General features: G+C 33.4%; 1 protein-coding gene and 1 long non-coding RNA gene across 2 annotated transcripts; one reads left to right on the forward strand and one right to left on the reverse strand.

Moving 5' to 3' along the window:
- Window positions 1-5748: 5748 nt before the first annotated feature.
- Window positions 5749-103882, reverse strand: Ns2 (nucleostemin 2). Its single transcript, XM_085806556.1, has 16 exons — window positions 103701-103882; window positions 78582-78669; window positions 70119-70213; window positions 62464-62597; window positions 59439-59537; window positions 57574-57720; window positions 57271-57429; window positions 53640-53753; window positions 53377-53505; window positions 50269-50373; window positions 36855-37013; window positions 35468-35563; window positions 33362-33463; window positions 27496-27984; window positions 20024-20131; window positions 5749-6188 (listed from the first exon to the last, which is right to left on the reverse strand). Exons 1-16 carry the CDS (start codon window positions 103774-103776, stop codon window positions 6087-6089), a joined length of 2202 nt encoding a protein of 733 aa, XP_085662682.1. The 5' UTR covers window positions 103777-103882; the 3' UTR covers window positions 5749-6086.
- An 85-nt stretch (window positions 103883-103967) lies between these two features.
- LOC146993691 (uncharacterized) lies at window positions 103968-111785 on the forward strand. The gene is made up of 2 exons (XR_015038232.1): window positions 103968-104192; window positions 110874-111785. It is a non-coding gene; the product is annotated as an uncharacterized LOC146993691 (long non-coding RNA).
- The last annotated feature ends 4483 nt before the right edge of the window (window positions 111786-116268 follow it).

Here is a 116268-nt window from a genome sequence, read left to right on the forward strand (position 1 = left end):
ATTTAAAATTTCAGCTGTAAACTAGATACAGAGTCATGTTTACACAATGAAGAGACAAAAATACTGGTGCACCTGCCTACTAGCGTGCACGGCTACCGCAAACACGCAGAAGTGCCGGAACACGACGTGGCATGGACTTCACTAATGTCTGAGGTTGTGTTGGAGGCAATTCACACCCTCAATTCCACAGGGCAATCCACAAATCCATAGTAGTGCGAGGTGGTGGTGATCTTTTCTTAACAGCACGTTGAAGGCATTCTAGATATGCTAAATAATGTTCATGTCTGAGAATCTAGGTGGCCAATAGACATGTTTAAAGTCAGAAGAGTGTTCCTGGAGCCACTCGGTAGCAACTCTCGATGTGTGGACTGTCGCACTGTCCTGCTGGAAATGTTAAGTCCATCAGAATGCACGATGGACATGATTAGGTGCAGGTGATTGGACAGGATGCTTATGTATCTGTCATCTGACAGAGTCGTATCTAGACGTATCAGAGATCCCATACCACACCAACTGAACTGTACATGCCCCCATACCATGACAAAGCCTTTACCAGCTACAACTATTTCCTGTTCACATGTAGGATCTATGGATTCATGAGGTTGTCTCCATATCCACACACCCGATGCATTTGGAAACGAGACTCGTCAGACCAGGCAACATGTTTCCAGACATCAGCAGACCAATGGGGAGGGGTACCTAGCTAAGGCCAACTAGATATCTAGTTGGTTTTGGCCTTGGCTTTGTGTAGTGAGATTAACAACGGTACACGAGTGGGACTTCGGCTTTGAAAGCCCATATCAATGATGTCGAACAGTTCACAAGTTGGTATTTGTTTATGCCCAGCATTGAAATCTGCAATAATTTCAGGAAGGGTTGCGCATCCTGTTTAATGATTCTCATCAGTCGTCATTGGACCCATTCTTTCACGAGCTTTTTCCAGCAGCAGCGATGCTGGAGACTTGATGTTTTATCAGATGCCCGATATTTACGGTGCACTCGTGAAATGGTCCTACGCAAAAATCCCAAATTTTATTGCTCGCTTGGAGATGCTATGTCTCAACTCTTGTGCGCCGAATATAACAGCGCCTTCAAATTCACTTAAACCTTGATAACCAGCCATTGTAGCAGCTAACCGATCTAACCACTTTGCCAAACGCTTGTTGTCTTATATAGGCGTTACCGACCACAGCGCTTTACTGCACTTGGTTCTATACCTGTCATTTGCACACGTACGCCTATACCAAGTTTTTGCCCCTTCAGCGTATGTAGTTTTCACACTACATGAATCTTTTCCAAGACAATTACCCACAGTTCCAAATGGTTACATGAGATTAATGTGGTCCTCTTAGAGAGGTGATATTCAATAAAATATAATTTAATTTTTTCAGAAATATGATCATTTTGAGAAGTAGTCAACTGAGAAAGTGATCATGAAGACAGGGTTCATTCATAATTGTTTATTTAATTACTGACAGATTAATTTTAGTGGTTTCTTGCTGGAAAACAAAGTTAATATTCTTTGATGCATTAAAAAATTTATCAAGAGTTTTTTCATCTCTTACATGGATAATGCAATGAATATGAAGACCACTGTCAGTCCAGATTCAATGTTGTATTTCTTGATACAAATAAAAACATTTTTCTGCAGTGATCAAGGCATTTATAGAACAGATAAAAATTTCCCATTCCTGTTAAAAAGCATTTTATAGGATTTTGTCATATGCTAGAAAATATTTATAGCAGTTTGGGAGATTTCCTTAATGCAATCATAAAACTCTAATAATAACAAAGCCCCGTGGACAATGCTTTAGTTATAATAAAACCGGTTAGCTCTAATAATAACAAAACCACATGGACAATGCTATTTCACACTGGGGGGGGGGACCTATGAAACAAATATGAAATGTAATAAATGAGGTTTTTTTCCAGGCCTAATTTATAGCCTCTCGATTCTACTGATTTTTTTTTTTTTTTTTTTTTGCATTGTGCACGAATTTGACTTGAGGCATCTTTAAACTTAAATGACATCAGAATTAAGGCGTCTTAACAACTGCAATCTGCTATAATAGCTTCTTTGTATTTAATTTTTGTTTTAAAACACTTTCCGATACATGCTTTCCATGCATGATGCCAGACCAGTGTTGTCCTCGATTTTCTTTTTTTTAGTTTGCAAATTCAAGTCAAGTATGATTTGCATGTACAAGTTCCTCCAATTCAAGTGATTTCAGGGCACATTTTCATTTTTTTGGAGTGGGGGAGGACGGACAAAAGAGGAATATATTTATACAATGATAAATTATGGGCAGAAACTGGAAACAGATTAAAATTGGGATCCATCGTTTTTCCAAAATGCAACTGCACGTTCTTTTCTGAAGATTTCTTTCTGATTGTTTTGTCCTCAGCAGTGTCCTAGTATTCACTAAGCGTTCTACACAACCATCTCCATTTTCCCATAATCAGAAGATCCTTATCTGTTAAGCCTCATCATGCAATCCAAGCAATTATGCACTGACATCAAACTGGATTTCTAGTCTTCTCCTCTTCATACCAATACTATACAAAATCTTTTTCTGCATTGAACTTTGAAACTTACAAAATTATCCATGAGAGTGGGAATGAGGTTTTCCAAGATACCAATCCAAATTTCTCTCTCAGACTTTTCTTCATCATTTCAATTCGATTTTACATCCCATTGAAATATTTCTGGAAAATTTTCAACTTATTTTGCTTTAAACATGGCAAAGCTGATTAAGGCAGACACACTTTCCCAAAGATTAATTAATCATAGTAAAATTTGAAACTGAAGTCATACCATGGACCCCCTTGGAATATTATCAATAAGCAGAAAATGGAATTTTAAAATAAGTCTTAGACCCGAAATGAATTGGCAACCATAAGAAGTTAATATTCAACCAGACATTCACAGACCTTTTTTTACTGCTTGGAATTAAGATTGAGTAACATAATAATGCCGCCTATCTCTACCCATATCCAGGACTGGAAGATAGGTGACGTAAGACTCTCCAAATGATGACATACTTTGATCACCTCAGTATCTTCAGGTGATCAAAGTAGATGTGGTAGTATCAAAGTAGACTTTAGAATTAGCAGAAGGAAAATAATATTTGCCTTCTGCCAATGACTACAAACAGATAAATATTCACTCATGCTTTGGCCCTGCTGTAGTTATACACTAGAAAGCTAGTCTTAAAATATTTTAAGGATCCTATGGTTTTTTGGTTTTAAAGTATTTTTGAAAAGGTAGCTACAGGCTTTACTTCCTTACATAGCAAACCTAGATATATATACTTTACAAACACAAAGTTGTACTTAAAAATGAAGTAAAAATTTTAATGTTAAAAGTATCAACTCTGTGAATAAGGGGATTCCGTAATGAAAAAATTAATCTTCCAATTAGAAAACTGCTCATTATCTTTTAATACAAAATATTTTACTTTTTGTGCAAAATTTATGAAAATATACCAATTTGAATAATTTTCCAGCTTCTATTCCTGATTAAAATTGAGATTTTTCAACATAATTTTGGGAGTATTTATTAAAAAATCAGCTCATTTTGGTGATTAATGGTTTCATATTGCACAAAATAATACTTACTATTAAATGTTTGCAATTGGTTCCATAATTAGTTGAGCAAATATTTAGAAATTTGCATAGTAATATATGAAACTTGCTATATGTGCTTATTATAGTATAATACATGTTCAACTTACTCAAATTATTCTACTATATTTGCAGACTGTCTCTTCAACCTACAGCATCTAAACATAGCTCACAAAATACACTTTGAAAATTTTTGAAAGTGGAAGTGTCAGTATTTAATAATATGTAATTAAAAAACTAAAACCGGTTATAACTTTTTAAAGCTTCCGCGTGAGCACTGTCTTTAGTTAACCTTTTTAATAACAGAATAGTTGAAATTTGTGCATCAATTTAAAGCTCAAATACTCACTTAAAATTGAAGTACAAATTTCCCCTCTTTGAAATAAAAGTTCTAGCTTATATTTAAAACATTCCATTATAACATATACAATCTAGTTACTATTATCTGATATAATAATTATCATCTACAATTTATTTTTCAACCTCTTAAAACACATTCTAGTTCTTCAGTGCCGTTTTATTTTATGCAAACTGAATATTGCTTCAAATTAATCAAAATCATCCTTTGTTAATCTCAATGCCTTAATGTCCTATCTTTATATAAACCTCTTTGCCCCATGCCTATCATATATGACATGGCTCAGTTTTGCTCTGTGAGCCCACCGTATCAAATGGAGCAAAGTGTCACTGATGGCCCATCATACCATATTTGATATTGTTACGAATTTGGTATTTAAAAAGCTAATGTTAGTTCAATTATAATTTAAATGGTTTTATTTCTCGCGCAGTGCAGCGCGTGACGAATATTAAAAGAAAGCTAAGCCGGAAAATTGAAAATACAAGAGCGCGTGCATTAAATAAATAAATATCTCTTTTTGATTTCGAGAAAGTACTGGAAAATTCTAGCGCGTGATTTTAAAATCTTATAAAAGGAGGAAAACATCTCAGTTTGTAGTAGTTGCTTAGTTTGTTGTTGTTTAGAAAACTGCTCTTGTTGATTGTAGCGAATTCGCGGATTAGCGTTCTTTAGCTGTTTTGAATTACGTTCTATTGGACATTTGAGTAGTTAAAAGATAACTACTGTGAGATATTGTAATACTGCATGATAAATTGAGAAAATTTAAGCATTTTTGTTGTGATAATAATAAATTTTTGTTCATTTTTCATCGGACTTGTGCATTCATTTCATAACGAACCCGTACGCACGCAACAATATGTTAAAGGGAATGTACAATATCAAATTTTAAATACACATAAATTATCCCAGAATACTGTGAAAACTTACTGAATAGAATTTCTAGAGTGTTAGAACTGATGTGATGAATATTATTTACTATTTTATTCTATGCAAGTAAAACACATGATGCCAACAATGTACGTTAAAAATAAAAACCTTCACGTAGTACAAGCAATTTAAAATTTGCATATGTAAATAAGGCAATAAGATACAATAACTACTGATATTTAAATTCTTAAGTTTTTTACATCATTACTATTAATATTTACTTACTTTGAATTTTTATTTTATGTATTAAGATTTTCTGCTCATATTACAAGAAATAATATTTAAATAACAAATGCAAGTGTCCAAATGTTAAGATAAAAAGTAGGTTTTATTTTTGTATGCTAAGATTAATTGCAAAATTTGCTCGGGCACACAGTGATATTCAGCAGTTTAAGGCACAGGCAGATGGAAGGACTTCATTCACTCGAGGCTGGGAGCGAATAGGTTAAAATAATTAACATCAATCTATGTAAAAATACGGCCAATGGCACTTTTATTTAATATTAATACCAATTTAGCCACCTCTAAGGCCATTCATTCATTTCTCACAAACATCAAGAGATACAAAATGCTTTCCACAAGTTTCACAAAGACCCATTTTGCCTCTGCAGCAGGTAATATTTTTTTAAAAGCATACAGTGAATTGCATGAATCTTATTGAGTTTCATTTTTATCAATAATAAAAATTAGGTTATTTTGTTACTCATGACAATACAATAGATAAATATCACCTTGTCAATAAATATTTAAATTTTAAACAGTTTCGTAAAATAACAAAACTCTCATTTTGCAGTAATTTCTACTCATCTATAATTCAATGAATAGACACAAACACCTGATACAAATATACAGTGATTTATCATGACTTTAATATATACATATCCACTCCATATGTTCATAAGACAGGACAAAAGCAGTTATAATAAAAAATTCAGTTTCAGATAATCAGTTACCTGTCAGTTAATCAGTTAGTAACAATGCTTTAAATCTATTTAGGATATTGGTGGGGAAATGTTACTAATGATTTTATCGTTCTTTAAATGTGTCATTTGTATATAATAATATTATAAAGGGGGGAAAGTGCATTCTGGGAAATTAAATAATGGCACAACAGAAAGTTTGTTAAAAATTGAGATATTTACATAATTTTATTTATATGTAAAAATATATTTTCTTTTCAACTTTGCCTTTTCCTTCTGTTACGGTTTTTGACATTGGCTGTGTCATAAAAATGCACTCCTATTTTCTTTATTTTTTCTGCTCTCATTAGTCTTCTCCTCTGAAATAAGAAATTTTTGAATCATTAGTTTCAGTACTACTCGTATTTAACAGAAATATAAAATAAAAAAAGTTGGGGGAAAATATTTTCTTTTTTTCTCTTACACAAATGAAGCATTAGACAACACTAATAAAATCATTCTTCATACATTTAACAATATACATACAGTCAAAAGTCGTTAATTCGGGCACTCATAATCCGGACCTCAAAGCTAAAAACTTTCTGCGCATGCGCTGCGTTGGCACATGCGCACAGGCGTTTTACGCGTGCGCGTAAGACCTTGACTACTGCGCATATGCGTGTGCGCAAGTGCAGAATACGTTTTCGCCTGCGCGTTTAATGTATAACGGACGGTGTAAGCTAAAATTATCTAATTATCTATTTCAGTTAATGTTAATGATTGTGTTGTTCCTTAATCTTGGAATTGGATCCCGCTTATTATTTTTTACAGACTGTAAGAGCAATTTTATAAAAGTAAACTTGAACTTTCGATTATGTCAAATAGAATTTCCGATGCTGGAACTTCCAAAGGATCTACAAAACGAAAGTATGTTTCGATGTCCAACAAACAAAAAGTGGAATTGCTGCAAAAAATGGATAAAGACATGAAGAATGTGACAGAGAGGTTAGTGAAGACGAAAAAATTTCGATTGACAAGTTAGTCGGTATTCTCGGCACAGCAATTAACGGGACTTGAACAGCGGAACTTTGTAACTGAACAAGAAATGATGTCTGTTTATAGAATTAAAGAGAAAGTATTATCACATAAAACGAAGCAACTTAAACAACTTATATTGAAAGAAATGTTTAATAAAGTAAACAAACAAATATTAAGCTTTTTTTTTGTAAATTTTGATACCCTTTAGATAGTAATTGTTCTTTATTTCATAAATTACGGTTTCATATTTTTAATTTTAGAATTTCTGCATGCCATCTTACGAGATTTAAACTGATGATCTATAATCCGGAATCGCTGAAGTCCCGACGAGTCCGGATTAACGACTTTTGACTGTATAAACAACATATTTGTAGTCAACTTGTCAAATTTATTAAATGGTTTATTGAGACCTTTCTTTAATGTGTGTGGGCAACACGCAAGCACCATGATGTTCTCCAAGATTGTCAGATAAGAAAAGTTGCTTCAGAAATCTGGTCGACAGCTTTTCTATAATTTTTATTAACAGCCTGTAGCACATTTTCAAGACTTTTGCTCATCAGTGGATGTCTAAGTCATAACAGTCTCCATCTAACATGTAACCTTTCTTTCTTTTCTTCTTTTTTTTTTGGTTAAATTTGGAAAACTACAATTGTTTTTTTATTTAGTTAAAACACCCTATTAAATTAAAATATTGCAGGTAAGACCATCCTTATACCCTTTTCCTAAATTTCATGCACATTACCTGTTTTTTACGCCTGCATATACCAAAAATTTCAGGAAGGTCTTCAACAGGAATGTGCACAAACTAGAATTAACTCTTTCGCATCGAGAGAGGGCAAAATCTCAATTCCTATAACATCAAAACACCTGTATCTCAGAATTTCTCCTGGAATGCTTTTCCTTCCCCCATTACAAGTTGAATACTACAGCGCTAACAATAGCCTTACTTAAGTAAAGCTAGAACTTCTTTCTTCGACGCTTTGACACTCTGTGAAGTTCCTCCTTGGGATGGGATTGCAACTTCGGGCATCAAAAGCTAAACACTGACAGTAAACAAAGGAAACAAGGAAGCTTCTTTTAGTAGCTTCAAAAGAATGATTGACATGTGATTTAACAACACCTGAAAGCAATGAGTAATGCAGTAACGTGATGGGGGGAAAAGCACTGGGTAGGAAATTATTCAGCCGTTTCGGGCATCCAGCTGATGTCTGAATGCTCGGGCATTTGGGGCGACTTCGATGCAAAAGAGTTAAAGACAAACTGCTTTACTTAGACTAATGCCATTTGGCAAACAAGGGAGGAATTTATGGATGAATAGTAAATTTCTTGGTGGAATAACACCTGGGAAAGGGTTTCTTGGTGGAAGTTCAGCCGAAACATTACGATGTGTGAAACAAATGATTAAACTGTATCACCTTGTTTAATAATACAGTAAAATTACCTTACCTGTTTATTGAAAAATAAACAGGTAATTTTACTGTATTATTAAAATAAACAGGTTGGGGAAATCCTAAGATGAAAATACCTAACAGCCCAATCTATTATTACAAAATGCTTGCATGTAGGTCTTTGCACTTCTTTTACAGCACCCCTATGTACTTACTTATTTTCCTTCCATGTTTTTTTTCTTCTTTTCCCCCCAAAAAAACTTTGTACATGTGTAAATAGTTTTAGTGAAATTGTAGTATTTTTTGGTATAATGTAACATGAAAATCTAAAGAAGAGATGCTTTCTTTGTCAGATGAGTAAATGGCTATTTCACGAGCACCAGTTTTGGTGACTAATTTGGCGAGAAAACGGTGAAAGTCGCAAAATGTGGCAACTATTTGATGCCATTTTGTCCGGTCCATGTATAACTGTAATGGTTATGGCAACTGAATAACTGTATTTGATGCTATATATGCATCCAACCCTCATATGCCTTCCAATAAGAAGTTGACAGTACTACAGAGTTCTCTATGGCTGGTTGAAAACTATATATGAGAGAGAACATCTGCTCTCAGTAGTTAGTTCAGAGCTGAACTCAGAATACAGAGATACCTATGAGAACTTCAAAATATTAAAAAAAGCTTTGCAGCTTAAAATGTTAATTGCTTAAAAATATTCGTAATCACAGTCGAGTTGATATTTACAAATTTTTACAATAAGATTTCTTTAAAAAGAATTATAATTGTATTGAATGAAGAAAAAGTGAATGGATTTGGAATCTGTGCAACAGAACAGAAGCTATCATGGAGTATTTTTTACAATTCCATTCACACTGAACATAGAAAAAGGCCAAGAAAACTTTCATGGAACAAGCATGTTCGCCAAGATTTGAACCCTGTCAAATTACCAGTGCTCAGCGATTTCATCGCGTGGTCACTGGGAGACCCACACACAGATTTAAAATCCTGTTTAGAAATCTTTCATATTGATTTAGTGCGATAGGTGCCATTGTTTGAGGGTTAGTATTATTTGAATATAGCAAAACAAATAAGGACTATCTGCCCAAGGAGAGAGATGCTTTCATGCAGGACTTTCTTACGTAAAAATGGCTCATGTTCATGTTACACATGGAGAAAAGAATGGAGAAATGCACACAGCCATCCCATTCATTCATCTGGGTTTGAATCTAACCAGTATTCAGTGGTTTTTATCAGCCACTGATGAGGCTGTAGTATACATATATAAATATTACCAGACACTATGACATCTAAATTAAGAAATAATAATAATTAAAAAAAGTTCACTTTTGAAATAATCTTGAACCCAAATTAAGTTTTTTTAAATGCTAATGATTAATAAAATTATGAAATAATTCATGCCCTTTGTGTCATTTTCAGATTAATAAAATAAATATGGTTTTAATGAATGAATATGTAAACCTGCTATAGGTAAAAAAACACATTGAAATTTTCTTTTAAAATATCAGGGATTACTGAAAAAACTTGTGTAATTTATAAATGAGAAAATGAAGTATTTAGCCCGATTTTACATGTGTGAAAAAAAATAATGAATATTGATCTCCTATTTCTAGTTCCTCTTGTGTGATACTTGAATGGTTTTATATGTTTGGATTGATCCTTCCAATAAAGCCTACATAACAACATGTTTTTAGTTTGAAAATCAAAGTGGGAAAACTAGTTTCTGAAACTAGAGAAATTTCTTGTAGGCTTCTATTTTCAGTGAAAGAATAGATTAGCTGCAAGCAATTTTTTATGATTTTTCTCTATATGTATATTAAATGTGAGCAAATCTTTCTTAGAAAGTTTGCAAGAAGTAGAATATATTGGAAGATAGATATCGCATGCTTTAGTAAAATTAGTAGATCTAAATCCAAAAGGCCGACAGTAATATGTTCGGAGCCCTATACTAAAAATCAAAAGTAGCAAAATGAAGAAGGAACATTTTGCAAAAAATTTTAAACTTCACTAAATTAATTTTATTTGGATTTGAAAATTATATTATGGTAAAATAAATATTCCTAGATGGTTGTCTTTTACTCAGCAAGACTCACTGCTTCTTGGAAACTGCCAATTCATTAATGAAAAGTTTCTTTTTTTTGTCTAAGAAACTAATCGTTCATAGAAAGGTCAAAACTTTGTGTGAGAAAGCTCTCCTATGGTGTTAATTTCTCAGTAAAGAGAGACAGCATTGAATGGGGAATAATAGTTTGTTTGTTTTATGACATCTTGACTTTCCTTTTCCTCAAAATTCAAGCATTACGAAAATCTTCTATAAAATGCTAAGGTAATAATTTTGTGTAATGAAGGAAATAAATTCTGGTAATAGAAAAAAGATGAAGGAATTCAAAGCATGATGAAAGTGTTTCATTTATCTTGAAATCAAACAACTTTTTTAATCACTTTAGTATGTATTTATTTATTTGTTACATTTTAATCTAATAGCTGAAAGTCTATTAGATTAAAATGTAATTAATAAATAAATAAATAGAAGAAAAACAAACCTTTTTTATTGCTTTAGCATTTGAAAGACTATCAGATTAAAATGTAATAAATAAATGGAAGAAAAATAAAACTTTTAAAGAAGAAAGAGAAAAAATAGAATAAAACATATATATGATATATATATACAGGGGTTGGACAAAAATATGGAAACACCTTTAAAAAAACATGTTTCTTTGCTTAATATGGTGTAGAAAACCCGTTGGCATCCAAAACAGCTTGCAGTCTTCTCGGAATGGATAAATACAGTTCCTGTATGTTTGCCAATGGAATATTATACCATTCTTCCTGCAAAACGGTGGCAAGTTCAGATAACGATGTTGGCGGTGGATAACGAGAACGCACTTTCCGTTCCAATGTAGACCACAAAGGTTAGATAATATTCAGGCCTGGTGACTGTGGTGGCCAGGGGAGATGGGACAACTCATCCTCGTGCTCAGAAAACCAGTCCTGGACAATGTGAGCTGTGTGAACAGGGGCTTTGTCGTCTTGGAAGACACCATCACCATCGGGGAACAAAGTTTGTACCATGGGATGAACTTGATTAGCCAAAATGTTCACATAAGTCTTGGCAGTCATGTGCCCTGACACAGTTATCATGGGACTAGCAGAGAACCACGATATGGCTGCCCAAACCATAACAGAACCCCCGCCATGTTTCATTCTTGGCAACAAGCAGTCTGTATTATAGGCTTGAGATGGCGTTCTCCAGACGTAAACTCGGCCAGAAGTGGGAAACAATGTGAAAGAAGACTCGTCAGACCATATTACTCGCTTCCACTGCTCTATAGTCCAGGCTTTATGACTTAAACACCACCTTTTCCTGTTACGGGCATTAGCATCACTGATGAGTGGCTCCTCAATTGCAGCACGGCCAGCAATTCCCTGTTTATGAAGCTCCCTTCTAATTGTTTTGGGACTCACAGGGTTCGGTAACACAACATTCATTTCAGCAGTAAATTTTGCAGCTGTGGTCTTCTTATATTTCGTCACAATTGCCCTTAATGATCATCTGTCACGATCACTCAGGACACACTTTCGTCCGCGCTGTGATTTAGCAGATGAAGTTTTTCCGCTTTTCAAATATGCGGAATAAATCTTCGATACAGTACCTCTTGAAACACTAAACACTTCGGCTACCTTGCTTACGGAAGCACCTACCATACGTGCTCCAACAATTTGCCTACGTTCAAAGTCTGTTAACTCTGACATAATGCAGTGACAACCTCGCATAACAGTACTCCGACAACAACTGAACTGTTTAGCACATTTACGAATTTGTATAGGTGGCGTCAGTAGTCAAAAACGCCAGCGCCACCTACATATTTCATTAAAATCAATCTTTCTTTTCAAACATGCATTTCACAAGGTGTTTCCATATTTTTGTCCATCCACTGTATATATATATATGAATGATCAGCATACATATGATACATATATATGATCACCAAATACGTATATGATCAGCATGAAAACCAATTTTAAATAAGACAATGCTTTTTCTGTTGGTAATTAAGCTTAAGAAAGCAGACAGAAATTTTCTTTGTTTTATTCCTCAACATGCAATAATGGAAAAGCAATACCAGAAAAAGTAAATTTAAAAAATTTGCAAAAAATAGAATAATATTGAAAGTTGCACAAACAAGAAGATAACATGGGAAGACATTAGCTTTTTTTTTTTTTTTAAAAAAAAGATGACATAATTCATTTTTATTTTCTTTCACTTAAAGGGGGTTAGTGAGAAGTATGAGACCCTACTGGCTTAATTCATGAGCTGACGAATTATCGTCAATCACGATTTCAGCAGGCCTTCTGATTGCTACTCTCATCTACTATCACTTACACCACGAGAGCCCTCAAAGAATGATGAGATAATTTCTTATAACCAACACGGATACACAACGAATGATTCTAAATTTTTATTATAAGAAAAGGACTGGAAAAAATTCTGGATTTTATTTAATTTTCTTATATTTTAAAAGGAATTGAGTTTTTCAGAGAGTTATGATAAAATATTTATTAGACTGCCAAATTCAAGAATTTCAATTATTTATATATGAAGTCAAAAATCTTTAATCCGGACTCGTCGGGATTTCGGTGATTCCAGATTATCGGTTCTTCCGGATTATAGATCATCAATTTAAATCTGGTAAGATGGCATGCAGAAATTATAAAATTAAAAATATGAAACCATAATTTATGAAATAAAGAGCAATTATGATCTAAAGGGAATAAAAAAAAAGGGAGCTTAATATTTATTTGTTTACTTTATTAAACATTTCTTTCAACGCGCGCATACATAAAGACATACATTACGCATAGTCGATATTAGAAAATTGCAACCAGAAAACTATTTGATGTGTATTTGTGATATTTATAATGACGAGTAATTTGATTTAAATCATATCAAAGACGGAGTACATCGAGATGAAATACTACATTTAGTAAGGAATTATAAGCCAAATAAAATAAAAACATCTGCCCTGAAGATAAGGATAGTGCTGACAGATGAACTTCCAGTTCATTCCGCGCCCTCCCCCCCCCCACCGCAGAACAGCGTGAAATTGATAAACAGATTTCAGAATGGTTAGAGAAACAAAGAATATATGTTTTAGCCACTTTTTGTTTGATGGACATTGAAACATGCTTTCGCTATGTAGATCCTGTGGCAGTTTCAGAATCGGAAATTCTTTTTGACATGCTCGTTCAAGTTCAAGTTTACTTTTATAAAATTGCTCTAACAGTCTGCAAAAAATAATAAGCCGGATCCAATTCAAAGATTAAGGAACAATGCAATCTGCAACATTAACCGAAATAGGTAAATTTAGCTTAGCTTATACCGTCCGTTATACATTAAACGCGCATGCGAAACGTGTTATGCGCATGCGTAAAGGTATTATGTGCATGCATAAACGCATTGTGCGTTTACGCATATGCAGAAAGTTTGTAACTTTGAGGTCCAGATTATATATCATTCTGGATTAAAGACTTTTGACTGTATAAATACAAAAATTCTATATTAATATAGTCTATTTCATATTTCTCTGAGAGCATTTTTTGTTGAAAACTTTAAATGTCGGTTCACTTTTCAAACTGTTGCCATCAGATATTAGAGCCCTACATTATATTTAAAGAAATTAAATAAGAAAGAATTTGTATGAATATATGTATGTTTCTCGCTCTGCGAGAAACATACATATATTCATACAAATACGCTCTGCGAAAAAACAATGGTACCTAGAAAGCTCTGCGAAAAAACAATGGTACCTAGAGACATCAAATTTTCAATAAGTTGTCGTCCACTAGAATATGGGCATCTGGAAGCCCAAACTTGGAATTTGTTTTATTATCTATTTCATATTTTGTAAAACAATAAACTTTTGATTAAGAAACTCAACGATTTCAAAGCAAGCAATAGCAACACTGTAGGGGGGGATTTTATCTAGCACAAGACTGTGTATCAGAAATTGTAAAGATATGTTCATTTTGAAATTATTTTGCAATATTGCTGTTGAATTGAATTTTATGGTTCAAGTGTGAAGAACATGACATAGTTACCTCAAGTCATATGTTTAGCTTAAAAGTAGAGAGAGAAAAACTTTGCTGAAACAAAAACCTCTGTACTGCTGACAAATTGTTATGTGAGATACATTCTACAAAATTCATGAATAGTTGATGGTTACTAGATTAAAACAGGCATAGCATACTTCTGTGGGATGATTTGTTATAATTCCTAACTTAAGTTTCACATACACATTTAGGGCATTAATTACATCATTTTGAAAAGCGCTTGGTATATCACAAAAGTTATTTTACATCATTTATATTTAAAATGACTAAATTTACCTGTTATATGCTCACATGTACATTTACGCCAATATGTAGGTATGAGGGTATCTATGGGCATTCAAGCATTCAATTTAATAGCATCTAACATTGGGGAGCATGGCATAATAAACAGTTCTTATCATATCTGTGGGAAGAGGCTTTTTCTAAGGGTTAGTACAATCTTTTTTTTTTGTATCAATTCTGTCAAAAATTGCAGAATTTGCTTTGCTCTTTGTAGATGTATCTTGATCAGTCAGTGTTGAAATTGATAGAATGTAACATAAAATCTACATGAATCTAAGTTTTATTTTTTTGTCCCTTTACGTTTTAGAGAGATTTTACTGCATAGGGAGAAATCCCAGTACGATTAAAAAACATCTTACATGCATGAAAAGCTGGACTCTATGTATAGAATATTTTCTTATTCACTTGCTATGAAATACATAAATTTAAAAAAAAAAGTTAGTGTTTTATGAATAAAATGGGAAAAATTTTGCAGCGTTCCACTTAGTATTGTAAAAACTCAGATACAACTGTCATAAGTTTTTAAGTTGATTTTCAAATCTTATTATAATTTAACTACAGGTAATCTTATACTAATTTCACTGTATGGCAAGAAATTAAAAATTCTTGAGCCATTTTGTTTTGTCAGCATCATTGCAAATATATTTAAGCATAATATTTTCATATCTTTAACACATTTGTACACACATGTAAGAATAGAAAATGGCAGAACCCAAATGCATGAAAAACATTTTAATTATTTCATTCAACATTGTAATACTGAAATATTTATAGAATGTCACTAAAATTGCTTATTTAATTATGAGTTGTTAATAATATCACATTTTATTGTGCAACAAAAATGACTGCTTTCAACAGAATAACTGTAAGTTTACAGAAAAATATTAAATTTTTAATTAAAATTAAAATTTTATGGATTAAAAATGAGAAAATTATCATAATATTCATAAATAAACACAACAGTAATTCTTCTGAAAGTTGAAATATTATGGTTATATAGAATTTAGAAACTGAAATGAAATATTAATAAATTTGATATTTGTGAAATTTGTACTGATTATTTGACTTAAATGACAACCTTTAACATTTCATTTAAAGCAATTAGACATGAATAAGTAATCAACGATTTTAAGATGGATGAAACACTGTTATTCATAACCAATAAATGAAACAAAAAATATTCAGAATTGGACACAACTCATTTCAAACATCATTATTAACATTTTATTTATGTCTACTGAGGGTGTAAGTCTACAATATCACTATTAGATGCCACTGATCTTGCCAGAAATGAAGTATTTTCTTATTACTTGATAAATTAAATAGGTATATAAAAGCAACAAATACAGAATTTTTAACCACAACAGAAATGAATGTCTTTTATGTTTATATCTCACCCAGCTTAATAACATTTACATTTCAGTTTATGGGAAACCTTAGTCAAATATATTTCTTTTGTTAAATATCAGTGAAGAAATCAATTTTTAAATGTAACAGACATTTTTGTTCAACTACTAATGTACAAAACAGCATTCTGTATTTATAAATGGAATCATAAAAATCATAAAACAAAAATTGAAAATATAATATAGGAATGAATGAAATAACACATGTAAAGTTTTTTAGGAAATGCCATTCATCATATTACAGACGAGAAGAAAACAATATTTTAGTAGGCATGGAAATTGTATTCAGTAATTTGTGGTTTTTAGTATACATCAATCCAGCTGACCACGAAAAAACTCAGTCACCAGAAAGATTTCTACACAACAAAACATAAAGGAACCTAAATAACATAAATAAGAGGGGAAAATGAGGGTTAGCTCTTTACAGGTGTGCAAAGAATGTGCATTAGTGCAGGAAGAGTGAGCAGACACTGTGTGAAAGGATCACCTGAAGATACTTTTTATCTTTAGTTTTGAAGAATGAAAGGGCAAATATCTATTTAGTATCCTATTTAAACTGCAGCCTCTTTTTGCAAAACGGTCCACTTTCTTATTTCTCTCAACATCACAGTAGAAGGGTACCCACTGGAAAGATACTTTACATTGAATTCTATTATGTAGAGATATACACTGCTGGACAGGAGAGCTTTTATTATCCTGATTAGATAATACATCCTGTCAAGCGGATGTTGAATTGGAGAGTAGCATAGCCCTCTCAATGGAAGTCAGGTGAAAGCAAAGTTGCTGAATAGTTACATAAATTTATTCCACCTCACCATTGCAATGGTTTGATGAATTTCCAACTGGTAGATAAAAACAAAAAAGTTCACAAGAAATATCAGCTCCAGCTTCTTCAGTAAAGTCCAGAAGGATACCATCTGTATACTAGATGTGAAATCATTTAAAAGTAGGATAGCAATCATGCTGTTTCCAAAGCAATTGCATGGAGCACTTCAGGATAGCAGTCTGACATTATTTTCTGATTTAGGTTCAGTCTTATATCAATGTCCAATTGGTTAAACTTAACAAGGAAGTGCAAGACCAGCTCACATTTTGGAGTCCATACAGCAGAATTCATGATGATGAATCAACTGGCTTTGAAGATAAATTTCAGTATCTGACCCAATGTATGACAGTTGGAAACAGAGGCCAAGAAGTAACTGTTTGTTGGAAACTGCTATTATAGAACATGATAGTAGAAAATGCTATTAATGTGAAAGTGAAGATGAACATCATGCAGCTGTAAGATAGGTTACAGTCACCTTTGAGGTCTTTAAAGTTAATTGGCTTAACTACTGCCGTCATGTTATTTGTTGGTGAAATCATGCACTCCCAAAATTTTTTTAAGGGTTTCATTATGCAATCTAGTGATCAATGAAGAAGAAAAAACTCTTATGGTGATTAACTATCCCAGTTATTGTTGTTTCTTTAGGTGGATGTTGAAGGCAGAGATTAAATGTTGTGTTTGGTGGCATTAGCTCTAGAAAACTACATAAATGCTACAAGGTATTAGTGAGTAATTAGGGGAAAAAATTACTCTTGTGAAATCTAAGTTCTGGACCGACAAGTTATTTGTGAGGTACACTGTTCAAGAAGAAGAACTTTTATCTTGGCAACTGTGGATGGTTGAATTACTGGATAAAGGTATCTGTTTTACTGATGCGAAGAAAGACTCACTTATCTATAGAATTTTTTATTGAAGCTTACTATGCTGGAAGTCTTTACACTGGGAACATTTTCCACATGTTATCTGGTCTTATTATGGTACAGACACTACTTGGCTGGATTGTTATGGGTAAGATTAACAACTACATTTTATCTTTGGTAACCAATATGCTAATCCACAGCAATAATTTAGAGAATTTGTGGAAATTAGATGCTTTAGGCATAACTTAACTCAGTGAAGGCAAGTCTAGTTTAGAATTGGAAATGGCTGTATCAGATCACTTTCATAGAACCTTAAGAAAAATAATGATGGCAGATTTGAAGTGAGTTTGCCCTGGGTTGATGATCAAGCCAATTTACCAGTCAATAGAGACACTGATACAAAGAGATAGCTCTCAACCACAAAGAAACTTAGATTAAGAAAGATTTGAAGACTAAAATGCTGTAATTCAAGACAGATTGCAATCGAAAGTTGTCACTACTTCCCACATCAACCAGTTTTCAAAGAAAATTCCTCAACATTAGTTAGATCAGCATTTAATGCATGAAGTAAAAAGAAAACATTTTCTTTCCTAATGACTGTTTAGCAAATGGCCAAATCTTCTAGAACTGCTTCCAACAATATAGCTCATATTTAGAGAGAAGAGGATTACTTCAGATATCAACAAAGTATTCCAGAAAATTCTGTGAAGGAAGATCACAGAGATTTGTTAAGGTTTCTCTGATGGAAGGATACAGAGATAAAAGAATTTTGCTATTGCTGTGTGGTAGTAGGATTAAACTGCAGTCTTTTTCTTTTGAAGGCCGTGATTCATTCACATTTGAAGAAGTACCAGCCACCTCTCAACTGTATTACTCAGAAGCATTAAACTTCCTTTTATCTTGGCAACTGTGTGACCTTCTGAAAAAGATGCAAATTTTTTCATTCAACAGGCAACTGAAATCATGGCAAATGTGCATTTCGGTTACAGAGGATGCCAGAAAACAGAAACAAAAGGGATTGATAATTAACTTTTTTCAAAAAAGTAATAGGATGATTGTAGGATAAACAACAAGATGTGGTGACGTTCAAAATATAGGATTAGGAGAGCTCCCAAAGACCAAATGGAGTTTGCTATCTGTTGCACATAAAGTGTTCGATCCAACAGAAATTGACTGATCTTGAAAAGTTATACTTACAAAAGGCCTGGGAAGAAAAACTTAGTTGGGATGTTGAACTCCCAGATGATATTAAAGAGAAAGTTTTAAAATGGTTGAATAATGTATCTTTATTGCCTTTGATAAAGCTTCCTAGGCAGGTAACATTAGATGATGCTCGTACAACTTAGATATTTGCCCTGATGCCTTGACAAATTTATATTCATTCACCTGTAGTTTACCTGAAAAGTGAAAATGAGAAGGAGAAAAAAGCAAAAAGTGCATCTTCTTCAAGCCAAATCTAGAGCAGCTCTGTTGAAAAAATGTACAGACCCTAGACTTAGGTTACTATCCAGTTTCATTGGGGTTAATTAGCTTCATCTGTGAAAAAAAAAAAAAAAAAAATCTTGGGAATTCTTGAATTTTGAAAGAATACTGCTGGACTGATTCTACAACAGCTCTCTGTTGGATTAAGAATAAGGAGAATTGGGGAACATTCCAAACCAATAGAAAGATAATAGAATCCAAATGGTTGAAGGGCCCACACTGATTGGCACTGGCTGAAGATAAGTGGCCTATCTGAAATCCAGTTGAAAATGAAAAAGGAAATAACAGTTGAAAAGAAAAGGGTCATAACTTTAAGGGATTATAGAAAAGGGTTTATATTAAATCATGATAAGAATCATTAGTTTGAACTGACAACTTTATTGCATATTTTGATTACTGATTGTATATTATTAAACAAAAGGTGGGAGGTCTGGGACCTTAATTGTAACTGCAATTGCATTGCAAATGTACCTGTATCCAGGCAACTATTCTAAAGATTTCCACATCCCCTTGTAGACTTTATGTGTTAAGACTTCCAATTATTAATTGTTTAACTAGATAAAAATTATTTTTAAGTGAAAACAAGCACTTATAAGGAGAAAGTAGATTAGCAATCTATCTATTCTCAACACATGCTTGAGATACATTTTTTACATTTATAGACTAAGAATTTTATATCATAGCAAGAATTTCCGCATAACTGGCTAAAAAATATCTGGATGCCAAATTTTAACTTTAATGGGAATTTTTTAACACAGAGAATATATCAGTTTTTGTATAATATATTGAAAGTACACATCTAACCTGTTTGGCAGTTAATTTCTTTTTTCCTGGTGGATCAACTTCATCAGATTCTATAATTTTCCTCTTCTTAGTTGGTTTACGACCTACACATTTTTCCATGGCAATATTCTGTAAGAGAAAAAAAAAATCTTGTAACAAACAATTAGTATCATTTAAAAAACTTTAACAAGAAAAACAGTTAAAAAAGGAATACATTTTGATTACACATTTATTGAAAGGTTAGAAAAGTTAAATACAATAATGGGTTAAAAATACATGTACACTGTGCAAAAAAAAAGGGGCGGGCAGTTCTGTATCCTCCATTCTACTGGGCCAATTGATAAAATTCAAATTGTGTTAGTCATGTCTCAAAAGAGCGACTTAGGATATATATTAGATTTATATAGAGCATTCTTCTAAGTATTTGGACACAAAATTGGACTTTTTCCGAAATAATATATAATTTTTTTCCATATTTCGATTCTATGACTCAAATTATGCCTAGATATTAAATTTTGTAATTTTTGGTGAGAAATTTCTGTAGAAATTAAAAAAATTTATCTTGGCGAATTATTTTCAGTTTGCACCACGAATAATTCACTTGGCAAACTTATTAATTCATAGCAACCTATTTTCCTTTGCCTTTTTTCTTTGTACATGAGCGGGTAAAAAAGTCACCGTTCATACTTTCAAATAATTTGACCAAAGTGCATATACCACATTTTCGTTATTATCGCTTATAATAAATATGTCAAATTTCAAAATGCGCCAAAATGTAAATTCATGTACATCTTAGAAAATTTTAAATAAAAGAATCTCATTTTTTACAGGTATGCTCAGAAATACATCTACTTTAAGATGACTGCAAAAATTTTATAGGTAACTCAAATTTTTTTTTTGAAAAATTTATAAAAGTTATTTTAAAATACAAATTTAAAAAATAAATCATAAAAAATTGGCAAATTTTATTTGGAATGAACCTACATTTTGAAATATGAAAGGTAGAATCAAGGAACTTTAATAAAAAAGGATAAATATATATCAAATTCAATTAACATTGAGGTGCTACAATTTTGAGAGCTATTTTTTTAAAAACTACTCATGCAATTTTACAAAACTTGGCAGTTAGGCATAATTTGAGTCGTAGAATCGAAATATGGGAAAAAATTGGCATGTCATTTTAGAAAAAATCTGAGTTTGTGTCAAATTACCTATATTAGAAAAATGCCATATATAAATCTAATATATATCCATGTGGTATATATAAAATGTGTAGGTCGTAAACCAACTAAGAGGAGGAAAATTATAGAATCCGATGAAGTCGCGCTTTCGAGACATGAAAAACACAGTTTTAATTTTGTCAATCAGCCCAGCAGAACGGGAGATACAGAACTGTCCGATTTTTTTCGCAGTGTTCAAGAAAGGGACAGAGAAAGGACAACAATACAAAGGTTATTTGGGAAGTCAGTAAAAAACAAAATGCAATTCAACTGGTTTTGTTATACCGTTCTGTACACATTATATGGACCCACGCCCCCCCTACACACATTTAAAGGAATCTGGAGTAACTGTTCTACAGAAGTACCCTATATACCAAGTACTCTGGAGCTACACTTTATGTATCGAGTATTTAAAAATTAAAGTTACAATCCTGACCAAGAAGCACTAGACAAAAATATTTTGAGTCTAAAAAATGTGATGCCGATTGTTTTAGAAGAAATGCTCAAATGCATTTGTTAAAAACATCTTTTAGATTTACAGTAATTTTGTATTAGCTGCAATAGATGAACAACTGTCTGCAAGAAATTATTCCATGAATCTACTTATCTGTTCCTAATTTTGAAATATGAAAAGCTGTTTAACCCCTTAACTGGTTTGCTCATACAGTGTACAGGCTAATGATCATTGGGCGCATCTAGTTTGCTCGTATGGTGTATGTGCATCGCTATTTCTCCCTGTCTATTTTGATTTGCCGGTATTTTTAATATATTGAAAGAGAGACTTTAGTATTAGAAGATTTCAATAGATGGCGTAGCTTGTCCATGCCATTTAAAAGCATTCTAACCAGTTTTTTCTTTTGTTACCGGAAGTCGAAAATATTTTTCATTCTTGGTTCTTGAAAGTTTTGCTACACAGTTTTTTGGTTGTGAATTCAAAGCTCTTTAAGTCATGGATGATACTATAGATGATACTTTATTGTTAGATGCTTCTGATGATTCGGATACAAATTCAGAACTGTCTTGTAATGTTCTGGATAATTCTTCAGATGACACGTGTAGTGAGCTCAGCTCCGATGAAGACTTGATTTCTGCTAGAAATGTTATTGAAATTGATGTGGAAAACCTGCCTCTTCCATGTCCCAGGTTTAATTTTACTGGTGTTCCAGCAGTAAATATACAAATTGATGATACTTCTGATGAACTACAATTTTATGAAGCATTTATTGATTCTTCTTTGATGAATAAAATTGTAGAAGAAACACACAGATATGTGACGCAGTGCATCCGTCAAGCACTGCAAAAAAAATTCTCAAGAAGTAAATTTTGGGAATCAGTACTGGCGTAAGAGACATTCCACGTACACGCCTTTTTTCCCCCAAATAATAACTCATTGTCGATTTCATCTTTTGCAACGGTACTTACATTTTTTGGATAATTAAGCATTTGATGCACAAAGTCACGAATGCCCAAAATTAGTCAAATTATGGCCAGTTTTTATACATCTGAATGAGAAGTTTCGTGCGGCGGTGACACCACAACGTTATGTAACTATAGATGAAAGCCTTATGCTTTTCAAAGGAAGATTAGGATGGAAGCAGTATATTCTCCTAAAAAGAGCAAGATTTGGAATAAAATGCTTCATGCTGTGCAAATCAATTTCTGGTTATGTGTGCTCTATAATAATATATACAGGCAAAAAACGATTCTGAAACTAGAGTTTTCAAATCTATGTATTTCGTCACAAGTTGTTATGACAATGATGCATCAGTTACTGCATAAAGGATATTGTCTTACGACGGATAATTATTATTCGTAACCAGAATTAGCTGATAAATTAATTTTGTGTTGAACGGATACATATGGCACCCTGAATCTAAAGAGAAAAGAAGTCCCAAAGGAAATGCAAAAGAAAAAACTAAAAAAAGGAGATATCATTGTATTTCAGAGAGGAAAAGTTACTGTTATGAAGTGGATGGACAAAAAAAAATTTTCATTACTGTCTACTATTCATAATACTGAAAAGGTAGAAATACAGGCCCGCTCTGAAACGAAACAGAAACCAAAAATTGTTATGGATTACAATAACACGATGGGAAGAGTAGACTGCATGGACCTACCCTTCTGGGATGACTTTTAAATATGGACGACCTGGTTTTGAGCCTAATCCTTTGAGACTGACCGAGAGACACTTCATAGAAATTATTGCTCCAACAGAGAAGAAACTGAGACCTGTCAGACAATGCGTTGTATGCTGTTCCAGAAGGAATGAAAGTGGAAAGAGAATCCAAACGGAAACACGGGATTTCTGTCTTGATTGTGATGTAGGACTTTTTCTAACACCGTGTTTCAAATTGTACCACTCAAAAAAGGACTACTCAACAATAGTATTGAAAGTATGAATTTTTAACATATGCAAGTTTATTTTTTTAGATTCGCAGTTCGTGAGATCTGTATAACAGTCTTCACTGAATAAACTCTATGATTACAAAAAGCCAACATGTAGGGGCAATTGTGTTACAAAGTTATAAAATAAAAAAAATGCTTAAATTCATTATTTATCAAATTTTTTTAAAAATTCTTTCATTTTCCTTTTATACTAAATTAGGACTTTAATTATATGCAATAAAAAATATGCTTTTTCTTTGGAATATTTCTGGGAAAAAATTGATCAGTTAAGGGGTTAATAATGTGGCGAGAATAATGCGGAAATTTATGTCTTTATAAAAAGAATTTTTTAATTGATTTCGTATTTTTTTTATTTAATTAAAATGCACTGCACTTATTTTCTAAACAACAATTCCTGTTCCCTTTTATTTTAGCATCTAAATTTAAAAGCTTTAATAAAATGTTTAAAACTATTAGTCATTTTTAAATACATATTAATGCTTCAATTTAAAATTTTCTTTACATTATTGGAGGTGTTAAGGCAACAAGAATCAGTAATATTCGGAAATTAAATTCTCTCCATAGATTAGCTAAAAATTGCAAATATTTTATGTAAATTCAATTAATAAATCATTTTCTCTCCTATCAATAAAATTCGCAGTTCAAGACTTAAAGACCCTATCCCACATATGAACTCCTGAGGTATATACAAAATTCCAAAAATGCCAAGTTGGTTTAATTTATACTGGTCAAACTAAGACAGCCTTAAAATATTGTGCTAAGGAACAAGAGGCATATACTAAGAAAAAAGAAACCACTTTTCTATTTTCAGCAGCTAAAATCATCCCCCCCCCAAAAAAAAACTCTTCCACTGGAGAAATAGATTTTCTAAAGGCGTTTCACATTCATAAAAAATCTTTCAGTTATAGTTAAGGATCACAATTTCAATCCATCTTTTACCCTTGGCTTTTAAGGAAATTATTTCATGGCTGCTTTCACTTTTCATTAATAGATGGTGCCAGTAGCTTGATTTCCTTCTTCTTACTGTTACTGCCTAAGCACGAGCTTCTTTTTCACAACTTGCACTTAAACTAGAAACTTCTTCAGCTGCAGGAGCTGAAGAAGGTGGTTCTACATTAAACATTTGAAACTAGTTTTGCAAATTTACGAATATTGATTCTTGTATGATGGCTATCACAACCATCTCATGGTAGCAGTTTTAAAGTGCTCAAATGTGGTGCAAAATTTTCAAATTATCCATTCACAAAAAATAATTTCTATCTAATTTACCATGTGAAACCAGCATTTATGTCTAATAAGGACATGGATACTTGCTCTCCTGATACTATACAGCCAAATTTGCAAATAATGGCAAACCAAATACTCATCAAACTTGTTCTGTGCATTTCCTTTATTTTTACATTATCATCAGGAAGATACTGTAGGGAAGTATGTGGTAAACCGTACAAAGATAAGAAATTCACGTGTGCAGTGGCCAACAGGTCATAGTGTTCAAGCTGTTATGATGTGTGAGACAACAAGCTCTGACCCTGCAGAACCATAATTTGTTCAGTTATGGCTCCACTTGACATTTCAAGAATCATAACTTTATGGCTAGTGTCAAGGGATTTTAATGATCAGTTTTATATCTGTAAAATAATTTTAAAAAACACTTATTTAGGCTTATTTAGGTTTATTTAGGCTTAAATAGAAGTTGGCATCTGGTAATTCTGTTTACACGTGAGCTTTCCTTTTCAATGCTGAACAGCGTGACGCTGCTTGGGGGTAAGGTGAAAAAGTGGGAAAGAATGTAAAAAAAAAAAAAAAAAAAAGCTTTGGTACCTCTCGCCCCCTTTGTCTTCCATGCATTTTGTTTTTAAGTCATTCCCCCCACCCCAGTTCTATGGCGATAACAAATCGAACAAAAGAACTTGCAGCTTGCATGTCATATATTGGGTACCCAAAGAGAGAAAGAAATGAAATTCATTCTCCTGTCATATTGCTAAGAACTAAGCAATGGAAATGACTTGAAAATCAAAGCAACAGAATTTTTCTAAATAACAACTCAAACAAATTTAACAGTGAAAGAACAAAGCTTTCTTAACTTAAGAAATCAGATAAGACCACTACACAGAATGGAAAACTCACTGAAAAACATTCCTTGATTAAAATGTTTACAATCAAGGAAAAAAAAAAAAATAAAAAAAAAAAAAAAATAAAACTGCCAATTAAAAAAAATTTAGTACAAAAGCACTAACGATCTAAACGTGAGGAATCTCTTAAGATGCACAAACTAATTTAAAAATGGAAACCTAAATTAAACAAGAATTAATTAAATTTAATTAAAAGTCAACACAAATTTGTGATTATGTCATCAGTCATCTCTAACTTCATTTGCAACTTTTTGCGACATTTTAGTTTTCCTTTGCTACTTTAGTTGAAAAATCTCTGACATCACTACCAAAACCTCTTGATTTCAGGGAGAGTGATGACGAACTCATGAATCCTGTTTCTCCTCTGATATTGTTTCAACTATAATGAATCAGAGGACGTAAAATTTTGCTTAAAAATTTAAGAGAGCATGAACAATTCAGTCTGCAAACTTTTTATACAAGATAAGAACTCAGAATGCTCTTAAACTCTTGAATAGAGAGACTCTTGCTGCTTGCAAGATCCTCACATAATGATGACAATAACTTAAAATTCTTATTTTACCTAAGTATTTAATATTAATAGTTAATATTAAATAATTTTTGTATTAATAATACAGCTGTATTTTTAATTCTATATATACTGAATAACATGCAATCTAAACAAATCACAATTCAGTTACCAATCCTTACATGGAATCACCATATCAGTGCAGCTTCCCATCATCACCCCACATATATATGACAATATTAATATGAATTTTAATGACGGGAAATACTCAACTTTTAATTTCTAATTATTTTAATCAATAATCTCGGTGCATTCTGAACACAATTCTTTTCCCTTTCACTGTAGCAAATTAAGTCTTATAATGAACCACCTCAAAATGCACTATGCTTAAAAAATAAAAATAAAATTTTTTTCTTAAATTCTAGGCTGAATTTTGACTTTACAGCTATTAATTAATCTCTGTTTGGCAGCTCACTAAAAACAAGAAAAGCACGCATCAATTATTTCAGCCTGGCCACAACGATGAGTTTGCTAGGTTTGGTTTATTTGATTATGGCAAAGCATGCTAGGTCTATCGGAAGGGATACCTTCGTGGAGGATTTTCTAAGGGAAACTGGCTCATACCCCCAATACACATATGGAAAACTATGAAAACATTCATGTAGCCAGCCTGCTCATCTAAAATCAAACTCAGATTAAACTCAAGTCTTTCCAGACTCATGTATGATGTAGATATTTTTGCAGTAATATTGATTGCAGCAATTTAATTTTAGAAGTAACCTGAAAGATTTCTGCTACAAATCAGTTTATTCACATTAAAAAAAAAAGTTTTTCTTAATGTGAAACTCCTAATATTTTTATTTAAATCAAGTACTCTGAAGACCCACTTCATAGGTTATGCTATCCTTCTCAGAAACGGTAGATTTTCCTCTGTCTTGGAGAACAGCTTCAGAGTTTCACACATAAGAATACCTCAAAATGTTATCATATCTAGTATCACAAAATTTAAAATGTTATCACATTTAGTATCACAAAATTTTTCAATCATAAAAACTTAAGCTCAAAACAAACTAAAATTAAACTAACAGGCAAAAATCAAAGTTATATTTTTACATTCAACATCATTCCCCAAGATGGGGAAAACTATCTTAGTTCTACATATGAAATACATACATAAGGAATATTTAAAACTTATTGATTAAAATAGTATTAAATTTTATCATAAACCTGATTTGAAATTTCTTCACTGTCATTGACTTCATCATCAAGATTAAAATGCACTTTCTTCACAGCTATATCTTCTTTGACATCTTTATCTGTTGTTTTGTCTATATCTTCGTGACTCGAGACTTCAGCATTTTCACAAACATCATCATCAAAATCAAAATGTATTTTCTGTACTACACCTTCTTTAGTAGCTTTATCTGCAGCATTTTCTACATCTTTGTGACATAAAATTTCTTTACTATTTTCATCAACTCCTTCGTCAAAATTAAAATGCACTTTCTTAACAACTGTATCTTTTTCCACTTCCTTTTCTACAATCTGTTCAACCTCTTTGCTATTCTCTACATCTTTTGGTTTAGCAAAAGGCTGAACATCATCTTCAGTAAAATCAAATTTTACTTTTAGGTCACTAAAATCCTGTTCTGAGACATCCAGGTTTAGCTTTATAGAGTTACCACCTTTACTAGCATCCACTTCAGTAGTTCCTTTCTGCAATATAACCACCCAATGTTAATTCATATGTTTGATAAAATAGACTATATACAACAAAAAATAAATGAAACATATTTTCATTAAAATAAGTAAAACACATGAAGATACTTTCGAATAAACAAACAGATAACTATCACCAGATCAAAAATAAGCAAAAGAGCTGCCATATTTCTTATAAAAAGAAAACTACTTTTAGTACTTTTGTCTACACTGGTAATTTTGTAAAAATTCCTCATCAATATTTTACATATAGTTGCTTTCAGAAAAGAAGATGAATAATCCACCACATGCATAGAAAAAAGCAGTTTTAAAAGATCACACACATCATAATTTCAAAGGCCTAAGGAGGTCACCAGCTAAGTATCCCCAGGGGCACCCAATAAATGAGTTACTTTTTAGAAAAGTATAACACAAATTTTGAGATTCAAAATTGACAGGACTCTGATGATTTCAAAAATTCTCAGATTTTAGCTCATCAATTTATTTTAGAAAGACAGCATGTACAATTGGGAAAACTGGGGCTTCCTTATTTTAGGAAAATACCAGGCAGCAGAATTTAGGTGTCGCTGATATCGCACCGAGTGGCAAAATGGATAATAAGAGGTCCTGGCACCCCATATCTACTCAAGGATTGAAAGTATAATCCTGGTCATAATGCGACTCCCTAGCCAGCAGGTTTTTGAAACTGACACGCAGAAATCTCAGCTAATACAGAGAAAATTTACATTTATAGCATAGCTGCTTCCTTTCGTTATTATATTCTCTCTCTCTTTTTTCCTGCTGGTCTAGATGTTGGATACCTGTATCTGAGACTTAGTAAAAAGAAAATCTGAGCTTTAAGATGAGGGATGTCTAAAAGTTCACTGGAGATGAACACCCATTTCATAAATCTGCCAGAGGGAATAAATCTATAAACTCATTACACTAATCATGATTTATAGCTTTACTTATCTTAAACTTTTCATTAACCAAACTGCAGGTTATCTTAAGCAAATATCAAATACTATTACATTTCGTTTTCAAACTTTAATGATACAAAAATAATTTCAAAGTTTAATAATGATTTAAAATTTTCAGTATTTTTAATATAATTTGAAACATAATATATTTGTCAGATGATGTAATTTAAAGTATTAAAAGAAAAAGATTTCAAATAAAAATATTAGGTGTCAGTTAGGCATTTATAAGTTATTTAATTAAATGCACAGGACAAGCAGTTTCAGTATATATAGAAATAAGGAAAAACTGATTGTGTTTATTGGACATGATTAACTGTCTGTTTTATTCACAAGCAGATGTTCAACCCTCAAGCATGAATGAGTGCAACAATGGATTTCCCCAGTGCTAAACTCACTTACACTTAAGGTTTTTTGTTGACACTTTCCTCTAATTGTCATAAATTGATCCTCACTAAATGATGCTCACTACTGCAAAAAACTAGAATGCTTGAAAAAGATGACAGGATAATCAATGCAGAATGTTGCTCGAGACATTATTTTTACTTCTTTGTACGAAGTAAAAAGGAAGTATTGTAATCGCGAAAAGTTTCAGGCAGTATATTTCAATGAAAATATCCCATTTTGACTGCTATTGAATGCAATTTAACAATGTTTTTGCATGATATCTGTACCTAAGCACAGAATAAAAGACACATTTCCTCCAAAAAAATTATAAAACTGCTTTAAAATGAATTCTGAAGAGAATATTTCATGACGTCTGTACGAACGTATGTACGTACGTATCTCGCATAACTCAAAAACGAGTAGCCTCAGAACGTTGAAATTTTGTATATAGGACTGCTATAACATGTAGATGTGCACCTCACATTTTGGTTGCAATCGGCCGCACCAAACGTATATAAATATATCCACTCTGTTACCCGGCTCAGTGATCTCAGTTTCTTTACTCTTATATGTTTGTAAATTGTACATTTTTTGCTTTAAAAATGATTGAATTATGTTGTTCTTATCTTCCGGTTACGGTTTTTACGCCTTTAGTAAATCTGTATGCAATATTTTTAGAATTATCAACAATTTCAAAATTGTTTAAGTGCCGCTAAGCCTAATAATGTTTTTGATGGTGGCCATTGCTCTTGTTTACATTTGAAACAGCAGGATAGCGGATTTGATGCCAATCGAGAGACACTTAGCTTCGCAACAACAAAGATAATGCCTTCATTTATTATTGCCAATTAAATCATGCTTAATCCTTTTTGGAATTTTTTCGAGGAAATAAATGTTTAAGATTTATTTCGTAATTTTTAATTAAGATTATTTGAGGTTTTATGTATTTTTACCTTGTCGTGAAGTGAAAACTGAATTAATTGAATGAGAAATACTCAATTGTCTGTGAAAAACTGTTTCTTTTTTGTTTTGTTTGCTTAATTTCTTTTATACATCATTCTAGCTTTATTATAGTATTTGAATAGAACATGTGGCAACGATTAGATAATTCTTTAAATAATATAAATTTTGTGCATTCTGAGTTATAATATGAACGAAATACAGTCAAAAGTCGTTAATCCAGACTCGATGGGACTTTGGCGATTCCGGATTATTGATTTTTCCGGATTATAGATCATCAGTTTAAATCTGGTAAGATGGCATGCAGAAATTATAAAATTAAAAATATGAAACCGCAATTTATGAAATAAAGAGCAATTATGATCTAAAGGGTATCAAAATTTACAAAAAAAAAAGCTTAATATTTATTTGTTTATTTTATTAAACATTTCTTTCAATGTAAGTTGTGTATGTTGCTTCATTTTTTGTTCTAATACTTTCTCTTGAATTCTATAAACAGACATAATTTCTTCTTCACTTACAAAGTTCCGCTGTTCAAGTCCTATAATTACTGTGTCGAGGATACCGACTAACTTGTCAATCGAAATTTTTTTGTTTTCAATAACCTCTGTGTCACTTTCTTCACTATCGGAAGCGAGTTATAATGACGAAGAATTTGATTTAAATCATAACAAAGGCGGAGTACATCGAGATGAAATACTACATTTAGTAAGGAATTATAAGCCAAATAAAATAAAAACATCTGCCCTGAAGATAAGGATAGTGCCGACAAATCAACTTCCAATTCATTGTGCGCCCCCGTGGTGTTTCCCCCCTCCACAGCCGCAGAGCAGCGTGAAATTGATAAACAGATTTCGGAATGTTTAGAAAAACAAAGGATATGCCTTTATCCATTTTTTCCATCAATTCCACTTTTTGTTTAATGGACTTCGAAACATACTTCCGCTTTGTAGATCCATATTAGTAAATATATATCGGAAATTCTATTTGATATAATCGAAAGTTCAAGCTTACTTTTATAAAATTGCTCTAACAGTCTGCAAAAAATAGTACGCCGGATTGAAGATTAAGGAACGCAATCTGCAACATTAACTGAATTAGATAATTTTAGCTTAGCTTATACCGTACGTTATACATTAAACGCGAATGCATAAACGTATTATGCGCATGCGCACAAGCATATTCGCAGACGTAAAGGTCTTACGCGCATGCGTCAACGCGACGCAAGCACAGAAAGTTTGTAGCTTTGAGGTCCGGATTATGGGTGTCCGAATTAATGACTTTTGACTGTATAATAACCTAGCGCCAGAGTGTCGCTATGGTAAACAAAGTGAATTTTAAAGAATGCATTTATTCTATTGTGGTTTATGCGCTGTCAGCGAAGTAGGTTTAATTCAATAAGTTTAAATGAAATGCAAGAAAAAATGAGTATAATTTAATATTCCGCACAAGAAGTCATGTGGTGTACACATCAGATTTTTTTTAAGTTAATGCAAAGCAACTGTCACCTCCATAAATATACAACAGTTCAAATGAGATGTTCAAATGAGATGTATTCTTTTTGTTTGGGGATTTTCATGCCTTTGACACAACATGAATGCTCAGCAAAAAATGCACTTTCTTCATAGCTCTACAACCAGTTTAAATTACTGAAGCAGAAGAGAAGTAGGCATGCTAATACAACTATGGAATTGTCTCAACAATTACAGTGAATAAAATTCTATTTATTTATCAAACAATCCATCTATTTACTTCGATGACACCATTAACATCACTAACTCCAACTTTTCCTGAATAAGGGTCAGTAATGCTTATCTATACTATACATGTAAATATGTTAATCTAGGTAGATTACTCTCAGTTGAGCTGGTGAAAGAAAATAAAAATTACAGGCCAAGCTAGCTGAGATAAATTTTCTTTCAAATCTAGTGCCTTACTTTAATGTTGCACTCTACATCATTATTCTTCAAATCCAAGTATATGCACTAACTTTAATTTTTAAAATAATGTATAAGAAAACATAGAAAACAGAAACAATGAACAAATACTATTTTTTCTAATCTTTTCACGATATATATAAGGTGATTCCCTAATGTGTGCATAAACTTTGGGAGGGGTAGGTTAGTCAAAAGATGAATTGAGATCAGATAGTGATGCATGGTCAATCCTAACACAGTACAGTTAGTTGTTAGAGAACCAGTAAAATATCTGCAGAGGAAATCCATCATTAAAAAATTGTTCGCATAGGTAGTAGTGCACCTGTGCTGGGAGCACTACATGATGAGGCCACTAGCTGTCTGCATGACTGTATCAAAGATTATGTGACACAGGTTCCTTTGAAATGTGCTAGGAATCAGGGACAAATGGCAAGGACCCCTGAAATCAAAGATGATGCTTTATCAAGAAGAAGCTATTATGTACTATATATGAGCAATCACTGCCTTCCCCGGATCACGATCTAGACGATACTGAAATCAAAGCAACTGCACCCATACCACAGCAGTGCAAACAGCTATTCTAGCCTTATGATCACTCACAGAGGATCATATTGCTCAATGGTATCTGCAGCACAGTGTGGCAACCCTTTTTTTAGGTTTCTCTTCACAAAGGAGACATACTTAATTTGGGAAAGTTCTACAATACACTTTTACTTGCATGCATGGGAAGTGAAGAATCTGCATGCTACACTAACACAATGCTGATTTGCACTAGAAAATTCCATGAATTATTTACAAGTCTATTTGGTTATGTACAATAATTGTATATTTTTGCTCAAACATAAAGGGGTTCACCAAGTTTGATACAGTTAAGCCAGTCTGAGTTATCTTAAGATAAATGCAACTGCATATATCAGGTATAATGAATTAACTCAGGTTACGTCCTTAAGTGGTTAATGATCAGACCTTTCTTTTAAACTGGAAGTAGTTTTCTTTCAAATTAATCTGAGTAATAAACTGGTTAAGCTATAATTATTTACGTTGTAAGTTAAACATTTTGACTGGTCATTCAAAATAGACAATTCAATTCATTTAATACAAATATTAAGATTATAAATTTGGGGATAGTGAGACCTCAATTTCTGTTCCTTCTTTGTTATTTTCAGATGAATTACTTTCACATGATGTATTTGATTCAGCCTGAGTCATTTCCTGTTGATTAGATTCCTTCTTATTCTAAAAACGGAAGAATGAAAAATTTATTAAATAAATGTTTCATTGAAATAAAGATTCTTATTTCAGAAGATGAATAAATAAAAGAATATACACACACAAATATATATATCAGAAATATACATCATACCAGAAACCTGATAAAATATGTCTCCTGCATGATCATGGGTAATATTATTAAATATAATGTAATTATGCTTTACTTTAACATGACAGTAATACAGAAATAATAATACTAATGGATGAATAGTAATAACAGATTTAATTTTTTTTCAAAGAATGAAAAAAAAAAAAAAAAAAGGTAAACTTTTTAATCATGATACATATCCAATAAGATAAGATCATATCAAAGAGTGATAAGAAAATATTAAGGGCATGTATGTCACCAGATTTTATAATGTAGCATTGAATACACCTCTATATTGCTTCATCAGGTTAATGCTACATTATATAACAAGATAAAACAGACAAATCATATGAAGTTATGCTGTTAGTAATAAGAGTTTTCTTAAGGAATTGAATTACTGAAGCACAAAGATAACTGCATTAAACATGGACTGGAGAATAGACTGTTTTAAAAAAATAAGTTTCTATCCATATTTCCCCATACACCATTTAAAAAAACTATTACTTTTAAATTTTTCTTCATATTTTTCCATACAGTCACATTACACTGCTTTTTATATTTTATTTCAAATTAATGTTAATCTGCTTTAATAATAATATACACAATAAAAAACTTTTGGAATTAAACTGAGATTTTACAGCTTTTTTAAAAGCAATAGAATACAAACTTTCTCCTTTTCTATTTTGATTCATTGCAAGAGAAATCAGTAATATATACTTATAGTAGTTATGAAAAGAGAAAATTAGAATATTTCTTCTAGTAAAGATATTCTAACTTCAAAATAATTACTTCTTCAAGATAATCTTATTTTGTATATAGTGCAATCTCTGTAACAACTGTGACACAATTTAGAGACATCATGTATGACATGAGATGCTTTCCAAATTATTTGCAAGTAATTTTATGTTTATTCTCAAAGTTGAATAATACATCAGAATTTAATAAAGAAAGGAATATGAAAAAAAAATCTGTTGTTTATATAAACAAATCAAGTTAATTGCATTTTTATAATTTAAGGATCTGGTTAGATTTTAAGCAAAATACCTCGAATTAAATCTGAACATTTTCAATATTTCTTAATTCACATCCATCCATACATGTGTATGTATAATATGCATACCCAAACTTCTGAGATTTTGATGATTGATGAATTTTGATTCTTCCCTTCAATCTACTGTAAGAACACTAATTAAAAACAGACTGCTTTCAAAATAGTTAACTATTAAAAGTTACTTAAATATAAGTTTAATTCACTAATATGTTTCCAAGTATTTAGAGAGAATTTTTTAATTTTCTTTCAGTGCTTTTGTACTTATTCAGAAATCCTAATTGTAATGAACACATCTCTCTCTTTTTTCTTTTTAAAGTTAGATTTATCCTCTTTCCCACCCCAATAATTTTCTACTAATTAAGAATATTTTTACTTGCTTTCCATTAGATTATATTATTTGGTTTTTGCAAATTTAAGGAAAATAAATAAATACATACGTATCACTACTTTCAAATTCTGACTAAATTTCATTTTTCTTCCATTTTAACTAAAATTTTGTTACAAATGTTCAAAACAGTCTAATTTCATTCCCAGTTAAAAAAACAAATGTTTACTGATTTGAATACAATTCAATTTACTATCTTCTTTTGTAACATTTCTTTCCAGTATCTTTTGCCAATACATCAAAATCTCTCTCATGTCTGAAAATATAAACAAAATGTTTCTTCTGACTAAGAAAAAGAATATAAAAATTCAGAAATTACTAGAAAAAGAGAGGCATAATTTTCACCAGAAAATCTTTGCTATAGTGAAATTATACAAGAATAATGCATATTTTATAATTTAACTAGAGTAAAAAAAATCATAATCTGTAAATAAAGTAACATACCTCATCTACTGGTGGTTTTACAAAATATGGTAGTTTCCCTCTTTGAAAATCATTCAAAATCATTTTAGCAACAGTTGAAATATCTGGTTCACCACCCTGAAAACAGAGGGGGGGGGAAGTCACATTATTATAAATGCATATACAGAGGTTTATTATGAAACTTCAGATATTATTACTTGGAAAATTAGTTACTAAACTAGCCAGCAAAATTACGTTTAACATAAATATGCTCCACTATTAATTGCACAAGATGGCTCTTGTATTACTAAACCAAACTAATAGCTCAGTATTAAGTTTAAAAGCATGAAACCTACTCAGAAGAATTCTACAGATGTTTCAAAACTGAAAATAACACTTATTAATATACTTAATAATTGTGATCATTGCTAAGATATCAGAAAAATCAGTACTTTGGGATTACCCCGTCGACCATTTTTGATGAACCCGATATTATTGCCAGAAGGTAGCTTCTGAGCCAGTAACCACAAATAACTGTGTAATCCTTGACTACATGAGTTAGTTTTCTTTAGCATGTTGAAATATACTGCTTTTTTTTTTTTTTAGTCCAATGCAAAATGATTCAAATTTGGGATTTGCCTAGCACTGAAGAGAGTGCAGTGGCATATTTTCAAGAGTATGGAATCATTTCTAGGAAAATGTGTGTTAAGTGGCGTATTTTCAAGAATCATTTCTTCTATGAAAATGTGTGTTAATGGCCACAATATAGCATTGTATATGAAAACTAATAAGCAGTGGCGATGCAATGTAAAGGGGTGTGATAAAAGAGTAGCTATTTAAAAAGGTACGTGGTTGGAGGGCTCAAAACTTCCGTTTCTGACTGCCCTCCTGTTTATTTACTACTAGTTGCAACAATTAACATCAACTGAATGGGAAGAAAAACAGGTGGATTTAACAGGAAAGGCAATTGTTAATTGAAACAATTGTATGAGGGAAGTGTGCACTCATAACCATAACGTGATGCGAAACAAATAGGAGGTCCGAACAAAATTGTAGATATAGATGAGAGCCTTTTTACAAAGCGCAAAAACCAAGTCGGTCGTACCCTTCCAGAACAATGGATATTTGGGGGATTCTGCAGAGAGACCAACAACTGTTTCATCGCAAAGGTTCCCAATCGAAATGCAGTAACTCTAAAGAAAAGAGAAAGTAACTCTAAAAAAGAAAAAATCTAAAGTTAAGCTCTCTCACTAAAAATTCAAGTCACGTGAAAAACAATTCTTAATTTTAGATCAGCATTAAATTTGTTTATGATGTCAATTAATTACAATAACCAGCATAATATATAACACAGAATATTATTTGTTACGTAAAAAGCATCCTGAATCATTTTTTTTTCCTTCTTTTAAAGTATTATACTGAAAAGAACCTTTAGAAGTTTTCCACTGCGCCTGGCATATTGTTCAAGAAAGTCCACAGGATCAGTCCAAGATTCAACTTTATATGTCTTCTGGAGATACTCTTTTTTCACTCTTTCAAGAACTTCTGGAATATGGTCTTCTGGTGTCTGAATGTTTTCAACTCTTACCTAAGTAACAAATGGATAAAAAAATATCAAAATCAGTAAAAGTAGCATCAGGAATATTTGAGAAAAAAATATGAAATTTTTCAACATATTAATATCAAGGAGGGAAGCTGTCTCATAGGCTGAATTCAGCCCAATTTCTTAATTTGGCCTGTTATGAAACAAGACAAACACTTGCTAACTGTTGAGCTTTGCCCCAATTCTGCTGAAGAACATCCCAGCGAACAGCCCCAAAGTCTCCAACCCCTTTTCTCTACTAGAATGAACTTTCAGCTTGTTGTATATATTTAATGCTCCCTTGCTGCATAAACACTATACAGTTACAAACATCCATGCTTCAGGCCATTGGTACAGCAGCCAATGTTCTGACTTGGTGGTCATCCTGCAAACAATAGGTGCCACTATTGGCAACAACTATTCAACAACCACTATTCTGACTTGGTGGTCATCGTGCAAACAATAGGGGTGCCACAAATGATCACCACGGGCCTGTGCAACATGATGCTCTAAAAAGAATCTTTTGGGACTGCCTTAAAAAGTTCTTTTCAAACTTAAAAGTATTTGCCCACTCCTGCATTAAATGTTGCATTTGACACTAGACACTGACCTGAGGACTGATGCAATTAAATAAAATAGGCTTTTAATTTTTAGGTCATTTAGACCATTTAAAATAGGTCGGGCATTTATCACGTTAAACTTAGTAAAATTATAACATTTAATAGAAAAAGAAACTATATTCTAATTTTTCCCCCTACTACAAAGCATATAAATGCTAAATAAGAAAAAGTTCTTGTTCCAATTCCTTTTTTCATTTGATTATTTCCATTAAACTTATTGAATGTAAAAAAAAAAAAAAAAAAAAAAAAAAAAAAAAAAAATTATATGAAAAAAGATACACACATAATTCATTTTGAATTATGACTGCTATACATGAATGCTATACAGCTATATTTGATTTCTGGGTTCATTTTATAACAGGTTTGCAATTTTAGACAAAAAAGACTGTACACAATCTACAAGACATAACTTAAAATCTATTCTTTGCCATTATAGCATTTGAAAATATATATGAATATATTGATTTTTTTTTTTTTTCAGTTTATATGTGTGTGCATGCATATATATCTCATTTTATCATTTTAGTGCTTCATTTTATTACATTTGCAGATGTTGCACTTTTCTTAAACAAAGTAAGGGTGCATGGCAAACCTGCATTCAGCCTTCGTGTCACTTTGCTTGTCTGTTTCTGCATCACTTCCATATAATTCTCAAATTTTAAAGTTTATTATTATTATTATCTCACATGTCAGATCAAATAATAATTTTAATTTAGTTATCACTTGCTGGATGATTAAGGTATTTTTTCTACAAAATTTTTAAGCTTAAAATGAAAATGGCAATGGAACTGGAAGATACGACTGGATTCACTGGTGAAGACACAACATACTATGTTTAAGTTAAAAGATACTTTTATGGAGGACTTTTAGGAGGCAAACTGATTCATAGTCAATTTGCACATGAGAAAAATCATGAAAACCCAACTCATTATATCACTGGGACTAGAACTTGGAACAAAATGCCCATACTTCACAGATTTAAACAGGAAGAAGAAGGAAAGAATTCAAACACAATACCTAGCCATTTCAGCATTACAATGTACTTTGATACCATCTTCACTAAAAAATTGGAGGTAGAATTCTTAATTGTTACAGTTCGCAACAGTATTAAAAATTAAGTCTTCACATTTCTGATTAAATTAAATTGTTTCGTGGATTTCATTTTGGCAATAAATTTAGTCACTACATTTACCGAAGTGGTTCATTAAGTACCTTTCTCTGCATTAAATTAACAATGAACACTGCAAAAGCTATTTAAATTATTATTATAAAACAAATATTTGCAAGAGTAATTCCACAGCCATAACAACTGAGTTTGGATTTATTACACAATTTTAACTATCAGATATATTCAGCACATCAAAATTACTAAGAGATGATTATTTTTATGTTGGATACCATGCGGATGGTGCACAGTGTACTGCATTAAATTATTATTCATGGCCTCTAATCTTCAAAAACTAATTTCAGCTACTTCTAATCACATTATATTTTAATTTTTATTAAAAACTATACAATTACCTCAAACTAGTACCAGTACATAGAATCTCATTCATTACCTTTTAAATAAAAAAACTAGAAATTATTATTATTAGCTGGAAAGACATACTGAATACTGTGCTGAGACATGTCCAAAACTGTGTCTTTGAGCAAAGAGTTAGCCTAACAATGAATGTAATGTGACTGGTTCTCATACAATTACACAGTAGGTTTACGGTAATAATTTACAACACATAATATTGCTGTAATTATATGTATTTAAACTCATAAGTAATTCTGCCATTTACAGCATTGTAGAAATTGTTAAATTTTTAGAATGCACTAAATTTTAACAACCATGTACAATTCTTCAGTTTTAATAAGCAATGCCACAATACCAATTCAAAAAAATAAGTTTAAAGGAAATATAGCAAAAAATGTATATAATTTTAATATTCCTTCAAGAAAGTCATGTGGCATACACAACACATCAGATGTTTACTTCCTTGTACGAAGTAAAAAGGAAGTATTGTAATCGCGAAAAGTTCCAGGCAGCATATTTCAACGAAAATATCCATTTTGACCGCTATCGAATACAATTTAACAATGTTTTTGCATGATATCTGTACCTAAGCACAGAATAAAAGACTCGCTTCCTCCAAAAAAATTTTTAAACTGCTTTAAAATTAATTCTGAAGAGAATTTTCCGTGGCGTCTGTACGAACGTATGTACGTACGTATCTTGCATAACTCAAAAACAAATAGCCTCAGAATGTTGACATTTTGTATATAGGACTGCTATAACATGTAGCTGTGCACCTCGTATTTTGGTTGCAATCGGCCGCACCAAACGTATATAAATATATTTATATATATATACACTCTGTTACCCTCCTCAGTGATCTCAGTTTCTTTACTCTCATATGTTTGTAAATTGTACATTTTTTGCTTTAAAAATGATTGAATTATGTTGTTTTTATCTTCCGGTTAAGGTTTTTATGCCTTTAGTAAATCTGTATGCAATATTTTTAGAATTATCAACAATTTTAAAGTTGTTTAAGTGCCGCTAAGCCTTTTTTTGTGGCAGACATTGATTGTTTACATTTGAAACAGCAGACTAGTGGATTTGTTGCCAATCTAGAAAAACTTAGCTTCGCAATAACAAAGATAACGTCTTCATTTATTATTGCCAATTAAATCATGCTTAATTCTTTTTGGAATTTTTTCGAGGAAATGTTTAAGATTTACTTCATAATTTTTTATATAGATATTTTGAGTTTTTATGTATTTTTGCCTTCTTGAGAAGTGAGAACTGAATTAATTGAATGAGAAATGCTCAATCGTCTGTGAAAAACTGTTTCTTTTTTGTTTTATTTGCTTAATTTCTTTTATACATCATTCTAGCTTTATTATTTATTATAGTATTTGAATAGAACATGTGGCAACGATTAGATAATTCTATTCTTTAAATGATATAAATTTTATGCATTATGAGTTATAATATGAACGAAATATAATACTATTAAGTGAATCTAGCACCAGTGTCGCTATGGTAAACAAATACTAGAGTGAATTTTTAAGAACGCATTTATTCTATTGTGGTTTATGCGCTGTCGGCGAAGTAGATTTAATTCAATCCAATAAGTTTAAATGAAATGCAAGAAAAATGCATATAATTTAATATTTCGTACAAGGAAGTCATGTGGTGTACACATCAGATTCTTTCTTAAAGCAAATGTCATGAAATTTCTATCAGAACATAGGGAAAAAAAAAAAAAAAAAAAAAACCCTCATTTAAGTAGGTTTATTGATTGATTTTTAGGACAAACACCTAATTTAAATATAAAACATGATAAGTATATATGCAATATTTTTTTGCAACTATTAATCATCAATTTCAACTCTGTAAAAATCAGCAAACTGCCTCAAGGTGATTGCACTAAAATACAAAGTCTGAGATTTGGAATCATGAGGGTAGGGTGTCAGAAATTTCAGATTTCAGAAAGTCTAGAATTTTGGATCATCATTTTAAATCTAGTAAGATCACATGGCCACATGGAGCCATTCTTTGTTGTTTTGGTCAGATAGAAGATTGATAATTTTTTTAACAGGAGGCAGTGCAGCTGCAGCAGACAGGGGGAAATAAAAAATCCAATGCCCCTTATAGGCCTACTAGGCGTTATAGGCATTGGCCTACTAAGGTCGAAAGTATTTTTATTATGGAGGCACTTAACTCATGGACCACAACTGCCTCTTGTGAAAGGACAGATATTTTGCATCCATTTCTTTTCCAAGATTCAAACCCGAGCCCTTTGGTATGGCAGTCAGAATCACTACCCAATTTCTCATCTGTGTGATGACAATAAATTTAGAGGTGGCAAAAATTAGAGATGACAAAATTTTTAGAATTTAAAAAAGGTACAGGGTAGCAGAATTTTTAGAATTTAGAGTGGCATGAGACAGCAGAACTTAGGACCAATACACATTGTAAAAATTGACAATATGTGTAGTGCCCATCCTACCCCCCCCCAACACCAGATGTATGATCTTGGCCAACACCAATACAATGTCAATAAAGATATTGTCACTAGCTATGGCCAGAGTATTATCACCAAATATAGCCAGCAACTGTTGGAAAGTGACATGCAGAAATCTTAATTAGTTAGGAGGAAAATTGTATTTAAGGCACGCTTGCTTCCTTTTGTTGAGTATTACAATCTCCATTTCTAGGTTTTGTAAGGAGAGGATTTTTTTATTGTTTTATTTTATTATATTTACTCATTTTCTAGCTGGTGGTCTGGATATTATATCATTCTGGATACTGAATATCCGAATTTTGGACTTTGTATTATGCACAAAAAACAAAACTCCTAAAAATAATGAATTTAAGCACTTTTTGACGATTAAATTAGATTTATATTTTGCACCAAAGGATTTTTAAAAATCAAAGAGAGTTCAATGATGCGACTGTTACTTTAACTGTATATTCTGGCATTATAACGTGCTTTTTTAATATAAAGAATAAGATCAAAATTTATGGGTGTGCATCATAATATGCTGGATATAAAAATGACAGATTAAAAGATGAGCATACAAAAACTGTGATTTCTACATGTACCTAAATGCTGTCCTGCTTAGTGGAAAATGTAATGATACCTTAAATGGATTTAAAAGAAATGAGATACCTTATGAACTTAAAAAGTTTCATTATTGGATAACATAAAAAGTTCATCACATTCGTCTTCCTTTATAGCTTCAGGCACATCTCAAATTTTGTTTCCTCTTCACCATTACTGTTGCTCTGATCCATAAATAAATAATCATCTTCCATTCCTTTTATATTATTTTACATACTACATTTTTTTAAATGACTTTTGAATTATGTCCGGTTTAATTTCATTCCATGCTTTTACTATCCACTCACAAACTAATTTTAGACTGGCATACTGACTTATTTGCCTTCTTGTACAAAAGTTTTACTTCTAACATCCATGTATTTCACTGTGATTTAACATTTTCTTTGAATGCTTTATTGATACATATATCTAAAGAGTGAACTAATGACATTAATCCACCTGGAATAACAGCCATATCTGTATTACGCTCTTTCACCAATTTCTTTCTGTTATCTGCTAGATGGGATCTAACAATGTCCCAAACTAAAAGACTCTCTGAATTCTTAAAGACCAGTATGCTCTTGCCAAACAGTGCTTATTTACAATTTCACACCATTTCCATGCCCATCTTTTCTCATGAACAAGAATTAAAAAAAAAAAAAAAAAAAAAAAAAAAAAAAATGCCATTTAGGAAATTACACTTTGGCACTATCTTTCATTTAAGAATAACTATAGGTTTTAATTTCATACCATCCACTAAAAAGGAAAGCACTAGCGATAGCTTTCGAAATTTGTTGTTTTATTTGAACAATTTTTGTTCCTTTTACCTGAATTGTTTTATTTCTTATAATATCAAATATTACTGGAGTTTCATCCATACTTCTAATATGTAACACAATTTTTTTTTTTTTTTCATTTGCAGGTCAATAACATACCTGTGAAAACTTATCAATATGTTGTCCAAATCTTTTTAAACTTTTGCAAAACTCTTTTTCCCCCTCCCCTTGTAGAACTAAATTATTCCATGCCATAAATGAACTGCAAACTCAAAGTTGCTTTAAAGTTTTCTCTTTCATTTGCCCATTTTAAGACATATAAATGAACACTGCTTCTTGTTACAATTAATCCATTCTGACGATTTTCTAGGGCCCAGTTTGCAACACTTTCTTCTAGAACAGCCTATTTGATTACTCCTTTATGAAAAGCATATTTACTCTAGTTATATTAATTATTGTGATATCATTTTTCTTCCACTCAAGTATACAGCTTTCACCAACACCAAACATACCTGTGGCAGCATGATTTTCATTTACTTTCACAAAATGAATGACTTTGCATTTGAAACCAGCATTGCATCTGTTTCGTGTGGCAGGAGCTATATTTACTACTAAAAGAGCCACGTATACTATTTCTCAAAACCCTAGAATAACATTCTTGTGCACATCTGTGATGAATACAACCCACCCTCTTTGCAGAATTATTTACTGCATGAAACACTTCCCCCACATACATACTGTTCCATACATTTGCCAGTTGTTGAAATTATAAATGGTTATTATATGCTGGAACCTAAGGTACATTAAATTATTTAGCACTGAAATTATTTAAAGTGCAGAACTTTTTTTCCACTATTATATTGTTGAGTGCGTACGGGTTCAATACGAAATGAATGCACAAGTTCGATGAAAAATGAAAAAAATTAATTATTATCACAACAAATATGCTTAAATTTCCTAAAATATTCATGCAGTATTACAATATCTCACAGTAGTTATCTTTTAACTACTCAAACGTTCAAGAGAACTTAACTCAAAACAGCTAGAGAAAGCTAATCTGCGAATTCGCTACAACAGCAGTTTTCTAAACAAACTCTGAAAACAACAACAAACTAAGTAACTACAACGAACTGAGAGGTTTTCTTCCTTTTATAAGATTTTAAAATCACACGTGAGAATTTTCTAGTACTTTCTCGAAATCAAAAAAGAGATATTTATTAAATGTTACATGCACGCGCTCTTGTATTTTCAATTTTACGGCTTAGCTTTCTTTTAATATTCGTCACGCGCTGCACTGCGCGGGAAACAAAACTATTTAATTTACCATTCAACTAACATAAGCTATTTAAATACCAAATCCATAACACTGCCCCCTTCCCAAGGACTGCACATCCCGGGCAATACCATCTCTGGACAGGAAGCCAAACTTACAACTGTGGCATAAATGCAATAATAAGCATTACATTACAATAATAAACAACATGAACAATAAATGCAATAAATAAAACAAATCAAATGCTATCAAATACAAATCAAATACTAAATACACATTTAGAAACAAAAAGGACCATGGTCTTACACTATTTACAATTATTTACATTACGTACTATGGCCATAGTAATGAGCTAAACTGTCGTAATGAATGACTTTAGGCTTAGAGTTCGAAGACTTACGAATCCGAACCACGATGTCATTCAGTCTGTTTAGGACCGTGTACGGACCATCCCAAGGTGACTGTAATTTCGGACAAAGTCCTTTCCGTTGAGTCGGATTTCACAACCATACCTTGTCTCCTTCGTGGAATTGATATTCAATAGCTCTTGTGTCGTAGCGGGTCTTCATCTTCTCCGTCGCCAAGTTGACTCGCTCTCATGCAAAGTTGTGCATCACTTCAAACCAGGCCTGGAGATCTTGAATATATTCCTCAGACAATGAAGGAGCATCCGGAGGGCGACCAAACAATAGATCACAAGGCAGACAAAGGTCACGACCGAAGAGCATCTGTGATGGGGAATAGCCGGTAGTCTCGAAAACAGCACTGCGATAAGCCCGTAAAAACAGCAATAATTTCTTGTCCCAATAATGCTGGTTTCTGAAAACCACTCATGAGAGGTTGTTAAGGATGGTTCGATTGAACTTCTCTACCATGTCGTCCGACTGGGGATGTAATGGCGTCGTTTGGGTTTTGTCAATGCCGAGTAGTTTGCATAGTTCTTTGATTACTACCGAGGTAAAATTCCTTCCCTGATCGGAATGTAATTGAAGACGCACTCCAAAACTGGAAATCCAGTGCTGTATCATCACCTCAGCTACTGTAACAGCCTCTTGATCAGGAATAGGATACGCTTCAGGCCACTTGGTGAAGTAATCAATGACTACGAGTATGTATTTGTTGCCATCAGCAGTTCGTGGCAGAGGTCCCAAGATGTCAAAGGCGATACGTTCAAACGGCGCACCTACGTTGTAACGTTGCAGCTTGCCTCAGCTGCGTTTCCTCGGTCCTTTCCGACCTGCCCAGGCATCGCAAGATCGGCACCACTTTTGCACGTCATCCTTTGCATTATTCTAGTAAAAGCACTCACGAACTCTCTGCTAGGTCTTCTTTATCCCAAAGTGGCCTCCTTTAGGGCTGCTATGTATGCTGCTAAGGACATCAGGAATGCGGGATCTTGGAAGTATCAGTTGCCATCGAAATGTCTTCCCATCATCTGATTCGAATTTCCGGTATAAGACGCTGTTTCGAATGTGAAGTGAATCCCAGAGTGCCCAATATTGTTTTGTTGTAGGACTACAGGTAAAAATGTCCTGCCAGGTAGGTTTTCTGTTTGATGACTCCATTAAATCAATCATGGGTTTAATGTCGCGGTCTTCCAGCTGGTCTTTTCTGACTTCATCATCACTCCACAGGTCTCGAACAGCCGATGCTGATGTTGTAATTTGTCTTGCGACCTGAGTCAGCAGCTCGTATTTCGTTTCCACCCTGGAACAATATCGGCAGCATTCTGGACGAGGTCGTCTAGATAGGGCGTCGGCCTTCCCGTGTGATGATCCCTTACGATTACAGATAGTGATGTCATATTCTTGGAGTCTCTGTACCCACCTGGCTATTTGACCCTCAGGATTCTTAAAATTTAAAAGCCAGGCCAATGAGGCATGGTCTATGCGGAGGATGAATTTTCTGCTATATAGATAATGATAGAAATGCTTTACGGCTTTAACTATGGCTAGCAACTTTTTCCTAGTGACACAGTAATTCCTCTCAGGTTTAGACAGGCACTTGCTCCAGTAAGCTACTACACGTTCTTGGCCGTCTATTTCTCGGGACAAAACAGCACTGACACTTTCATTGCTTGCATCTGTGTTGAGAATAAATGGTCTGTCGAGCTGAGGATACGTCAGGACCGGAGCAGATGTTAAAGCCTCCTTTAAGTTGTTAAGTGCATCCTCGCATTCTTTTGTCCACAAGAAATTTTGCTTACTCTCTGCCAGCTTGTGAAGGGTTCTTGCGATGGAAGAAAAGTCCTTCATGAATCTCCTATAGTAGGTGCAAGGCCCTATAAAGCTCCTCAGCTGATGGACATTTTCGGGAGGTTTCCAGGATTTAACTGCTGATACCTTTTCAGGATCCATGCACACACCTTCTGCAGTCACTTCTGCAGTTCGGAACAATTTGCATTTAGCGGGACTCAGCTTCAGGTTGGCTTCTTTCAGTTTCTGAAGCACCTTTCAAAGATTTTCTAGATGTTCTTCAAAACTCTTTCCGACAATGATGATGTCGTCCAGGTATATCAGACAGGCTTTGTAGGAAAGACCTTTCAAAACAGTCTCCATGAGGCGTTCGAATGTTGCCGGCGCATTACACAGTCCAAACAGCATCACCTTGAATTGCCAAAGCCCTTGTCTCGTAGTAAATGCCTTCTTTTCTCGGTCATCAGGATGTATTTCTACCTGCCCATACGCACTCTTTAAATCAAGTGTTGAGAACCACTTGCTTCCAGAAAGAGTGTCTAGAATGTCGTCAATTCTAGGAAGAGGGTAACTGTCTTTCTTCGTAACCTCATTCAACCGGCGATAGTCAACGCAAAATCTTGTTGAGCCGTCTTTCTGACGAGAACGATGGGAGATGCCCATGGACTTGCTGAAGGCTCGAGGACATCGCCTTCTTCCATATCTTTTAACAGTGTTCGCACCTCTTCCTGTTTAGCAAACGGTAGACGTCTTGGATGTTGCTTGATCGGGGGATGATTGCCGGTATCTATTCTATGTTGTGTCAAACTAGTTCAACCCATGTGAGAAGACGAGCGGGAAAAAACATCTTGAAGATCTTTAATGACGCGATCGGCAGCCTTTCATTTTTTATCGTTTAATTGTGCATTCTGAAATAACTCTGATGTAATGCTCTCTGAGGACACGGATTCTGAAATGTTACTCTTTCTTTCAACGCTGGTTACTGGAGTACATGTTGCAACCACTTCACCTTTCTTAATAACTCTCGACTTCTCAGTTACATTGGCGACTCTCACCGGGATAAACATTTTGGTTAGGTCGACAAGTGTTGAGGCTACTAGTACTCCTTTTGGGCTATTACAGTTATCAGGATATTCTATAATGCCATGGCGGAAATTTCTATTTTCGGCTATGGATCCAGGAAGTAAAAACTCGGTTCTTGTGGATATTGTGATATCATCTTGAGCTATAATTTTGTGGATAGATTTCATTACATCATTAATTCCAAATAGGGCTATGTTCTCAGATGTAGAATGCAATTCGTTATTTTTAAAGTCCAAGGGAAAATTGTATTTCCTTAGAAAGTCCAATCCGAGTATGTAAGAATCAGTGATCTCTGCTACATATGCCGTGTGATGGTAAGCGCCACTTCCAAATGTGATGTTAACATTTACTTTTCCATCGATGTCGATCTTCTCACCGGACACAGTCTATAGGGTAACGCAGGGCAGCATCCAGATACGTTTGCTTTCCAGTTGCTGAGCCAAATTTTTTCAGATGATGGTAACGTTGGCTCCTGTATCTATAGTCATATTGCAGGGAACTTCATTAATATGTCCTATTATGAAAAGTCCATTACTGCCGCCTCTCACTGCAGAAATCTGAAGCGCTTTAAACTGGGGCTTTTCATTATTTGGCAACCTCTGCCCCGCGAGATGGCCACTAATTAGTTTCCCTGCTGTTTGTTAGGAGCGGCCTTAACATCCGTACTCTGGGGTATTCTGCAGTTTCGTAGTATGCGTCCTTCAGCACCGCAGTTCCAGCACTTAATGGTCGGTTTCTTCTCACCAATATTCTGTCTCAAGGCGTTCAGTTGTCTAGTCAAATCGTCTAGACGAGCGGTGACTTGATTCCCTGGCTCCTGGACTTGAACAGCTCAGACTGGGTGGTGGTCTCGACGAGTGGCTTGTTGGGCTGCCTCAAATTTCATGGCATACACTAAAGCACTTTTCAAATCTTTAACATCCGCCATTCGCAGTGCTTTCTGTATTTCAGGGTCCCGGATGCCATCGATGAAATATTGCAGCGACAGGATTTCCCTCGTTTCTCTCGGGCACTCTGTAGGGGCGAGGTGGGACAGCCTTCCAACATCCGTGGCGAGTTCCTAGAGTGATTTGGTGGGCTTCTGTTGACGGAATTTTAATTGAAGCTTGCGGTAGTCTTTTAAAAATTTCTTGCCAAAGCGCAGCTCCAATGCGCTGGATAGAGCTTCAAAGTCAAGTCTTTGGTTCTCGGGAAGCATCTGCAGGATATCTGCTGCGTCTGCTCTCAGAGAAGCGGCGAGATGACAGGCCTTAGTTTGGGAATCCCATCTATTCGTATCCACCATTATAGATAATCGTATTTTTTACACTTGCCAGGAGGTCTTCCCATCATAAGTGGATAACTTCAGAGAGCAGGCATGGGTAAAAATTTAAAACCATCACCATTGTTCCCTGCCGTCGCTATGAATTTCTTTAAAATATCCACTTCTTTGGCTACAGCAGAAACCCTATCATCAATTTGTTGTTTGATTTGGTGTTGGACGGCACAAACTCTTCCTTCAATTCGTTCCTCCACAGCAGAAACTCTCCCTTCTATATGTTCTTTTACAGAAGAAATTCTTTCTTCAATTTCTTCTTTCACCGAAGAGACTCTTTCTTCAATTTGATCTTTTACGGAAGAAACTTTTTCTTCAATTTGTACAACTTTATTTTCAACTGTGTCAATTCTGCCTTCCATAGCTTCAAATTTATTTTCTATTATGCAGGTAATTTCTCTTTTCATATCTTCTTGACCTGTTTCAATCTTTTGTTGTCCTGCTTCAATCTTTTCATGACTAGATTTCATCTCCTTTTTAAAGGATTTAATCTCTTCTTTAACAGAGTCTTTCATCTCTTCTTTAAATGATGCTTGGCCAGCTTCCATCTTTTCTTGGAATGCAGCAAAAGCACTAATGAGCTGCCTCAATTGTTCTTCCATCGCTCTTGTAATTGGCATTCAAAATCCCACTTCTGACACCAAAAATTGTTGCGTGCGTACGGGTTCATTACAAAATGAATGCACAACTTCAATGAAAAATGAACAAAAATTTATTATTATCACAACAAATATGCTTAAATTTCCTAAAATATCCATGCAGTATTACAATATCTCACAGTAGTTGTCTTTTAACTACTCAAACGTTCAAAAGAACTTAACTCAAAACAGCTAGAGAAAGCTAATTCGCGAATTCGCTACAAGAGCAGTTTTCTAAACAAGCTCTGAAAACAACAACAAACTAAGTAACTACAACGAACTGAGAGGTTTTCCTCCTTTTATAAGATTTTAAAATCGCGCGCAAGAATTTTCTAGTACTTTCAAGAGATATTTATTAAATGTTACATGCACGCGCTCATGTATTTTCAATTTTCTGGCTTAGCTTTCTTTTAATATTCGTCACGCGCTGCACTGCGTGGGAAATAAAACCATTGAATTTACCATTCAACTAACATAAGCTATTTAAATACCAAATCCGTAATAATATTTTCAAAGATTATCTTTATCTATTAAGAAGTAACATTTTCCATTTACAATTTACTTAACTTGGATTTCAAACTAAAAAAAAAAAAAAAAAAAAAAAAAACCTCATTTTCCTACAAACAATCTTACTAAAATTGAAACACAATGCTTTAAAAGTATGCAAATGTTGAATATTTTACTGAATTTATATTGAAAAAAATCAGTTGTGTAAAAAAACAAATAGTGATCATCATCAGCTTAAGTTTTAAATATTTCAACTTACCACGCCTTTTAAAACTATTTCTGTATCAGTGTCACCAGTTGGATAAACTACACCAGGGCAATCAATCAGATATATCCTTCGCATCAATGTTATATACTGCCAAACCTTTTAAAGACATATTTAAAGTGAAACTCAGAGAGGAAAATCAGCTTATGTTTTTCTTAAATACAGCAATATAACAAACAAACAAACAAAAACCACTATTGTCTTAAAAATTTCAAATGTTTAATACATGATTGTTATTAAATAAGAACATTAACCTAAAATTACAATAATAATGATAATAAAATCTTTAATTAGCAATTCAGTTTTATCATAAATATAATACAAGAAAAAAATTTCTAGATTGCACAAATACATTTTATTATTCAATTTATAGGAAAATATACCTAAAATATTATACTTAACAATCAAAAACAAGAGAACTTCATTTAATACAGCATGATCTAGTGATACCTTTCTTACAATCATAATCATAATTAGTTTCATATTGAAAAATCACTAACTCATATATTTATGTGCAGGAATTTCTAGCTATGTGTCCATTTTGAGCTCTGATAAGATCTGCTCAGGACTCTTTTATTTCTACATTCATAGTAGTTTATTTTATTAATATCTACTATTGAACCTCCATTAACAATGAATTTCTGGACCCTCAAAGTCAGAGGTCACATATTCCTACTCTGTGGATACTGATAATTTAACAGAGCATGGCTTTTGTGCCTGATAACAGAAAAAAAAAGCCTTAGTGCAGTGAATGTCTGCTAAGGGCCACACAACCGGGATAGTGGTTAGAGATGCTCAATGCCGTACCAAAGAGCCTGGGTTCAAATCCCGGAGAAGGCATGGATGTTTGTATAGTGCCTGTGCAGCATGGGAGGCCTCTAAATATGTGGTGAGCTGAAAATCCTCTCGAAAGGAGGTGGTAGGGAAAAAGAGGTGGAAGCCCCTCGGACCTGTCCCCCCAGGTGCTTTCCATCAAAACTGGAGAGGAGAACTGAGCAAAGGCATACTGCCACCTGTATGGTGCTCAAGGCTCTTATCAATGATAGGCACAATCTTGCATTCTTTGCTGTGATGAATTTCATAAGCTTGTTCTGATGTTATTGTCAGATAAGTAAGATAAGTTACAACAATAACATATGTAAGTGCTAAGGAGAAGTTCGAAAGAGAGGAAATTTTGACTAAATATTCTTTCATTTAATAAGCTAAAAAAGAGGCCCACAACATTATTGTAAGCAGCAGTTGGATCATTTTTTTAAGCACAACTCTCGTTATCTTTCACCGATTTCAGCAACGTGCACAATAGGAGAGGCATATATCCATATGCAATTTATCAAAATTCGTCAACATTTTTAACTCTGAAGTCGGTAACGGATGAAACAAAATGTAACAATCGCTTTTAGGCATAAAGCCTAAATTGATTTTTCCTTTATTTCAGGAAAACAATGACTTCAAATTTTTAAATAATATAGTAGAATTGTCAAAGGTATACTTGAGAGAAATTTCATGGTTACCAAAATCAATTATGAAAGTTTGTTGAAAATAAACAAAATAACCTTCTATTTGTTTTGAATACACAAGAGTGGGCTTAAACTAAAGGTATTTGAAAAATTAAAAATGCAGAAGCAACAAATTATATATGAGCAAATACTAAGTTAGGCTTTAAAATTAGGCAAAATAACAATCTTATTTTAGTGTAGATTTTGAATAAAACTCTGTTGATTTTAAGGGTGATTAAACAGGTTAAAAAAAAAAAAAATTCTGCAAAATGGGATGATCCAACAGATAGTTACATCCAACAGAGTAAAGCGAACATGAAAGTGCCATCCTCTGTCAAGAAAAACCGAAAAGAAATGTGAAAAATTAAGATATCAGAATTCCAAAAACATTAGGAAAGACTGGATTGAAATGAATCAAAGAAAAATTTTTTGAAAGTAAAAAGCTTCAAGGAAATTCGATTCACTACCATTACTAATAACAAATATTCATTATTCAGTATGATATAATGGTGTGTTTCTCTTCTAGTTTGTGATTACCTCACTTCTAGGCATAAATGCTTGCAAGTAAAACATAAACATGACATAAATACCCTGCTTTGATGCATGTTTATTTACTTACAGATTGAAATGCCCAAGATTCACTGCTAACAATGGCATTTATGATATTTTTCAATAATAGATGGAAAGACCAGCATAACCATCATGACAATTACACAGCAAGTAGCTACAGATTAGGACATATGTCCTCACTACTAACATAGCAAGTAGCCAGGATGTAGATGATGCAAAATACTCCTTTGAAACTTTGATTCCTTCCTGCACATTTATATGCAATGGAGTTCAGCTGTATACTTTAAATTTCATCAAGACTTCTACATATGCCACTTAGCACTACATCCTTCTATGCACTGTGGCTCATATGCTCTTCAAATCTCACTTATACTAAAACTCCTCTTCCAAAATATTATGACATATATATGTGGAGGATTATACGATAATCTATCTCATTTATTAGCAGAAAAGACATATTTAATTGTCCATATTCAGAGGAAGCTTTTAGTTCAGTAACCGAAGTACTAATGAATCAAAAAATTTACAGAATTCCTTAGTTTTCACTGAAATGTACTACAAATACTATAATGTTATGAAATACTACATAGTGGATTACTACAGTCTCAAACAGAAAAACATGTATTTCTATTTCTTAAGCCTGTATTAACAAAAAAAGCTTGACAGGTTAGTAAACCAAAGGGATTTTAAGTTAAAAATTTGTTAAATTTGTTACCTTATACATTTTAACTTACTGCCACATCTTTTCCCAGGATAGTTTATTTATGTTGAAAAATTTGAATTTGGCAAATTACCTAACATATGTTTTATTTTAAATATATGAGCTGAAACAATAATTGAAAAAGATATTAATAATGAAATACATTCAACTCAAATAAAAGAGTATTAAATTTTAGTGAGAAAGAAAATTAATATAAAGAAAGATCAGTTCCACGACTGCATGAAACAAGTACAAAATGCACATAAAAATTTCTAGCTAAATTTAAATTACGTTATAAATTTCAAAGTAAATATTATAAATAAAATAATTTCAAACCTTTGTTTCACCAGCAATAGGAGCAACATTGCAAACTTTTTTGGACCTCAAAGTGTTAATGATAGAACTTTTTCCAACATTTGGGTAGCCAATAAATCCAACACTAATCTGTTTTTTGTCTTCATGGAGCTAATTAAAAGAAAACACAATAAACTGTGTTTAAATTATGCATAGATTAAAAAAGAAAGAAAATCTAAGCACTATCTTAAGCAGCCCCTATTTTCTAGAAAATAAAAAATTTAATTTATAAACATGAGCATTACCTTCCCAAACTGTCTTAATAAATTAATCAATGCTCCTTTACCAAAAGGATTAGTGATGCTTGCATGAAATGCCATAGTCGGATATTCTGCAGATAAGATAGTAACCCAGCGTTGCTGCAAAATAAAAAACAACTTTTAACTAAAAAGAAATTAATTTTACAAAGAGCATAACAGAGTTCTGGATTTAAATACATGGTATAATCCTGAATTACTGAAGCTGAAAGGAAATGGTGACTATATCTTAAATATGTTGTGCAAACTTTACAAGTAAGCATAAATATCAGACCTAACAGATAAGACGCAAACATGTCTTTCCTTGTATCCAATGAATTCAGCTATATTTTTATTACATTATATGGTGTTATTTTGATAGCACTGATGGAAAGATATCCATAAACAGATCTTCTTTTCTCAGAATTAACAGCTAAAATAGTTTCTCTACCAATTTATATTTCATAAGTAGTAAAAAAGATATCATAATCATTGATGAATATTTAGTATATTGCTGACTTTTACGTACATATTTTAAATAAAAAAATTAATAATTATAATGAATGATTAACATGATAGACAGCCTTGCACATTTACTACTTTACATCATCATCAAACTGAAGTTTCAGCAACTAGTATTCTTCCTATTGCTACCATTATTTACTCAAACAGGCTCAAAATGCATCACAAAATTAGATACTTTTTTATTTTTAATTATTTAACTTTTCTTTTGAATTATATACCCTTTGACCAAGTTTAAATATCAAGGAAGTTCCATATATTAGATCTAATTAAATTAGAATGCTCTATTATAAATTAATTATTTGCAGTCTTAGAGTTAGGTTAGGTTATTTAATTATGGCAAAGCCTCGAGGGCTATCTGCCTAAGGGGAGGGATGCCTTCATGTAGGACTTTCTAAGGGAAACTGGCTCATATACATGTTACACATGGGGAAAACCATGAAAACACCCATGCAGCCAGTCTGTTCGCCGGATTCGAACTTTGGACCGAACTACCTGTATTCAGCGACTTTACCATTTGGCCACTGGTGGGCCGCAGTCTTATTTTCTCAATCAATATGTACACAATTTTGTTAATAACAATAATTGGTACTTTTCGATTTTAGCAATACTATTTTAACACTTTTTGTCAGTTTGGCTTCTTTGCTGGCAATAACTGTCTTTATAGATAGCCCACAGGTAAACACTTTTTCACTCTTAAATTTACTCCTGCTGTTTAGTCTTGCATGTGATTCCTTTTTATGCAATGTTTATTAATTATTCTGATTTTTATTTTTGTTTTACATATTTTATTTATTCATTTAAAATGAACAAACATAATTACTTCTTTCTGTTTTTATCTATGCTCTTTTTTTTTTTTTTTTTTTTTAACAGAAATTCAGAAATGAAACCAACAGAAATATTGTCAATAAAATAATATGAAAAGAAGAGAAAAATGGGGAGAAAAATTGGAAAATAAACACCTAGTATCCAGCCACACATGTGGGAAAGAAATATGCCAAATGTGTCAATATAGTGTCGAAAGTGCAAAACTTGAATCAGAAAGTAGCCAAAAATCAGAGAATGCCTGAAACTTGTCTCAATTTTAAAATAATAAGTATGTGTCTTCCAAAAAATACTTTTTGAAGTGTTCGGGTTTTTAAGATTCATATATCACAAACAGACATTTTGTATGCATTACATTATATAAATATAAGTCATATAATACAATACATACTGTTGCACACTACGGATTCAAAGAAGACTTTCTAAAACAAATAACACATCTTACAAAGAAAACAGAGTTAAAAATAGCTCAAGCAGATCACAAAGATAAAGCCAAAATTCTCAAAAGCAAGGAATATCAACAATCACATATAAATTCACACAGCAAAATCTATAGCAGGCCTCGGCAACATATGATCTGCTAGTCCCCAGTGACTCATTTCATAATTTCAAGTGACCCACTTGGCTTCTGAAAATAAAGTATAATAGTACATAGAAATAGAAGAATACATAAAAAATAAACCAAAAATAAATAATAGCAATAACATTTTTGGTTGCTAACAAAGTTGCAATAACAAACACGAATTTTCAAAAATCATATAATTTCAAGGAATCGATAAATTTGGCAATGCTGATCAGTAATCCATAATTCCAAAAATCTGGCTTTGCCATTTTGTACACATTCGATTCAACTTATAAATGCGAGCAAATATTTTATTTTCACACAAAAAATTTATTTTAAGTGAAAACAGGAGCAGCTTAGCTACAGGAAATTTAGATGCTTGTACTCATCTTAAATTGACTAACTATATGCCAGCTTGACTAAACTGACGTCAGAAGCTCAGCATCAGGGAAGCCATTGATAACAAAGAGAAAAATTAAATTCATTCAGTTATGTTTGTTTTCATAACTGCAATCAGAGTTTTTTTAATTTTTATGTTTAAATTTTAAAGCACAATTATTTTTTCAATAAAATTTATCTTATCATTTACCAAGAAATTCTGTTCTAAAATGGAAATACCACTGACCCAAAACATCTTACTACACATATTTTGGCTGATTTTGACTAACAGCCAAAAAAGGTTGCCGATGCCCGATCTGTAGCAATAGTCATCAAGCAGCATGCTTAGAACAAATTAAGTACCGATTTAACTGGCTCATACACTCTCATTTATATCATTATTCAAGAAAAAGGAAAGGAACTTCTGAAGTTTTTTAGAAAACTGCTCCTATGGTTTCAATAAAGCATTTTTCTAGAAATTTCTATAGTGTCAACAAGTTGGGAAAAAAAAGTTACTGTCTCCCATATATATCTCCAGTTCTACTATAACTATCCTTAGAATTTCAGTGTCAATCAAGCCATTTAACTGCTAACCTTGAAATGTGAAAAACATATTTTGTTGTGCAAAAACTGGTAGTTTCCAGATTTTTGCTACACTGCACTGTCATTTCAAAAGAACTCCAAGTTGACTTAAATTCACTTTGTAATGCATGATTTAGGTTATTTGATTATTCCTAATATGATTCTAGTGTAAAATACATCCATATTTAATCAGCATTGAAATTTTTATGTTCTTTGGATAATTAAATTTAGTAGATTTTTTAAACTTTTATTATGAGAAAGACCTAACTAGGGTTGGAAAGCTTTTACTTATGAAAAATTTTTTAAGGCAACAGAAAAAATAATTAATGCAAAAAATATTGTGTATAGAAATTAAGTAATGTACTAAATATTCATATAAAAGAAAATTAAATATAAATATTAAATGATTAAATATTTTTCTTTATCTTCATAAAAATTTCTACAAATGTTTACAGTAGATTACGAGAATTCAGATCAAATAAAATGTAATACAAAAAACTATGTCAATAATTCAAAAAATTTCATTTACTGCTACAAAATATTTTCCTAAGGAAAAGCTAAGAGAGTTGACTACTGCAAATCCAGAAGCAAAGGGTTTTCAAAATGATACATAAATTAAATACACATAAAAAGTGTTTATAAATTCAAAATTAAATAAAATACACAAAAAATGCATCAATTAAGTAAATAAAAGTACATATATAATAATAGAAAAACATAAAGACAAACAGAAAAACCACAAATGTTTACATAAATTCCAACTATACTTACAGCAACCCAAGTCGGAACTAAATCACATTTATTTAAAACAAATACAAGATGTTTATGAGGTTTTTCTTTGCGCAGAAAATTTTCAATGTGTTTTGATCGAGTACCCATAGGATCCCGAGCATCCAAAACTTGAATTACAACATCTGATGAGTCAATTACCTTCAAGAGATACAGATAGCTTTATTGCATGTAAAATATATATTTTTAAAATTTCAAATATTGAAAAAATATTTTGATTTTCATTAAAAAACAACCATCCATAACATATAGATACTAAAACAAAAACATATTTATGACACCTACTTTATACAACTCATTCCACAAACGTTTTGATTGCCCTTTTAACATAATCATTTCCTTTGCTTCTTTTCTTTCTTTCTCAGTGACTAGATTTTTATCTTTGCTTGCATCATAATTTTCAGCAGATTCTTCAGCAGCATTCACAAATTCCTATGTAAAAAAAAAAAAATAAAAATAAAAAAATAAATTACATATCAGCAAGACAGGAATATTTTACTTTTGGCATACAAATATACGAGGGCCATCCAGGAAGTAGATTACGTTTCCGTCTGTGTCCGCTAGGGGCGGGGCTAGCGCGGCCATCTTGGGGTCAGAGCGTTGCGCAGCTCAGTCTGCATCTAGCCGTGCTAGTGAGAGGTTCGTGCTGTGCTCCGTTCAGATACTGTGACGGTTTGAAATGTCTGCGTTAATTGAAAATCCCGCGAGCTGCGCTCAGTAATAAGGTTTCTGACTGCAAAAAACTGTAAACCGATAGAAATCTATCGGCAGCTTCGTGAAGTGTATGGGGACAACATTATCACTGAAGGTGGAGTGCGTCAGTGGGTCATAAGATTTCAAAATGGCCGAACCAATGTTCACGACGAAGATCGAAGTGGGAGACCCAGCATAGTGACCGCCGAACTTCTCGAAAAAGTCGATGCTAAAGTCCGTGAAAATCGAAATTTCACAATAACGGAACTTTCTTTGAGTTTTCCACAAATTTCGCGAAGTTTGTTGCACGAAATCATCAGCGAAAAGCTTGGTTACCACAAGTTTTGTGCAAGATGGATTCCAAAAATCTTGACAGAGGACCACAAAAATCAGCGAATGGCTGCAGCGTTGAACTTTTTGGACGCTTACCATAAGGATGGTGACTCTTTACTCGATCGCATCGTTACTGGTGACGAAACATGGGTGAAACATGTGAACTGTGAAACGAAATTGCAATCAATGCAGTGGGGGCACACAAGTTCTCCCCAAAAACCCAAGAAATGCATGCAAACAATGTCGGCAAGGAAGATGATGGCGACTGTTTTTTGGGACAGAAAAGGTGTAATTTTGGTGGACTTCCTGGAAAGAGGCACTACAATAAACTCTCAAAGGTATTGCCAAACTCTCCAAAAACTCAGAAGAGCAATTCAAAACAAGCGCAGAGGAATGTTGAGCTCTAAGATCTTGTTGATTCACGACAACGCCCGGCCCCACACGGCAAATGTCACTCGTAAAGTTCTTGAATCTTTTAAGTGGGAGTTGTTTCCTCATCCGCCGTACAGTCCCGACCTGGCACTGAGCGACTTCCACCTATTCCCAGCAATGAAGAAGTGGCTGTCTATGCAGCGTTTTGATGACGACGCACAGCTGCAAGAAGAGGTAACGAAGTGGTTGAAGGCGCAGGCGGCCGAATTTTTCGACGAAGGAATTTCCAAGCTCGTACATCGCTACGATAAATGCCTTAATTTGTATGGTGACTATGTAGAAAAGTAGTATTTGAGTGTGGCTTTCATCTGTATATAATAAAATTTGTTTCCTATACTTTGTTTATTTTTTTATTCCAAAACGTAATCTACTTTCTGGATAGCCCTCGTATATTACAAAAAATGTAAACTTTGAGATAATTATTTTTTTTGTAAAGCAGAGATATGTGAAAAAAATACACAAAAGACAGTTTCATCATTAAATTTAAAATAAATTAAACTAAATTTTGAAACTATTACTTTAAGATGCACATTGGCATGTGAAAAACAACCTAAGTGCCAAATTTTATAGTAATTATTTTTATAATACACACACACTCTTATTTAGAGATTTATGACAGACAAATTCTTAAATTTAACACAACAAATAATTAAAACACAGAATTAACACTATAAAAAATTAAAAAGACAAACTTCTAAATTGCAAGTCTTCAGCATGGGTCTCTTCCTTATAGCTTTGGGACCAAATGTAGTTTCAAAACCTTCAGTATCCAATATATGGAAACGCTTGTTCTGTAAAACAATAATGCTAACAACTTCTAAAAATTTCACAAATTTTATAAATTTTAATCAGGTTTATAATACATAAAACTCTAATGCATTACATATTATTATTTGTAATTTTGATTTAACACAAAAACTGATAAAAATCAACAAGAAATAGACATGTTTTATTAAACAATTTTTAATTCAATAGCTGTATTCCACTATGATGTGAGAAAATATTTTATTTCAATGGTTAACCAAAAAGTGAGAAACATAAAAGAAAAGAAAAAAAAAAAAAAAAGTGCTCCCACCAAAATACAAAAAATTCTATGTAACTGCCCTCTTACTAAAGACTATATGTTTTTTTGCAATCTCATCTTCATGTTACTTAATTCACAAATTTATATCCTTGTATATTCTTTAGATGTAATACTTAAGTAAATTTGTTATCTTCTGAATAAGTGCACCCACTGAAAGACATTCATCAGGCAATGCGCTTTCTTAACAAAATATCCAACACATGATGTCGCCAAAATGTATTTAGGTGGCAACTCAGGTATGTGCAGATGTGCTTTTTTTTCCTTGTAAGGAATCATAACGAGTTTAAAGTTTACCAAGAGATGGAAAAAAAAAAAAAAAAAACTTGCGTTTCTTATTGTTTTGCCTAACTGTAGAGAATGTAAAAATTTGCATTCCATGAAGTTGTATGTCATAAATGATCAAATTTTGCATATCAAAATCTGTGCAATTCTCTGATTTTTTAAAAGTATAAAAATAGATCATTGTGTACAAGGGAAAGCAACATGGTGCACAATGTTAAATGAAATTCTCTGATCTTGTTTTACTTAAAAACAGGTCACTGTATACATGGGAATCATAATGAGTTGTAAAGTTTACCAAGAGATGGAAAAAAAAAAAAACTTACGTTTCTTATTGTTTTGCCTAACTGTAGAGGACGTAAAAATTTGCATTCCATGAAGTTGTGTGTCGTAAATGATCAAATTTTGCATATCAAAATCTGTGCAATTCTCTGATTTTTTAAAAGTAAAAATAGATTACTGTGTACATGGGAAAGCAACATGGTGCACAATGTTAAATTAATGAAATTCTCTGATCTTGTTTTACTTAAAAACAGGACACTGTATACATGGGAAGAACCAGCAGTGCCAAATTCTGTATGATACAATGTTTCTACAGCTGATTGATGTTTTTTAAACTAAAACAAATTGCTATGTACATTGGGGAACAACTCCCTACCCAATTAAATGCTTTTTGACTCTAACTTTCTTTATTAATTGTTGTTTTATGCAATTTTTATGTGCCACCATTTTCGAAAATGGCTGTAGTCTTGTACACACACGTTAGCTTGGCAAAAAATTACTCGGCAACAAGTAGTAACTTTTCAAGATGTAGCTATGGTTTATCAGAAAAGAACGTAAATTTATTTGAATAACCTATAATCCAACCTCGATCTTTCAATTCAAGGTTCTCTTAATTTTGAAACACAGCAGCACATATTATATTAGATAATACAACACAAATTATTTTACCCTGAGTTAAATTCAAGGTTAACGATTATATGACTTTAAATACGAGGGTTGGAACTTTAATAGTGGCAACTATTTATTTACAAGGAATACAAAAGTGATTTATGTCACCATGTTTTACAGTCCTTCAATATAGTTGCCAGCATTGTGTACAACCCATTTCCAACGATGTGGAAGTCGCAGAATACCTGTAGCAGCGCCTGTTTTGTTGATAGTTTGGATGGACCGGTCTACTGCTGCAAGAATCTCAGGAACAGTTTGGAAGCGAGTGCCACGAAGTGGTTCCTTCATCTTAGGAATTAAGTCATAGTCACAAGGGCTTAGATCTGGGGAGTATGGTGGATGGTAAAGCACTTCCCAGCCCCCCATCGATTGAACAAATCAGTCACGGCTTGCGCTGCATGCGGCCGAGCATTGTCATGCAAAATGAGAGGAGCGTTCTGCAGAAAGTGTCGCCGTTTTTTTCTCAAAGCTGGTCGGAGATTGTGCTCCAAAAATGAGCAGTAATACTGCACAGTGGTGGTCTGCTGTGGGGGAATGGTATGCGTTAGGATGACACCATCACAGTCGTACACAAGAATCACCATAACTTTCACATTGCTGGGGTTCTGACGAAATTTCGAACGTCGTGGTGACCCGTGAGTGACCTGTGATGACGCCATTCGTTTGATTGGCGTTTCAGTTCTGGCTGGTACGATCGGGCCCAAGTCTCATCCAGCGTAATGATACGGCATACAAAAGCATCTCCTTCATGCTCATAGCACTCCAGGTGGGTTCGGGCAGCATCGTATCGTAGCCATTTCTGCATTTCCGTCAATTAATGTGGAACCCATCATGAAGCAATTTTTCTCGTAGACAGGCGTTCCTTCAGAAGGTGCAGCACAATCGTATGCGCTAATCCTGTTTGTCCGGCCAGCTGACGAATCGTTTGGCGGCTATCACTGTTCATTAGTGCGGCAACAGCTTGCAGTTCTGCATCCCTGACACTCGGACGACCTGGCCGCAGCATGTCTGCCATGTTTTGGCGTCCTTCACTAAATGCTTTCACCCATCTTGCTACGGTTCCGTAAGGCAATGCAGATTCCCGCAAGCCTCTTGAAGCCCTTGATGACACTGTCGTGCTGTACAACCTCTGGCACATTCAATTTTTACCCAACATCGTTGTTCTTGTTTTGAAAATATCCTGACAGCACTTACTTTAGACCGCGAGCTAATACAAGGATCCGTTCTTCGCGTCACTCTGCATGCACGTGACGTAGGCAGGACGAGTCTTTTTGCTGAGAGGTAAGGTAGGTATGTAGTTCACCTGTGGTATACGCGATATTCTTTGGTTTTGTTGCATAGCATTTTTTCAGCTGTGTTGCCACTATTAAAGTTCCAACCCTCGTATATATAATGTTACATACCTTTGCCCTTTCATTTAACAAAGTAATGGGTAGTTTGGTTTGCCTCATTACAACTTGATAAGGGTCTTTCAATGCCGTTCCAAGTGCCTCCTGAAATCGCTGCAAGGCATTCTGACCAATGACTTTGGTATTTCCTAACAAAATACACAATAGCTCAGCTAATACCAGAAATAAGAACAATTTCTGAAAAATTATTTTCCAATTTTCCAATAATTTCACTATGTTTATTAGCGTTTTTACTAGTTTAAATCCTCATTATATGACTTACTTGCAAGTATTTTTCAATTTAAGCCCCATCATGGATTTTCAATGTTAAACTGATTATGTTTTATTCATTTTGCCTTATTCCCCCATATCTGAGAAATGTGAAATTACAACAAATACAGAAAAAGTCATTAAATATTATACATAATAAAAATAAAATATTCAAAACTGAAATTTAATAAAAAATAGAAGTTTCTAAATATTACACAAAATAAAAGAATTTTATATCACAAATGAGGAAGCATAAAATTCAAACTAGCATTTAAGAGAGAACATTTTTTTATTTTAGAATACATGTGATATTATATGAATTCAAATAAGAATCTTTATGTTGATGGCCATTATTGGCATTTATTGTGACACTTAGCTTTACCCTACAACCTACCAATGCTCCAGTACCTGGATTAATGATATGATACCTAAGGTTTACTATGAAATGTTTGTATACACCTGCTTACAAATCTGACATCATACAGCCATTTCAGCGGTTGAAAAACATTAGTTTCATTCACAACCTTCTCCTCTATTGGGCCCACCAGCGGCCGAGCGGTAAAGACGCTGACTACTGGTAGTTCGTTCCGAAGTTCGAATCCCGTGAACGGGCTGGCTGAATGGCCGTTTCCGTGGTTTTCCCCATGTGTAACATGTATACGAGCCAGTTTTCCTTACAAAGTCCTCCCCGAAGGTTTCCCTCCCTTTAGGCAGATAGCCCACGTGTGCTTTGCCATAACTGAATAATCCAATCTCCTCTATTGTTTATATTTGCATGGAACATTCAGGAACAGCAACTAAAGTTTCATCAATTTCCACAATTTTGTTACATCCATTAATTTTAACCTTAACACGATACAAGTAATTGGTACATATCTCTTGTATGCAGCAGTTCCAATCATCCATTACGTTGCAATTAATTTGAAGCTATTACTTGCAAAATTCAAAAATTGTTAATTCTTGACACCATAAATATGTGAATCATACGTCAGTAACAAAAGGAATGCTAGATCCAGGAAACTCAAGTTTGTGTTTGGATTCGTTTTACTCTCTGGGCATAAGCAAAAGCTGCATAGCCATTTGTTTCCAATCATGTTTTAATTTCATTGGGGTAATTATTTAAATAATTTTTATTTGTAAAAAATATTTGTTTCTTGAAGAAATAAAATAGCTGTTATTCATGTTTTGGTGAATACAAAGCATAAAATCTATCGCAATTAAAAAAAAAAGTTCATACAGAAACATTATTGTAAAGAAGGAAGTGAAATCAATTAGTGATGCTTAGAAACTAAGAAATAATGTCAACAAAAAAAGGGGGACTTAATGGAAGTGTACATTAAGTACATTTAAATACAGTATCATACAACACATTAAAAATTCACCACTTCAGGTATCTATACATTAGATTTATTTGAAATAATTCCTACTGTTGTCAAATATGAGCTGAATTATTTTTCGTCTTCTTTAGCATCAACAAAGAGTATTCAGTTCAAGTTTTGGATCACAGCAGGTAGCAAGTTTCTAACATTTGAAAAGAAGTTCAGTTCTGTTGAAACATTAGGTAACAAAAGCTTTAATGTTTCAAAACAGCCACAGACATGTGCTATTCCTTATATAATTATATATAAGGAATACATAGTTTATAGTTTTTACATAGCATTTACGTCAATTTTTTTAGTAACCTGATGACGATTTTATAAAATATTTCATAACATTTAAATAGTTCCAATATTTTACAATACAATAAACTCTACTGCAATATTTTTGCAAGAAATGATACTCTCTTGCCATTAAAACTTCTACAGAAAATCACTCCCAAAGAAAACTTTTCCACAAACAAAAGAGATCTTCTTTCTTTAGAAAAAGCAATAAAAAAATACAACGCTTCCTTTTCATCAGCCAGTAAATTCCACAGTCCCATCATTATTTGCAAGGCCAGCAAAAAAATACTGATCGATACTGTTTTAAATTGTCAGAAAAACAATGGTGCATTTTTGAAACAGGTGGTGTTAATTTATTTTTGGAAGAACTAGAGTCATTTGCAACTATGCTATCGATATTTTATTTGACAGCTGACAATTCTAGCTTCATTCTTAAAATATATTTATATATATATATATCAAATGCTGTATGATCTTAAATTCATTTAGTGAGAAAACAAGTTGCTACTACTTGTGCAATTGCTGCAAAGTAAGTTAATTTATTTACTAAAAAATATTGATGAATTGATTATATTATCTATATTAGAAACGACCTTTTATAAAGCCCCAAAGGAAAAAAACGCTTGCTATTAGATCAAGTGAATGGGTAGGCCGGTAAAAAAGCGCATTGTCGTCTCGACCATTAAGACCAAGCCAACGGTCAGAGACTTTAACGTTCAACCACTCTTGTACAAAGAGATTCCAATGGGAAGGGGCTTCATTTCATTGCCAAATAAAATTTACGGGTTCACTCCTACTAACTGGGGAAGGAGCCATTCTTATAACATATCCACATAAGCCAACCCTTTTACCATAGCTTCAGCAAAATGAAATGATCCATATACTTGATGTTGGGATACAATGCAGAAAATGTTTAATTTTGGAGAATCTCTGGTATTCTACAAGTTCACGATACATTCTGAACCCCAGATATGAACATCATGGGTATTTATTTTCCCACTCTGATGAAGCGTTGACTCATCAATGACCACCACACGATCAAGAAAGTCATCTTACCGCTCAAACATCACACTTGCAAAGTTAAAAAGTACATCATAGTGATCTGACTTTAAAGCATGTACCAACTGTAACCAGTATGGATGCACGGGTAAACGTTTTCTTACAACCTTCCAAACTGTCACCTTTGGCAACTACAATTAAACTTTAAACAAAATACATGTTGAATGGAAATTACAGATTCACTCTTACCAAATTGCAGAACACAAAATGCTTTACCCTCAGGAGACACCATTTTGCTTACACGATCTTGTAAGCAAGAAAACAACAAAGCAGTACTCATGCATGTGCTTATCTAAAACTCTCCGAGTTACTCTTTAATTGGACCAACACTCTACGATCCTAAAAGTTGATACTATTAACATTTATAACTGGGGCATTCTTTCATGGGCATACTATACATTATTTCCAGAAACTGAACAATGCATATCAAGTTTGTGAAACATTATGCACCATTTAATATAAGATACTCTAAAAGAACATCAGTGTTAATAACATATCAGTTTGATTAATAAAATTCTAAATTGGTGATTTTGATTTCAACGACGCTTCTCGGCCAAGGAGGCTAACAAAGATTGATGACAAGGAAAAAAAGGTTTTGATTGAATTAAATCCTTGCTATATGACACCAAAGATAGCAGAAACATTGAACATTATTTTCCCAAATATCTACAACTGTGTAAAGAAGATGAGATGTACATAAGAATATGTAAAGGTGCCATGTTTCCGAGTTCCTACCAAGCCAAACAATAACTTCAAATGAGTTGGAAAACGGGCAACTTGAATGAATCTGCCTTCCAAATCTTGTTAATCATAAAGGAGTAGTGTTCCATCACAACAATACAAGACCTTATGTGTCTGATTACCCATCTAGAGATGCGCACTTAAGCTTAGATGGAATGTGTTGCTACAGCCACCATACTTGCCAGACTGTGTTATCAAACTTTTACTTGTTCTGCCATTTTTACAACTTTTTCCATTACACAAACTTTGATTTTGATGAGGCTGTAAATCATTACATTGTTTAGTTTATTTATAACAAAGAAAAGTCACTTCACATACACGGAAATACGAGGCTCACCGAAAGATGGCAAAAAGCTGTCAAACAAAATAAGCAATATCATTGAGTAATCTTTGTTTTTTACATAAATAAGTGAGTAAAACACAGAAAAAAAAAAAAAAAAATATGATACATTAAACAAAAACACAAAAAAATTAATTTTTCTAATAACTCAATATGTAAGTCATATATACACTGGTGTGCAAAAATTAAGGACGAAGTTGAAAAATTAGCATATCAGCTGAACGAAGAGGCAGAGCGGACAGAAAGACCAATCAGGAGATTAAGTAAGGTGATGTACGATAGCACATGCGCAGATATGCAGGTAGACGTAATGGGGGAGTGTCCGAGTAGTATAAAGCATGTTGTTGGTGTAAGATCAGTATTTCTGGCAAAGAGATTGCACGCCGTATAGCAGTTAAAATCACACCGAGTTGCTGCCTCAGCGAGAAATGGCGAATAATCAACCTGTTAGACGACATCTGGATGCTTTTACCCGAGGTCGAATCATTGGGAAGTTGGAGGAAGGCCGCAGTGTGACAAGTGTGGCTGCAGAGTTCGGAATTGCTCACAGCATCGTTTCATGACTTTCGAGACAATTTTGAACTACAGGAACAGCTATCCGGGGGTTTAGTAGTGGTCGTCCACGAGGAACCACACCCACAGATGACCGGTATATTGCCTTACAGGCCAGAAGAAACAGGTGGCAGACAGCGGGAGAAATCGCTAGACACACGACGCAGGCGACTAGACGACTGATATCGCGTTATACCGTGGCCAGAAGACTGCATGGTGGTGGTCTGTTTGCATGACGCCCTGTATGGTGTGTACCTCTAACGCCTGCCCATCGGAGAAGGCATTCTCTGTGGTGCCGGGAACACTGGAATTGGAGAGACAATGAATGGGGACGAGTACTCTTTACAGATGAGAGCAGATTTAGTCTGAGTAGCGATTCTCATCGCATACTCATCTGGAGAGAGCGGGGAAGCCACAATCATCCCTCGAACATCATTGAAAGGGACAGGTATGGAGGTGGCGGTGTTCTCGTTTGGGGAGGCATCATGCTTGGTAGTCGTACAGACCTTCACATCTTCGACGCAGGTTCAGCCAACGGGACCTGTTATTGTAACGAGATTCTTCTTCCATATGTGTGTCTTTTTCGGGGCACTATGGGTCCGCAGTTCGTTTTCATGGACGACAATGCACCATATCATCGCACAGTAGCTGCCGAACAGCTCTTAGAGAGTGAGGATATTGAACGTATGGATTGGTCGGCACGATCTCCGGATCTCAATCCCATCGAGCATGTATGAGATTTTCTAGGCAGACGCTTGGCAGCTTGTACCTTACCACCAGTAACGATTCTGGAGCTTCGATTGGCGCTGCAAGATGAATGGGCAGCAATGCCTCAACAACTCATTGACACCCTCATTCTCAGCATGGGCAGACACTGTGAAACCTGTCTAGTAGTCAGGGGAGATCATATCCCCTATTAAAGACCGGATGTTTCTTGCTGGATACTCATCATAAGGATGTTTCGGCCTTCAGTCACATTGCACTCCATGCTACTTTTTCAATAAAGCTTCTTTTTAACCCTCTGTTTTCTCTTTTAGTAAGTGTTGCTTACATTACTCATGTCCTTACATATTGGGGATCTTACGGTATTAAATGTGTTGATTTGGAAAGCTTTTGTACAAAGTTATATTGAAAAAACCGTCTTGTCCTTAATTTTTGCACACCAGTGTATATGATATGTAAGTCTCCAATATAACATGTAAGTCTACATGTACTCAAACACAAATGTGATATGTACATCCCTAGGTTAGTTATTCTCACATAATAATCAAAAATACTGGGAATTCTATCAAATGTTTAAACTGGAAGTGTTAATTATCAGAAAATGCCCATGAAATGCTTGAATTCCACCCTACTATCAAACTGAAAGTCCATCCATATTCTTGAACATGAATAAGAATTTGTGCATCTCAAGAATACACACATATCAAGTGAAAGCTGCTTTAACATAGACCACTATATTTTTCTAATTTTGAAATTTTAGAGATTTTGCACCAAAGTATGCATTTCTTTGGTGCAAAATATGCATTTCTTTGGTTCCACTATATTTTTCTAATTTTGAAAAAGTATGCATTTCTTTGGTTCCACTATATTTTTCTAATTTTGAAATTTTAGAGATTTTGCACCAAAGTATGCATTTCTACCATATTTTATTATGGAATGTCCATAAATGAATGTCCCAGTTTTAAAGATATATTATAACCCTTTATTTTAGACTATTTACAATAAACCATTCATCAAACTGAAGGTAAACTAACCTAATTTTTCTTACAAATGTTCAATATCTGTACATTTAGTTACATGACACATAATCCAACCTACAGTCTAGTTCTTCCCATACCTTGGTTAACAAGTCCGGAGAATGGAAGCAATAGCCTCTTCAATTCTGTGTCTCAGCTCTGGCAAATCATTAGATAGTGATAGAATGTAGAAACGACCTTTTATAAAGCCCCAAAGGAAAAAAACGCTGAAAAAACGCTAAATCTGAAACAGTGCAAACAGATCTGCTGTAAAATGGGCATTGACAGTACAATATGCAAAATATAGCTTTTATACGCACTGAATGAATAACAATTTTATGTCCTCTTTTTACCACAATATTTATTCATTTCATTGTTTAACCCTTTCAGTCCTGATGGGCACATATATCCCAGAGATTAGATTTCAAACCCCTAATAGGTAAATAAAACCTACTTTTAAATGGGTCTTTTAATTTGCAGTGATTTTAAGAAATTAGGGAACAAATATATAAATAAAGAAACTTGGCAATACTTGTAGATCGCAGAGGTGCACTTATGTTTTTGAGCACGCCGATTATTCAAGTTTTGATTTGTCTATTTTTTTTTTTTAAATTTTACAGTAAGTACAATTATATTTAAGGCATAATTGGTATGAAATAGTTCTTAACATTTTAATGTCAGATTTAAGAAATTTTGAATAAATTCTTTTTGTGGGATATATTGTCCCAATCGTATTTAACAGTAGGTTAATATGTCCCATCTGTGATCAAATTACTACATGCTGATATATTATGTTTGTGTTTATGAAACATATATGAAAATGTTTGATATATATAAACTAGTGCATGTGACAGAGTTTACGTTTTATAATATTCACATTATATAGTCCCAGTTGACAATATGATTGGGATATATTGTCTCAGGAGATTTCCAGGAAATGGGAAAAGATAAAAAACTTTAAACTCATATTACACTTCTTTTAGCATGTCAACATTAAATTAAACTACTTTTCATAGCTAAATTTTAATCATGCAAAACTCGGTTGAAAGGGTTAAACCAGCATTATCTCAATATGTTATTATTAGACAGCAAAAAGCTAATTGAAATGGGTTAATGTATACTCCATACTGGAACTCATACTTGTATACTGTACAAGACAATTCTACAAGCAAATTGAGGACATGCTTTTCCTCTACAGCTGCTTTGTTTTAGGTTTTCTGAGTAAATCTGCTTCAATACATTTAAATAATAATAATAATAATAAATAAATAAATAAATTTTTTAAAAAAATTACTCATATCAGCTTACCAAACCATTTTTGATTAGGTGCAATTCTTGCAACAGATCCAGATGTCAGAGTAGTTTGAAATGGAGCAGGTATAGTTATTTTTCCTCTACGATCTCTGAAAAGGAAGAAAAAAGCTTTAATGTTAGAAATTAAAATTTGCAATCACATGTCCTTTTATTCTGTTCATTTTTAAAGTTCATTACTGAAAATTTTCCCAGAAATAGATGCATTTATCATCACTGAGCCATACACATACGCACACAATGAATTTGATGGCATACATGGAACAGTACATTTCCATTACCGCCATACCACACATTTTGCATGATGCACTTTGCTTATTTATTCCCATCATGCCTTTGGGTTAATACTAAAAAAAAAAAAAAAAAAAAAAAAAAAAAAAAAAAAAAGGAACAGTCAACAACAGCAAAAACATTCTCAAATTGATTCAAATCATTCTCAACTTTCAACAATTCTCAAATCCCTCCTCTTATATGTAATTATATCATTCAACTGCTGTATTGTGATTTAAACAAGCTTTAGTTTGAAAAACTCGGCAAATGTTAATTTTTCGTACAAAATAAGTAAATTAAATATATAGCAGTAACAAGAGGAATGGATAATCCAACAACATTCCTTTGGAATTTCTTCCTTTGGCTTGAGTAAAGGTTGCAAAACCATTTTGGCTTACAGTCCCATTTTAATTCTTTAGAATGGTTATTCCAACACAATCTGCTTTGTAAAGAAACAGGATAGCTGCTTTTCAACTCTTTGCAAATCTTAAATCATAAAATCAGTTCAAAAAGAAAAAAAAAAACAGAGAGAGAGAGAGAGAGAGACGAAAAGAAAGAAAAGCTAAGAGGACCAAATAGTATAGCTTTGACAGAAAAGTACCAATTTTGCAACATGCTTTATTAATAATCTGCACAAAAGTAATCGTTTCAACAGATATGCTACTCATCACTGTGTATAATATACAGACTGGATCTTAATGTAAACAAGGTTCTTGACATGATAAAAAATACAGGGAGTTAGACTACATCCACAGTAACGATGCAGTACATCATTTATAGTTATTTAATTATTTTTTAGATTGTGGCGCTAAAATTGTTTCTTGTTCTAATAATTTCTTTTTCTAACATTTTATCAAATATTCAAATAACTATAATGTTACTCTTAAAGTAACATTTTAATAGCATCATCCAGAAATAAATAAATAATTAAATCCAACAGATCCCATATATGATACCAAATCTGCTATAAGGAAAACTTTTTTTTTTTTTTTTAATTCTAACAGCTAATGTGTGAAAGGATCTGATAACAATCTCATAATAAAAAATATAAAGGTCAAAACTGACTCCCCAAAAAAAGTATTTGCACTTTCTGTTAATGAGACATCAAATGCCAAAATGTGGTAGCCTGTTATTATAGCATCATGAACAGCTGGGCATGCACTTTGTCATGAGCATATGGATTAAATGCACACAGAACTGATGATAGTTTGATGACATTTATTTTTCCAAAAACACAATAGTTCTGGTACGTTTCACAAAAAGTATTTGTGCAGCTCTTTGTAGTTACCACTTAAAACTACTGAGAACATTGAACACAACGCAATACCAAAAAACTTCAAATGCATAAGCTTTTGCACAAGTCTCAATACTTTGAACTGAACTAAAAACTGATGCTCTCTTCATTCTTGCATAGTTTACACCCTCACCACCACACACACCGAGAAATTTCCAGTACCTTCGATTTCTCGAAATTGCTGGAAGCATGCACAGTTACTTCACATAGGGACCAGACTACCTGCAGTTACAACACATGGATTGGATCAAAATATTGCCAAATTTGGCAACTTCTTGCAAAAGTCCATGACAAAATTTAGTCACAAAAACCACTGACAGTTTAGTACTATCTATTTATGTCAATGTTAAATGGACTTACCTATGTAACCCTGTTTATACAGCAATGCTTTGCATCCTCAAGCATTTCATGTTACATTATCCAAGAAATACTACTATTTTCATTTGATTTCTCCAAAATTATTTACATGTATACAAAATTTGTAACACTGTCCCCTTCCCCAAAAGTGCATATCCTGGGGCAGGAAGCCATACTTGCAACTAAGACAAATCAATAAGTGAATATTAAATGCAATACTAAAATAACAATTTCAATAAATAAAATTAATAAAATACTAAATAATCAACAAATAAAAGCATGAATTTACAAATTTATATACACAAAGAACTATTGTATACTATTTTACATTATTTACATTACACTGTAAATTATTGAATGAACTTAAAATAACTGTAACACCGTATTTGCAACAAATACTTCACTGAAATGTCTTCATGGCCCATCAGTTTGACACCTTTTGCATAAAACATAAAAGTGATATTGTATTAAAAAAAAAAAATCCTTCTTAGCACAAGCACACCTTTTCTTTTATTTAATTATTTTTAAAATAGCTGTTAGTATATAGAATCAGAAGAGACACATGTCAACGTAAGATTTATAACTAAGCCAAAAAGAAAATTGCATCAAATTTTGAATAAAACTATCAACTTCAGAGGCAATCAAGCATAAATTCCTTTTGAAGAGAAGAAAAAAAACTGCCATAAATGCTCAAAACTACGACAATCTAAAGTTGCTTTTTGCCTATCTTTAAAAAGCTGTCATTATAATTATATCAGAGAGAGGAACAAAATTCTCCCAGTTAGAATGCAGACTCAGAATAAAAATGCACAGGGGGACGGGGGGGGACTGCAACTTTTAGAAAAACAGAACTTTATTTTAAGAGTTTTTTATCTATTAGAATATACACTGCTCGACATTGAAAATGCAACACCAAGAAGGAGTGGTCAGAAATTTATGCAAATTTTAGAGTAGACACGCGTCACTGAGTTATGCGAATGATGTGAAATGCGCAGCTCTCTGACGCACGTGAAGTAAGATATAAGGGAAGGAATGTGCAGAATGGGCAATATTTTTGCTGTTATTTCTGCCAGACGAATTATCGAAGAAAGCTGGTTTTTGCCCCGGAGGATACATGTAATAGGAGAGAATGCCAGTCTGCCGTCAACAAAGGCACTTCCAGCAGATAAATGCTTTTACGAGGGGACAATGATCGGACTGAAAAGGGCGGGTTGGTCCTTACATCAAATCGCAGCTGATACCCACACGGATGTGAGCACGGTGCATCGGCTATGGAGAACATGGTTGGAACAAGGAAATGTAGGAAGAAGGAGGGGTGCAGGTGCAGCCAGAGTGACGTCAGTGATGTAGTGAAACACTGAGCCACAAAGGGTTAAGCCTCTCTACCATACCATCTGAATCTGGAACTAAAGTTCTTGTTTGGCATATTGTTTGTTTACAGAGTTCCTTAATTAGAACCAAGATAAAATTCTTTCCTTGATCAGAATATAACTGAAGAGGTACACCAAACTTGGAAATCCAATGCTATATCATTACCTCTGCTACCATAACAGCATCTTCATTAGAGATAGAATGCCCTTATGCCCACTTTATAGTGTAATCAATAACAACGATGATATGTCTGTTGTCATCAGCAGTTTGACACAGATATCCCAAGATGCTGTAAGCAATACATTCAGAAGGCACTCCAACACTGTAAAGTTGCATCTTCCTTCGGCTAAGTTTCTTTGGTCTTTTCTGATAAACACAGGCATTGCACAACAGGCACCAATTTTGCATGTCAGCCCTTGCTTTACTCCAGAAGAAATGCTCTTGAACTCCATGCAAAGTCTTTATGATTCCAAAGTGCCCTTCTGTCAGACTGCTACACAGCTCTTTAAGGTTGAAAAGAAACTTAGAAGTATCAGTTGCTATCAGAATGCCTTTCCATCATCTGACCTGAACTGCCCGTACAAGAGGTCGTTTCGAATATAGATCGAGTCCCATAGAGCTCAAAACTGTTCTGTTGTAGAACTATAGATTGACATGTCTTGCCTCCTATCTGAAGAGTTCATTAAGCAAATTATGGGTTTAATGTCATCATCTTCCTAATGGTCTTTCCTGACTTCTTAGTCATTCTGGGTCTGGGTTAGATGATGTTGTAGCTATAACTTGATGCGTGACCAGATTAATCAGCTCGTATTTTGCTTCCTCCCCACAACAATATTGGTGGCTTTCTGGGCAGGCTCAAGGTGTTGGCATTTCCGTGTGACAAGCCTTTCCGATGACTTATAGAAATGTCATATTCTAGCAATATCCATTTGGCTATTTGACTTTCGGGATTCATGAAATTCAACAGCCAGGTCAATGACTCATAATCTAAGCAGAGCAGGAATTTTCTATCATAGAGATAACGATGGAAATGTTCTACAACCTTTAACTATGGCAAGCAACTCTTTTCTGGTGATGCAGTAATTCATCTCTGATTTAGATAACAACTTGCTCCAATATGCTACAACACACTGACTATTTATTCCATGGGACAAAACAGACCTGACACTCTCATTACGTGCACCCATGTCAATAAATGATTTGTTGAGCTGAGGATACGTTGGATTGTCACAGATGTTAAAAACCTGCTTCAGTTTGTAAAATGCATCTTCACATATATTCTGTCCACAATAACTTTTGCTTTACTCTCTGTCAGTCTGACAAGGTGTTTTGAGATGGAAGAAAAGTCCTTCAGAAATTCAGTAAACTAGTTTCATAAATGAGCAATTTATAATATCATTATAAAACTTGTAATATTATTAATACATACACACTGTCAGCAAACACTGCGAAACACAGCTGTAAGAATTCATTTTGATTTAATATAAATCCAATGAATTCTCGTTACAACAGTTTAGCTTTTGTAAAGAAGGATTGAGTTCAGTTTTTCCCTCACATTTTCAGATAAAAAAAAAAAAAAAAAAGATAATATTTGGGACTCCATGAAATAGTTTTTTTTATATGTGATGTCGGTAATTTATATCTCTTCATCTTCTAATTAAATAAAGAATAACTTATTCATTGAACGATCTGTTCAACTACCGGAATGATTTACAACTTCTGTGTTTGGTGAGAATTCATTATAATAAAAAAATGTTGGTTTTATGACTGAAATCAATTTTTTCAAAATCTTATATAATTTTAAATGTAGACTTTTGATATTTAAACTGGTAACAAAAAAGATGATTGTTCTTACAATTTTAGAAAAATGCTTTTCACTGATTTGGCTTTCCTAATGTGAATTCCGTTTTTTATATGCTCAGCTATCCAGAATTTGGTATTTCCCGAGCTTTTACTGTAACAAAATATTACTCGACCCATTTTCAAATTTTGCTTGCATATGCTGTCCCAGAAGAAAAGAAAGAAAATTCAAGATAAATTAATATTTAAAGTTTAATTTGAGCAATTCATTGCATAAAATGACTATAGATATATTTCTACAATTTTAAATATATAAACTGAAAATTTTTAGATAAAAATTTAACAATTCAAAAAAAAAAAAAAAAAAAAAATCGTCTTCCACTTCATGTCAAGTCCATTACCTTTAAATTATTTCATCCCCAATTAGTTTGTAAATCTGTCTAAAGGAAGGAGCAGTATATACTAAAAGTAGTCAAACTTAGTTTGACTAGTTTATCTATGTCACTGAACATGTATTGCCCCTTTTAGACAGATTTACAAACTAATTTTGGGTAAGACAATCTCAAGATACTTGACATTGTAGTGGTACATGACTTTCACATGACACTGAAGTGGAAGATGAATTATTTTTCTACTGATATGTTAATGAAGAAAACTTCTGTAATTAATTTTTATCATGAATATAACACACTAATAGTTCATATTTAAAATAATGAAATTTCTTTATTTTAAAAAATTAAATTCGGTTACAAAACAAAGAGGCTGAATAACATGAAACTTGAAAGGGACTGTCATTTTTTGCCTACAATCACACAATTTAAGATTATATCTAAAAAATTTCAATATATTTTTATTTTGTAGAAATATATTTACAGTGATCTTTATGCAATGCATTGCACAAATTAAACTTTTCAATTTTATTTCTTTTCTTCAGGGACAGCATATGTAAGCAAAATTTGAAAATGGGTCACTTATGTTAATACAGGTATATAATACGGCAACAAAGTCCGAGGATCCGGATTCGTCGGGACTTCGGCGATTCCAGATTTGGGATTTTTGAGGATATTAGATCACCAGTTTAAATCTAGTAAGACAGCATGTAGAAATTATAAAAGTAAAAATATGAAATCGTGATGTGTGAAATAATGAAATATTTATGATGTAAAGGGCATCAGTATTAAAAAAAAAAAAAAAAACTTTAGATTTATTTGTTTATTTTATTAAACATTTCTTTCAATGTAAGTTGCTTAAGTTGCTTCGGTTTTTGTACAAATACTTTTCTTTAATACTATAGATAGATCTATTTTCTTGTTCAGTTACAAAATTCCATTGTTCAAATCCTGTAATTGCTGTGAAGAGAATTCCGACTAACAATTTTTTCATTTTCAATAACTGCTCTGTAACTTTCTTCACTATCCGCAGTGGTATCTTCTGGATCTAGAACCATACTACAGATTTCACCATCTGTTAATTGATTGATGATTGGAGCGTAGTCATCGCAATGAAAAATTTCTGTCTTTCTTCATTTATCATCTTCATTCATTACAGATTTTCTACAATTCGTTACAAAAAGTCATTACCTGGAAAATTTCACCTGTGGTTTGCGATACCTGAAAACCTTCAAATTCGTAGATATCATCTTCATCATCCTCACCATGAAATATGGTGCTGACCATAAACATTAGACCCCAAACTGCACAAAACTTAACAGTAGTCAAGTCAACGTGCAGACAACATTTTTATAACTTTGAAAATGCATATGTTTTAATTAACCATTCATTAATTTTTAAATAATCATTAATTGTAATCAATTTTATTACATTTAAAATCCATATATATATAATATAAAACTAAATAATTAAAAATATGTCTTGTAAATTATATGCACAATTAATCAGAAATTTTCATTTAACTCCTCAAGCACGTATATCACTAAATCTACTAATATACGATAGAAGCAAGTATTTTAAATCACTACTAATCATAGAAAAAACCAGAATCCATTAATCATATATCTTTATTCTGGATTTGATTTCCACAGGAAAATAACATTTTAAAAAATTTAGATAACCAAGAATGATATATATAACTATTAAAAAAATACTTATAACTTATTTATAAATAATGAATGCAAAGATTTATATGTAGCATGCTTAGCAAGCTTAAATTTTGATTTTGAGAATGTTTTTCCGTAACATATTTCTTCATTTGCCTACATATTTATTTTTTTTCAATCAAAACTGCTTCGAGAGTTTTAGAGCCTAAAGCTGGTCAAAATTCAGTCTATTAAGACAGCAAGCATTACAATAGGCAATACATTGTATTTAATACACCCATTCATGTGTTTTAATTTGGCAATTTCTCCCCATGCTATATCAATATGCAAATCATCTACTCGATACATAGAAAACTCAATTTCCACTTGATTAAGTTATTTTTCATCAATAATGGATGAGAAAGTATTCTTCAAGAAAAGAATAGATGAAAATGAAACTTCAGTTTTCAAGCTGATGTCAGCAACTTCAGCATGTTTTAGAAATGGATCACTTAGTGGAAATTTATCTATTGTATATTAACATACAGTTAAAAAAAGCTCGCACAGAATTGAAAAAGCAATTTCACTTCACCTTTGTTCAACTCGGCTTTTTTTAAGTATAATCTTGTTTCTGCACCAATCACTAAATTTTCATTTTGTTTACTACACTTTTGAAATGGAATAGATGTTAGAGTAACACTTTCATTTTCTTTAGAAATTACCGATAGTTTTAGGAATCTAACAAATTCATTAAAAGTTCAAGAAGTTCTCTTCTCAATTTATGTATATAAGGAGCTGGTTGTTGCAAATTAATATTTAATGTAATAAACAAAGGCAAAGTATTTTTCAAAAATAATAAGTACAATTTGGTGGAAGGTGATCGTAACATTTTTTTTACTGTTTTACAATCTCTTTCCTTCATTTTCACTGTTATATGGTTGATTACGGAAAAAAAAAAAAAAAAAAATCAGAGCATCCCACTGTTCCAAAATCTTTATTACAGTCTTAAAGAAACAACCATCTCGTACTGCAGTATTTCAAAATTCAGATTACATTAAAGTTAATTTAAATTAACAAAATTTAAGTTAATTTAATATTTTCTTTAATAAGACTGTATGTACAAAACTTTTGTCTTACAAATGCTAAAACTGTAAATAAAATGCCATTATCATACTATATGAAAATTTCTAAAAACACTGCTAAATACTTAGGATAAAATACATTCTTTTTTTGTTTTTCGTATTTTACATCAAAACAACAAATTTCACTTACATTAATAATCCATAACAGCTGAAAGATATACAAAAGAGTACTATAATGAAAAAATTTATACCTTTTTGCTTTAAAGTTCTTATACATGCGCAGGCGATTAATTGTTGTCTTGTCCCTCATATGTGTGTTGCCTTTTGGTTTCTCCCTATCTACATAAAACAAAATATAACAATTTGTTACATTGAAAAATTTCTTTAATTTCTAATAAAAAATTTAATTGAAAATGAACTTATTTAATATTAATATGAACAAATAACCAAAAACCAGCCACAGAGCCCAGCATGAAGAAAATTTGCAAGGTGAAGGCCCACTGCATAAAAGGTACACTGCGGGGGGGAAAAAAAAAAAAAAAAAGTTCTATATCTCCTCTTCTCTTGGGTCGATTGACGAAATTCAAATTGCATTCTTCATGTCTCGAAAGCACGACTTGGGATATATATTAGATTTATATATAGCACTATTCTAACATAGGTATTTTGACACAAAATCGGACTTTCTCTGAAATAACATGCCAATTTTTTTACATATTTCGATTCTATGATTCAAATTATGCCAGATTGCCAAGTTTTGTAAAAATCGCACCAGTAGTTTTAAAAAAATTAGCTCTCAAAATTTTAGCTCCTGAATGTTAATTGAATTTGGTACATATTTATTAATATCTCTTTTTTTATGAAACGTTTTTGATTCTTCCTTTCGCATTTCGAAATTTAAGTTCATTCCAAATAAAATTCACCTATTTTTCATGATTTATTTTTAAAATTTGTATTTTTAAATAATTTAAAAAAAAATACATTTAAAAAAATTGACTTACAACATATAACATTTTTGCCGTCATCTTAAAGATGACGTATTTCTAAGCATACTTGCAAAAAATTAGACTTTTTTATCCAAAATTTTGTAAGATATACACGAATTTACATATTTGCGTGATTTAAAATTTAGCATCTTTTTTTTGAGCGATAATAATGCCAAATGTGGTTTATGGATTTTGTTACAGTGAATTGCCACAGCTATTTTTTACCTTAAATTTCAAACAAATTTTTAGGGAGAATTAATTATATCAAATTTTTTCCCTCATTGATGCATAATAAATATTTATTAATACTATATGAAAAGCTATTTTTTTAAGTATAGATTACTCAAATTTTTAACCTTTTTTTTAAAATTTCTTTCTTTCTTGCTCTTTTTTAACATTTGTAAGAGTAAATTTTTACCTTTGCCGTGTTATCGTCTGCTACTTTACTTTAACTTAATTTAAATGTCTAAAATTGAGAAACGTTCGTTTGATGTTTATTTTCACAATGTTTTTAAGCAAACAAGACGTTGAAACATCGAGTCATGCCCCAGCTCTAAAAAACATATATATAAACATAAATTTTTACATTAATCGTTTTAGAAAGAATGTTTTAAGTAGTAATTTTTTGTCATGTTGCAGATTATATAAAAAACATCTTTAATATAGAAATTTTTAGGCTCAAAAACTCTAAATAATATGATTAAGATTTTTTGCACCTGATATAAGAATTGGGTTACTCAGTGGTACAGGATAAGTGCTACTGGAGTGGTTCATTTTTTTCTCATTTAACAAAAATCTTTAAATTCAAATATTTATTTTTTGGACTTTGCTTTAAACTTTATTTATAGTTAAAATGTCTAGCTGTCTTCAGCTGAAACACATTTAATGCAACTGATATTTTAAAAACTGATATTTTAAAAAATTTGACAACAATGCAAAATTTATGAAAGTGTAAAAATCGAAAAATCTTAATTTTCTTGTGGCAACACTGAAAACAAATGCAGAAGGAAATTAGGGGGGAAAAGCAAAAATTTTAAAGGGGAATCTACTTCAAGGAAGATGGGTGTTTAAAAAGAAAACACTTGGACATGTACACCAGCAAATAGCAGCAATTGAGTTTGTGCTAACGGAAAAAGACAAAAATGATATCACTGTAGATTAAAGTGAAGAGCTACTGGTTTTCGATTATATGGTTGTATAAATTTAACTTTCGTTATAGAACATCATCTTATCATAAATGGAGCATCCTATGATTTCTCAGTTGAATTATTTGAAGATGCAGGAATTTATCCAGTGACGTCATAAAGTATTACTCCTGCCTTCTTAGCGTGCCTTTGTGCTGTAGCAGTCTGCATGCACAGTGCGTATTCGAGATGTCCATGGTTCGATTCCCAGTGAGGATTTGATTGATTCTGATAGCTGATTTTTCATTTCCCCTGCTTCAAAAAAAAAAAAAAAAAAAAAAAAAAAAAAAAAAAAAAAAAACTAATGTTTCTATAGTGGTACTGTGATATCTGGCGACTGTTTGGCGATCAACAGAGCGTGCTTGACGCAGGTAGCTCTTCTCTGAGAAGGGTTAATGTATTTATTAAGAGTTGCATGTTAGCCTCGGAAGAGGAACGTAGTAGATTGTACTATGCGGTAGGAGCGATGTACTGCTCTGAGTCACTATTATATTATGCTTTGAATCATATATTTAATAAATGTTTGTTTCATCTTGCTAAATGGTGCCTTGTTAAACCACAAAGTCATCACAACATGCTCTCTTACGAGAACCAGAGGGGTTAGAAGCTTAGAGCGCTGAAAACGGAAATGGCGTAAAGTTAAGCCTAACTAACGAAAGAAGTGCGCATTTGCAAAAGGGAGTAGAAACGTGAGAATTATTTAATTGAGAGTTCAAAAAGCTTGGTTCTAAAGGAGAATAGAAGAAAATGTTCAAAAACGCAAAGAAAGAGGATTTAGTAACAGTTCTATTGGAAATTGGCGAAGAAGCATCCCCAGATTTGAAGCTGGTAGAACTGAAACACAAACTCCAGAATAGCAAGGAATACATTGAAGATGCTGATTTCGTGAAAGAAATTCTGATTAATACAGTGGAGAATAGAAAAAGAAAAGAAGAAATGGAAAGAATACAAATGGAAGAAGAAAGAATAAGAACAGAAAGAGAACACGAAATAGAACTAGCGAAGATTCGAGCAACTCAAAATGATGGAAGTAGAAGTCCAACACCTTTAATCCAAAACACAGAACGAGAAACCGAAATTTCCCTGGACAAGCTGATCAACGGAGTAGAAACACTGACTATACCAGTACCGATGAGAGCAGAAGAATGGAATATATTTTTCGATTCTATCGAAAGAGCATTTAAGCACAAGAACGTTTCCGAAGAATACAAATCAGAAATATTGAAATTAATTGGAGAAAAAGCTTCAAATGTTCTTGTTTATATAAAGGAGGAAGATCTGCAAAATTACGAAAAGTGAAAACTCTTGTTCCGAAGGAATATCAACCTACTCCTCAAACCTGTTTAGAAAACTAAACGTTATTCCGGCGAAACGCATATCCAGTTCGCTTCAAGACTAACAGCTACATGGGACTATTACTGCAAGTCAAGAGAAGTAAAGGATTTCGAAACACTCAAGGAGTTAATTATTTCAGATAAATTATTCCAAGCTTTAGAAGAAGAAACAGCTGCACACATCGCAATACGCCAAGGAAATAAATGGCTGAAGCCTCAAGAATTAGCTACAGAATGTGATATTTATTTCACGGCCAAAGAAAAATCTTTTGACAAAGTTCGAAATGGAATTAAGCGATCACCGAGATTCCTGGATACAACATGTGCACAAGACAAATATATTCCGCCACCCATGAGGAAAGAATATCCAAAACTTGAAAGATCTCACGCGTGAAGAAAAGAATGTTATACTTGTGGAAATTATCAACACATCGCAAGAGATTGCCCAGACAAAAGAAGAAAGAACGAAACTGCAGTAAATAAGAAGGGAAAGGATGATTCCAAAACTCAAAAAAAAATTCAAACAGAACATCAAAAGAAGAAGCCATCGTAGCTAAAGTAGACTCATCCCATCTACGATCCGAGTTCGCACAACGCATCGTTCAACCACTGCAAAAAGTAGATATTTTTATTAACTCTGAGAAAATACGTACATTCATCACTCATTCCAAATTTAGAGGAGAGAGAAGGAGGTAAAATATTGCTAACAACTGCTTTCGGACAACCACCTGAAGCAAAAGTTTGCCATGTATCTATTTACCATAAAGATCATGGAAGCAAAATATTTAATTTTGTGGATACATTAATTGCAGTGACTGATAAGCTAAATGTGCCTTGCCTAATAACTCCAGAAATATACGAACTGTTGACTAATCCTGCGGCAGAAGAACCAAACGCAGAAAGAAATAAGAAGAAGCGAAAATGCTCGAACTTTATTCGCCAATGCACAGTCAAACGACAGCGTCGATTCCCCCCCCACTAATGCTTATGGAGGAGAAAAACGAAGAGGAGAAAGGGGAGAAGGCAAGTGTTTATGTCAACACAGACTTGTCCTCTGCTGAACACCTACGCGAAGAGCAAGTTAACTGCCCCTGGCTGAGAGAAGCATGGAAGCTAGCAATAGAAAAAAAAGGAAATTATTTATTTATTGATCATCTTTTACATCACCAAGAAAAAATATTAGGACAGACTGTTTTTCAGTTAGTGCTTCCGCTTAGTAGAAGAGCACAAGTGTTGGAATTAGCACATAGTTTCATTTTCGGTGCACATCTTGGAATAGGAAAAACAAAGGAGCGAATACGATATTCATTTTATTGGCCTGGATTAGCACAAGATGTCGAAACCTTTTGTAAAACGTGCAAAGATTGTCAGTTGAAAAGTCCAGAAAAGCGATCTGACAAGATTCGCATCACACCGGTCAGAAGGCCAGGATTACCTTTCGAAACAGTTAACATCGACGTTATTGGACCTATTGAACCTCCCTCTGCTAGGAAACATAAATATGTGTTATGTCTGGTAGATCAACATTCCCGATGGCCAGAAGCCATTCCACTGAGAAGTTTGACAGCAAAAGCCACTTGCGACGTGCTTTTGGAGATTTTCATGAGAACAGGAATCCCTAATACAATAGCTAGTGACAACGGAAGTAACTTTGTTTCAAAATTAACTAAAGAATTCCAGAAAAGACTAGGTTCTCACCCTAGGTTCTCTACACCTGCTTACAGTGCTTCAAATGGATTAGTAGAAAGATGGAACAAGTCCTTCAAGCAAATGTTACATCATGTCATCAGGACTGATCCTTCGAATTGGGACAAGCACATCCCATACTTGCTCTTTGCATACAGAGAAGTACCAAACTGCACCACGGGTGTCTCACCATTTCAGCTGATGTATGGAAGACAACCAAGAGGTCCTTTAGCAGTACTGAAGTCTTCATGGTCAGGAGAAATACCTATACCACCTAATCTAAGTGAGTCGGCAGTGGATTACTTACAGCTTTTAAAAATAAGGTTAGAACAAGCAGCCGAACAAGCCAATTTAATTGCAAGTGATAAGCAACAAAAATATGCTGAGTACTTTAATCGGAGATCAATACCAAATAATTTCAAAATCGGAGAACAAGTTTATTTACTCATACCAGATTCAAATAACAGACTCTATGCACGATGGACTGGTCTAGGGGAAATCGTGAATCATTGCCCACCTCATTCCTATAAAGTAAAACTACCTGATGGAAAGATTAAACATGTTCATGCAAATAAAATTAGAAAATTCCAAGCTAGTATCAATGCAATTGGAGTGATATTTGAAAATGAAAAAGAATTTGGAGAAATTATAATTTTGCCAGGAAAAGATCTCTCGACCCCCCTGGAAGTTTTTAAAATAGATGCAAATCTGAATTTAGAAAATTTGAATCCGCAGCAGAGAAGAAAATTGATGCTCTTATCAACACCGAGCACTATTCACCAGAAAGCTGAAAATAGCTAAAGTTGAAGCTCATAAAATTAGATTAATACCCAATATGGAGAGGAAGGAACCTTACATTTATAGGATTCCTGAAGCATTGAAACCCAAGGTCGATGAAGAAGTAGAAAAATTATTGAAATCTGGACTAATAGAAGAAAGTAATGCAGAAATAGTTCATCCAGTAGTTTGTGTAAGCAAAAAAGATGGAGATATCAGATTGTGCTTAGATTATCGAGCTTTGAATGCAGTGACGAAGCCAGATGACTTTCCTATGCAAAACGCCATTGATTTCATGTACAGTATAGGAAGAGCCAACGTCATAACAACTTTAGATTTGCTGAAAGGATATTGGGCAATTCCCATGGAGGAACAAAGTAAAGAGTACACATCCTTCAAAACTCATCGAGGTCAATATCTGTTTAAAGTGCTACCCTTTGGATTAAGGAACGCAGCAGCGACTTTTCAGAGAGTAATGAATAACGCGCTGAAAGAATTTCAACAATTTTCAAGAGCCTATATTGATGACATAGCTATATTTTCTACGGATTTCGACACTCATCTCCAACATCTGGATAAAGTTTTCACCAAATTAGAGTCACTTGAATTTACTATCAATTCGAAGAAATGTTCGTTTGCAAAACCTCAAATTAAATATTTAGGACACGCTATTGGATCAGGAAAACATCAACCAGATCCCAAGAATACAGAGGCAATCAAGAAGCTGGAAACGCTGAAAACGAAAAGAGATCTTAAGAGTCTGTTAGGATTATGTAATTATTATCGCGATTATATCCCAGGGTATGCAGAGATCGCCTACCCACTCACAGAACTCACGAAAAATAAACAATCGGAAATACTTGAATGGAAAGAAATTCATGAGTCAACATTTCAACAACTGAAGGAACGATTAGCGATGTCAACGGAGTTGATCACCCCAACACTGCAGGATCTGTTTGTCATTCATTCTGATGCATCCCAAATTGGAATAGGTGCATGTTTATCACAACAAAGGGGAGAGAAGCAATTTCCCATCTGCTACACGAGCAAGAAATTATTGAAACTTCAAAAGAGCTGGCCGACTATAGAGCGTGAAGCTTATGCTATAGTATGGGCATTGAAGAAGTTTGAACCTTGGATATTCGGTTCATCGGTGAAAATTGTGACTGATCATAATCCTCTAGCCTTTATAGTGAGAAATGCTCCGCAATCATCCAAATTACTATGATGGGCCATAGCTTTGCAGAAATATAATTTCGAAATAGAACATTGCCCTGGAAAAAAACTGTCAAACGCGGATGCATTATCCAGACTTCCCACCTGTGAACTTTGAACATTAATTTACTGTTCATCTTCACGAACATTTTGTATAGTTAATGATTAGATAGTTTTTCTTTGCTTTTCATAATCATTTTACAATTTTGTGCAAATAAGATGTTTATGTAATTTGAAATAGATAGAGAAATTATTGGATAACAAATATTCGAGGTAAGTGGTAAATTTAGATATTTGTCTCCCAAGGATATAAATCATGCTGCAGCATCATTAAGTAAAAAGAATGTTAAGAATATAATTATATATATATATATATAAGAAACTTAATAATTTTACTGTCATCATTGGAATAATACTAGGGTATATTTTAACATGTTTATAAAAGAAAATATCAACTTGGTTTCTTTGGGTTAAGAATTCATAAATTGTTACAATAATAATAAGGTTCGGAACAAGTGAAGTTAAAAATGAGTTATCTATGTTTATATATAAAAATGTGTTATTTATGTTTATATATGTTTATGTAGTAAATTGAGGTGCAATTGTAGGTATTATATTGCAAATGTCTATAGTAATTGAGATTTGAAAATTAGGAAAGAATGTATAAAAGTATATGTAGTTTTTTTTCTTTTTCACGTTGATCGCAAACAGTTGCTAGAGTTTAGTTTCCAGATTGCTGATTGATTTGTAAATAATATCAACAACAATCTTACGACGGGGGTGTGATATCTAGCGACTGTTTGGCGATCAACAGAGCGTGCTTGGCACAGGTAGCTCTTCTCCGAGAAGGGTTAATGTATTTATTAAGAGTTGCACGTTAGCCTCGGAAGAGGAAGGTAGTAGATTGTACTATGCGGTAGGAGCGACATACTGCTCTGAGTCACTATTATATTATGCTTTGAATTATATATTTAATAAATGTTTGCTTCGTCTTGCTAAATGGTGCCTTGTTAAACCACAAAGTCATCACAGGTACCCGAACTAAAAGGTGGTGAATGATGATTCTTAACCACCAAGATGTGGTGACTGAGTCCCCTAATTCCCAGTCTCCCTTTAAAAGGGGGGGAGTATATAAGGTATTTCTTCCGCCTTCTTAGCGTGTCTTCATGGAGTAGTGGTCTGCACATTCGGCACGTATTCAAGAGGTCCATGGTTTGATTTCCAGTGAGGGCATTGCTCATTTTTCAAGTCTCCTGTTTCCAAAAAAAAAAAACCTAATGTCTCTAAAATGTATATGGATATCATTGATGTATTTGGATATCACCTAAAGACGCTTTCCCTCTTGATGAAACCAGTCTTTCCTTTCATCTCATGCCTTCAAAATGCTTAGCCATTAAAGACTGATAAAGGCTCTGATCAAATACTGATGAAATGGATTGAATTTGATTATTATATTACGACAAAGCAGGGCTATCTGCCTGAAAGGAAGGATGCCTTCGTGAAGAATTTTCTAAGGGAAACCAGCTGGCATACACATTACACGTGAGAAAACCATGAAAACGCCCATGCTACCAGTCCATTTTTCGGGATTCGAAGCTCGAAGCAAACTACCAGTGTTCAGTGACTTTAATGAAGGGCCGTTTGTGGGCCTTTATGAAATGAAAGGCAAGAACTTTATTTAAAATGAATGTCAGAAAACAAAGATGTTTCGCAAAGTTGGATGCTTTTTAAAATTGCAGAATACCTGAGGAAAAAGAGCAAGCCATTAAGAAAAAAAAATTTTTTTTGCATAAAATTTAGTTTTTTTTTTTTTTTTTTTTTTTTTTTTAAATCTTATGATATTTGATTCTTGTGTTTTCAAAAATAAAATATTTGAATAAAATATGAATAAATTTTAAGAAACTAAATGTAGGATGATAAAATTATGTAAAACAATGGGCACAATGATAAAACTCTTTAAAGCAATGCATGCAAGTGATCCTAAGTTAAAATGTCGGTTATACATCTCTCTTATTTATATATCTTTTCTGAACGGAACACTGAAAGGTGTGTTAACTGTGTTTTACTGTATTTTCTGTTTTAATACATGCAGTTTTCAAATGCATCGTAGCCACAAAGTTTTCTTCTGAAAGAAACACAATTCAAATAAATAAAATCTAATTCTATAAAAATTATATTAATGAATATATTTAAAATGCTCAGTTCGAATGAATAAATAGAAAATTTTAAAACTATTATCTGAAGAGACAATGCAACACAAACAATTAAAATAAAAGTCTAAAAATTTTTAAATTACCTAAAATAATAACTATGACTAAAAAATATAGTATGAAGAAAACTATTTGAAAAAAAAAGAAAGATGCACCTTTTATTTAAAGTATGCAGTTCGAATGAGTAAATAGAAATTTTTAAAACAGATATTCGAAAGAAACCATGCAACTTAAGCAATTAAAATGAAATTCAAAAAAGAAAAAATACTTCAAATAATAATAACAATTATAATCAAAAAATATAATATAAAGAACATTTGACTCCCGCACAATGTAAAAAATAAAATGAAAATAGGTTGTCACATATTAAGAAATTCGCCGTGAACTGAAACTTGGCGCAACTGAAAAAAAAAAGCACCAATATAAATTGTTGAATTTCTCCGTAAATTTTGCACAAAATTTTATATCTAGGCATAATTTGCGTCGTAGAATCAAAATATGTAAACAATTTGGTATGCTATTTCAGAAAAAGTCCGATTTTGTGTTTACACACCTATGTTAGAATAGTGCTATATATAAATCTAATATATATCCTAAGTCGTGCTTTCGAGACATGAAGAAGGTAATTTGATTTGTCATTGAGTTTGTCAATCGGCCCAGTAGAATGGGAGATATCGAGCTGTCTCCCCCTTTTTTTGTGTGCAGTATACATCTTTAACCCATTGACTACTAAAGGGACATATATGCCTCACTAAAAGTTTAAAAATTGCTGCTGGGTTAAAAGTACTTAGAATCTCCTGAATGTTGGAGATAATCTTCCAATAGTTGGAAAATCAAGACGCTGTTGTGCTCATCGTACACAAATTAACATTCAGAAAAGAACAAATATAAGCTGCTCAATGTGTAATGTTGTATTATGCAAAGAATGCATTACCCTATACCATATGATACAAAAATCTATTTCATGTAATAACGCTTTCCAGAATAATAGGTGTGCTTATAGTAAGTCGATTGCTACATTTGGGGCACATGTATCCCACCATTAACTATGGCTGGGACATATGTGTTCCAGCCTTTGGCTTGAAAACCATTTCTCAAAAAAATCCCAAAGGAGGATGAGGAGGGCTATGTGGTTGTTGTGTTTGTCTTCATAGCCCTTATAACAGATATGAACACTTTTTTTTTTTTGTTTCATAATGATTCAATTTTGGCAGGCTTATTTTTTTATTTTATTTGCTTGATAATTTGATTTATTTTGAGTTAATGGGATTGTGAAATATTTTTCTGTCAGTCATGTTGTCCATTTTTAATGTTATTTTTTAATCTCAAAACTTCATATTTTTAAATAGTGAAAACAGAAGGCAAAATAGAAATATAAAAGTAGAATATAGTGGGTATATATATATAGACATCAGGTTTTAACGAAAGTTTCCCGCCACCACAAATATCATATGCGCAAACAGTTCATGTTAGCATATTTAATCATATTTTGCCAACTAACTTCTGGCATTTGATAGAAACTTCCATTAGAAGACAGTGTTCTGAAATTTGTAAAAAAATATTATCATTAAGAACAAAGTGTCTGAAATGGAACTATCATGTTATCAGATTCGAACCATCATTTACTTTCAGCTGTGTTGCAAAAAGTCAGCTATAGAATGTCACCAAATCATGTGTACAGCTTCAGGTACTAATGTTGTATCATATGACACTGTGAAGGTTTAAAACTGAAAGTTCAATAAGATGGACTATAACATTCAAGAAGCAGAGTGTTCTGGCCAGCCTACTGATGTTGATGAGCCCGCCAGCGAGAACTTGTGGAGGAAGATCAGTATGCGGTATGTGCAAGAAGTTGCACGTTTGTGCCATGTCCATTAGTCACACTATGCAACACATAAACTTGACGTATGAGTTCAATTGCTGGGTGCCGCATGAGCTGACTTAAGCAGATAAGGACAGATGTTTTCATTGATATCTGCTTGAATATCAATGAAAGGACAAAATTCTGGACTGGATCGTCACTTTCGATGAAGAGTGGTTTCACTTTAATACTAGAAGGGGGTTGGTCTGCACTCGGTGAGCCCACTGACAGCGTTGCAGAGCACAATTTGACTATCAAAAAGATCATGCTTTGTATCTGGTGGAATTATCCACAAACAGTACCTCGAAAAAGTAAAACCCTCGACAGTAAGGTGTACAAGTGAGATTCTAGTCTGTGTTGAAGCTGCTATCAAGGAAAAATGTCAATTCTGGTGCAAAAAGGTAATGTTCCATCATGATAATGCAAGACCACATGTTCACTGACTCTACTTGAACTAGATCTTTTTCCACATCTACCATATAGCCCCTACATTGCTCATTTGGACTTTTACCTTTCCTCACATCTGCAGTACATCTTGCTGTTGCTACTTTCTATTCTGCACAGGACGTTCAAAAATGAGGTTTATCTGTTTTTAGACCCGCTGCCAGCAAATTCCTGGGCTGAAGTCTTTGAAAAACTATTTGACAGACAATCATAGATTTGAGCGGTGGGGGGTGGAAAACTTTCGTTACGATCAGATATACATATATATATAATATGATGAAAAAGACGTAGCAAATGTTATTGGTGTAGAATGTAGATGGCCTACTGAAGAGGAAGAGTTCTGATTGCATAGTGTGCTGAATCCATATTCACCTTTCGAGGCCGGGGCTTTGGTAGCAGTAAAAGCCTTGAAAGGATGGGGAATCTTGAACCGAATGCTTTCCCCCTTAAAGAAATCACCTCCTATTTGCAACAAAGATTCTTGTGTGTAGTTTAATGGATTCTCAGTGGGGTGCATCTATGTCACAAAAGGAAGGGAAGTGTAGGGATTAGTGACCAGACTTCAAGATGCTTTTTGTCATTGAGGGAAAATTTCATATTATTGTTCCGGATTGGGACTACTGGAAAAGGCATAAACCTCCGTTGAAGAAAATGCCATTCTTTATATTATAGGACATTACTTTCATTTTTGTAAAATTTTGGTTTGAATTTTAAATTACACTGCAAAATTATACGTCTTTACTAAGTGCTTACAATAATTATTTCTATCGTATCTTTATATTAATGTTATATCAAAAAAATATTTCAACTATTTGATTATTTCCTTGGATAATTTAAAATTTAAACAGTCTTCATCTCAGTCTTTTTTTTTTTTTTTTTTTTGCTTACTGTTAAATGTCCTTATAATTTTAAATTTGTTTTGGTACATATTGTCAAATATAGCTATATCTTTGAACTTTCTTCCATACAGGAAATAATTAAAAAATAAACACTTGAAGCTATAGAAATGATTAAAAATTAATGTTCAGTGGAACTGTTAAAATTATGCTCTATACGCATAATGAAATTTTAATTTTACATAATTGTTCAAAATCTGCTTGATAACATACTATTTAAGGAGGAAACTTTCAGTAAATTAGAATAGGGTTTAATTAAAAATAATTTTATTTTATTGTAGACTGTTAGTACTGCAATGTTCAACTACATAAGTGCTACTAATTAAAATTCCGTTCTTTTCCAAAATTAACGCATGATAAAACAGATGCTCAAAAACTGATTTTTAGAATATTTTAGTTTTAAAAATTTGAAAAAAAAAAAAGATCGTTTAATCATGTACCATTTTATACTGTTTATTGAAAATTAGTAAGTGATATATTTCAAGTATTAACAATAGAATGAATTTAAGTCATTAAAATGTCAAATTTAGTATGCAAACCTATACTTCAAAACATAAATTCCATTTGTCTAAAACTAAATTTCCAATCTCACTAAGAGAACTTGTTCACTCAGGTATCAAAATTTAGGTAATTTCTTACTGCAAAGTTTTTTTTAAATTGAAGGGAAAATTGTTTGTTATGCATAGTGTCCGCAAAAACTGTGTGACAAAAGCTACACAAGCACATTAAGCACATTTAGCACATTAAGAGAAATTTCCAGATACTTTCAGGTGCCTGGTCAGCAAAATTCTCTCCTGTTTGAAATTGTCATCCCATATGAATTTTTTTATTTTCTCTATTGTTTTAACCAGTTCGTTCCAACTCCAGACTGTCTTCATAGAAGCTTTGACATCAACCAAGGTGGCATATTTTATATGGTGGAATTTAAATTCTATGATATATTAGCGAGTATCTTTACTTGCAGTTACTCAAAATATCTTCATTGTCAGGTCATGCGAAATCTATACTGACATAGTTGAACTAACTGTTTTTCTCTTTTTTATTGAAAATTTGGCAGCTATTCATTGGTTTCATTAACACCTCGGACATTGTGCTGTTGTATCGAAATTATTTCATAACTGAGTGCCCAAGGTATGCCCCCAGGAATTTGTCCTTAAACGCAGTTGCTGAGTTATATGTCTAATGAATGACAAAAGCATTCAATCACTTAAAAGGTCAATTCTAAATTATTTGACTGTGAAATTGAGACACTGATACAGAGCTACCTTTTAAAATAACAGTACATCTGGAATCTAATGGCTAGAGAAACTGATTCACTAGTTTTAGTGTATTTACGATTTCCAGGTTTCCGACTGAAATTGTAAAACTACTGTTGTTTCTTTGACACAAAATTTATATTTACGTTCTTGTGATTTCTCTGAATAACAGTACAATCACAGTAAACTTCCGTGTGTGAAGGTCACTTCAGCATAAACAGATATATATGGAAATAAAGACAGACAGAACTGTTAAGAATGTAAAAAAAAAGTCCTTGTACATGTATACAAGTACGTGGGAATTCATATTTGTTTATGGAAGTGTATACCAACATAACCATGCAGTATGTATGTCTGCACTGATATGATATGGTACAGGTGCAGATATGTACATAAAGCGGAAAGCATGCGTGCCCTTAAATGGGAATAACGTACATACAGACACGTACACGTACACACACAGGCACACATATGCATTTATATATATGTGTTTACGTGTGGATTTATGCATACGTGTATAACATACAAATATATGTATGTGTATATGTTACGGTGAAACACCGAAATCTGGAGAATGTCGATTTTCACCGGTGAATGTCAACATTCACATAGTCTCTTGGTGTGTGTCCGAAATATTTTCCGAATACTCTTATTTCTGACTTACACCGGTCAATGTCGACATTCACCATGCACTAATGGTGAATGTTGAACATGTAACAATATTATATTTTCTTCTCCGTAATTCAGTCGCGAATAAACGCACTTGAGACTTGAAATAAGAACTTAAGAACATGAGAACCTAAAACACACAATACATTCAAAATGAGAAAGGAAAATAACAGAAGTTAAAAACTTACTTAATTATACAGTATGTTCTAAATGAGAAAATAAAATAATAGTAATAAAAAACTTACTAAATTATGTGATTCAAATCTTATTTATTGCAACAACTTAAACTCTTATGGCACTTTATGACCTATCTTTTCGACTTTCACCAGAGCATATCTGTGATTGTCGACATACACCGGTGAGGGTCCGAATATACAAGAATGTAGTGAAATATTTCACCGACGTATTGGTGAATGTTGATATTCTCTGGTGAAAGTCGACATTCTCCAATTTTGGTCTTTCACGGTGTAAGGATCTTAAGTTTTACTAACGTTTATTTTATTTTAAATCTTTACTATCACTTCTTATTTTCTACTTCCGGCCAGAATTATAAGCGTGAAGGAGTTTATGCAAAGTTGTCTGGCGAACGCCAAGTATTTAAGTGTGGCCTTTTTGCCAAGCAAAAGAGAGGAAGCCGTGAGTTCGAAGCAGGCCGCTTACCTTAGAAGTTACGCAGTTGCTACTTTGCCTTCCAGGCCAGAGGTTTTAATCCTCTTGATAAATTAAACGTATTGTAGTGTTCACAGTCTCTGTGCTACATACGCTTTCTGTTATTATAAGGCCAATCTTATTCTAAAGTTAAATTAGAGTTTAGTTTTATTTTGATATCTTTTAAGTTAGACCCCGAGTGGAGGGTCATTGTATTCCGAAGTACGGAAGTCATTGTATATAAAGAAAAAAATAAAGGGTTTTGTATACCCTTCGTCTGTATCCTGTCTACTTACTACAATTAGTGAACATAGCTTTAGTAAGCTCTCTGTTCTAGTCAGGTCATTGTATGTTTCCGAAGAAGGTTAGAAGAAACATTGAACCTGATAGTGGCGCCCGACGAAGAATAACCATGGCCGAGTTTCAAGAAGAACCTGTGCTGCCTGCAGAAACAGCTCAGAATCCAGAAATGCCAGCTGCCGCCCTGGAAGGATTTGGGTATATTGTCCAGACCATGCGCGCTTCGATGAAACCAGAAGCAACGTTTAATGGAAACTCACAGGTAACCAGTTTTTTGGAAAAATTGGATGACCACTTCATGCTCTACCCCGTGCACGAGTTTCAAAAAGTTACCTTAGCTACCAGCGCTTTGAGGGGCCAAGCGCTTAACTGGTTCAAATGTATCGGCAGAAGTCTCTTGGGTCAAGCAGGAAGTCCCACCTATACCTACGAAAATTTCAAGACTGCCCTACTTAAAGCCTTCCCTGTTGTAAGGGATCGTGCGAAATTAGAAACAGAACTTTTCAGTATATATCAACAAAGAATGGAAAACCTCTCCAGGTTTATTTTAAGAAAAATTCACGTTTTCAAGCTCTTGTATGGAAACCGTCCGGATCCTGAAATAATTCAAGTGATTTTGCCGAGGTTACTACCCCAAGTGCAAGACTTTATTGAATTGAGAAATCCGACTACACTGGAAAAATTATTTGAGCTAGCAATCCAGTTTGAAAGTAGAAGAACGGCCGACGTCGAAAGAAGACGCCAATATCAACAGCGAAACCAATTTGGTACGCCAAGACTACAGCAAACTCAAGCACATGGCTACGGAGAAAAAGCGAATCAGTGGGCAAGGAAACCCGAGCATTCAAAAACAGCCGGCGAACGTCGACAGTTCAATAGCAACCCAGGAAAAAAGTCTCAAGGCCAGTGGAGAAAGAAGGAAAGCACCGAAAGGAAAAATAATTTAAACTAAAACGGATTTCTGCTGACGAGAGGGTGCGGAAATCCGAAGGCCACGAAAACCCCTCTTCCTACAAGTTAAATACAGTAATGGTGAAAAATTTAACTCTTCCGAAGATTGAAGTCTTGGTAAATAATATCCCGGCCACCGCACTCCTGGATACCGGCGCGCAGTGTTCCTGTGTGGCAGAAGTCTTTTTTAGAAAGTATTTTCGCAAATACCGCATATATAATGCGGATAATACAACAGTATTAGCGGCGCAAGGAGAACAATGTAAGTGCGTAGGTAAAGTACCTTTGTACATCCGTATCAAGGACGAACAAGTAAAGGTGATGTTTTTTATAGTAAAGAATTTGCAAGCACACTTAATACTAGGAATAGACTTTCTTTCAGACGCACAAGCTACACTGGATTTTAATGAAGCGTCTCTTAAGCTGACGATGAAACCAGTGCGTGTAGAAAAGGTTGAACCGCCAAGGTTAAATCTCGACCACCTGCCTAATGACGAGCAAGATAGAATCCGACAAGTGGTAAGTGAATTTGCTTCCTTATTTAGTGATATTCCAGGATTTACCCAGGTTACTAACCATAGTATTGACACCGGAGATGCATTGCCGGTTCGTCAAAAACCATACCGGTATGATAAGAATAAGGAAAAAATTATAGAATGGCATATTACCGATATGCTACGTAAAAAGATCGTAACGCCTATCTCAAGTAGTTATGCTAGTCCGGTGGTTTTATGTAAGAAAAATAATGATTATCCTTTGGAGCATCCAAAAAGGTGGAGATTCGCTATTGATTACCGTAAATTAAATTCCATAACGAAATATCCGGTATATCCGTTACCGATTATAGAAGAAATTTTAAGGAACATAAAATCAACCAAATTTATGACAACTTTAGACTTAACGAATGGTTATTTTCAAATAGGGATCAGGCCTGAGGACGTGCCTAAGACTGCTTTTATAACCAAGTCTGGCACTTATGCATTTTTGCGAATGCCGTTTGGCCTTTCAGGCGCCCCAGCAACATTTCAGCGATGCATGGACATTGTGTTAAGACCTGTTCTCGGAAAGTCCACATTTATCTATTTAGACGATATCATTATTACTAGTGATAATCTAGACCAACATGTACAGGATTTAAGACAGGTGTTTTCTTTATTAAATGAGGCCGGTCTAAAAGTTAATGTCGAAAAATGCAAATTTGCAGCCCCTGAATTAAAATATTTAGGTTACAAAATATCGCAAAAAGGGATCGAGACAGATGAATCAAAAATAATCGCTGTACAAAAGTATCCGACTCCAAACACGGCAAAGAAGCTCTCTTCTTTTCTAGGACTTTGTTCATATTATAGGTCCTTTATAAAAGATTTTGCGGCTATCGCTGAGCCGTTGTTAAAATTAAAAAGGAAAAAGGCAAGATTCTCGTGGACGGCCGAAGCCAATAGTGCTTTCGAAAAATTAAAACAAGCATTAACGCAAGCCCCTGTGTTGAAATTTCCTGAAAAGGATGAAAATTTAGAAATTTCAGCGGATGCTTCGGATTATGCGGTAGGAGCGGTACTTTCGCAAAATCAGCAGCCAGTAGCATTTTTTAGCCGAACTTTAAATCAAACACAAAGAAACTATTCCGCGACCGAGAGAGAGGCACTTGCAGTTCTGTTAGCAGTGCAAAAGTTCCGAGTCTATTTTGGAAAGGCGCCGATAACAGTATATTCTGATCATGCGGCGGTAACTAGATTGTACTCTGGAAAAAATTTATCCCCAAGGTTAATAAGATGGGCACTCAAGCTGCAAGAATATAATCTGGTAATCAAGCATACCCCCGGAAAGGAAAATATCGTAGCAGATGCCCTGTCACGAATTAAATTAGACGAACAGGGTAATACCGTAAAAGTTGCAATGCTGACAGCGTGTACAATAAATTCCCGAGAAACTGTAATAACCGAACTGGGTAAGGATCCTGAGTTTGGAAGTATTTATGAGTATTTGAAGGATCCTGAAAATTTTAGCCACCAAGATATTGTGGCGATAAGAAATAGGGCGGCCCATTACGAACTAATAGATGGTCTATTATTCTACACAAAAACTACGAATTCCAACAACGAATTTCGACCTGTTATCCCAGCTAGTCTTAGATTAAATATCCTGCAAGAGCTCCATGACAGCCCTTTAGCTTCTCATGCTGGTATTCGAAAAACTACTCAACGCGTACGCGAGGCAGTCTACTTTCCTGAACTGCAAAAGTTAACAAGGGCGTATGTCCAGTCCTGCCCAACATGTCAAGCCGTTAATTATATTAATTTCCGCCCGGCCGGGTTTCTAAATAGTATTAAATCCGAATTTCCAAATGAAATAATCGGCATCGATTTATTGGGCCCTTTCCCAAAAAGTCAGTTAAATAAAAGTCGCTATCTCCTTGTTATAGTTGATCATTTTAGTAAATGGACCGAAATTGTTCCCTTAAAACGAGCCTCCGCGAAATTAGTTACCGATTCTATTTTAAATAAATATATTTTAAAATACGGGGCGCCCCTAAAAGTTATATCGGATAATGGTCCTCAATTTGTAAGTAATATATTTGAAGACATGTGCCAAAAACTGGGCATACGTCATTTAAAAATGGTCCCGTATCGGCCGCAATCAAATATAGCGGAACGGGTCAACAGAAATATAGTGAAAATTATCCGTAGTTATGTTAAAAATTTTCATAAAAGCTGGGATAACTATGTCAATGAATTTGCTTTCGCCCTTAGGACCGCAAAACATGATACAACGGGCAAAACTCCCGCTGAGTTATTTCTAGGCAGAAAGGTTATAACACCGTTAGATAAACTATTTTATGTGCAACAAAGAGCCCCAGAATTTAAAATGGGTGATATAGAAAAACTGATAAAAGAAGCAAAAAAGAATACGGAAGTAGCACAAAGAAAACAAAAATTGTATTATGACTTGAAACGACGGGGAGTAACTTATAAAGTAGGGGATGAAGTACTAAAAATTAAGCATTCACTTTCTTCAGCACCAGAAGATAAAACTGCCAAATTTTTTCCACGCTTTGAAGGACCATATGTTATAGAAAAAATAACTCACGCTGTTGTAGTGTTAAAGGCAAGAAATGGTGAAACCTGTTCCGCAAACATTGACCAGATAAAACCATTCTATGACCGTAATAAAATGCAAATCTTTTCAGATCTTTTGCAGGATCCGGTACGGCAGACACCGCAGGTACAAGTTCCAGAGGTGGGAAAACGACAAGTACAAGGGCAAGCCAATGAGAGACAGAAGCAAGTGAAAAGAAAATTGCCCCGTGGAAAAATTAAATGTACAAAGAAAAAGAAGCCGTTCCACCGTCCAAAAAACAGAGTTCACGAACACCCCCAGAATGAAGAAGGGAGAAGGACGACGTATGTGGAAAAGACCGGGAGAAAGGACGGCAACTATAACCCGGCTGTGAAACGGAAGATTGACTCATCCGACAGAACTCTCCGCAGCAAAAGTGGCCGAACTGCGGAAGGGCCATCAGCGGCGGAGGAAAAAGTACAAGAAAAATTTGAACGGCCAACAACGAGGTCCAAGCAGGATCACGACAGAAGTTTCCCGGTTCCACCAAGACCAGCTGCCTTCAAACGGCCAAAACCACAAGCAGAGCACAAAAGGAAGATGTTCAAGGGTGGCCGTAGTGGTGAAAAACGGAAGCTTCCAGAGGAAAGCACTGAAGGGCGAGCCCGTACAAGAAGGAGGATCAACCAAGCTACGGTCTGCAGCACCTTTAAAGACTGGGCCCAGAAAAGGATGTCTGAATATTACAAAGATAAGTAAAATTTTATGTTACTTTACAAACTTAAGTTAATCTTTCATTCTTACTGCAAGTGGCAGATTTCAAGAAGTTTTACCTCATGCGAGGTCTACCTTTATCGCCAAAAGGGCGAGAAATGAGTTGTGACCGATTTTCTTATTATGTTTTTCAATTACTCGCGCGTAAAACTAAAGTTGATGTATAATAGCGTTGTATAAAGACTTAAATATTGTAAAAAGTTATTGTATAAATTTTATTTAAAACATTCTAACAAGAAAGACGTTTTAGTCTGAAAGACTTTTTGAAATGTAGTATTATTTCAATGTAGAAAGAATTGACACTTGCTTTGAAAAGAATAGAAGTTAACAATGTACTACTAACGTATGTTTTCAAATGTGTAAAATTAACGGCATCTTGATATGTTCTTGTATACATGTGAACTGTTATTTTGAATGTTTAGAAATACCGTGATATGGTAAAAGTGAAAGTAATGTTAAAAAAATTTGTTATTCGTGTGACTGTAAAGATTAAATCATGGTGAATATGTGTTAAAGGTTGAATGATGTAGTTAGGCTCTCTGACGCTACACTTTAGAGTTAGCCACTTGCAGAATAGTACCTCAGGGTCTAGAGTTGAAATTAGGGTGTGTTAAGAGGTCTCGTATGTTGAATTTTAACACGTTAGTGTTTTGATTGTAGGAGGAAGTGTTGAACACATAGACAGAAACACATTCGTGTTTGGTGTTTTTACAACACATGTCAGAGAGCACGGGGAGAGATAATTAAAATAGTCATGAATGAAATAAGAATGTTAAGAAAAGTATATTCTATATGTTATTTACAATGTCATTCTGTAACATTTCATTAAACTAGTTTTCCTTCCAGATCTCTGGAAGGAACCAGAATTGAATAAAGCTCCTGTTTTGATGCAGTACAGATGAAAAAGAAAAAAGATTGTTGTATATTCCGGGAGCTGCTATTGTAACAAATTTCTTTCTTTTAAAATTTTCTAGTTTCTAGCTAAGTTATGATTGTTAAAGGTTGGCCTCGCGTTAGTTTCTAGAGCTAAAAGTTTTCAACAAGGTCGTTTTAGACCTCAGTTTCAAACTAATTAACTCTGGCGGGAAGTATGTAAGGATCTTAAGTTTTACTAACGTTTATTTTATTTTAAATCTTTACTATCACTTCTTATTTTCTACTTCCGGCCAGAATTATAAGCGTGAAGGAGTTTATGCAAAGTTGTCTGGCGAACGCCAAGTATTTAAGTGTGGCCTTTTTGCCAAGCAAAAGAGAGGAAGCCGTGAGTTCGAAGCAGGCCGCTTACCTTAGAAGTTACGCAGTTGCTACTTTGCCTTCCAGGCCAGAGGTTTTAATCCTCTTGATAAATTAAACGTATTGTAGTGTTCACAGTCTCTGTGCTACATACGCTTTCTGTTATTATAAGGCCAATCTTATTCTAAAGTTAAATTAGAGTTTAGTTTTATTTTGATATCTTTTAAGTTAGACCCCGAGTGGAGGGTCATTGTATTCCGAAGTACGGAAGTCATTGTATATAAAGAAAAAAATAAAGGGTTTTGTATACCCTTCGTCTGTATCCTGTCTACTTACTACAATTAGTGAACATAGCTTTAGTAAGCTCTCTGTTCTAGTCAGGTCATTGTATGTTTCCGAAGAAGGTTAGAAGAAACATTGAACCTGATAACGGTAACATATATATTTTATAATCAAGCTCTTGAAGTTTTCGTATTTCTTCTTCAGTCAGTCCTCTTTTCCTTTTCGGCATATTGCTAGAAAAATGTCAAAATAATTCCTGAAAAAACTTACAAAAATATGCAATATTCTAAGGCAACACAAGGCTCTGTTTACAATTTACAAACGCAGTTATCGTGAATTCTGTAGCTATGTAGTTGCAAGAACTAAAGGCGAAAAATTGGGAAAAACCGGATTCTTAACACAAAGACCTTTGAAAGAGATAAATCCCAGGAACGTTAAATTTGACGTTTCCCCCCACTCTTGCTACCTGGAAAATGGGGGAAAAAGACATGGCCACTAAAGTGGACAACCCCATCATTTCAAATAGAGGACTCTATGGCCACTATAATGGCCATCCCATCTTCAAAAGGTCAAGAAACTTGGCAGTTCAGGCGAATTAAATTCCATTTTTATTTAAATTGACATTTGTAGCCACAACTTACTTGGCACTCTAATCGTGCCCATTCAAGAAGATTTACATTTTTGAATATTATTGTGATAGAAAAAAAGCACAGTATAATAATGTCCAAGCGGCAGCAAAGGTAGAAGTTAAGTGCACATTTATTCAATATAAAAAATCACAAAGAGGAAGGTGTTTGTTTAGGACAGAAAAATTTCAGTTCTCGAAATTTAGGTTCTGAATTACCTACATCTGCAAGCCATGTATCATAGCTTGATCTAGAAATGACACAGTCTAGGAAAGTTACTAGAATTTTTAGAATAGAGTGAGAAAATCTGTATATATATCATCTATGGTGAGAGGTTAATGGTTCAGTAGGATATTAGGTTGAAATCCATATAACTTTTTATTGGTAGTAAAGAACCCAACTGTAGATTTAGTAGAATTAAAATGCAATTTGTGGTTTTCAGCAAAATTCAATATGTCATCAAGAGCAATATTATTGTCACTCACTAATTCTTTCAAATTAGTTTCAGATTCCCAAAGAACAATATCATCCACACACAAGCCTACTTCTTACGTCCTAGGGATGACATGCTCGATACCTGCTAGGAACAGTGAAAACAGAGCAACACTCAAGAGAGATCCCTGCGGGACCCCTAGGTACAGTCTAAAGTTCCTTGAAAGGGCACTGCTAAACTTCACCTTTATATGTCTAAAATCCTAGTATGTGGTATGGCAGTGGCGAGTTTTTGATAACTGTTGTCAAAACCAAAATGACTCATTTACTGTTCATCATGAATACCGTGTTTACTACTCATCATAATGTTGCCGAATGCCACATGTATCGTATACTAGGATTAAATCGTGTGTTTCTTAAAAAAAAATCGGTTAATCTTCGGATTATGGTAACTTGGCGATTTTTTGGTGAAAATTTGGTGACCAACCCTGCTACAACAACCTGCTATTGTTTTTTTGGACGCCATTTTGTTTTCACGAAGTAAATGCATTTTTTTTTTTACTCAACATTTTTTTTCCAACAATCTGCTAGCCAAATTACGCTTATGCTAGAACTTTTATGGAACAAAAGTGCTTAATCATGATGAAGATTAAGTGCGAAATTGGGAGAAAGTGCAGAATCGCCTACTGCTTGGCGTGTTTTTAAGAATTGCACATACACGGTATCATCCATGTACACGTTGACCTATTTTCACTTAAAAAAATATCCCAGAATTGCACAAAGATGGCACTGCACACACTCTTGACTTTATGCATATACGCTGCTAAAGTCCTAGCTAGTAACCTTTATCGCCTTACCAAAATGTCGCCAAACTACCTGTTACCATATTCCAAAGATTAGCCAAAAAATTATATATCCAGCTCAGAGTCTTTTCGCAAATCCCAAAAACATCCAATAATTTTAAGGAAGCACTTCCGCAGAGAACCCGGTAAATGTAAACATCGCCAACTTTGGCGATAATAGTTCAAACCTGGTAACCTATCGGATTCATCGTATTCGCTTGTTTGAAGGTTGAAACCATTCCTCTTGCATTCATTTTGTTGAATTATCACTGTCGTTGTTCGCATTTCGAGATTTATATTCTTCTTCTCTTATTTATTATTATTTTTTTTCTGATTTTCCACGTTATTTTTTCTGAATTTTTTAACAACGAATAGATAGAAATATTTTCGTATAATTAAAGAAATTTTTGTCGATAGATGCCAGTTCTCGGCTCCTATTCTTTATGGCATAAAATTTTAACAAGATACTATATTGTTAATGCTTTTCTAATAACAACCTTTCAGAGGATGGCAGGAGTGACATAAATAGCTGATTAAACTGAAATAAAAAATATTATTGATTATCTAAGATGACAGAGTAGTTTGATGCATCTGCATGGTCATCAAAATTAGCAAACCACTGCTGGTGTAAGGAATACAGTTCAAATGACTCTTGAAAAATAATAAAATGTATAAAGTTCTAGTTTTATTAACAATGCTACTGAAGAAAATTTGATTACTGTTGAAGGTTATTTGTATTGTGAAAAATATTATTAAAAAGATGGGTTTATTTTCATATATCACATTTAACTGGTTAGTTTTACATCTACATGCTTATTATCTGTGAATTTTTACTACCATATGCTTAATATATTGTTTTGTCTGCTAACTTGAATTTACATGCACTAAAAATCACGTTTACGGCCCGGCTCATTGGAGCTTGGCGAGTAAAAATTGCAACGGCGCCAACGGGTTCTCTGCAGATGAAAACCCAATTTTAAAAATTAGTTTTTGATTCCACACTTGGTAAAATCCTAGTATACAGTGCAACCTTGGCACGATTTTGAAAATTATCGCCAACACCAAAAATGACCCAAACAACGTCTATGTACTATATACTATACACATACCCAAACAACGTCTATGTATATACTATACACTATATACATACCCAAACAACGTCTATGTATATACTATACATTATATATATTCTTTGAATGACCCGTTTACTACTCATCGTGTATGTCCCGTTTTTATTGCTCATAATAAAGTCGACAAAAGTAGCCAAATCCCGTGTGCACCGGATACAAGGATTAAACCCCATACTCTGTCAAAAAGCCTTAGAAAACTTCGAGAAAGGCTGCTACAACGTGATTACTACGCTTAATCAGCATATGAAACCAATGATTTTCATAACAAATTAAATTTTAAAACGGGATTGAAAACGAATATCAATTCAGATTAAACAACATTTAGGTACGAATTAAAAATATATATATATCTAAACATTAACAGCATCTGTCTGTATAATAAATAAACAAATCATATTCTCACCCACACATAACTTGAAATAATTCTGCTTTCGAATAAATCATAGTTTTTTTTTCAGGAAAACAACTTATGACTCCGATTACAAATAAATTGACACAAAGTTATTCGTACCATAAAGATAACATGACTATTTATAACATGAGTAACTTACGTGCAGTAATAATAATTTATAATTACCTGGATTCAAACTATGAGAAGCCTTGCTAACAGGTCGTTCTTTAACTGTTTTCTTTCTTTGTTTTGTTTTAGACATTTTGTTTGCTATAAATTTTTTCTTAACAAATATTTAATGTTTACAATTTTCTGCCGAAATCAACTTCGTGATAATCAAACACGTTTTCCGACAAGTTCGAGGAAAGTTGAGATGTAACATACTACACATCGATCAGAACAATTCATTAGGGTAGCAGCTTTTATCTCGTAATGGAACAAAGTAGCTTTTATTTCATGATAAAACGAACAATATACAAAATAATTATACATTTCTTACTGTATGCTAAATTTTTCTGGCAAATATTTGTAAAAGAAAACTTAATTAATGTGCGAGGAGCTGTGCTTTCGAGACTACGGACATACTTATGACAAGAGTAAATACCCCCCCCCCCCCGAAAAACGAAGAGTGTCGTCTGCTTTACATTTTCCTTTTCTTTTAAAGCGTGTATGTAGCAGGTTTGTTCGACAATTCATTAATTCGATCCAATGATATAGTATTACTATATCTATGATTTGATCACATTTTGATGTTAAATGTATTGAATACAGTTTTTGAGTCCGCTCATTATTAGTTTATATTCTAATAATGAGTTCCTACTTTGCTGTTCCTATTCATGTCAGAAGGTTGTTTATTTTCCAGTAAAAATTCAGATAATTAAGAGTAAAATGCAATTTTTTTCGATAAAATTGTTATATCCAGTTCCTTCATATGTTATTTCTTTTCAAAACAGTTTTTTTAGGGAGAAGTATACACGTAGAGAATTGTGGCGACATCGTTTGCAATACTGAAAAGCCAGGTTGATCTTTGGATTATGGTAACTTGGCGATTTTTTGGCGAACATTTGGCGACCAACTCTGCTACAACAACCCTTTTTTTTTTTTTTTTTTTCACCGCCATTTTGTCTTCACGAAGTAAAGACGTGTTTCTTTTTTTTTATTTACTCAACACTTTTTCCAACAATCTTATTAGTCGAATTACACTTATGCTAGAAATTTTATAGAACAAAACTGCTTAATCATGACAAATATTAACTGCAAAATTGGAAAAAAGTGCAGAATCGCAAACTCCTTGCCACATTTTTCAAAATCGCACAAACACAGTAACCATGTACACGTCGACTTATTTTTACTTAAAAAAAAATCCCAGAATTGCACAAAAATGGCATTGCGCACACTCTTCACTATATCCATGTACACTGGTTTTTTCTCATAAATTAGAAAAATTTCACAAAAATACATGAAAATTTTGTGAATCTTTAAATCCGGTAAAAAGGACATATATGAAATTACCTGATCGCGAAAATGTCTATACCCTTTCCAAGGATGAACATATGCACGTATAAAATAAATAAAATATCCAAAAACTTTTACCTCTAAATTATCTATTATAAACGTCACCAACAAATTCATAACGCAAACATTAAAAATAGTTGCAAATACTTAGTGTCAAATACTTAAATTATTGCCATGCACGTTTACTTCCACTGAAACGTATACCAAATTCCTACAAACATATAATTCACAAAATAACTATCATTTAATTAAAATATAATTAAATTAAAAAAACACTACTTAAAATATAAATAAGCACATACATTAAATTAATAAAAATTAGCTTACAATCCTAATTACTTTAAACTAAATCATTGCTAATAACAATTTTCCAATAATACCATATTACTTTATTTACTCCTTACATTTAGAACAATGCCTAAAAATAATATCCTCAAATAATTAAAAATACTAACTTACCTAATCTTCTTCAGAATCTTGATTATGTGGCAGATAAACTTTTCTTATTTCCTCCGCTAAATAAAAAGCAATTGTATGTGTGCCTGTTTCCTGATCTTTAAAATCATACTTATAGTTCACAGCAAGATGTTGAAAACCTTCATCCTCCAAACAGACTTAATAAAACTTAATAAGCAATCTTTACTTCTATCTCGCACAACTTTAAAAAAACACTTATTACTACCCCTTTCAATCCCACTAAATACCCATTTCGAATTAACTTTAGATAGGGCCATGGGATCCAAAAATTAACCAACACTGTTTCACACAACAACAGAATAAAGCTAAATACAAAATTTCCAGATTTCCCCCCTTTTCCGATTAAAGAACTGGAATTCGACCATTAATTTCACATGACATATCTCATGATCCCTCACACAAAATAATGCGTAATTGGAACTGAGTAGTTCTCACATTAGTCCCAAAGTCCTAGGTAGTAACCTTTATCGCCTCCAAAATGTTGCCAAACTACCTGTTACCATATTCCAAAGATTAGCCCAATTACTTTCGTGGAGTTTGACGATTTTTCTTTTAGATGAAAAGGTAAAGTTGGTGCAAGTTGACGTTTTTCGTGATATTTTTTAGAAAGACTGCTCGGTTATCGATATTTAAACGTAAAACCATGTTTAGCAACGGAAAATACACATTTTGATGATTAAATAAGGGTTATATAATACACAAAAAATAAAATGTGTTTCTTGCAAAAGCCTAATATAATTTTTTTTCCCTTGTACACATCAATTTATTTTCTCTTAAAATGCATCAGAATTGCAAACATTTGGCATTGTGCAACAGCTAGCTGCTTACCAAACGCATCTTACCGTCATTTTTTTTTAGCGATTTTGCTGCAAAATTCTATATTCCTGCGGAAATTTACCACAGTTTTTAATATTTCTGGCAAATTTCACAAGTCCATATTTTAAAATTATGTTTAAGGTAAAAAATATACTGTTTTTTTTATAACTTGGAATACATCAAAAAGAGGATATACAAAAAGGGCGACGTTTCTTGACTAAGAATTTGCTATGAGCATGGTTGGCAGGGTTGATACATTCTGAATATTTAGAGACTTCTACTAAGGTGGTAATGTATAAGTATGAATTTATTTGTATATCAACAGAAAACAAAGGTTTCTATTCAAAAGTATTTTTCATAAGAGTGGAGCTAAAAGCCACATATCTAATCAAAATGAATTCAACAAACATAGAATAAGCTATCGAACAAAACAAAAATCAATGAAAAAGCCAAGTAAAAAAAAAAATCTGAAAGCTTTCAGATTTTATATTATGCCCAAAGGCACATTTTTTAATACTTTGTCTGTTATCTTTATTTATTAAATATCATGTTTTTTGCACTTAAACCACATAAAATTCAATTCAATAGCAATATTTAAAAACAGCATATCTTTAGAATTTCCAACAGTCTTGTGCACTGCAGATAAAAATGTTTTTTTTTTTTTCTCTACATTGTTATCATTGCTCACTTTGAAATCCTTAAGTCTAAGAATCAAAAATTCATTAAAGTTTTACAAAATGTGAAATAGATAGTGAAACAAATTCAAAATTCATGCTTACCGTTACCCATGTTCAGCTGGAGGATTACGTTATTTAAAATTTGATGGGTGTAGGTATCTTTTTTTTTTTTTTTTTTTTTTTTTTTTTGCAATACAAGAAATATACCAACATTTATGCACATTCTCCTTTATTTAATTTTTTTTAAATAATACAGGGTGATAATATTTGGTGGCAACAATGTGAAAAGTGATACAGCCTTCTACAGTGATTCAACTCAAAATGCCGTTTTGAGACTATAGCCTTTCTGAGCTAATGTTCCTTTGGGCTAAAAAGAAAAGAAAATATTGCCATTTATCAAATAAAATAAAAATTAATGTTAAAGTCAAAAATTAAGCAGCTTTCTAAATTCTATTCTCTTAGTTTTTGATACTTACATTTATTTCTAGTTTACCTAATGTTGTATTTGCTCAGTGGCATTAGAATTTTTCAATTTTTAGCTATTTAATTGTCTTTTGGTTTAAAGTTGAATTTGAGAGAGCACAGTTGAATTTGAGTGGCTGAAAATCACCACAGATGCAGATGGCAGTATGCAAATATAGTGTGTTACAGCTGATCGCAATTGACTGCCCAAACATTAATTAAGCAGTCAGTGAAGATGCCAGTATTCTGAATTATTTGTGAAGGTTCATTTAAATACTGATACTTCTGTTATAATTTTTGATGATATTGTGTTTTTGTGAAGACGAATGAGCAAGAGTTTCTATGATAGAGGAAGAATGAATGTAGTGAGCTATAGCATGCTTTTCAGATGTACTGAAGAATAATTTCTCAAATATGGAAACAAATCGGACAGCTGTTTGGAGAGCTTTACCTGGTCAACCAAGAGTTACCACTCCTTTTGAAGACTAATGTATTCTGTAGACGCTAAATGAAATCAATAAATGATCTCCAAAAGTATTATTCCATAGTTACAGCATCACTTGGGAAGAAAATATGTGGCACTACTGTGCACCAAAGGCTTCATGAATGTATTGTACTTCTGACCGCCAAGTATTAACATTCCATTAACTGTCCAGTTGAGATTAAAGTGATGTTGTTATCATCTCATTTGGACCATCTGAGATTGGCACAATATATTGTTCACAGACGAATCCACATTTGCCCCGTAATCAGATGATAAGCATGTAAGGTCCTGGAGAGCAGAAAGTACAAAATATCATTGAACGTGATGCATTCATAGGATGCAACATTATGATACGAACTGAAATTTCAGCAGGATATCTCACCCAGCTGCACATCTTTAAAGATGGTAGCTCTGTGGTATCATCATGAAGTCCTACACTCCATTGTGAGACTCTACATGGCAGCAAATGGCCCTGATTCCCTCCTTATGTAGATAACTGGAATATTCCCCTGATATTAATCCCATTGAAAATTTTTTGAATACCCTTGGGTATGCTGCATCTGCATATTTACCTTCTCCAGCCAATCTCAAAATGTTAGAAACTTCCCTTATACAGAAATGGCCATTGCTAGCATCTGTGATGATTGATTGAAAGCATGTGCAGTCGCTGTAAAGTTTGTGGGAAGTCCGAGATAGTCATATAACTAATTAATGTAAGTTTTGTTTTGCTTGTTTTTAACTTTAATTTGTTAATGTCCAAATGTGATGTCCTCATATAATTTATAAAAATTAAATATTGTTTCATCTTTGAACATAATGCTTGTTTTCTTTCATGCATTAACACATTTGTTACCTTCATGTGCAATTTGGCACTAAACAAAACTATGTCAAAAGTCATTTTAAATTCCCAAATGATTGTTTAATGTATCGATCAGCCTTATGTTCATTATTTATAATTTTGTGCTCCATTATATGAGAATTACTTGCGGACGCCATTTGATAGCACTTAAATGTTTTCTAACTTCCGATTCAACTTGCCAGCTAATTTTAAATAAATTATAGGGTAGTGCATGCAATGTCATACCATAAAATTTTTTATATTACATACTGAATGTTAAAAATGTGTATTTATTTGCTTTTGTTTAAGGAAAATCTGGCATATTTCAGGAAAAGTCAGTATCAGAGTTTAATTTGCTGTGAAACAGCAGTTTTCAAGATGGCAGATAATAGCCAGTTGAGTATTTAGGAAGGAGGAAGTTATATTTTTTTAAGAAATAAGAGTTTAGTGATGACTTAAACATGTTCCCATCACAGTTTGATACAAGATTAGGTCTTGCAATCAGACTGCACAGATTGTGTCAGCAACTGAAAGCTCCTGATTCTGTGTTGAAGAAAAATTGATGGTGCCCATCAAGTGTCCTAACACCTGAAAAATGGTAACATATCTTTTCTTACATGCTCAGTGGCTCATGCAAGATGGAGCCTGCCCACATACTGAAAATGTTGATTCTGATTCCCTGTTTAATGTGAGTGGAATGTCATTTCAGTCTCTTTAAGTGTTATAAAGATAGATTACAGTGGCCCCCTGTGTATTAATTCATGTGATATCTTTTTTATGGAATATTTTCAAAGATAAAGTATTTGGAAAGAAGCCTGGAAGTGTCATGCAACTCAAAGCTCTTATGTGGTATGTAAAGCTGTGGCTTCCAGTTTTGGAAGATGTTTGCTGGAGTGTCTTAACAAATCCACAAGTTTGCTTACAAGAGGTTATAAAACTAAATGGGAGACACATTAATTCCATTCTACACTAATCTCACTTTTCATGTTTATACAGTTAACTATGCATTCATTTTGTAATATTTTGATGATAAACAAATGTGTAATAAATGAGACATGGGTCTGACAATTTATGCACTACTCTGTCTTCCACACCTGTGCTTATAAAATTCCAGTATTCACAACCTACATTCTGTGTTAAGTTATTTGCAGTAATTATTCACAAAGTTGTTTTCATTTTAGGGTAAGGCCTCATACCCAGGTATCCAAATACATGCATCATTTCTAACAACCAATTTAAGGCTTGGTTCATTCATTTATTTTCATCAGCAGATGATCCACAACCAATCTGTCATCATGGTAATCCCCCCAGGTCGACCTATATGCCTTATAAAAGTTGATCTACTGTCATTGTTAAATAATATTGCCACAGTAGCGTTAGATAAACTGCTAACCACATTCAGATATTGATGTTAACAGCAACTGTTAATCATTTTATGTTAATATAACAATATTTAAATCTATGCATAATATATTATATCACCATCATTTAATTAAATATATTGATAGAGGTAAGGAAAGCACACCCCAACCTATTTATGTTATATAATTAATTTTATGCTACATGAATGTACAGTATTTTAACAATGCTATAAAACTACAAGCCACTATAAAACTACAAGCTGGCTCTATTTACCAACACTTATTTATCTTAATTATCCAGAATGCTTGTTGTGTAGATTATTTTAAGTCACATACTTGCACATGAGTTTATTTATTATATATTTTCTATATAAAGAGACAAGTACAAAAATGTAAAATTTGTTTTAAATCAAACAGTAGCTGTTAATTTTATCTTTCAATTTACTGTTATTTATTAATAAAGATAAAATATTAAAAATAATGCAGGGCGATAATATTTGGTACAGCTGAAATAAATATTTGTTTTAACTGCTAGAGATATGGAAGTTAAAATATAAATTTTAAACTGAAAAATTATCCATATTTGTTCAAACAGTTATTATACAGGATTATTATATCTACTCCAAAATCATTGTTGATGTTAATGTTCAAGATTGGTAAATACAGTTTTTCTTGATACTGGAATTTACAGCAGCTACACTAAATGCTTTTAAATCTCCTTCTCTCTAGCTGCTGCACACTTGTTCAGATGCATTCATCAGGAATGACTGAACCCATTGGACTTTAATCTCTCTCTTCACTGCGAATGTTGCCCAGGATGCACCACAAGTGACAGAACAATATTGCAACTGTGAGAATGAAGGAAACATACACACATGATATCCAAACTTTGAAAAATCTCGGAGCCACGTGGAAACAGAATCTGCATCCTTTGGTTTTGGGCTAGCAACCAATTTTCACTAATTATTATACCATCTGGTATGGCTGATTTTGTAGATCTATATAAATTTACATTTTTGTTTAACAGCTGACAATTCAGTAACATCAAATATTTTTGTTATTGGTCATAAATATTTTTTAAAAAATAATTAACACAGTGTTGATGATGCACTGCAAAGTGAATTATATTTCCCATATATTTTCAGTACATGTGGGAAATATAAGTGTATTTGTTGGAAGGAATATTAATATTTTATTGAAAATTATTTTGTACACCTCACAGTGAAGCTAATGTTTTTCAATAAGGTTAATATTAAAATATTGCTCTCTGTGAAAAGAAACTAAGCGCCATCTAATGCGCCATCGAATCTAATGTGCAACCCCATTTTAAAACTTAAAATAATAAAAAAATTGTTTGTCGGCGAATGTAATGCACATCAATGATATGAGGAATTTATTGAATCTTATTTTATACAACAATGGATTTGTATATAAACTATCAATTAATGGTATGATAATTTTATTTAAATTTAGATACCATATTCTATACAACAATGGATTTATACATACAGTAGCAGAACATAGAATTAACCTATTAGTGGGCAATTGTTATGTGAAACAATCATTGTTAATTACCACTACCGTATATACGGTACCTATTGTAAAATATGAACATGAAATAAATCGTAACATTTCTATCTAGCTAACAGTTTCTACAATTAGTGATTAATAGTAAACGTCTTTATTCACTGTTTTCATCACTGGAATCCTCGCAGCTCTTTTCGTCAGATGCAGATTCATTTCTTCTTTCCTCCTCATCATCATCGTCATCCTCGGCGTTCTAGAGCACGTCATCTTCACTGCCATTCAATGAATTTGAAATGCAGCATTTCTTGAAAGATTTCACAATATTTGGTGCTTTGATGCTTTTCCAGGCAGCAGAAACTCAGTGCAACAACGTGCGATGCAGCACGCTTAATTTTTCCTGTCGGAGTCAATTCACGGTTTGGCTCACAAAACCATTTTTCGTACTCCGCCTGAACGTACCCCTTAAAAGGTTTATTTATACTAACGTCCAGGGGTTGTAACATAGACGTCATCACTCCAGGAATGATAACAAAATCACTGCCTAGACTGTACATCTTCTTTTTTATGTCGTCGGTGAGATGATCACGAAATGCGTCCAGACAAAGCAATGATGGTGGATTGGAGAGCCCACCGGGACGGCGTTCCCATACATTTCGGGGCCAATCAAGCATTAATGATTCCGTCATCCACCCCTTCTCTTAGTTTCGAATCATCTGGGAACAGCTTTTGATTCTTATGGGTTTTAGGACATGTTTTCAGTTTGAAGATTAAGAAAGGGCACCCGTCTGCTGTTATTGCTAGCATCACTGTTACGCGTTGTTTTTCACATCCCGAAGTTTTGATAACTTCCTCAGTCCCCTTCTCCGTAATGGTGTAGTTATGAGGCATATCAAACAAATTGATGTCTCGTCAGAGTTGCCAATTTGAAAAATTCTTTTTCTTCCGAAGTGTGATGACATACCGCTGAAATGTTAGTAGTTTTCCCTCAAAATCTGCAAGAAGCTTTTGGCATATTGTTGTACGGCGTCTTAGAGATAAGCCCATCCGCTTCATAAACCAATCTACCCATCCACGGCTAGCCTTAAACTCTTGTTTCGGTATTCCAAGAACTTCAGCCTCTTCTTTTGCTTTATTTCTCATGGTGTCACTAGTCACAGGTTGTTCATTCTTCCTCCTTTCACGTACAAATTCCAAAACGTTTTCTTCAATTTTAGGGTGTCTTCAAAGGAAGAGGGCCAGTGAATTTCTTCCTACTAGCTTTAGTTGCAAACGGTGCCAATATCTGTTGCTGCCACAAGCGAACGTTGCTCTCAGCTACGTTGAACTCTCTCCCTGCCTTTCTATTGCCATTTTTTTAAGCACAAAGAATTACTTTATGTTTGAAAGTAGCGTCATATGACATTCATCTCTGTTTGCCCTCCATTTCGTGACTACGTACTCTGCAGTTTGTATCCTCTATGCAATAATGTGTCAACGATAAATGTAACGGTAAATGTAGTCAAGAAATACAGTAATTTGTTGTTACGATTTAAATTTGGTTGATGCCATCAGCGAACTGCTGACGTCATCGGCAAACATTGCACTCAAATCTAATGCGCACCCCAATTTTGAATACTACATTTGGCCAAAAACGATGCGCATTAGATTCGCATAAATACGGCATATAAATATATCTTGTTTCTCCTCTCTTTTTGCATGTAGCATACGCTCGATTATTTTAATAAAGATATTTTTCTGTTCCTTTGTAAGAAATTTTCTTCAAAATATGTCGTAGCTTATTACAGGCCAAAGATCCCAGTGGGTCACAATAAGAGGCATTAGGAGTAAAGCTATAAATTCTAGATTGTGACCCTTGATCTTTTTCTGACATTATTTTGTCCACTGATTCACCAATTCACATAGAAAGTTTTCTTATAAGATTTAGCTTCTTATGTACCACAAATAAATTGAACAATGTACAGGTTATTAACCAAAAAGCTACTTTCTTTGACTCTACAGTTTTCCAAAGAATGGGATAGTAGTACTAATATTGATTTCTTTTATCTGCTTTCTATGGTACATTGCATGAGATTATATTTATTAGTGCAAAGAAGCATTTTATTTATTGTGCTATTCTGAAATGCTTTATTATCTATTTTCACTCAGTGAATGGTTGGAATTTATATATCAATTGTATATTCTTCCATGATTGGTGGAGAATTTTATTATTTATTTTGAAATTTGCTTCATATTTTATTCATTTGTTTGATGGAAATCCTTTGTTTATCTGATGATTCTGTATACACCTACATTTCTTTTCAAAATACATTTAGCAATTTGCACTCTATTATAATAATTATTGGGAGTACAAACTAGTTTCCGCGTTTTTAAATCAAAAATTGGCCATTTATTGTGAAAGAAACTAATGTAATGTTTTATTCAAAGTATTGTCCATCACTACTTTTTCCCATCTTTCTGGGAGCATGCAGATCAGAAGAACGCTTCATCTTTACGAGGTTGTCCAAAAATCAACCCAATTTTCGGTATCTTCACACGATGTGAAGTGTTTCTTAGACAGGCCATGCATCATCAGTCGAAACAACGTCTCATGAATACAGCAGTAGGGGAAAAACTTCTCACTTGAGTGTTTACGAATAGATTTTGACCACGGCTATAACATGTGGATGAGCATTATCATGCAGAATAATTGTCATGTGTAGAATAGTACTGGATACATTTTTCTTTGAGTGCTTGGCTCAGTCTTATCAATTGTGTTCAGTGAGAACTCCAGTAATGGTTTTGTTCAGTTTGAGCAACTCATAATACATGACATCAAGCTGACCCCACTATTTTTTCTTCAGTGAATTCGGCTAGGCTAGGCTTCAATAATGCTTCCAATTCCGCATCTTCATAAACTTTCATCCTTCTGCTATGTTCTTTGTTTTCACCATTCATAAACTTTTGAAACCAATGATGACAACTTCTCTCACTTAAGGCAGTCTCACCATATGCTTCTACAAGCAATCGATGATCCTTAGCTGCAAATTTCTTTAAATTAAAGAAGTAAATCAAAAGTTCCCACAAATGATGCTCATTTAGCTCAACACTTGACATTTTCACACACACACACACACACAAAAAAAAAAAAAAAAAAAAAAAAAAAAAAAAAAAAAACATGATGCTGATATAAAATCTCTAATATTTCAAGGTTATGTTGTTATCAGATGTCCAACTTTACAATATGATGTTTTACATCAGACAATTGTAATCATAACTTACTGGTGGTGCCATTTTTTATCAAATGGCACAGACTTATTTGTACTCCTAATAACTTAATAAACATGAGAATCCTAACTAAGATACTAGATCAGTACTTTCTCAAACGTTTTCCCCTTTCCCTGATAAAATTTCAATATTTCCAACATGTCCTGATAAATGTTTGGATACTAATCTAACAAGATCATATTGTTGTGTGCGCATGGATTTGTAATAAACTGAATGTACAAGTCCGATAAAAAGTCAATAAAATTTGTTCTTATTACAAGAAATAAAAGAAAATGCTGAAATTTTTCCTCACAGATATTCGTACAGTATCACACAGTAGTTATATTTTAAACTACTTAAAACATTAGAATAGAACACGACCCAAAGTGTAGAAAAAGGTAATCCGATCTTGCTGTGATTTCACTACAATCAACAACAAAAACTTAGTAAACAACTGAACTGAGATGTTTTTCTCCAGCTTTTATAAGCCTTTTAAATCAGTCACGAGAAGCTTCTGGTATTTTCTCAAGGTTTCTGGAAAGCAAAAGAGTAGAATTACGAGATATCTATTTATTAAATATGCATGCTCGTGAATTTTCACTTTTTCGGCATAGTTTTCTCTCAAAATAAGTCTCGTGCTGCATTGGACAGGGATATAAAACAATTCTAATTCTACTAAAAATAGCAAATTAAATACAAAATCCTTAACACTGCCCCTTTCCCAAAGAATGCACGTCCCAGGCAGTACAATCCCTGGACAGGAAGCCAAACTTACAACTAAGGCATCAATGCAATAATAAACATTACATTACAATAACAAACCACATAAACAATAATTGCAATAAGTAATTTAAATCAAATACTGAATAAAAGTCAAATTAAATACAAATTTAGAAACAAAAAAGAACATGGTCTTATACCATTTACATTATATACACTACACACTATGGCCATAGAAAGAAGCTAACCTGTTGTAATGAATGACTTTAGGTTCATTACAATAGGAACTTAGAGTTCGATGACTTATGGATCCGAACTACCAAGTCATTCAGCCTGTTTAGAACTGTATGTGAACCATCCCAAGGTGACTGTAGTTTAGGACAGAGTACTTTTGAGTCGGATTACACAACCACACCTTGTCTCCTTCATTGAATTGATGTCCGGTAGCTCTCGTGCTCTATCGGATCTTCATCTTCTCCGTCACTAGGAAAGAGTTGCTCGCCATAATCAAAGCCCTAGAACATTTCCATCAATATCTAATACAGTGGAAAATTTTTGCTGCACATGGATCATGCATCACTGTAGCTTTAAAATTTGTAGAATCTTGAGGCTCAAATTGCCAGGTAGATACAGA

The sequence above is a fragment of the Stegodyphus dumicola genome, chromosome 12 (assembly GCF_044657685.1).
Source record: "Stegodyphus dumicola isolate Sdum_Otavi_A_Nest chromosome 12, ASM4465768v1".
NCBI lineage: Eukaryota > Metazoa > Arthropoda > Arachnida > Araneae > Eresidae > Stegodyphus > Stegodyphus dumicola.

What these genes read in the sequence shown, in the direction of transcription:
- Ns2 (XM_085806556.1), bottom strand. Translation starts at nt 103,776, where the DNA reads ATGTCTAAAACAAAACAAAGAAAGAAAACAGTTAAAGAACGACCTGTT. An exon ending in TTCTCATAGTTTGAATCCAG is followed by an intron (nt 78,670 to 103,700) that starts GTAATTATAAAT and finishes TGTTTTATGTAG; the next exon opens with ATAGGGAGAAACCAAAAGGC. An exon ending in GCAGTGGAAAACTTCTAAAG is followed by an intron (nt 35,564 to 36,854) that starts GTTCTTTTCAGT and finishes CTCTGTTTTCAG; the next exon opens with GGTGGTGAACCAGATATTTC.